The sequence below is a fragment of the Opisthocomus hoazin genome, chromosome 25, assembly GCF_030867145.1.
Source record: "Opisthocomus hoazin isolate bOpiHoa1 chromosome 25, bOpiHoa1.hap1, whole genome shotgun sequence".
In the NCBI taxonomy this organism is placed as follows: domain Eukaryota; kingdom Metazoa; phylum Chordata; class Aves; order Opisthocomiformes; family Opisthocomidae; genus Opisthocomus; species Opisthocomus hoazin.
In genome coordinates this window covers 4,506,937-4,629,866 of record NC_134438.1, presented here as the reverse complement: position 1 = coordinate 4,629,866, position 122,930 = coordinate 4,506,937, and the positions used below count along the sequence as shown (strand labels likewise).

Genomic DNA, 122,930 nt, shown 5'->3' with positions numbered 1-122,930 from the left:
TCCCAGCTGAGCACCGCCGGGCGCTGCCCGCGCAGGAGCTGAGCACACGCGTGTGCCAGGCACCGACACGTGCCCCAGAGCGGGCATCCCACCCTCCAGCCTTAATCTACTTTAACAGGGAGCTTGTATTTCCTAGAATGGTGTTAGTAACCTCTACGACTGTTAGTTCGGTTTCTTCCCAACGGCAGACAACGAGCAGTGCTCCGCCCCTTGAGACCAGACCTCAGGCGCGTCTCCGTCGCGTCCAGCATTTTTCATCCTGAGCAATCACCTTGTCATGGGTCAGAGTTGTTTCAGCAAAGCTGACGCCCCTCCAGCAAAAAAAAATTTGTTTAAAGATACATCAGGAAGCATTCAGAATTTTGTGAGGAGGAAGAACAGTGAGAAAGCGTAAGGGCAAAGGAGTTATGTCAGCGCAAGCAGCAGCAGGACCAGGCAGTGGTCCTTCAAACCACCTCCCTTGGCCACTGTCGCACTCACGTCCCACCTGGCCTCTTCCCAGGGGAAGCCTGAGTCACAGTACTTTTTGCCAAAAAACCTCCTGCACCCCATGTGCTTGCCTGCAGTCGCGTGTGCGGCAGAGCTGCGCTGCTCCTGCACCTCCAGGGCTGGTCCCAAACTCCACACCGACACTGGCTGCTCCGCAGCGGCACCGTGCCCGGCCAGCTCGGGCTGCACGTGAGCCGACGCTGCCGGAGGGAGCCGCAGAGCACCGGTCCCCAACAGCCACTGCTCCCCCAGCCCTCTCACCTGGAAAAGCCATCGATCGTTGCAAACCCGAGAGCAGTTTCTAACCCACACACTGCACAGCTCCGACAGGGACTCTACAGTCACCGGCCCACCTGTGTCTGGGACCCTGCAATCGCAGAGAAACCCTCTGATTTCTCCGTTCAGGATGAGGAACGGTACCAGCAGTACTAGGCTGCTCTCATTTTTCACGGTCGTGTTTAAACCCACCATCCAAGCTCACCAAAGCAAGCACCACTCGGGCACACACCAGTCAATCCTCACCGGAACAGAACGCACGCAAACCCCAGCTCACCAGACCTGGACGTGCTCCCTCACCACGGACACCCTAAAACAGCCCTAGACACTTCCAGACGTTTGGTACTCACCTCCCAAGAACAGCTGACTGGTTTTGAGCCTTGCTGCCAACACATAGGGCAAGAAAAAAAGACGGTCCTACCTGTTCCCAGGGCTGGGACTGGTCACCCTGAGGACACTCAACTCGAGCCTTCTCGTGGAGCTATCGGGACACGCCACTGCAGCCATCTACTGCTAGCCTGGCTTCCTCAAGCGACCGCGCTCTTTAGGTTCACTTGCTGGCGCTTTTCAGCGAAAGCGGAGACAAACACCTCAGAACAAAATTCCTATTAGACTTAGGAGAAAAATGATGTCTAGGCAGCAGACAGAGCCGCATCATTCCCACTGAGGAGAAGGCCACGGCACAACGTTTCATTATATATTCTTATGCACCAGAGAATCCACAGGGAAGAAAGACACCATGACACAGCTGCACGGAAACTTCCGACCAGAGCTTGAGCTGCATGAGGCGCGCACACACACACAGACAAACCGGCTTCCAGTCCTGCTGGTCACAGAGCTGCCCACACAAGCCCGCTGAGGCCTCACGGACGGGTCAGCCCAGGCTGCAGGGAGCGGCGGGGACTCCCCCCGTTCTCTGGCACAGCCCATGGGGTTGGGGTGGGAGAGGGGAGCAAGGTCGGCTTGAGAACTCGCGGTTACTTTACCATTTCCCACACACACGCTACACAACTTGTGCCATCTTTGTCTATCAAAAAGTGAATTTATTATCCCCTCCTGGTAAAAAAGTGAAAAGCTATGCTCTGTTAGACCAGTAAGATACAGAATTACTCCAGCTCTTTGGAGGTTTTTAGATACAACTTAGAAGTGTATTATTCCACAAAGGAACAGCAAGCACCTTTCTTAAGAAAGGAAACTCTTTAATGGGTCAGCCTTTCTCTTTTGAGCAGAAGAAGATGTATCCATTACAGGACTCCCTTTCTGCCCAGATGACTCCCGTGAAACTCCCTAACACCCTCTGGGCGGCACATACGGAAAGTTTCCTACGGAGAAATATGTCTTTAAATGGAGACTTCAGGAAACAAGTGCAAGTTCCTTTTATATCTGTTTTAGAAGAAGGATACCAATGTACATTTTAATAGTTTTATTTTCATTTTCCCCAAGGGGGAACCAAAGGCAGAGAGGTGTTGTGAGATACATCACACTGTTCTTATGGGTAAATCAATTTGCAAATGTTATTTCACCACTCTAGAAAAATACACACAGGAGTGTGAAGGAAGCAAACTAGTTCAGAGTGGTTGTCACGGAGCAAATATGTTAAATACAATCAGGTTTTTTTCCCTCCTAAAAATTGTGGCTCCTTCTGTTCCATAAAACCAAAGTCTTTAGTAGCCACATGCCACAGGAACCGAAATTTAAGTGGTAGCTTCCTCTGAGCATGTGCACACAAAAGCATTAGGAAAGAACTGCTCCCATGGGACCCGACAGCAGATGTGAGCGACAAAGCCCCATCCACAACAGGAAAGAAGATGTGCATTCAGTTTTATTGTCTCAGCTTCCCATCCAAACTCCCATAAACAGGTTCCATACCACTCAGGCATCTCTGATAAAAGAGTCTATGGTTCTATAAAAAGAAGTCACGCTGTAAGATCAAGATATTTACCCTGTATGTGTTCTGCGAGCGCGAAGAGGAACAACCTTCCAATTTCTCAAGATACATCCAAGCAATCTGTACGTGACCCAACTCCTTTCTCTGTCCAGCTGTGCTGTGGGAACCTCAGTTAAGTGCCTCTTCAATGGTAGAGACAGTCTGCTTTTAAAAATATTAAGGACACATTTTTTATTTTAAATCTTTAAGAACTTCCTGGAAAGTTACTGTGGAAAATGAAAGTGCTCCCATGGTGAGACCAATGTGCCAAACTCTACAGACTTCTGTCCTTGCTGCTTTCTTAGTATTCCTTCCCTTAGCAGATTCATGTTAAGATGAGGCTCAATACATCGCAACGAAGCCGTCATCCACCTGTAACAAGCAGGCAGACACTGGAAAATGTTTTATGTTTAATCATAAAACGTGGAATAAGCCAAAAAAATATTGTTCAGATCTGACCGGGATGGTCTCTCGAGTGGATTTATATACCAATGGCCTGCAACACTCGCTTTTCATTCTCATTGAGATGGTCTGAAAACATTGCATAGCAGGGCTGCTGCGCAAACTGGCAGAGGAAGTCAGTGAGATAGGCCTGGAAGGAAGACAGAAAGACCCCATTAGCATCACGGCACTTTGGGAATCCTGTTTCTTTCATGTATCAAAAGATAAACCTGAACATGCACCAAGTAAGACAAAGAGATTGCAGGGCAGAGAAAAGCGATGCAGGAGGAGGGGAAGGGCTGGTGAACAGCTGCCAGGCGGTGGCAAAAAGCAGGAGCAAAATGTCACACAGGGGCTGTGACCAGATGGGAGCATCTCCCAGTAGAGTATGAAATTCTGTCATGTTCAGTCTCCAATCTACTTCTGACTTCAGAAAATAGCTGTGAAGCTCATGGGTAGAAAAGTCTCCTGTCCCTCTGTTCAACAAGTTTTGTTCATTCACATTTCCAAGTTACAGATATTGATCCAATAAGGAAAAATAGCTCCCGGCATTCTTGGGGTACTCGGGACTTCCCAAAGTAATTTCAATGAACTGAGTACCTTTAGGACAACAATCAGTAACTGGTGTTTACAGTTTTGTTAAAAGTACAATACAGAAAAATTAAGTTTACAGAGAACGATAGGAATCTGATTTTAAAAACTCCTTCTAGAGCATCACCTGGAGATCTATTTGGTAAAGAGGGTCCTTTAACGCGTCTGGATCATCCTCCTCATCATCTTCATAGTAATCCTCATCTGTCAGAGGCAAATCAGCAGGTTTTAACATCAAACAGAGCAAAATATCTCAGGAAGTGTTCTGCTAGACTGCTGCTGAAATCCAAGGATCCAATAAGGAACAGTTCCAGCACTGCTAGGTAAAAAAATTTGTATCCAGAATATTTGCTCCTTAAGTTCAGACAATTAGAAGACACGACACTTCAGAACAAGCAGGGTCACAGTGGGAGTCTCAAGGAACGCGCTGGCGAGACGAGCACACATGGGATAATGAAGAAACCAGCTCGTCTTGTATGTGCACTACGATCTCACGCCCTACCCTTGTGTCGGGGCCACACGCTTCCAGCGCCGGGGTGATGTAAGCAGCCTCCCCGCTGTATCTGCCTGTAAGGTTCTCTCTTCGATGACTACACGCAAACTGGAGCGCAGAGGAAAGGCGGTATTACACCCGCTCCACCTTTCTGCAGCTATCCTTTCTCAAGGTCACTCCACAACCAAGCTCACCCACTGCTACGACACTGTCATTCCAAGGTCATGTCTACATCTTTAAGCATTAATTTTCTCTTTAGAAGAAATACTTGTGCAAATCCCCCAGCAACGTGAAACCTATGCAGCATTTGAACTCTGGGTGAAAAATGCAGTTATTTCATCATTGGGTTATTCAAAGACATGTCCTTCTCTTACAGAAAGAAGTCCTTACTCCAAACCCATGCCAGATTTCCTTCCCCTTGCCTGCAGTCTTTGGTGAGCTACTGTCAAGGAAACAAAACTGACTGGGATGTCATTTACCCTATTTTCACTTTGAGTAAGCACTTTAAAGCTGTTACTTACCATACTTGTTTGTGGAAAGAATATCTGATAAGAACTGTCCTGCTAAGCCTTCATCTTCATCCTCATCCTCTTCCTGATCCTCCCACATATCATTCGAATCATCTGCTCAGAAAACAAAAATTTCTAGAAATAAACAAAATCGAAGAGGTCCAGCCGGCCGGTCTGGACAGCGGGACTGCAGAGGTCCTAGGCAAACACCCCTGCTCGTGTAGGTGGATGAAGGGACACTCCCGCAACCTCTCCTGTCCCTTCAGAACGACTAAGCCAAGAACGGGAGCTAAACAAAGAGCAGCTGCAAGAACGGATGCCCGCAGCAGGGATTCAGAAATGCAAACCAGATACACCAAGAAAGGAAAATTTTGCTGGCATATGGTTAGACCCCATCTTCCAGATTGGCCCAAAATAATTTTCACGTTTAAGAATCCCCAACACTGATTTTATCCTTTGGATCACTACTTAAGCCTCTGTAATGACAGATATACTATTTACTGTTGTGAGTTTCTTATCGCTATAAATGCTTCTGAAGAGACGACAAAGCAGATTTAAGCCATGCAAAGAGGAAGAGCAAACCCAGTCTTTTACCTTGGCTCCAATCCGCAGTTGTCTGTCTAGATGCATTTGCTTCCATCGCATTAGAGAGCTCATTTATTATTAATTTTAAGATTTTTACTAACAATGGAATGTTTGTCCAGCGTTCAGGATCTATAAGAGAAGAAAAATATGTATTTATACTGCTTTTTATTAAAAGTTGTTGAAAACAGGCCTTTTGTTGTCACATTTTTTTTTCTAATTTTACCACACAGTTAAAATGCTCACGGACAAGGAAAAACTTCCAGGCTGGGAGGAAACAGCGCCTGACAAAAACCCCGCAGCTGTCCCTTCCATAGACCTTCACAGCTAGCTTTCCAAAGATCTTCATTGCAATATCAAATCTTGCTTATCTTGAACGAAGAGAAGGCATAGTTAAAATCTTCACAGCTGAATTAATTTGTGAGTTTACTCAGTGACATCATAGTTGCAGATGACTTCGTTAAGCACACTTCTCTAAAGTTATTGTTGCCTGTCTAGCAGTGCTTTCAAGAAAATGAGCAGCGCAGCACTCCCACGCGTGGCTCTACCCTGTCTGAGACACTGCAAGCTCCAACTTTTCCTCACCAGAGCTCCTGCAAGGCCTAATCGTTCCCTAGGGACAGCTAGACAGTGTTTTTGTCCTTAATTGCAAAAGTAAAGATCCCATCAAACAAAGAAACCGGGAGCACTAGCTTTAACTCTTCAGGTGCTCAGATGTTAGCAATCACTGTTCTGCTATCTGACCAGACAACATCCGAGTTTGCCTGGTTTGTGCTGGTTGGTGGTTTGGGGTTGTTTTAAGCAAAGAATAATAAGGTAGCAGGTGTTCTGTGACCATTGCTTACCTCTTACACTCCTAGGGCTTTCCCTTATTTATTTCCTTCACCAAGTGTTACTGCATCACCCTCAACCCCCCGAGCCTACGACAGCTGAAGGCTCGCGGAGCAGCGACTGCCTCGATGGGCCTCCAGTCTGGGTCTGCACAGCCGTTACGGCCCATCCCGCGACTGGTTCTGCACAAGCTCTAGCACAGCACCTTGTGGAACCAAGGTTTTGACTGATTGCTGAGGACAGCGGCTCCCCAGTGTCCTCCCCTTTGGGGCTCAGCCCCCAGGAACAAAGCCTGCCCAGTGCTCTCTCCCATTTCATGTATGAATCTCTACACAGTAACCCGCAATCAATGATTTGGGGTTCAGCCAATTAAAAATAAGACAAGTCTTCTGTAGCAGACTGGCTAACTTCTGCTTAAAAGTGATCTCTGACTTGTTGAAATCACTTTTGATATCTGTGAAAGTCAGTCTCCTCAAGAAAGTACCACTTTCTTTTTCAAATCTCCGCATGCTAAACTAACCGTCCTCTCAGAGAAGCTGAATTATCAGTTCCATCTTATTAGATGGAAGAGGATGACGCAAAACAGCAGTGAATAACTCCCTATCCTATAATCACCTCATCCCCTTACACTAAATCAGAGACATCAGGAGTCTTCAAACCAGTCTTTGGCAGAATTAAAGCAAATAATGGAGATGTTAATCCATACATGATGTATGGATTAGCTCTAAAAAAAAACATGCACCTTCTGTAGGAAATATCTCCCACAGCTTTGTATGCTCTGCAAGCTCTATTTTATGGCCTTTCATACATCTACTAACAGGAACAAAAAATGTTAAAAACAGCAAAATGATTACTTACTTTTGGCTGATTTTGATCGTGTCCGTATTCCCTCATCCATATTAAATATTTCTTCTCCCTTTACCCTAATGTCCTGAAGCCGCTTGTCGTCTGTGTTGATGCCATACTGAAGGAGTTTACACAATGCTACAGAGCTGGGGAGCAGGGAATAGGAAAATTACAGACGAGAACGCCTCTGAACTGCCTGGCTTTCACAGTAACTGTTAATAGGGAACACATCTCCAGAGCAGACATTCAGAGGCTCGTTTTGCTACACTTCTGCCAAGAACAAGCATTACAGAATTTTCCTATTTCTCCTGCTTTATGTCAGCATCTGAAACTGGACTCCTTTCCTGACCTGCACAGCAAGCCAAAAACTGACAAAGCTTTGGATCACACACTACCAAACAGTGCGCACACACATTAAAGGTCTTCCCAGTTCAGCAGGGCCACGAGGTTAAACACACTCCCGAACCATCGCGTGCAGATGAAGACGAAATTTAGAGGAAAGCAGTGGCAAGAAAGTAGTGATTTGGTTGATCTGCACCCATGAACATCTCTTCTACTTTTCTCCAGTCTCAAAGGTCTTTTTCACTTTTGGTCCTTCACAGCTCAGCTACACACAGACCTTCTAGCTTGCTCCCTTGGTATCTTCATGTGTTCTTTCCAGCTCTGCTGCTCATATTTCTATGCCACACTTTCAAACCTTCCCCAGTTCCAGGCAGTTTTCAAGCCACACTGAGGATGACTCTGACTACAGGTTAAGGCCACCAATTTACGCTTGGCACTCTTAAACCGCTCTCCTGGCCCCACAAGTCTCAAGCGATAGTTTCGGAGCTTTGCAGATCTCACACTTTCACTTCACACCCTCTTTCTCTCCCACACTATGGCTCCAAGTTCCCACGCTGCTGGTCGGGACGCAGATCTTACACGCCACCCCTGGGGTGCCCGAAGTTTTCCCATCCTTTCACCATGCAAGCCAAGAGCAAATATCCAGTTCTACAACCTGCCACGCACTGGGATGGGAACTGATGCACACAGAAGGTGTCAGCTATCCTCATGTTCCTTTCACTAACTCTAAACAAGTGGGTCCTCCAAGAAGGCATTGCTTTTCTTCAGTATGCAGAAAACACCCACCATTTTCTAATGTATGATAAAGCATCACCATAAAAACCCCATATCAAAGTGTTTAATATAGTGTGGAGTCCTGCCAAGACTTCTGCACGCAAACAGCTCTGATCTTGGACAACACGGAGACAGCACTGAACAACAAAGCTCAACCCTGTTCTCCCTGGCAGCGTCAGCCTTGGTTTTTCCCCGGGGCCATAAGCATTCTCAGGGGATCCTGCAAACAACCCTGCTCCGTCAAAACAGGGATAAACCACTGCTCTTAGGGATGAAACAGACCAAATGCGACCGAAAATGGCACCAGATCCCCAGATCAGACCGTCTCTTGTTCTGCATGACCATTCACAAACTTCCATTTCAAACACGCTTTTTCTTCTCATTTATTTCACAGGCCATTTGACTGCCTTGTAACAGTAACACACCAACTCATACTAAGCAGTGAGTTAACAGCTGGTGAGAGCCCTGAGAGTGGTCTGTTAGGCTTCACATTTCCAGAAAAAAAACAAAGACAGCAGCTGTGGCAAAATTTAAATTAACAGAGAGTACTTCAAGCTTTGGAATACAGTACTCAGCCTCTACCTGAACACAAATGTGCTCCTACATCAAAAGGGACAGAAAACTGTTTCAGCTGATTACTGACTTTTAAGAGATCATTAAATCAACAAGAAATCACCAGATTCTCTTAGGAAACCCTCTACAATGCCCTGAAACTCTACAGTAGTCTATGCAGGCGATTTCATGTCTGGAAGCCATTTTCATCCCGTTCACAGCAGTTCAATCTCAGAAGCTTGCAGACACCCCCTTCCCCTGGGGTCCCCCTGTGCCAGCACAAGCACACCAGGCAGCGAGAGAGGCACTCAGAGTAAGATTGCTCCAATTACCACAGCTCTCCTGAGCTGAACTGACAGTGCAGGAAAAAATTAGTTCTGTCCAACGCCGGCACATGCTAATCCAAGCCTGAACCAGCTCCCCTCTCCCTCACACCCAGTGCATTTAATTGCAGTGGGATGATCAGTCAGCTAACGTTGATGCACAGATGCTGCTTATGAAAACATCGTACCTGACTTTGCCTTCATATTGCCCATAGAACAAGTGCTGCCGGCTCATCCACTCGGCCATTACAAACTCCAAGGCAGGCTTGCCAGTTGGTCCGGGGAGACTACACAGGAACTCCAGGAGTGGTTCCAGTTGTGAGTGAACCAAGTGAGCAAACACCATAATCAAGGACTACAGGAGGAGAAAGTAAATGTTAGCTGTACATAATTTAATAGCTGAAAAAGTTTTATCAAATATTCAAGTAACTGAGTTTTCTGCAAGAGCAGAGACCGTGCTTACCAACCCCAAGAGGAAGAGAACATCTAACCCTCTGCAAGACACTCTGTGCTACAAAAGCAGGCAATAAACTGCTACAGTCAACAGCAGTTATTTCTACCTCACCAAAAAACACCGCAGGAATAAGTTCACTCACACCCATGCCCCAAACTAAAAAACCTTCCTATAGCAAGGATTAAAAAGCTGTTTACAAAATATCAGAGGTTGCAGCTGACTTTTGACTAGCAAAAACATCATATGGCAACACTCAGACACTGCAACTGCCCCAGTTCACTGAACGGACCAGAAGCTGTACACGTGGTTCTATACACAGTGCTCTACATCTACACGTACCCAGCAGAAACGTGTCTCATTATCAAGCTAAGGAACAGAAGCTGTTTGCCCAGAGCCAGAACCCATGTTCTCTTCCCCTCTTCACCCCAGGGATTACCCACCATCACCTCCACCACAGGACCACCCTTCTCCCACATCATCACATCAGAATCCAGCAGCACTTTTCCCATTCTGAGTGTACTCTGAACACAAGTTTTAGGGAAAGAATTGCAAGTCGCAGTTTTACAGTCTGACTCCTAAAGACCAGGGCTGAATTCACAAGCTGCGTATGTCTACATCAGTCTCCAAGCTCTGCAGGCTTCCTCGGGGAAAAGCTGCCCACCTCCAGAGGCCCATCTTTCAGGCTAACACAGGGAAGAGATTCAGCATTGTGAAAGGCTCATTCCTCTTCCCCTGGCTACAAGGGTTTCATGTGAGTGCTTCAGATTTAAGCTTCTGGACCTTTTAAATCCAAAAATAGGCAAAGCGAGAGCCATTCTGAACAGTTAAGAATCAACAGTGTTTCTGAGGCAGGGGGGAAAGAAAAATCAAGGCTTTAAGATGAAATCTGTGCTGACATCTGAACGGCCTTCTTGGCTCACCATGTGCTGGCTTGAAAAACACACATACCAAAATGAGAGAAATGCACAAGATAAAAGGGTCAGAGCAGAGTGAGCCTCAGCCAAGTGCCACAGTGAGGGCAAAGGTGGGATCTTGCCAGCAGGCAGAACTGTGCCAGCACAACGCCTTCCCCCAGCTGCTGCTGAGGAACCAGGGCAGCCATCACCGGGCATTTTACATTAAGGGCACACAGACAAGAAAGACAGGTGAGAGAATGAAGACCACTGGGATAAAAATCATTCTATAAAACTGTGCCAGCAGAAGTAGGTCAAGGCTAGAAGCGATCGTGACACTCTCTGTCTGGCTTCCCATCCGATGGACGCCAACTACACCTCCCATCCACCAAAAGTTCACCTTGTCTCAACTCCCAGGCATTTCTCCTTCAAGTACAGCACACACCTACTCAAAAACACACGCTGCCTTTGCCACAGCACCCCTACTTAGGCAGCTCCTGGCCCCACTGAAGGTTCACTGCTTGCAAGCACGAGGTCATGAGGGACTATTTAAGGTGCATTAAAGCTTACCCACAAGAACATGGCTTACCCTGTAAGCCAAACAACTCTGTATGAGCAGAGTAGGCATTTTCCTGACTCGTAGACCCTCCAATTGCACTAGCCATAAATAATCAGGCATGCAATTTAAAAAAATGACATTTTTTTCCTGACACTTCTACTTACTCTGCTGGGTGCCCAGCCTGCTCACCTGCATTACACTGAGCGTCTCTGCTTGCTGCATTTTGCTCAGGATAGCTCTCAGGATCTGGTCCAGATTCTCTCCCAGCTCACTTCCCGCTTTCGAAATTAAAGTGGAGACCAGCCTGCCCACAAAGGCAGCGGTGAATTCTGAGGTCCTTGGATCTAGAAGCTGGCTCACCACCTGCATCACATACCAAAGTCCATTGTGGCCTTGCTCATCATGCCATTGTGCAATTTGCTCCAGCGCCACCGAGACGTATGCACGCAGACACTCGCCGCCATTCTAAACGAGAAAATTACTGTGTTAGAACTTCCTGTTCTAGGTAAGGGAGCAGGGAGGCATGGGAGGACATCTCCTTTCATCACCCCAAAAAGACCCTTAAACAAGAAGAAAACAGTGGGCATACTGATGGCATCTGTAAAAGATCCAAGCTTTCTAACGTGCAGTAAAACAAGTGCCTATTTAAAAATAATTTCTACAGACTTCAGTTCATTATCAATCACAAAATTCTTCACTGCCCAGGCAGCTCTCAAGCAGATCATTTAGTAAATATGAAGACAACCTAGTAAATATGGCATCTAGACATCAAGTAAATCCGAAGACAACCTGAAGCAGCTGCAGTTTTGTGCCCAAAGAAATTCCAAGAGATTCAACAAGCAAGAGATGAAGACAGCAAAGCACAGCGTGAACAAAACCCAACCCAGTGGCCAAGCTGCAATCTTTTTGAATTCCTAAAACAAAGATCCAGCAGAGCAACTAGCATGCTGGTCTCCAGCCTCTTCATGCCGGTCTTCAACCTATTGTTATTGGTGTGTTGTTTAGGGAAAGATGTTTCTGTGGTCTGCATCTACATGGCAAAGGGTAGCTCGGAGTGCAAAACTCCTTACGTAAGAAATGAAACCAGCTTTATTATTTATATGCCAGCTAGTAGCAGAAAAAAAAAGACAACCTGCACTTTTCACCTCTGACACTTTTTCTGTCTTGCTTAAATACTCTAAGGACATCATCGGGTAACAGCAGAGCCTGCCAGCTAGCACACCTCAGGCACTACTGCTGTTTGAGATGAATCTTTCCTCTCGCTCCATCCCACGCCTGGCTCAGCCAAAAAGCAGCTTGCCCTCCCCTTCCCACCTAAACGAATACAGGAGAAAACTGCTAGAAGGAGGAGGTCTAGGAGGTCTTCTGCGCAGGAGCTCTTTCGCTTCCCCACACCTGAGCATGCTTCTGCAGACAGCCTCTGCCATTTCTAGGTGTGATGAAAGTTATTATGGGGGAAGAAAAGTAATAATGTTTTCCAGGTTTTTTTATTGGGTTTTTGGCGGTTTGGGATTTTTTTTTTTTTTTAAATGTACTCCAGAGGCCTAAAACAGAAAAAAGGATCAAGGCTGCTGCTCTACTCACTCCAGTCCTCCAAATCAAGGAATGGCAAATAAAAGGCATTGCAGGCTCTCAGACAGTGATATTTTCATGATAAACTGGAGGTGGCAGAGACTCCTGAGCAGCTGCCGATATCACTATTGGCAAGCAAAGCCTTAAATGCTATGTGACCTGTCCTACTTGGTCACCTCTTGGACTTGCTTATAGCCCTGCAATCCTTACCACTCCTCACAGTGTTACCTGCATAGTAGCGTTGTCATCTGTGTTCAGGCTGCACTGAGCCACCGCAGGGAACGCTTGGCAGATCAGGAGCTGGGACAGAGGAGGTTTTGTATTCCTCACAACTGTGGTCAATATATCAATAGAAGTCTGAAAGGAAAATACACACAAAAGCATGGTTACTACAGCAGCCATAGTACGCTAAGTCAGCATTACCCACAACTGGCACAGGCATCAAATGTGTAAACTGGAGGGATGGGAGCCAGTACTGCACTCACACCCTGATTTTACAGTCTAGAACATTTTATAAATCAGAGGACCTTGGATTCACGCACCCACAGAATCACTGTATTTGACACGGACGCATGGTGTGCGCTGTGAAAGTTCCCAAGGCAGTTCAAACATTTAAAGCACTGTAACCACTTAAACATGGCAAACAGTTTCAAGGCACCCTGATGCATGCTGCTCAGCACAGCCAGAGAACTGGTCTAGCTGACTTGTTCCATTTTGTTTATATTGCTTTTAAATTCAATTACCTATGAGCAATTGTTACAGTCATACCAATCAACAGGCAGATTATAAGCATACTGATAAAGATGTTTATGAGTTTAATTCAGTACAACCATTCTACATCGTCAATACTTAATCTTTTTTAAGGTGACTTTTTATAGAAAGGACAAACCTGTATAATTTATCTCCAGCAATTTATACATATGTGACGTATAAATCAGAAAAAGCCTTAGAAAAAAGCACAAGGAATAGTTGTGTACCCTGCTGGAGAACATTCCACCAAAAAGAGGAGACTGGTGAAAGATGGCTACGTCAAAGCAAAACGACCAGGGATACACTGCAGAGACTGGAAGAAGGCCAGTGGAGCAGTTTAACGTTAACTTCTGGAAGCATCTCCCCCCCACCTGCAATTTGCCTTCTCTCCACAAAGAAACCTCTACCAATGACCAAAGTCATTGTTCCAAAGCAGTTTAAAAGCAACCTTTCTACTCTTTGCAGACCAGCCATCCTACACATTAAAGAGCAGGGAATCTTCTCCAGCTCAGACCATGCACCGCTACAGCACTTACTGCACAAAGCCCTGCTGGGATCTTGTCAGCAGGGGCCTGCATGATGCTGACAAGAGTTGGTATTAGCCTCATCTGCATTGGACCCTGGCAGGCTTCTATCTGAGCTAGCTCCTTAAAGATATCTTGGGCAAGAGAAGCAACAACTGGATCTGGAGAGAGAAAGCACCATTTACTAAAACACACTAACAAACACATCTCATTTTATGCTACCACTATTTTAAAAAGGCAAAGCAGCAAGTTTCCCTTCTAGCTTTACCATATGAATCAATGTTGATTCAATTATCATTTATTAAGTTTTCAGCACCAGGATTCAGTAGCAAAAAAACCCCTGTACTTTGAGAATGTAACTTGAATGCATACCGTTACTGTACTTCAAAAATATTGCAATCGTGAAGGGGCAGATTTTGTTCTCCACACTTGCTGTAAATGCGGGGTCTACCGTACAGACAATGCACAGCGTCTCCATCACGAGGTTTAGGACCTCCGAACTGAACTGAGTTGCCAAGTGGATCAGTCCATCAAGAATGCTAGGAAGGAAAGGCTGCAACACATGGGTGCTCTCGGAGATCTTCAGCTGGTCACAGTAGCTAAACAAGAAATTAGTGATACAAAAATAGAATCATAGAATCGTTAAGGTTGGAAAAGACCTCTAAGCTCATCAAGTCCAACCGTCACCCCAGCACCACCATGCCTGCTCAACCATGTCCTGAAGTGACACATCCACACGTTTCTTGAACCCCTCCAGGGATAGGGACTCCCCCACTGCCCTGGGCAGCCTGGTCCAATGTCTGACCAGTCTTTCAGTAAAGATATTTTTCCTAATATCCAACACAAACCTCTCCTGATGCAACCTGAGGCCATTGCCTCTCGTCCTATCGCTGGTTACTTGGGAGAAGAGACCAACACTCACCTCACTACAACCTCCTTTCACATAGTTGTAGAGAGTGAGAAGGTCTCCCCTCAGCCTTCTCTTCTCCAGACTAAACAACTCCAGTTCCCTCAGCTGCTCCCCATAACACTTGTACAATACATACACAATAAAAGTAATTTATACATTTAACTCTAGATTATATATAAGGGGTTATTTCTCCCTACCCCTTCTTCTTCCTCAAGTTCACTCCTCTAGAACTTTTCCCCTTCAGTCTACTATTCCTCAATCTCTCAACAGCTCAGCTACCTTTCCTCCTCACTCTAGCCCTGATGGCTCACAGAAGCAGAGTTGAGTCAAGTGATGCTGAAAGCTTCTACCGCCCCTTAGAACCCTTTTCTCTTAAGAACTGCCCATCAATGGAGAAAAGCCTTGAGGAAGTAAGTAGTCAGACAGACACTCACTATATACAAAGTGTTTAATTACCATGTTCCACAAATGAGCTAGGGAATGATAACACAATTTCAGCAGTAACAAAGTTATAAGACTCTGCCTTTACTTACTCATTAACATTTCAGTGCAAATAGAAAACGAGGTGTTTTTTGGGGGAGAGAGTGGGGAAGAGTAGGGTTTTTGCCATTTTTTTTGTGGTTGGTCATTTTTTTGTATTTACACTAATGTTCATTTTCCACTTTCCAATCAATGGAGCAGACCTTCCTTTTTCCTTCTTGCAAGTTATTTACAAAAATGAGATTAAAGAATCCACACACCCAAACATTCCTCATTGCTGTGATTTGCTCCACAAGCCTCTATTATGTCATCCCACCACCTTTGTGACTGAACCGGAGTAATCCAGGTTTCATCTTTACGCTTTTCATTGCTATCTGGTTCTGCTTCTCTTTGGGGCTGTATCCATTATAACATTTTATTGCAATCAACCTTGAATCTCAATTTCATATTCCTCATTAGAGTTATTTTGAACCTGCTTGCTTACACTTTTTAAGTCGACATCTATTTCACTCAAAGCAAACACTTTCACAGCCTACACAGAGAAGGTATTAACATACCCATTGTGTAAGTGTAATTCACATCCCTGTCCCTGGGGATTTGGAACACCTTGGGGTTTACTCACCCCCAGATGGCTCTGACTGCAGAGATTCGGACAGAGGGAGGCTGGGTTTCGTGTAGCCCACTGACAGTAGCTTGCAGGAACTGCTGGATTAGTTCTGGAGACATCGCCACTGTAAAACGGCTGGCAGCCCACAGAGCACGACCCAGGAGAAAAGGAGACACTGGAACAAAACAGAACCCCAGCGGTTTCAGAGTAAGTTTTAGGAGTTTAAAATCACAGCTGCTTCCACCCATTATCCAAAATCTTATCATCCCAGTAGGAAAAAAGTAAGATGTAACACAGAAGACAAGTATGCAAGCATTACAAATAATTTTGGTTCAAAGACAGAATCCAGTTTACCATCTTAGTTATTTCAAAGAATAATTTCTCATTTGTTAAAAAAAAACTCCAAACCTTCTTCCCTCAACTAGTTATACCTGAATTTGTTCACCAATACAGCAATACACGCTTTACTGATGACCAGAACAAACGTAAAGGAAGAGAGTGAAGGCTTTTTCAGTAATTCCTGTTCCTCTAGCTCAATATTCTGTCCCCAACAGCAGCAAATAGCAGCAGCTTCAGGAACAGAATTAGAGAAACAGAGCAAATACACAGAGGTCTTTTACAGATTACTTTTCTAGTTTCCAGCCATCACCTTGCATCAGCGAGCATAATGTTCAACAGCACCACAGACACAGTGAATACTCATTATCTGCTCACCTGGTTACACTTCTCAAGGTATGATGTATCTTTACCACACTCGACCCTTCCGCCTTTTCAGGCTAAAAGTATCCTTAACTGTTTAGGCTACCCTCAAAGAGATGATGCTCTCTATTCCTCAGCATCTTTACTGCCATTATCTATACTCCTGCAACCATTAATTTTAAGACGAGGACATAAAGAAACTCCATGCAAGACATATAGCAAAAGAAAAGCTTTGTTTTCTAAGCAAGTGTTATCAGACAGAAGATTTCTTTGTCTTGTTACCATTACTGAGCGTTAAACGGCTATCCTCTGAGAACTATCTATATACTGACTCCAGGAGCTCTTTCCAGAGCACAGTAACTCATTTACAACCCAATACCACATATGTAAATGTGTGTAAATATGTGTAAATAGCTGAGGTTGGTTTTTTACATGCACTGCACACTATGCACTTTGCACACTATTTCTTCATTCAAAATTAACTCAAAAAAGAGAAAGAACTTCTTTGTAATAGGCTAAATGTTTCTTTGACGAAAGCATCAAGCAGTTTGTTTTCTCTACACTGACACAACTTAATGTGGACTCATCAATAATACTCCTATTGGCTTCTCAAATTTTAATTATTTGCAAGGACTCTTGAGGTCCGATTTTCAACAGCTCCTTTAACTTTCTTGCACACTGATGGAAGATAACACAGGAAGCAGAAGCCTGCAGAGCTCCTAATAATAGGATCCCACTCAGCTAGGAGTATTACCTGAATTCATGTGCTACGACTAGCATCAGCCTCAGCGTAAAGAAAATGGGATAGTACGGTGCTGCAGGAATTCTGAAGCCTGTTAAACACTGCTGGTGTCTTTCCCAGAAACAGACACAAGACAACAGAACAGCTATGTTCCACCAAGGGCCCAAGCAAACACCCTTCCACCTCCAAGCCCTACTGAGCACCCAGCCAGCAGTGATTTTCAGCTGAAAGTGTGGTGTCCCACACTAAAAGGACGTCTATTAGAACTGGTAGCATCTGAGTAGTCACAAGATAAGATTTATGCCCTTTCACATGTGTAAAGTGCACAACTGCATTTCACACCACCACATGCATACAGCAACCTGATTCATCAGACTTTTGTCTGAAAGAGATTTCCGAGGTCTGGCACTCAGCAGTTACTCCGAGTAATGGCAAGGGCCAACGCACCTGAAAGGTTGAGGTCTGCAAGCACAACATTTGTCAGGAAGCCATGCATATCAAAATGTATTCTACCATTCTTCACACTGTCTGTAATAATAGACTTCACAGAGCCCAGGGCCAGCATACAAGCTTCATGTATTTTCCACCTGCAAAAGAATTCAGATGCCTTTAGGCTTTCCACCACCACCGCCTCAATAAATAAATAAAAATTCTGAGGTGAAACCATTTTTTTGGTCTGAGCTACCATCACTATTTTCTTGATCCCAAAGCAGAGAATTTAAAAAGGTCCTGAAAGAAATGAACATTTGCAAAACTCTGCCAGCTGGGGGCTTGGAAACTCACCCAGCATAGGCAGCATTCTCAATCACTTTCTGAAATCAGTTGAATAATTGTTACTTCTTATACCAATTTTGTTCCCATAATAAAAAAAGAGAAATGAGACTTTTCCATGAAGGCTTACATCTCCAGCTATGCCTTGCTTGATTCTTTTATCTGCAGAAGCACTGTGATACCCAGTTCATTAAAGGTTTAAAAAGGTCTATTTTTGCATTACGTTTTGTTAATTATGATGACACAGGGTTATGGGCAAATAGCACTTTTCCTTGGTTTTCTTTGTGAAGCAAATAACATACTTTAAAACTTATCACAGTTAAGGCAGACAGGGACTCAGTGTCCAATTTCTCTGACATTCAGTTGCTGCTCACTATAGAGAGTGGCTACACTGATGCTAATATTAAAAACAAACACAATAAACACGGAACTAATGCACTGTGAAACCAAGAGAGAGTAGTTATGGAAAAGTAAGCAGGTACTTTTGCAGTTGAGCTCCTATCCCCAAGTAACATTACAAATTGCAACTTTAAGTTCTAAAATTAAACACATACTTCAGCATACAGCACCGATATCTCTTCTTTACATCAAGCAAAAAAAAAACCAAACACCCACAAAAAAACACATGCCTGAAATTTTGAGCTCAATTAACTGAACACCAAGTATTGCCAATTCCTCTTCAGATTGTATATAACTAATTATCATTTCCAATTATATGTTTTAAGGAATAGACCGGGTCTGGAGGTAGGGAGCCTGGGGACAGGTAGCTTGTGCTAGGGATCGCTGAAAGTATTCCACAAGAGGATGTTGTCATCTGGCTCAGGAACAGCTGTACTTCCTTTTTCTTCTTCTAATCTGAGTGCTCAATTTTCATCCTTGTTCCTCAGCAGTAATGTTATGAAAAAAATGTGATTAAATTGTGCTGCACCCAAGGCTGCAAACGAGCTTGCCATTCGTATCGGTGTCGTTCCCTGCTCCGCCATCTCCTTACCAGTGCTCGGCACCGTTGTTTTTAGCCTGCTCAGCTTCTTGCAAATGCCTGGTAGCTGCTGCAGCCAAAGCAGTTGCACTCTCATTCTGGAAGTCAGCAGCCACAGCCTGCGCAGAAGGAAACAATAACACTTACTTCTACAGACTTTTAAAAGTTGGCCTTTTCTCCAAATGCCCTTCACGATGCTAGGTTTATTATTTGTTCTCAATATTTTGGTTGCATCAAAACGTGAAACGCATTTCATACCAGCAACAGATCCTGTGCAGCAATCCTCACTGTATAGGAAAATGTATCATCATCTTCATCCTCCACAAACTGCTGTGGATTTGCGGTCCAAACTTTTATCTGAAACAGAAGAGAGACAAGCATGGGGTGGATGACTAATTCAGAACACCAAGGGTAAAAGGGGGCTTTTCTGCTCCCAGTAACCAGTTTTGCAAAACTACTTTCAGAATTTATCTCTGCCATAGGAATTCATAGTCTTCAACTGATTTTTCTTATATTCTATTGGGGAAACTTTGAAGACACCCTCTCTGTTCTGAGCTCACCTTACTCTTCTGCTCCTCACTTGAGACCAGAATTTGACAGAACTCATGACTGACCTGGAATCAATGCTACACAATTTTATTTATAGAATAGGAATGTGAGAGCAGATGAATCTTTAACAGAGTGACTGTTTTCACGCATGCCTACCTAAACAAAAAGACGATGGCTGTCAGGCTTGGGAGGCCAGGAGCCACGTACAAATTCAGTACAAATTACTCCATACCACTAGCACGATTTTTTCACTATCACATTAACCTGGCTATCTCTTTCAGAATGATAATCCTCCTTTTCACAGCATAATAGTTCAAGAAGGAATGAAGAAAGAAAACTTGAGAGAGCTGGGGTTGTTCAGCCTGGAGAGAAGACTCCAGGGAGACCTTACTGCAGCCTTTCAATATACAAAGGGGGCTTCTAAGAAAGACCGAAACTTTTTACCAGGTCCTGTCATGACAGGACAAGAAGAAACAGATTTCAACTGAAAGAGGCTAGATTTAGATTAGATATATGCAATAAATTCTTCACTGTGAGGGTGCTGAAACACTGGAATATGTTGCCCAGAGAAGTTGTGGATGCCCCATCACTGAAAGTGTTCAAGGCCAGGTTGGATGAGTCTTTGAGCAATCTGATGTAGTGAAAGATGCCCCTGCCCATGGCAGGGGGATTGGACTAGATGATCTTTGAAGGTCCCTTCCAACCCAAACCATTCTATGATTCTGTGATTTGCTGTCCACTTTACACCATTTAGGAACAATAACTCCTGGCAGAGCAAAGTGACAGAACAGTCTATTGCATCATAGCAACTTCCACACACTGGAACTCTTCCTAGGACATCAGCCGTTTCAAATCTCTCATCTCATTTGCTTCCTACACAAGACAAACACGCTCACCTGCTCCTCTGTGATCTGCATATAAAGGAGGATGTAATAGATCAGCTCTGGCAAAGCCTTCTTCACTGTGCTCTTAAATTTGTTGTTTTCCAACAAGGCATGAACAAATTCAAATATGCTGAACACTAGATTTTCAAAGCCCAATACTTCACCTGAACAAGGAAGTAAGGGGAAAAAAGAACATGACCGAATACGCCAACGTACAGAAAGGCAGAAGTGAAAACAAAAACCATGACCGAATATGCTAACATACAGAAATGGGTGTCAAATATAATTACAAATCATTAGCTTGTATGACGAGATAATGTTTATTCTTACTCCTGGACTAGCAAGGGAGGCAGCAGCCCCAGGAGGATGTCTGACTTCATCGCCTTCTGCTCTCTTCCTAACTCACCACACATCCCTCATTAAAACTGATCAAGCTGTACCTAAAACTTGTTTGGTTCTCTTTTGTCTCATTAATTTTACATCACAATTGTTGCAGAACTCACTCCTCGAGTCATTAGAAAACTTAAATCATTCAGCTTCATTGATCACAATCACACGTAACTTGCAAAGAAGTGACGGACACTGTCCTAACACTATAAATGTACCTGTAAGCACGATCTCGTACAGTGCTTCAGTCACTGTTTTGACACCAATAATATTAGGTAAGTCCATTCCTCTTCTAAGGCAAGGTAAAAGTGCAGTTTAACAAGTTCTTACCATCAGAATCCACAGGGTCCTCCACCTCCTCTGTGTAATTTACTTCAGTTCTCACATAAGTGGAGAGAGTTAAGTAAATACACATGTTTCTAAAGAACTGCATCTATTTAGGAATTAATCTGTTCCCATCTCAAAACTCCTGATAACTAGGGAAGTTTTCTTTCCTAAAAAAAAAAATCTTTGACTTTACTCAGTACTGTGTTTCAGAGAGAAGACCAGCCCTAGGAGCTCCTGCCTTTGTACACTGCCCAACTTCAAAGACCACTTCCACATCACTTCTGTAGATCATTCAGATCGTTTCAATAACTTAAACCAAATCCACCAAGGTAACCCAAAACGTCGTTTATGTTAAAACTTCGCAAGAACAGAACCACTCAGACTCACTCTTTCCAGGGGACAGTGAGCCAAGTCACACTCCACCGCTGCCAAAGGGTGAGGAGCCACCCCATGATCCCACGTGCTACCTTGTGTGCTACCCTCTGCTCCCTGCCAGGCCTCTCCACCAGCCTCCAGCCCCGGGAAGTGGCAGCAAACTAACCTGGAGGTGGAGAGGAAGGAGGATGGCGAACTGAAGGTCCAACAAATGCCAGAGCAAACACAAGGGAAGGAAGGACAGGACTCTCCCCTTTTGCAAACAAAAACTTCAGCTGCCAGTGGGAGTCAGGACAGTAGAGGGAGAAATACACCATCAAAAAAATTAACAAACAGCTCCTTGCCTTTTAACTGGCATCTAAATCAAAACACCACAAACCAACAACAAAACAAAACACCACAGCTGACCTTGAAACCAGACAGCCTCCTCTTGCTCCAGAACTAAGGCTACTTCTGTGGTCTCCCTGAACATTTTCACTCTACAAGAGCCTGTAACACAATACGCAGCAGGATTCTGAAACACCAGACTACGCAGGCAGCTTTGAGATAAAAAGGTCTAGATCTTTAGGAGAACAGTCATTCTTATTAAATTCCAGAGGGAAAGGTCAGCCAACCCTTATGCTATTGTCACAGTGTCCATTTCTGGTGTTTATACAAAATATTCAGAAAAAGCTACAAGAAGGTTCACTATTCTACTAGTACTGTCTCATTAAAAACTGCTAACAAAGCAGTTTTTGGATTAACAATACGGAAAGATCTGACTTGTTAGTTTGCAGTGACAACTACCAACAAAACACCTCTAAGATGGCCAACTGTGCAGTGAAGCAATGAGTAAGTTGTAAAATTCAAAAGGCAAATTAACTTCAACTTCAGCAGCAAGTGTAACCAGCCATTAATAGTACTGTAGCAAGGCATATTCTAGATTCTCCTTCACCTGAAGTCTTCACATTGCAACCAGACATCTTTTTAAGAAGACAGTTTTCTCTGAAGAGTACCAGAAACAATGCAGAGTTTGGCCACAATTCCACAGCCAGTATAACACAGGCACTCACATCACTCACCATATACGACTAAGCTAAAAGAAACTTACTGGAGCCTCCCGACGTACCAGAAATACCGGGTACATTGACACCACAGATACCTACACCCATCTGTGGCACCTGACTGTGCCGTGTACCATGCTCTTCAGCTGTGTTCCAGTCGTTACTGGGCATGAGGGAGTTCACCTTGCTCTGTTCTAGTTCCAACCATTCACTACAAAGGATATAAGGCGGCGCTTTCTGTAAGGGTGTTCCAGACAATGGGCAGGATCTGCTGCATTGACGAAACCATGTGCTTCGGGTAGTTTTTCACAAGTGCTGTCACAGCCTGCAACAGAAAAGAATACCAATCAGAAGCAGAGCCAGGGAAAACCATCAACCACCACACAAATCACGGGCTGCCGTTTCATTAACAACTGAGATAATCCAATGCCTTCCTGCCACCAAGGTCTCCTCCTCTCACCCCCAACCAGGCAGCCCCCTCTCCTGCATGACCTCTGACAAACAGGCCCCTCCTCGTATCTGCTCTTTGGCAGGGACACCAAGGGGCAAGACGAGATCTACAACTCTGGAAACGAAGACAACGCAATCATTTGGTGGTAAGGTAAGAGACTCCAACCAGAAGTACATCACTGCACAGCACTGTCTGGATGTGATTACCACCTGGAAGCTATCTTGTCCCAGAAAATGCACTCTAATACCAAGTAAAACCAGACCACAGCCTATTTCCCACACTTCTACTCATGCAACTAACACATCCGTCTGCACATCCAGGGAATAGCTGCAGATGGAAACACTCACCCAGCCAATTCTCTCATTCACTTCAGCTGCAGACACAGGCAGCTGTGCCAGCCCAGCACAGGGGCTGTTTTGGGAGCAGCTCAGCAGCTCTACAGCAGATCATGCCTGGGGCTTCATGAAGCCCATCACCCTGATTTAGGGGAGCCCTTTCACTGATGCTTGCCAAAAAGCTTCTGGGATCCTCCAATGCTCACTCCACCCAACAGACACCGGCTCCTCCTGCAGGAACACAGCTCCAGCTATTTTATGTTGGTTGCAGAAGAGCCCCTCTATCTGCCTGACTGGCAGACTCTACAAGACATACAGGCATAAGTTTGCTTCTACTTACCCAATACTAAACTCAACAGTTTGTCCAGTTTGTTTGTAGCACTGCGTACACTAATAGAAATAAAAAATGATAATTCACCTTCCAGGAAAAAAACCAGCGCTCTACTACCTGTATTGTGGCCACTGTGTCTGTCAAGAGTGGGCCAGAGATAATCCAGACACCTAAGTTTGAAAATGCATCTGGGAGGCAACAGAAACGTTACAGAAAGGACCTGTTGACAAAAAACAGCCTCTAGGGGGAAAAAAAAAAAGTTATGCAGGTGCTGGCAGAGAATCTGAACCTGATCCGCAGGACTGCTGCAAACTCATCAACACCCCAACTATGGCCACAGTAGCATGTAGAGAGACTTGTTCCATGCGCCCCTGCTTGTGAACCCCATGCAAGTTTTTCTAAGCTGTATGTCAAGACAACCTTGCAAGAAGCACTGCTGGAGCAGTAAGAGTTTTTCAATTCAACAGCTCTGCAGTGCTAACAATAGCAGGCTGCATTTGCGAGTTCACCACCTTCCTGCTGTGCAACTCATTAAAAAAGAGCACTCTCTCCTGTCAGATGTTGTATTCCAACCCCTGGCCTCTCTTTCTGCCAATCCCCACTGCTTGTTTGAGCTAAAAGAACTGCTTCACAGATCTCCTCCTCTGCCAGCCCCCACGTACTGCTCCACCACCTATTAAATCCTCCAAGAAAATCCTTGTCCATCTCTCTTCAGAGCAAAGCCAAGCTGCCCCCCAAGCAGGACATTTAACGGCCAAGCCAGCCAACAACCGACTGCGTCCACACCTGTAGCCCGAGTCCCCGCACAGCCACATCACATTCAGCTCTGGGGGAGCAGCACGACAGCTCCTGAAACCGTTCCCACTGCTCCGCAAGCAAACATCCAACCGCATCTCCACTAATTGCTCAGCATCTCCTCCAAGTCACTCTTCCTGCTTCACTTCCTACTTGCGTTGCCAGACAGAGAAGGAATCCCCAAATTTGTGGGTAAAAAGCTTAAAATGTCTGCTAGCCAGCAGCAGGAGAGCAGGCTAAAGCAAAACGTTCAGTAAGAGTGCAGCAGGTGCAGGTTACGTACTCTGCTCTTAGACTTAGGAAATTTACCCCCCAGACATGGCTACCACCTTGCCTTCCATCCAAGGACAAAGAGAGTATGATGAATTATTTTTTGTAACTAATTATTTATTCCAACAGCAGGAAAAATAGAAACCTAACTCCTCTGACCCACCTAATACACAGGTGTTGAAAGAACAGATTTTAAGCATAAGCAAAGCAGCACTACAGCAAGGCTGTAAGATACTTTAGGCTGTTGGTTAATTGGTGCTCTTGATATAATTACTGCATACCATGTACATCATATTTGTATTCCCTTGCTATGAAATTTGCCTTAACTTTGTTACCTGTCATGTTTAATCACTCTGCTTCTCTCAAAAACAACCAATAGTGGCATGTTCAGCAACATTCGAACTGGGATTCAACAATCATTTAGTCGCACTTCATTCATCCTCAGATATCAATTTAACTCATGCTAAACTATCAAACTGCAGAAGAATGAATTACACCACTGTTCTTTCATTCTAGTCCTCCTGGCAGAAAATATTTCTGTTGTGGCCCAACTGTCCACCCCGTCCAAGGGTCAAAGGCACTGACTTTCCTGCTGGTACCCGGTTCTAACCCTGTGAAAGACTGGGGACAAACTAACAGCCAGTGGTTTGCCACGATGTGATCCAACCTACTTACTGTCTTACCCAGGATAACTGTCCTAGGGGATCAGGCAGATGTGGACACTTCAGTATTATTCGTTACAGCTTTTGACACTGTCCTGCATAACGTTCTTGTATGGAAAGCAAGACATTTTATGTCAGGGTTGCCTCTGATTGCCACTGAGAACTCCATGAACTTTGGAGCACAAAGCTCTCAAGAGAAGAAAAAAAAAATAATCTTCCTGTCATTTGCTGCATAGCACTTCGTTAATGAAAAAAAGATAGGATTGAGTTCACATCTGGTTGAAAATGTACTATAAAGAAGTGTCTCAATTCCCTCCTCCATTGCATCAGCATTTCAAGGGGTTCCTGTAATGATCTCATCCATAGAGCTGGCTTAACTAATCCCTTGAGGTCTCTCACTTCTGCATTACAATGAATATAAAATCCATTTCTCTGGAAGGGAAGGCAATTTTTGGGTCTTTCACTGAATCCCTCTTCCCTTAGAAAACTGGTATAATCAGCTTAGAAACTCTAAGTGACAAAATCATGAATTGCCCTGAGTGAACAGTCTGAATACTCATCTCTTCACAAAAAGTCTCCCACACACCACTTGTCAGCAGCAGATCTCCTGAAGTTGCTGTTCAAATCCATACTGGTTTTCTGCTGCCAGCAATGCCACCCAACATACCACACTGTGTTCAGACCGAAATCCTCTCTTGTACTGCACCTACCCAGCAGTGGCCAAAAGCAGATACCCCCACACAATTAAGGAACAGAGCAAGAATATTTCCTCAAATACTTTCCCAGCCTGTCACACCTGTCAAGAGACTACGGCTGATGTCAGTGCAGGCCTACAAGTACAAACAGCTCCAATTCCAGTAAGCACTGTTACATAAAAATCAAAAAAGGCCGCAGAATACATGAATGTAACAAAAACAGAAGAACTGGTCTATGGTTAGAGTGAAACTATCAGTTACAGCTGCTTTCTGTGTAGGCTGAAAACTACTTCTACTCACTAAACACCCGAACGTATGTGTCTGGAATCAGAGATTCAGACATTCTTGAGCTGCAGCCTGTTCAGATCGAGATTACACCCCGCAGAGCATCCCAGAGCATCCCCATTGCATCAGCGTTCCTGTATACTACTGTCTCAGGAATCCCAGTGCACAGCCAATGGAGAGGAAAAAAACTGCAAGAGACACTCAGCAAAACCCGCCAACATCCTACCCAAACTCCCTCCCGTCTGGCGCTGCACAGCAAGAAATAAGCTCCTGCTGTTTCCAGCGTACGACATGCAACCCTTTACTGAGAAGTGACAGGATGCCATAACCAGGGTTAAACCACCTTTACCAGGACTAAGAAAACGAGTTCCACGACACAGAACCTAGCAGTTGCTAGTTTGTATAACACGATAGCACCCTCCCATCATTTATTTTCATGGTTCCAGCACAAAGGTGGTCATTATGAAAAACTTTTGATGCTTATCTTCCAATAACTCAAACTTCTTGTTTCCTTCAGAGAAGATGGCTGAATGGGCCTCAGCCGTCCACCTTCAGCAACCTGCACACTGTGACCCAAGCCTTGCTTACCCAGCACGCGTGCAAGTAAATGAAAGATCTGGATTTGATTCCACAGCTTGTATTTTTGAGCTCCTCTTTTCTCTCCCATATCGCAGGCAGCGCACCCGAAAACTCCAGCACTTTCCCAGCTCTTGAAGGGACCTCCATACCTACACTGGCACTCCTGTGCCCACGCACTGAGCTACATGCACATAGAGCTCTGCAATCCAGTCTTCTTTCTCCAGAAAGCTAGAAGAATACAAACACTTTCCATCTCTCTTTTTGCAGAGCTAATTTAGTATTAAATAGGAGGCAAGTTCTAGAAAAGCACCTACACATATGAAGCTTTTAAAACTTCATCGCAGCAGAATTCTGCAGCAGCTTTAGAAAAGACAGATACTGTCTTTTCTAACATACACACTGTGTTTTTTCATACACACTGTGTATGGTGTCCAAACGAGATGCATCCAAGATGTCTTGTATCAGTGAATGACAAGGACAGATCGTCCTATGGATCATTTTATGGACAGATCCCTACAGATCTCATCATAGGTATCTTCAGTGCAAGCAGAACAATTTGTTTCAATGTTGCCTGGTCCTGGGAGCCAAAACACTTCACTACTCCTAACATCAGCAGTACTAGGAGAGGTGACACACACTCAGGATTCTCTGTTTTCCGGCACATCTGACAGCGTATTGGAATTCAATTCTTTAATCAGTCTTAAGCGACTTACCTTTAAGACCTCCATCTTAAACCCGCTGTCTGATGTAGGTCCGTCAGGCATTTGCAGGGCCTGAACAAAGGCCTCTGTGAACTGCTGCACCACAGGAAAAATCAGGACTTTGGCAGCACCCTGGTTACAAACAATGCAAGCACAGGTGAATACCAGATACAGAACCCCCACGTCTGACAAGTAAAGCACCAGAAGCAATGGAAATTGGACTTTTCTGCTACAAAACGGAAGAGGGACTCATGGCAACTGCCAAATGTTGTAAAGTCACATGAAGTACTTGTCTCAGGCATCACTTTGGCTCCCTCCTGATGCTGGGAACTAAGCTGAGCTGAATCCCACCCTTCAAAACCGCACAGCAGACTGCTACAAAACACACGCCTACATCTCAGCTAAGCGCTTCAGACTCTATTAAATAGAGATCCAGACAATCCAGTCCAGAGAGTCTCAGGAGGAGCGCACATCCTCCTAAAGAGCACTTTCATCTGATTAGATGAATCACACCCTGCGCCCTACCGCCCGGACCCCCCGGGCTATAAAAGAAACCTGGGGTGACTACCTCACACACCAGCAATTACACTGAACCCTGTGGACAGCACTTATCTCCCTCTGGAGCCTCCCTCCCCCAAACCAAACAAGCTCTTTGTGAGCTGAGGATCAACAGCTGGCCTGAAGATTACCATGATGAGTCTTCCTAGGAAAATGCAGTAAATATTTTTCCAGATGTCAAAGTACTCCATAAGCAGTGCTTGGCAGAGCAAGTCATACTGGACAAATATTGAGAATATTCCTCGTAACTCCATAGCTAAGACAGCAAAGTTGTATGTTTAAAACAACTCTGAAATACCACCTTGGCATTTTATAGAAAAAATAAAAACAGGCAAGCCTTTAAAGTCAAATTTCAACAGAAGAAGTTTTGTTTACAATGTAAAGTCCACGTTCAGCCCTCCTCCAGAATAAGACAGTGGGGAGCTACTATCTTCTGGATACCGGTGTACCAGCTGCATGGTATGACTGCGCAAATAACCTTGTCAGTGCAGCAGAAATACGGTGTCATTATCCGAACTTCCCAGAAGTCTGCACTGAATTGCTCCCTGTGCAAACAGGGAGGAAACAGCAGATACTGCCACTCAGCAATAACCAGCCACTAGACTGAGAGTCACCCTTTCCTACTCTCACCCCTCAAAAAGTTAGAAAGAACAATTTACTGTCTGGGGAGTGCTGGGAAACCCACTTGTCAAAGGCGATATAACATGCAGATACGCTCAGAGCCAGACGGGAGATTCATGTGTATAAAGATGTTTAATTGCATAGGGTTTTTTTTCTTAAGCGCTATTCTTCTAAAATGTTGTTTGGTTTGGTTGTCACCAGCCGTTTATGAACAAAAGGCACGCTAAAGCAACTGATGAAGTTCCAGGACTTGTAACCAGTGCCTCGCCTAAGGGCCAGCAGACACAGTTCACCTGGAAGCTATGAGAGGGATTTCCAAACAGAAGATGATGCACTATCTCCTCCCCAACGCTGACTCCCCTCTCTCTGAGCTGTTACAAACACGTCTGTTCATGTCACAAGCTAAACTTCATTATGGAAACCAAGTCACAGTATCACGGCATGCATGTAAAGGAGGGAGTTAGCCACCTTACATGTACTAAATCACACCCTCTTCCCCAGTTATTACAGCTGGCAGCATACAGCATTCTCCAACATTCCATTTTCACATCAACAACTATTTAGAATCTCACTCAGTTTGAAATCAATGATTGTTGCAGGATAAGTTAAACTCTTGCCTTTTCCAGTTCCTCCATGTTACAGATCATATGGGCACACGTGGTAAATATCTCCACTGCACGCGACCTTGTGCGAATGCCATACACCTAGAAAAAAGTTTAAATAATAGATCAGGAACACAAGATACTTTGATTTCCCTTAATTTTCTTTTAATTGTATTTGTTTTTTGCCTTAACTTGATCCTCTTATTTTATCATCAGCTTCAAGATTTCTGTGAAAACATTAGGTGCCATCAACTATCACATCATCAAGAAAATTCTTTAAGTCTAACTCATACTGCACTACAGCTTAACCACTACATACGGAATTTCTTTGCCCCAAGAAACGTTCCCACTAATGCCATTCAGTACCAACTTAATAGTGAAGATCATACCTCTGCCATTGTGAAAATTTTGTACATCTCTGGAAGAATAACAGGAGCAACAAGTGGCATCTGTGTGTCTGTCACTTCCCGCGTAAACTCTAGAAAGTGGAAAAAGAAAGTAAGTTCTTACAAGAAAACAAATTTGTAAGCAGCAGCAACAACAGAATCTTTGGGAAACACTAACAACATCTTGGAAACACACTGATTTGTACTTGACTAGACCAGTGTCATCTGCCTTACCCATGGCAATCCTTGAAGGCAAATAGAAAACTATCACACTAAAAACCGCAGGTATCTGGAAAACAGGGTGTTGCAATCAAAGTGCCTTCTCAGCTATAACCTGCAGCACACAACCTTCTTCCTCAGCTTTCATGACGCCTGCCGAGCATGCAATTCAAGAGTAACTGACAGGCATCACGTCCAGCAGGAGAGAAGCAGCAAATTCCCATTTCTTCAATTTGGAGTGAAAGTGATAGGATGCTAGGGCAAGGAAAAGCCTAAACCACTTCCTACATCAGCCTTGCCAAAGCTCTCGCGTACACATACCTGTGAGCACTCTCATGGCTCCGTGCACTGCATTCACATCTCCACTAACCAGCATCTCCATCAAGAGATTGAAAAGCTCAGGCCAGGCTTCAGGCCAGTCCCAGTGGGCTATTGCTGAAACTGCGTAAGCAACACTCGAGCGCACTTTGCTGATCGATTCTCTCAGCCCGTTGGGTAGGAGCTCCCTAATAGCAACTTTTGCCTGTAGAGAAGAACATTATTTAGCAAAACAGATCCCCAGTCATAAAACAATACAATAAGGAAGAAAATCATACCTATGACTGTATCCTGATACTGATTCAACATTGGTTTTACAAAATGAACAGTCACGAGACAACAAAACCTTGCACACTACATCCTGTAATTTTTTTATGGAAAACTGCACGGTGTGCTGTAACATAGGACTCTCCTCACACAGAGCACTCGGCCAAGCATACAACAAATAGCTCACAGCTGCAATTAGATAGGATGTAGATATCTACATGGAAGACATCCAGAGTTAGCGGAGACAAATCCCAACTCCAGCGTCAGGGACTACGTTTGCTTACTTTGGAAGATTTTAGTAAACCAGAACTAGTCACTCAACCCTGAAGGTGCAGGAAAAAAAGTCAGCCCTTCTGGGGCATAATTCACAAGATCTATTTCAAGCAGCTATCTCTGGATGGGGTGAATCATACTCTAGATGTGAAAGACGGTGCAGTCAACAGTCAAAGTGGCAGAGGGCTGAATCTCTGGCCATTTTAGCTGTTGCATACTCCTACTGAACAGATTTTTAATGAAACCCAGCAGACCTTTAAACTGAAATTTGTCACAGCAAAATAGCTGATAAGTCCCAAGCTGAAAACCACAAGATTTAGCAAATCTCTGAAAAAGGACTGCCAGAATCAGTACTGTTAAAACTTACAAAGCAGCTTTCTTCTAGTCTTGCTCTTAGAGCAGGAGCAACGTCATGGCTGAACTTTTCCTACAGAAATTAGACCGAGCGTCTCAAGCATAGTGTTGTTTGAAAATCTCTTTTCAGTTCTTAACAGTGAAAACGTCAGAACACCTTAACTGAAGCCATTAAGCTTTTTAAACCATCTACAAAATTATTATTCTTCATGGATAAAGTGTCTCAAAGCAGACTTCATTAAACCAAGTCTTACCCTTTCCGTGGTCTCTGGAGGTCTAAACTTCTCGGACTGAGAACACCAGTGAGTTTCCACATACTGTTTCAAAATGACAGACGCTAGCTGTATTAGAAGAGAGGTCAAGAATCAGTAACAAAACTTGCAACCATGGCGTCCCCCCTGACCCGTTTGCTCAGTCACCCATCCCATCACACTGCTTTTAGAGGAGCAACAGGGCTTGCCAAAAACGCAAAATCTTTGTGAAACGGACAAAAAATAATTTACTGCAGTAAAAAAAAATGAACTGATGGTCATTGGTTGAGCAATGACGGCCTGTACAGCACTGACACAAAGCAGCACCTTCATTTCCCCACCTCTGAAAAGGCACAAGGTATGGGCCACATGGTAACTAAAGAAATCCAGAACCTAAACTTCCTTTTCAAGGAGGAAAACAGCTATAGAAAAAGCTGCTGCAAAGACACACTTCTGCTTGCTGATGCCTACCATCCACCTAACAAATTGTGCCCATTCCCAGGACAGTACTGCCTCACCACCAGCTTTATTAAGTCCGAAAACCACTACTTTCAGAAAAGGTTAAGTTTATAACACCTGTATAGTGACGGCTCTAGAGATATGTAAAAGAAAATGGAGAAGAAGTAGTGGAAAGCTACCTCCATTTTTTCCCCTGGAAAGGTGAGAGAATGTTTCAAAAACCAAGGACACTACCATCAAAATTCTTTCTATAGTTCCAGGTAAACTCACCTGACGGATGGCCAGAGCTCCCTGGGGATCTACCGTCAGTTCTGCTAAATGAACACCAAATTCTGCAAGGGGAAAAAAAAGAAAAGAAAAAAAAAAAATGTTGGTATTGGTAAATGTAACTTTTATTCCCACACAGCAAAACTCATCATGATTTTTGGAGCAAGACATCATACCAATTGAATGACTCATATGTGGGAAGGAGAAGACAATTCCAAAGTGTAGCTACTCAAATGAATCATGAGCATTAATCCTCCCTTGTGCTCTCCACACAAACTTCATTTATTTCCTCAGCACCTTATTTCTTTTTCTCGTGGGCATAAAATTTTGCAATGCAGGTTAATAACAAGCAAATGATTTACAACTTTTTAAAAAGTCTTATCTACAACGTAACATCATTGGTCATGTCCCTACGTGAGGGCTGCATGGAGAAGATCCAGGATGGGGTAAGACAGAAGGCTGTCAGCCAGCAGTCCCTTTTTGGACAATCAGGGTTCATCCAGAGAGTGATTTGGAAACATCACTTCAGCTGTCCCAAAACACACCCTAAAGACAGCTCAGAATGCGCCAAGCACCTTCCTGAGCAAACCCTGCCCAAGCAGACTGACACCAGGAACCGCCTGTACAATCACTTGGGCTGCGGGACCCTCTCCGGTAAGAAATTTGTCCAGAGTCTCTTCTAGTTGCCAGGCAAGTTCTGTAACAAAGGCAAATTAAAACGCTTGTACCAATTCTGTTGATGACTGAGTGCACAGTAAAAACCAAGAAGAGCAGCTGTTCTGGTATGATAAATCCATATGCCTCAATAAATTTGCTTAAAATTACAACTTCAAGTTGCAGGTAGCTGATAACTGTACTAAATACTTCATTTCGTTTTGCCAGTCTGCTTAAGAAATGCATTTGTGAGGTTTTAGTTCAAGAAATTGCGGAGCAGAAGGTATGCCCCGAGGTCCCACTACCACAACCTGACTCCCACGGACAGGATAAACGCGCTTACAGCATCCCTGACAAAAACTAATGAAAATTCTTCTGAAAAAGAGTTCTGCAGCTTTCCTTGGCAGCATATTTGAGTGCTTCACAAATGTGGTGATCTGAGTTTCTCTGAAAATCCACCTCACTTGTATGAGGCTCTTCTGGGCTGGGAGATAATTGCCTCTCACTTTCCCGTGCTTACACTGAACTTGTCCAGTTGCTTCAATCTTTTGTCACAGATCATGCATTTAAAAACAAGAGGAAAAACCCCCTCTCATCCCAGCTGCAAAAGCAGGAGCCACATTCTGAGATGTACTTAACACAATACCCCTCTGAACTCTAGCAGTAATTATTCTTCTAGCTCTTTGCAACATTCCAGACTTGAGCACAGCACTGCATTTCAGCCACATTTTTGAAGTGTGTAAATGAACGAAGAAGCCAGAATAAATGCAATGGCTTCACATAGTTGCAACTCACTACTATGACTCTATTTTGCAATCTTTAAATCTGGTTGCATGCATGCCTTTGATTTTTTCCTTTACGTGTGGTACTCTGCACTTGATCTACAGAGTTTTGTTTCAATCATTCCAGGCCATGCCTCCAGCTTTCCCACATCTTATTAATTGTGCTCTCCAAGCAGCTTGCAGTGCCCTCATTAGTAAACCACAGGTGTACTCACTACTGCAGCAACCGAGAGCTCTGTCTGAAAAGCCCCTTGGGCTTCACAATCAGCCACTGATAACAGCACTACGCACAGGTTTTCAGCCAACTGTGCATCTTACAATATTGCAAAACTGTATGTTCTTAACTGATAAATGATCATTGTAGCAAATCCACATCAGGAACCCCACTGAACTCAGATCATACCCAGCGCTTGCTCATTTAAGCAATAAGCCAGCTCTCCTGTCAAACAAAAATTGGATGGATTTATTGAAAACAGATCATATGACACTGTATTAGCTGTGTAGCATCTATTTATCCTATTATGTTATAGACACTGGCAAGCTGCTTAATGAGCTGGTCCAAGATTCTTGCCAGGGACTGAAATCACGCTGACCGCTGCGTAGCAGACTGCCTTCCCTTTTCTCAAAGAACTGGTTTGTTATTGGTTTTTTCCCAATTGGGGAAACTTTCTATTTTTATCATGGGCAACTGCAGTTCAAATGCATCTCTTTGCAAGTGCTTCCTCTGCTCATATTTTGTAGATTTGAGATATCAGAAGCACCAAGTCTTCTTCCCAAAATAAAGTCTGTAAAACCGAAAGATTAGAAACTTTTACTGAAGGGCCTGGCATAGGGAACACTTAGCAAACACACTTCCTTCCAGCTCTGCTTCTCCTCTCCATTAACGTCGATCTTAGGGAAACCCAGCTCTCCTCCTCCACAACCGAGCTCCATCTACTGCATAACCAGTTTACATAACCTACTATCTCTTCACCCCCAACTTTTTGGAGAAATTAAGCCAGACTAAATGGAAAAATAGTATTAAGCAAGCAGGGAGGAATAAATAAAGTTAAATTAAGTTTGCAGAGACCAGATCTCACAACCTCAGCAGCATCAGAATTCAAGTTCCCTTTACCCAACATCTGCCCACCCCTTGTGCATCGCAGTCTTCAGCTACACAGGCGCAGACAACATCTTCCACAGGACTGGTTTTCAATAACGTCATCACAAAGGAACTCGGGTTGAAAGCACCTTCAGGAGGTCGTCCTGTCCAACAGCCTGTCAAAGCGGGGTCAGCCACGAGGTCGGATCAGTGCAGAGCGCTGAGGGCATCTGCACGCAGACTGGGAAGAAATACCAAGCAAGTACCTAACGCTGAGCTGTTAATTTTTACAAATGTGCTTCTTTAAAGAACTTCAGCATCCCTCGTGCTGCTCAATGTTTGTTCCAAAAGCACTCTTTTTTCCAGCACACCTCTGAAAACTACAACGGTATTTTCCCTATTTCTTAAAGGACATAAAGACCAAGGCTAGTTTTCCCCAGCATCCGTATTAGTTTTAGACATCTCACTTGAAATCCCTTCTTGGCATCTTCTCACTACACTCAACATGTCTGCAGCATTTCAGAGTGCAAATAACAGCATTTGCTGCCGTGAATAACCTTTCTTCCTGAAAGTCAGACGTCACATGGCCCAATGTGGCCATGTCTTATTTCGATTTCCCTGTTAAAAATTCAGTTCAATGTTAAAATGCTAACTTCTGTCAAAAATCCAGTGCAATTTATCCATTCACAGGATTTTCACCCATCTCTGCCCATCATCCACTCAACTGTAATTCAAGTTACAGCCAAGAGACCACCCCTACAACCACATATTGTGGTCATGTTTGTCACTGCTCCAGAATCCCTCCTTCCACACAACACCATGAAATCACATATTCAAGGAGGTACCCAGCGCAACACAGAAATTACTCTCCACACCATACGCATCCAAACAGTTACGTCGGGAAGGAGCTGACCGTAAGCAGTAACACGCTGAACTGGTGAAGCACAAGTGATGCTGTAAGTTTTGTGCTATTGTTGTACCTACGGCTGTTCTCCTGATACAAATGGACAGCAAACCATATCGTGCAAATATCAGAGAATCAATGGAGCTTTAAAGCATCAAACTAAATATGCCGAGCCACCTACTCTGGAAGAGAAGACATGAAAAGAACATTTGTAAGACCCTTTAAGCCAATATTCAAATCTGAGATCATGTTCAAACCAGAGCACGGGCTGTCTCCTGCACAGGACTAGTCTCAAACAAGATGGACAAGTAGGTCAGCATGCCCAGATTGACACGAGCCAACCTGCCAAGGCCAGCACCATCCTCACAGCCACCTGCATAGCTCAGCTTCTGGCAGCAAACGACCTTGCAAAGGACTGAGCTGAAGATGCCTTTTCACACACAAGAAGTCACAACACAAGCCACACTGAAGACAGCCTTCTAAATGTCTTTTCTACCCGCAAAAAAAGGGCAAACAGAAACCCATAGCACAGACAGGCAAAAGAAAGGCAACTCTCCAGCCTGGAGCCATTCATCTATCACCACCACACTTCCAGAGCATAAAAGTCGATAGCTCAGAGACTTCATACACCATAAAATCTCAAACTTGCCATCTAACCAAGCAAGCGGGTAGCAGTCTTTTTCAACTGTATCAGAAGCTGGCATTAAAACTCCTTATCAGCATATTTTAGAGGAACGCGTTGCAGACACTGCTCCTCTTCACAGGGTCGAAGCAGGATCCCTGCTGGTGGACATGCACCTCCTTCAGAGACACTGCCCCTGCTCCGACATTCCGGGAGGTGCCTCGGCCTCCATACACGTTCTCTGATATAGCAAGACCTAGGGAAACAGGTCATTTTTACAGAATTATCCTCAAGTCAGATGACGTCAGCCGTAGCGCACACACATATACCATCAGAGGTGGTGTCTGATGTTACCTGGACAGAGCAGATAAAGGGCGAATGGAAACACTACCCGCTCTTCACTGGGAACAAGTCGATGGTGGAGTGGAGCCAGGTCAGACACAGGCACAGGCAGTACTGCTGCACAACCCGGAGCTCTCATTTCCCCTGCCTTCCCCCTGAACAGCCTCAGACATTGCTTTTATTTATGTTCCATTAAAACCCAGAGACAACAAAGGTCACCAGGTGAACTTTCCTCTTTCCAGAGACCGACAACAATGCACCTCCCATCCCCAAGCTGTCAGGTGGTGCCTACTCCCACATTTTCTCAGCAGACCGAAGATGCAGAAGCAGGGAAAAGACTGAGTGGCCGGGGACACGTTTGGAAGTTGTTGCCACCAAGTCCTTAGCTCCAGAGCTGATGTCCCATATTCCTCCAGAACAGACATATCACGTCCGACAGGAGACTGCTCTCGGATAGCTCAGCCTGCTCCAGAGGCTCAGCTCCATCTGCATTTCTACCCATCCCCTTGTACAAACACCGGCCAGATCCACTACCAACCCGCTTCAGGGAGCTCCGCTGCACCCTCACAAAAAACGGAACTATCCCAACCTGGTCAGACCCTGCGTGGAGCAGAGTGGGCGCTAGCTCACGGCAGCAAGCAACACACGGGGAGAGCTAGCTGCTGTCCTGGCTTAACCATCTTACACAACCCAGCCTGCAAGCGGCTTAAGGAAAGAGGCGAGGGCAGAGCAATGCTTCCTGCAGCACACCCCCTCGGAAGTCTCGGCGTCAGGGACCTCCTGCAGCAGGTGCTGCATCCGACCAGCGTGTTTAACAGCTCTTGATGAGTTTTTTGCTCCAGGAATGCCAAACCATTTTTAAACCATTCCTACCTCAAACACCAAACAGTGACGAGCTCCATGGTTTGCACACCGGGAGAAGCAACCTACTTCTTTCTGCTTGTTCCAGAGTCACTTTCATCTGATCTCAGCTTTATGAGAAGTTACAAATAATCACTCCCACTCACCTTCTCTGTTGCTTATGATTTTAGAGGCTCCATCTCTACTAACTCTTTCCCAGGCAGAAAAGTCAATGTATTCACTCCTGCTGAGAACAGAAGCTTTTCCACCCCTCTGTGAATGCCATTTTTACTGCCCTGCTTTCTCCCTCCTGAGAGCAGCAAGCCAGTAATGCATGCGGCACTCCGACTGCAGAAGCATGAGGAATTTATGTCGCGCTTTGTTCTCTGTTCCCTCCTTAACGGTCCATTTGGCTTGCGGAGCACGGCAGAGCAGTGAATGGGTATTTTCAGGGAGCTCTCCGCACTGACAATGGGATCTCTTCTCCCAGCAGCAACAGTTAGGACAGCCTGTTGTTTTTTAGGTATCGTCCGGACTGCCTTCCCCCTCCTCAAGCATTATTTTGCTGACCAACACTGACCCACACCTCACCTTCTGCACGCTCAACTCGCTCTTGTGAAATCATTCTGTAATTATTGCCACCGATTCTCACTCCGGCCAGGCTGAGCAACACAGCTCTATCAGCAATTTTGCCACACCACTATTCGCTCTTTTCCACATCATCTACGAATGTGCTGAGTAGTCCAGCTTCACGTGGGACTCTTGATTATTTCCTGCAGTGTGAAACATAACCAGCCGCTTCTACCTCTTGTCTTCAAGCTTTTAACCAGTTATTAATTCAAGAGCTGCCTGCAGCAGTTTAGTTTCTTCAAAAAGTTTCAGTAAGGGAATTTTCTAAAAGCTTTTTGGCAGTCCCAGGATGCCTTCAAACAGTTCTTCTATTAAACATAGCTCGACTCTGCCACAACAATCTCATGTACCCTGCTCTCATCCTAGCTCTTGACACAATTTTAACTACTACAGACAGTGCAAAAGCCACACCAACTCACTTGTAACAACCCCAACATTCACCCCTCCACTCCTCACCTTACAGCTCTTACTAAAAGCTGTCCCATGCTTACCAACTTACATTTACCCGGTCCCTGAGTGACCTGAAGTGGTAAGCTTTACAGCACAATTCGTAGCACAGTGATTTGATGTCCAAGTCCCTTTAGAACTCTTGGAGATCCACCCTGCAGCACTTGCTGTTCAAACCAAACTGATTAGTGAAACTGCTTCTACTTAAGCTTCAGCTCCAACGTGGACTCTCCCACGTCTCCTGCAGATGCCCTTCAACATGGCAAATTAAGTCACCACCAGCACAAGCAATTCAGCTTTTCTGCAGCCCTATACTCCTTGCAGGTACCTTGCACACTTTGGTCACCTGTTGGCTATGACCACCTCCGAAATGCTTTCTGCTTCGGCAACATTTAAAGCATCACAAGTTTTTATGTATTTAAAAAGTTTTTCCTCTTTTTTTTTGCCCTACCTTCATTTACTTTTCAGTAAAATTGCCAACACTTGTGCTTCTTTCTACTGCCCTCACTTTGACTTTCAGCATCTTCTTTACACTGCTTAATGACACATTTCTTGTTTCTTTAAAGTACTTCTGACACACATGATCTACATTCCTTTACCTCAATAATACAGTGTTGGCAAACACTGTATTCCTTTAGCCCCTCCTCTTGGTTTTTGCAAGTTTCTCCATACCAAAGCCAGCACAGAAAGGAGAATACAGCTTACTCCTCCCATGCTGCTTGCCTAGGACGAGGAGGAATCACAGACGTGCAGGATAATTTAGCTGGAAGAGACCTCAGGAGGTCTCCAGTCAAGCCCCCATGACCAAAGCAGCACCAGCAGCATCAAACCAAGCTGCTCAGAGCATTTTGTAGGCAGGTCTTGGAGATACTCAAGGATGGAAATGGTACAGCTTCTACAGACAATCCGCTCCAAAGCTTGCCTCTCCTCACAGTGAAAAGATTTCTCCTTATATCCAGTCTGAATCTCTCGTTTCAGTTTGTGCCTGTTTTCCTTCATCCTCTCCCACCCCCCAGTGTCTTGACAACCTCCTCATAGTTACCAGAAGCTGCTGTCAGGTCCACCCCCAAAACCCTCATTTCCATCCTGGAAAACCCCTCTCCCCCAGCGTCTCCTCACATGGCAAGTGCTGCAGTTCCCAACCAGCTTCACAGCCCTCTGCTGAACTCACTCTTGTTTGTTGCTGCCTTTCTTGTACTGGGGGGGTGGGAGCAAAACCGGGAAAGTGTTTTAGATGTGGTCTTACAATCACTGACTAGAGAGGGCTGATGGCTGCCTCCAATCCTGTTCACACAGCCCAGGACGCAGGTGGCCTTCAGGACACGCAGCTGTCCTGTCCAGCTCACCGGCCACCAGGATTTCCAGGCTCTTTGCCACAAAGCCTGTGGTGGGTTCTCCCGTCCCAGGCGCAGAACTTGGTACCTGTCCTTGCTGGATTTGAGGTGGTTCCTCTTGGTCCATTCCTGCAGGGCTCTCTGGGCAGCAGCCCTGCCCTCAAGGACATCAACAGCCTGCCCTCCAGCTTGGAGTCACCTGCAAACTGCACAGGAGGGTATTCTGTAGCCTCCTCCAGCTCACGGGTCAGGTCCTGTGACAGACCTGTGCTGTTCTGGGATTGCAACCGCAGAGAAATATTGGGTGACTTTAGGATATTTGTAAAAAAGTGAAAAAACAGAAGTGTAGATGACTCCATTCTTCTTGCCCTTAATGTTATCCACCAAATGTAGTTCTGTTGCATTCCTGCACTCTCACAGGGACCTTATGGACATCAGCCACCTAAAGCCATCAGAAAACATTCTTTTCTGGAAATCTGCTACCCAAACCATTACACAACCTTGATTTCATTTCTTGTGGTAAGATTCAGACTGTTTGGGGGAAAAAACTGTTGCCACTGAAGAGCATACTGACTGCAGCAGCTATGGGTCAATGAACCTCACGGCACTTCCAGACTCGTACTACTGCAACGCCGCCAAACTGCTCATTAACAACTCCAGTAGGTGCGGTGGCAACACACAGACTTCCAGGTAACCCATCACATAAGACCTAACCTGAGAGTGTTCAGAATCCATGTTAAGGGACTGTGCAACAAGTAACGTTTTATCAAACAATTTGCCTTCCTTTCATCACCCCAGTCTCCTTCCCAGAGTAACACAATCACAACATTATTCTTGACCCCTTACCCCTTTATTTTCCTTACTGTAAACTTCCTTCGATAACATTTCTGAGCTAAAGTTCAGGAGTAGAAAGATTTTAAAACACTTCAGGAAACCCCTTCAGAACACAGAATCAGACAGAGTCAACGCAATATTTCCAGGAGGGTCCAGGACCAACCAGCCCATCAAGCTGCCTGGCCACAGGCACAGCTTGGGGCCATGGGCTGCAGCACTGCACTCCTCAGTGCCCAGCTCCTGCCATCTGCAAATCTTCCCGTGGTTTCTACAGATTCTGGTTCTTTGGGATGGGTCATAAAATATCAGCTGAAGCGAAATAAAACGTTACGATCAATAGGTTTTTAAGTGTAGCATCAAGTGCACGAACTAGCTTAGTGCCACCGTAAGAAGGCTGGGTGAGTAATGGAATAGAGATGCTGCTTGAATATGGGGTGCTTGCTCTTTTAAGCTCTGTCTTTTCCAAGCCATAGGCCGGCTGCCGTCCAGCTCCAGCATCTCGTCCAGCTCCAGCATCTCACATGTCCTCAGCTCTCCACAACAAACAACGGAGCCCCGGCGCGGGAGTTCCACAGCAGCTGAGGGCACAGCTACGACCTGACCACCCCCAGCCCAAACCATGCCGTGTACAGACCACGACCCGCCGGACACGGGCACGCACCGGGCACACGCGTCCAGAGGGCATAGGGAAGCCTCTCCACGACCACCGCGTCAGCAGCCTCGGGGACTCCGGCTCAGGTGGAACAAGCTGCCCGAAGCACCGGGCCTGCTGCCCGGCCACCCCCGTCCCGCCCCGCGGCCTACCGGTACCGAGCGCGGAGGGCTCCCGGTCACTCCGGCCCCCCCCAGCGCCCCGCTGCCGAGAACGCTGCCGTGAGGAAACCCGGCGGCGGCTCCTCCCGGTGACCTCCGCTGCGGGCCCGCGCCGGGGGACCGCCAGCCGAGCTCCTGAGGCGGGGCAGGGGCCGCCCCCCCGCAGCCGGTAGCGAAGCAGCCGCTGGACCTGGAAGTTTTGGCCGAGGCCAACGCTCGGCCACGAGGCGCCGGTACCGGGAAGGCGGCGGCGGCCTTCCCCCCCCCGGGACACCGCCATTTCCCGCGCGCCCCCTCAGCGGCCCGGCGCTCACTCACCCTCCGTCACCTCCAGCACCTTCACCTGCTCCTCGGCGGCGGCGCGCACCGCCTGCACCGGGCACAGGATCCCTGTCAGCGTCTCCACAAGCGCCTCCTTCAGCCCCTGCGCCACCGGCCCCGGCCCGGAGCCGCCGCCGCCCCCGCCGCCGCCTCCTCCTCCTCCCGCCGCCGCCGCGCCCGCCATCGCCCCCCCCCGGCCCCCCCCCCGGGCTCCGCCGCCGCGCGCGGGCTACGGGCCGCCGCGCGCGCCAAACGCCCGGCACGCACGCGCGCGCGAGCGAGCGAGGCCGAGCGGAGGAGGTGGCGGCGGCTACGCGCGGCGCTCACAGCGCCCCCCGGCGGCGCGGCGGGATCGCTGGCTGAGGGGGAAGGGGGGCGAGAAATGGCGGCGCCCGGGGCAGTGACGGGGGCCGGAGCGGGAGCACTCGGGAGTGCCTCGGCACCGGGCGGGTCCCGGCGGAGCCCGGGAGGCCCCTCTGTGCTGCCGGGCCGAGGCGTTCCTGTCACGGCGGGAGCCGGGGTCAGTCAGAGCCTGGGGGAAGCCGCCAGTCCCTCGGGCCGCCTCCTCCCGCCCGCCTCAGGGCGAGCTTCCTCAGGGCCAGGGAAGCGCCCGAGGGGCGGATGGAGCCCCCGGGCCAGACCGGCTTCGGTTTGCTTCCAGGTGGCCTGAAAGTAACCCTTGGGCATGAGGTTCCACAGGATCACACAAGGGTTTGGGTTGGAAGGGATCTATGGATCATCTCGGTCCAACCCCCCTGCCACGGGCAGGGACCCCTTCCACCAGCCCAGGGTGCTCCCAGCCCCGTCCAGCCTGGCCTTGGGCACTGCCAGGGAGGGGGCAGCCATGGCTGTGCTGGGTGACCTGGGCCAGGGCCTCACCACCCTCAGCAAGAATTTCTTCCTTATATCTAATCTAAATCTCCCCTCTTTCAGCCTGAAGCCATCACCCCTTGTCCTGTCACCCCTTGCCCTTGTCCCAGCCCCTCTCCAGCTCTCTCGCAGCCCCTCCAAGGCACTGGCAGCTGCTCTCAGGTCTCCCGGCAGCCTTCCCTTCCCCAGGCTGCCCAGCCCCAGCTCTCCCAGCAGAGGGGTTCCAGCCCTCGGATCATTGCTGGGGCCTCCTCTGGCCCCGCTCCCACAGCTCCAGCTCTGCCCTGTGCTGAGGGCTCCAGAGCTGGACGCAGGGCTCCCGGGGGGTCTCAGCAGAGCAGGGCAGAGGGGCAGAATCCCCCCCCTCGCCCTGTGCCCTCGCTGCTGGGGACGCAGCCCAGGGCACAGCTGGCTTTCACACTGCTGGGTCCTGTTCAGTTGTTCATGCACATACCTTCCACCCCCCCCAGTCCTTCTCCTCAGGGCTGCTCTGAACCCATTCTCCCCCCAGCCTGGATTTGTGCTTGGGATTACCCCGACACAGGTGCAGGACCTTGACTTTGGCCTTGTTGAGCCTCATGAGGTCCACCCAGGCCCACCTCTCAGGCCTGTCCAAGTCCCTCTAGCTGGCATCCCTTCCCTCCAGCGTGCCGACCGCACCGTGCAGTTTCCTTGCAAAGGTGCTGAGATGGGGGCACACAGAGAGGTTTGAGTCCTTCCTGCCCTGCCACTCCATGCAATTTCTGTGCGGAAGCCAGGAGGGGACAGGTGGTGGCCCTGCTTCAGGGCAGCACTTTTGCAGGGCACCATGATGGTCCTCTGGCTCTGAGCATCTTGAGCACAAGGGACAGGGCCGAACCTCAGGCAGCTTTGCTCCCATCCTCAGGCGGGCAGCTTTGTCGGCAATGGCTGAAGAGGCAGCTCAGGCTGCAGGCACGTTGCTCCAGGGTAGAGCTGGAAGGAAAATAAAGCCTCAAGTCCTTGATTCAGGTTGGAGTAGTGCTGTATGCGATGCTCAGGGGAGGCAAAAGCAAGTGGGCTACTGTCACTGCGTGAGTCGGGAGCAAGGCAGCTGTGGAAGGTCTTGAGCTGTGAGCAAAATGAAAGCCACACATACGGAGGGGAGCAAAGTACTGCTCTGTTTCCACCTCTGTTTTCCATCTCTGTTTATTTAGGAAGTATAAGCAATTTTACAAATCTTTACAGGTACCAAAAAGCAGTATTAAAAAATACCAAATGGGCTTCTTCCATGAGGGACAGAGACAGCATTGCATTTCGGCACGGCGCTGGCAGGTCCGAGTAAGCTTTGGAGCGTGGTGCTCCAGGGGATTTCTCCGATCACGACAGGGACAGCAGCCGTGTTAGCGAGTCCCCGTGCTGCCACGGGCTGTGTTACGCACTTCTTACTCCTTCCCCACAGGTCTCTCATGACTCAGACTCCCTCCAGCATGGGGGACCTTTTCTTCCCAGAGGAAGCCTGTCACTGTTCTGGTTGCCACGAGGAACCATTTTCCTTGCCCACCACACTTTCTGCTTGAAGCCTACTTGAGGGTTAGCGGGTGATTACCTGGTAATAGATGTGTTGCCATCGAGTATTTGGCTTTTAGCCTTGTCCTGGTGCTATTTAATAATAAAGCATGCCTCGTCCTTTGCATACGAGTCCTTGTTCCCCTCCTAGAGACAGCCTTTCCCCATCCACCCATCGCTCTGTTTGTGTACTCTGTTATATTCCAAGCCGGATTTGCCGACCTCTTCCGACCTGGAGTCCGTTCCTCTGGGATAACGTGTCCGGTCACATTCTCTGCCACCAGTACATTTTCAAACGTTCTTGTCAATAGCGATGCAAGCAAATGCTCATATAAATCACGCGTGCAACTATTTCAGCCTGAGTTCAAGATTTTCTCTCTGAGTAGAAAGCGCAACTCAAGGTATTGTGGAAACACCAGCCCGGGTCCAGCTCCCTGCAGCCGCAGCGGGGAGCGAGTGTCTCGCTGCACACGAGCACTGCCCGCGTCCTGCCTCGCTCCGGCCCTTCCCCTCCGCCCGCACAGGGCTGGGTGGCCGAACCGCTGAGCGGGCAGGAGTTGTTCGCACGAACCCCCGTCCCCTGCGAGAGCCAGAGCTCCGTGCTCTGGCACAGCCCTGTGACGCTCTCCCTGCGTGGTCTCGCTGCCCGGGCAGCGGCGGCTCTTCAGAGGGCGACTTCACAGCCGAACGGGGCACGGCCGGTGGAGGTGGCAGAGCTGCTCTCCAGACGCGCTGCTGTGCTCACACTAGGTGCTCTCCAGGCAGCTGCAGGTAGGTGAAACCGATCCATCATGACACTTTGTAATAAAAATATCCCCCACACCATGAAGTTAAGATTTTTTTCCTGCACAAGTTAGGGAAACTGGGCTGATGGACCCCGTCTTACCCCCTACACTGGGCAGGACCAGGCAGTGCCCAGCACTCCCCGCGCCAAGCCACGCTCTCCCAGGCAGTGGCAGGGAGGTCGGGGACAGCAGAGGTCATCCCCAACCAGCGGCACAGGCACAACTGATTTCGGTTGGTGTTTTTGTGGGGAGAGAGAAGAGCAGACTTCAGCCACATCACTCGCACCCTGAGGCAGAGGCTGGGCCCTGGGGGCCCTGGTGATTGCTAGTGCCACCGAGAGTTCTCTGCAAGGTGAGTAAGGATTGATTTTTTTCTTTTCTTCTCAGTCCAAAACACTGCTTCTGCTGGAGGAACACGCAGGTATTTGTGCAGGGTCACCCGCTCAGCTTCGCACTGTCCCAGTATTCTGCCTTAGTGGAAGCCGTCAGTGAATTCCTGCTGCACCAAGATCAGGGAGACAGGCTGAGGCCCATCTCACCAGACTTTCTGCTGCCACGCTGTGCTGGCTGGCTAACCTCAGAACCAGCATGTCAGTGTACCTATTTGTGATCATTTTCGTACCTTCTTAGCAACCAGAACTGTTTCCTCTGCCCTCCAAACATTTTGCAGGACACGAGGATGCAGTTTAGGGGCAGGAGGGGTATCCCAGAGCAATGCTTGTCTAGTCAAGTGACCGCGCAACTGCTCTGAATGCTTCAACTCACCCTTCTGTAGTTGTAGAAGTGACATTTATTTGAGTCTTCCAGGCTCTTTCAGGTTTGAGTTCCCAACTGCTTTGTGCACTGCACGGTCTCTTCACACGTTTTCCGCACAGATGCGTCCTGCAAAGCCGGCAAACCTCGAGCTCGCCTCTCAAATGCCGTGCGTTTTGCCTCAAAGCCCAACGCATTGACATTGATCTTTTCTTCTGACAAGCTTTAGGGAAGGAAGTTCAGTCGCCACAAGGAATTATATTCTTGACATGAAAAGGTATTTTCTGATGAGCTCCGTGGTTCCTCCTGTGCTGTTTCAACTCACAGGCAAGGCACACAAGCCCTCACGCTCCCCTGCAGACCTGCGGCAAGGAAGACCCCACAGAAAGACGTGCAGCTGGCAGGGGACTGCTGCAACCACCAAAAGTCCTCCAAGAGAAATCGGGGCCAGCACGAGGAACAGGCGCAGCACCAGCCCCCATTACAAGGCGTTTTGGGGGGGCATTACATGGCACAGGCCTGACCCATCCCCCACTTGGGCAGCAACAAGAACAGGAAACCTCAAAAGCCCAACAGACACCAAAGCAGCCCAAAACCCCAACAAATATTGGTTCATCCTTAACAAACCCTGGGCGATGGAGATGCTCTTTGAGCGAATTGTGTGTTCTGTAAACAGGGAGCTACTGCTTTTACTACTTTTTATAAAATATTTATACATTTTTAGATGCCGAGCTCACAGATTTCAGGAAGCAAGCACACACGCATAAAATCCGGCCCAGTATTGTGATTAAACAGCCAAGGACCTTTAAAAAAATGTAAGTAGTAAGATTAACAAACATTTAAAAACTTGAAAAACCAAGGTATGTAAGGTACCGTCACGAAGCTGCGCAGCTTTTCATTCAGGGTGTGCCAGATTTGTTATCAACACCCTTTCAGCAAGCCTTCCTCGCAGCACTTGGAATTTTGGACCCAGCAGTGTATCACATCATCACATGTGCTTTCATTTTTTTTTTTTTTTTTAGAAAAATATTTCTTCCTTCTATCAAAGATCTTTTTACTGGAACCCACAGATACCATTTTTGTCTGTCTCGAATAGCAGCCCAGTGTTGAACCTGCAGTACTATTAATCTAGCATGACTGCTTTATCTCCTCTTCCAGACACAGCTTTTATTTTTATTGATGTTGCTCTTGGTGCGGGGCTGTTGCCTTCAGACTGACACGTTCACGGCCTAGAGGAGAACTCTCAAGATGTGGCTTGTTCACTTCTGAAGAAAGGATAAAGCTATTTTTCAAGGCTGCACCTCAGCCCTGCTCTTGGAAAAGCACGTTCATTTCTAGACTCACAGCAGAGTCATCTCAGCGCTTTCATGCTGCTGCTGCCCACGTGTGCGCTCTGGAGACCTTCCCTTCCCCAATCCGTGTGGCACGTGCAGTCGTGGCCTCCAGACACACCTCCGCCTGCAGACACAGCAGCTCAAACCCTCGCTACCGTGCGTGCTCGTCGCCGCTCTGCTGTCTGCCCTGACAGGGGTCTGGCCCACAGCCGAAGTCCCTCGCTGCACCTCCCCTCTCCCTGAAGCGTGCCAGTGCTTCCCCAGTGCTCCACGCATCCGTCAGCTGGAACGCAGAACAGCCTCTGGGTCAAGCTGCAAAATTAACTGCGTTGTTACTGCATTGTTTACTTGAATACACACGTATTCAGCCAGCGTCAGACACCCCCCGGCCCCGTCCTTGCGGCGGGCAAACAATGACTGCTGAAGTCCCACAACGCACAGAGATGACAGTCCAGTCCTGGTTTTCCCCTCTCAGGGCCATTTAACACGTAAACACGCGACTCCATGGCTGTGCAGGGAACATTCCCCCTCCCTGAATCAATTCCGCTTGTACACCCAAATTTCAGCCACATATGAAATATTAGAGACTGATGTCCCCAAGAAATTACACCCTTCTCTGTACCTGGAACTCCTTTTAACCCCCAAGCAGCACACCTTTCTTGTCTTCTCACCCCGGAGCAGAGGTCTCAGCACAGACCACCACCCGGAAGGTGCTGGGGAAGGGAAGGACTGCATGGTTTTACTGTTCGAGACAGAAGTTCATACCAAATCCTTGGCACACTCTTCTCTCCCGATGCACTTTGCTCCACAGAGTTTTGTCTCTGCTGGTGGCCGGCTGGGCTGGCCGCTGATCACACCCACAGAGCAACTCCAGCAGCAGCTTCTGCCTGTGGAAAATAAATCTGTGTATGCATTACCCGGGTGTGAGCAGAGAAAACGGATGGCGCAGCAGGTGATGTAAGAAAAGTGTGACGAAAACCAGCACCACCTCCACCACCTTCACTTAGCAAGCACTGACACAGCTGCCCAACATCTGTTTTGCCACTCTCTGGAGGGATCCGAGGCTGGAGATCCACACGGACACCCGGCCACTGCTGTGCATCAGACTGCACAGCGACCAACCTGGCCACCAGCGTTCCCAGCCTTCCTCCAAAGCTGCCAACCTTCTGCCTTCAGTTCCACAGCTCTCGGTGACTCAGCGTTCAAGGCATCCGCAGCGTCTGTTGGAGTCACGAAGCCTTTTAATCCTGTATTTGGTTCCAAAAAGGAGAGCCAGGGCCAACGGGCTGCCCTGCAGACAGCTCTGCTCTCAGTGCTGGAAAGCCCAGTTCAAACACTTCAGGAACTCTGCAGCTAGGTCCTGGAAGCAACCACCAACGTGCTCAGCACTGTGGGCTTCGGTTTAAGACCAGAAATACGTGGAAGCAAACCCCTGCCTCTCCTTCGGATCGGGTATCTTACTGGTGCTGCACGTGACCACAGCCGGGGCAGCCGGGCACGTTTCAGCCTGGTCCGATGCTCCTCCTGTGGCACCAGAAAGTGCACATCACGCAGAGCAAAGGCGGCACAACGGACACGATCCCAGCGTCTGATGGATGGTACAGGAAGGCTTTAAATAAAATCACATTTTTCAGCCTTGAATCCACAGGTAGGGCAGCTCGCTGAACGCAGAGGCCGTGCGCTACTCCTATTAAATCATGAGTTCGGATCTGAGCAACCCAGGGAGGCTGATGGATGTGGTTGCTTCATTCTAAAAAACAAGATTTTTGGAAAAATGAAGCAGGGTGGGGTGGGAAGGACTTTTTCCTGCTTGTTTTGGTTTATCCTGTGGAAATCTAGGATGGACAAGAAGAGGAGTGAAAGGGACGGCTGATCTGAGCAGACGCTGCTGCTAAGCGTGTTCTGCCCTCACCATCCTCCCTGGTGGGGAACGTGCACAGGGCGCTCGCAGCAGAGCCCACCCCGAAGCGAACAACAAGTCTCTTATTTAGTTCGACAAGGCCAAGCCCCGACCTAACCCAGTCTGCAGGAGCCCCACGGGGATGAAGTCCAACAGCCACGGCCCCACGGCGCGGCCGGCACCGCCAGCCCCGCAGCAACCCCCAGCCCCGCACTCCCGAGGTCACAACTCCAGCAGGAAATAAAACACAAATCCTCAGGCAGACGCCCGGTACTGTGGGCACAGGTTACCCAGGGACGGGATTTTCTGTTTCTGTAAAGTTTTCAAGCAAAGATGCGGTAATTTCCCAAACATCATGCTCTAATTCTACTTCACTCATTAGCCCTGCTGAGAAATTTTGTTGTCAGGACCACAAATGTCTCCTCTGGCCTCCACAGTGCACAAAATGACAACTTCCCCTTGGTCCTCCACTGAGTCATCACGTTAAACGTCACTGCATCGCATTTCTTCTAGCACTTCTTGACAAACAGCCATTTCTTCAATGGAAAATAATAAAAGGGACACTGCGAAAGAAACTTTTGTCATATTTTCAGCTGCATCAGAACACTCTGCAAGCTCTTTCTATTTCAAGTTTGTTTGCCTGCCCCCTTTAAAAGGAAGTTATTACAGAGCAGGTTTTTTCCCACAGCTTGGAATATTCTCTTAGCATTGCACAAAGGCTTCTTCCAACCCAAAAAACCAAAAAACACCCCCAGCCACCCCCCCACCCCCCCAAAAAAAACCCGCAAAAGATCCTTTTGGTAATTACAGTAAATAAAAAAGACAAAAGCATACACACGCTTAACCAACGCACACATGGTCAGGTTGTCTCCCCTTCCCTGCTTTTACACAAACCACCTACGCCAGGCTGAAGATTCTCGAACAGTTAAAGCATTCTCAGTGTTAAACCCCCCGACCCCCCTGGGCAACCCAACTCCCGCGCCGTTCTGATTCCCCGCAGAGATCCACCGCGGCCTTCCCAGCCACGCAGGGCTCGCAGGCCTGAAGCCAGCAGTGCAAGATTTACCAGCACATGGCTCTCGATGAAGGGAGGGAGCACCAACACTGCCGCACTTCTGGTGACAACGGGATGTCGCAGGGAGAGCGCTCGCTCCGATACAAGGATCTCCTGGACTCCCACCACCCAGGGCTCCACGAGTTCCACCCCATCAGGCCACAGCACCGCAGCACGGTCACCAGGCCGCTTCCAGAGCGGTACCAACCATGTTCTGCACAAGCCACATGGGGTGCAGCCCGTCCTGCAGCACCCTGTGGGCTTAAACACAGAACCTCTCCTCCTCGGAGCAACAGCGCCCGAGGCAGCACCGCTGTGCCAGCACCCGCACTGCACCAGTCCAGCAATTTCCTTCCTCCTCCGGTTTTTAGCCTTAACACGAGCAGAAGCAGCTGACAGGAATCCGCTCACAGCCACGCCGAGAGCTGCGGGCCAGCGGCGCGGGCTCGGCTGCAGCAGCCGCACACCCCGCGGCGAAGGGCTCCGTCCCACGGCCGCCGGACCAGGCTGGCAGAGGAGCTGCCCCACACCCTGATCCTGCCGCCGCCAAGTCACAACGCGGAGTTTCAATCCTTCATTCACCCAACCTGCAAACCTTTCAGATCTGGGAAAGCTTTGCGAAAGACTTGAAAAAGGTTGACTTTTTGGTGTGAATAACATTTTGATCTGCCTTCTCCTTTCAAACCTGAATATAATATACGAGTAAGGTAAGAAACTACCAGGGCTTTGGGGGTTGGTTTGTTTGTTAAGCTGGACTTCTCTTGAATAAGAGCACCCATCAATGCAACCACTATCGATCCAGAGGGAAAGGAAGCTGCATTTCAAGCTCTCTAAAAACACCAAACATTTAATTTTATAACATAACCAGGGGTTTATTCCACAATATAAACTGCAACATTTGATACAAGCTACCCAAAAAAGGAGAAAGCCAAAATACAGCTGTGGCAAGTACTTTACAGAGCTTTTTTTTTTTTTTTTCCTGTCTTCTACATCAGTGGGCCGTCAGTGACACTAGGATCTAACATTCGCTTTCTGTACATCAACCAATGCTAGAAGCAACACGCTGCTCAGAATTGTCATTCCAGTCACTGAAACCAGACATAGAAGTTATTGCTCAGATAAATAAACCTAGTCTACAAAAAACAAAGTGGAAAAAAACTAAAGTCTCCAAAGAGTTAACAGAGTAAACAGGGATTTCCTCAAAAGAGGATTCATTGGAAAATTCATGGTGCAGGTTTTTTTGCACCTAAACCAAGCTGAATTAAATACGCCGGTAAATCCCAGAGAGGTAATTCAATGCTGTACAATAAAAGGTGCATGTTTCAAATGCCTTCCAAATTGGTGGAAACCCCTGCTAAACAGTCAGCATCTCAAACCTCAACAACCACAAACAGATCAAGGGAAAATACAAAAGTGTCAAAAATTGTTTCGAGTTCTGGAAAATGATCCCTTAAGGATAGAAGTAGCACCATTTGCAATCTGGTTCTTAAACCAGCCCCTGTGACTTTATTGGAAAACTCTGGTAACCTTTACTCAAGTCCTGAAGGGTTTACGGGGAGTTTTACTTCCGATACTGAGAGTCCTTCCCAGAGCAGCTGACGCAGATGTAGTCCTCCTTCTCGGCCATCTCTGGAGAGATCCCCACGCACACCTGGTGGAACCACTGGTTGCAGCTGCCGTCGCACTGGACCCAGTCCACCTGCAGAGGAACAGGCACAGCGGCGGTCAGAGCAGGACCAAGCAAACGCAGCGTTCCTCAGTCACGCTGGGGTGCTCCATCTGTTTCAACGAGCGCGCGGTGTCCCGTCCTGCAGCCGGCTGGTGCCCGACACTCAGCTCGCGCTCGCTGCGCGTCCGACTCCGCAGGCCGGCCCCTCTGCAGCTGAGGGGAGGGCACACTTCCCTCTCCCTCCCGCTGCTTTCCCACCTCGGGCTAGACTGCGGATGGCAACTTCACCACGGCCCTCCCAGGCATCTGGGGAAGGCCCCCTTCGCCGTTCTCCAGTACGGACGGACCCGCGCAGAGCTCCAAGGCACTGCCGCCCGTCCACAGAAAGGCTGCGACCCACCAAGTCCATCTGCGCCCTCATTTCAAGAGCACAGCTGACTACGCTGCCTGCACAGCCCCACCTCCTCCTCCCGATCCCCTGCCTTCCCCAGGCCCAGCTGCAGGCTGCTCGTAGAGAAGGTGGGGAGGGTCGTTCCTAACCGTGCCCCAGCAGCGGCAGACGCTGTCTCTGGGTTACCACGGGCCTCACGCGCTCTCTGTACCCGGCGCTTCCGCAGCCAGCCAGTTTCTGGGCAGCGGAATGCCCCAGCTCCCAGCATCCAGGGCACCCCAGCGGGGCTGCCTCCACTGACCTCCTCTCCCTCAGGCTGGAGACAATTCACAGCAGGGCAGATGGCGTCTTCATCCTCAGAGTCCTCCTGCTCAGAGAACGACACATCCGAGGGAAGTAAGTGGCTTTCACTGGAGCGCTGCATCTCCAAGAGACGCTCCCGCTCTCTCTCCAGTTTGTTAGTGCAGAGATCCTTTGAGTGACTCAGTTTCAGTTTCTTCTTTTTGGGTGTTCTCATTTTTCTTAGTCTTGCTCTCTTCTCATCATAGAAACTCTCTCTCTCAAAACGTCGCTTCAGTTTTCTCTCCATGTAACTAATTCCATCCTTCTTTCCTCGGCAACACTCATTCTGTTGGAAAGATATTTTCGGAAAATGGTAAGTATGCAACTAACGCTCGTTAACCTGTTATTCCACACCCTGCTTTGAGGAAGAGGCTGGAGGAAAAGCGTCGTGTTTCATGGAGTGCTGCCTTTTCAGCAGAAGCAGGCTGTGTAAGGACAGGTCACACTCCAGTGACAGAATTCATAGAAAAAAAGACTCATTTCCTGCCTCCAAGCCCAGTGCTTCAGAGGTGGCTCTCTCGGAAAGGCTCTTCAACACAGGACAAGAGCCAAATTAGGACGGATGTCTTCAGAATACAGAGAGTGACCACACAAAACAGATGCAATTGCAAAAATACACCAGGCTACAAATTACGTTCAATAGTTTGTAACAAATTTGTTGTCAACTTCTTGACCCCTTTCAAACAAGGGAAATGCGTATTCTCATGCAAGTACAGACACACACACGCCTCTTGGTAAAGCTCACGGGTGCAGGCAGAGCCGCCGCGGCAGAGCGACGCCACGCGCGCTGCTGCTGTCAGACACTCGCCTTTTCGTTCGTCGGTCCGACGGAGGACTTCTGCTCTGTCTGCAAAACAGGGCTTGGCTTTGTGAATAGGATCTGGTACAGCTCCTGTATTTCAGGCAGAGAAACCTGCAGCAGCTGGGCTTCCATCATCAGCTCGTCCAGCTCGGTGCTAACGACTATTATGAAAGACAGGGAGAGAGGAGAAAAGGAGTCCTTCAGTGTCAGCACTGACAGCAACTGCACAGCTAACGAAAATTCTTCCCTGGTATCACGTTAAAAAAAAAGGACAAATTGTGAAAACTTTTTTTAAATCTGCAACTGCTTGAGTTAACCCTTATCTGTTCCCTCTTCAGTGCTCGTTTTTAACAGCAGGACTGAAAAGAACGATAAAGGCTTGCACAGCGGTTCCTGCACTGCAGCTCAGCACCCTTCCACGCTTGCATTTCTTGCTGGTTCGACGACAAGCAATTGTCATCACTCCTGGCGATGTCTCCTGCTTCCGAAGCTGCAGGAAGAGCATCGATGATGCCCTCACTAGGTAACAAGTGGGCAAGAGGAACAAACTGCACAAAGTCCGCAAGTGAGGCCAAGAGAGGAGAGGGAGCCAAGCTGCGAGGGTGAGCCTTGCAACTGAGCCCTGTCCTGCAGCCCCCACCCGCTGCTGCTGTCGAGCTTCCAAACCTGCCCTGGGCTTCTGAAACAGCGCAGTCAGGGGAGGCCAAAACCGGCGTGTAAATAACAGCTCTTTAATACAGCATTCAGTACTTAAACATGGCCTGAAAAATAAACCTGGTAGTACAAAGGACTGCCCTGTTTGATTTTAACTGTAACGTTAACCTGAAGTAAGTGTCTTGTGCAGCACCAGTATGGACTACGCTGCACTGACTTGAAAACACAAAGATAAGAGTAGACCTGTGCGCCCGGAGCGCTACCCATCAGCAGGAAAGAGATGGCAACAAACTTCCTTTACAGCCGTAAAATGATGCAGCTCAGAGCACGTCTGTGTTAGCCCAGTAAACACAGGGCCTGAGCTAGGAAGCATGCAGAACCTGCGCCGAGGGACCCGGAGCACAGCAGCAGCCACAGCAGCCAAGAAAACTCCAGTCTCTGGGACAACTGTGCTGCAGCAAGCTTACGTCGACTCGTGTCCTATGGACTAAGGACCCCGTGGTCTCCAGCGCTACTTGCCCACGTGGTTCCCATCCACCTCCCACCATGGCAATGGTCGCTCGCCTCCGCTTCCCCCTCCCGCAGCCCGTCTGGCTGCCACAGCCACCGCGGGCCATGCATGTGGGAAGGGGCCAGCTCTCGACTGATACCTCTTGTCATGCCGTGCCACATCTTGTCACTACAAGTGGGCAATTTCTATTGTTAAGACATTTATCCCTCTGCCAAACTGCTGTGGGTTTGCATGGCAAGGTTTTGGTAGCTGGGGGCATAGGGGTGGCTTCTGTAAGAAGCTGCGAGAAGCTTCCCCCATGTCTGATAGAGCCAGTGCCAGCCGGCTCAAAGACGGTCCTGCCGCTGGCCAAGGCCAAGCCAGTCAGCGAGGGGATGGTGGTAGCACCTCTGGAATAACATATTTAAGAAGGCGGAAAAACGAACTGCAGTGAAAAGGGCAGTCGAGAGAGAGGAGTGAGACGATGTGAGAGAAACAACTCTGCAGACACCACGGTCAGTGAAGAAGGAGGGGGAGGAGGTGCTCGAGATGTCGGAGCAGAGACTCTTCCCTTGCAGCTCGTGATGAAGACCATGGTGAGGCAGGCTGTCCCCTGCATCCCATGGAGGTCCACGGTGGAGCAGATCTCCACCTGCAGCCCATGGAAGGGACCCCAAGGCTGGAGCAGGGGGATCCCTGAAGGAAGCTGTGACCCCGTGGAGAGGGGCAGGCTCCTGCCAGAACCTGCAGACCCGGGGAGAGAGGAGCCCACACCGGAGCAGGTTTGCTGGCAGGGCTGGTGACCCCATGGGGACCCATGCTGGAGCAGCCTGTTCCTGAAGGACTGCACCCTGGGGGAGGGACCCATGCTGGGGCAGTTCGTGAAGAGCTGCAGCCCGTGGGAAGGACTCGCGTTGGACAGTTTGTGGAAAACTGTCTCCCATGCTCGTGCCGGAGCAGGGGCAGAGTGTGAGGAGTTGTCCCCTGAGGGACAAGGAGCGGCAGAGACAACGTGTGATGAGCTGACCATAACCCCCATTCCCCATCCCCCTGCGCCGCTCAGGGCCATTTCAGAGAAACAGGAGCGAAGCTGAGCCCAGGAAGAAGGGAGGGTGGGGGGAAGGTGTTTTAAGATTTAGTTTTGTTTCTCATTATCCTACTCTGATTTGATTGGTGACAAATTAAACTTCCTTTTCTCCCCAAATTCAATCTGTTTTGTCCATGATGGTAACTGGTGAGTGATCTCTCCCTGTCCTTGTCTCGACCCACGAGCCTTTCCGTCACATTTCCTCTCCCCTGTCCAGCTGAGGAGTGGCAGTGACAGAGCGATTTTGGTGGGCACCTGGCATTTATCCAGGCCACACCAAAACACAAAGCTGGAAATGAAGCTCTAAAGTTGCGGAGAGGATGGAGAAGCGACCAGACGCACTGCGCAGTCACGTGCCTCCCTGCCTCAGCCACCTCCTGTTGACCAGGACACCCTCTCTTCTCCACCAAACACAGTGGAAAAAAAAGGAAGGAAAAAAAAAAATTGAAAGTGAAGATTACAAACCATGAAGTGGCATGCACTGCTGTCCCGTAGAAAATGAAGAATGTAAATATATGGTTCTGCTATCCCAGTCATGAGGCATGGAGAATGACATCGCTCCAATTGTCTGGGAAACCTAGGAAACAAAACGCACAGGTATTTTCACTCAGCATGCAGTTCTGAAGTGTCAAACAACTGCAACAGAACAAATGCTTGTTTGTCTTATGATTTCTTAGATCTTGTATTCCTGGAAATTGTTCAATGTAATACACCCAAATCCTTCACCCTACACCTGGAAATAGCCACAAGCAACTTTATTGCCAAGAATTCTTAGCTGTGAATCATCGTTTTCACAGAGATCAGAAACCGGCCCCAGCGCATGCTCCTCCAGAGAAACACAAACTTGGGGACAGAGACAACCCAGGCAGAGTCTCTGCAGGGACAGTCCCTGACCTCTGCGGGGACAGTCCCTGACCTCTGTGGGGACAGTCCCCGACTCGTGCAAGCGAGGGCTTCAGCGCTGGCACTGACTCAGGGTAAATATCAGTTTCCTCCCTGTGTTCACAATGGAGAAGTGATTTCTCATTGCCGTGATCCGATGAGACACCAAACTGTTCCGAAGCACTTCTCTCCACCCCGCACGCGCAGGCGATGTGCCCAACGCAAAACGTGCGCTTCCTCACGCAGACACCACTTAGACAACCCGGCAAGTGTCAGTTTTGGACTCACGAGTGTCAGACAAGCATCCCACCAGATGTCTTCCAAAATATTGTCTGTCTCACTACTTCAGGTGTCTGAGCCCCTTTCAAAATCTGGCGCTCATTACTTCTCACGGCTGTTTTTCAAGTGAATTTCTCAAACTCATCTAACTGCTCCACGTTCTCCACTTCGACCAGCACCAAAGAAGCCCAACTCCTGCGGTTACTGCTACGAGCTCCTCTGGGGGAACGCGAGTGTTGGATTCCACCAAATAAGTGGGAAAACAGAATTGTTACAGCACAGGCCAGCAATGCTGAGACACGGCATTCACCAAAACCCACCCCAAATCCATGGAGACCAAAGTTCTAGCTCAGCGCCTGCGCCGAGACGGCTGTGGAGGCACCTCCGACCTGCCCTCAGCACCCCCGACCCCAGGAAGGCTCCCCAGCCCAGGCACAGCGAGGGACCCCAGCTGATGCACGTGGGCAGACGCTCTTCCACCGAGCCTCCCAGGGACTCCCGATGCGGGAAATGTGGTCACAAGGGCCTGAACTGGCTCTGCTAGAAGTACCATGACGCAGGAGGTTACTGACCTGAGCTCCAGACCACACACACAAGGTTAGACTGCTTTCAGGTCAGAGGAACCTCCCGGTACCATGCCGAGCTAAAAAAACTGTGCTAGTAAAACTAAGCTTACTGTTTCCATTTCTGGCCCAAGCATCAACTCATATGCCCAAAATCTTGCCTAGTTTTTTTCAGCTATCTTAGCTGGTCTAGTAAAAAGATACTTTCAAACCCAAATTATCAGAAAAATCCTCTTAGATGCCTGAACATAGTTTTAATTTCTAAAACTAGGTTTGCCTATCTGAAAAAAGTGGTCAACACAAGCAGCTTGGTGTAGCTGAGATACTGGAGCCGCACCCACAACACCTCTTCGAGCACGCGTGGCACATTGCACGTTTTAACCTAAGTGAGCAGGAAAACACAAACACACCGACTAACTGTAACAGGGCTGGGCTAGCAAAACTAAGGTGTTTCAATCTGAAAGTAAAGGCAACAGAGTGATTTCATTTTGGGGTGTTTTATGTTCTTTATGCTACACAGACTTTTCTTTCAGATTTTTTCTGCATGTATTATCTCGGGAAAACCATTTCCCACTTTCCCTGGACTTTTTGCTGAAAGATCTTTCCTGAAGGAGGTCTGAAACTCCCTCATCACCACACCTGAACAGCTGCTGTAGCCTAACTCCGTAATATTAGCAGAACATTCAGTCTGGCAGTTCCAGAGTAAGTGATGAGGAGAAGGAGCAGGAACGGATGAAGATACCCTGTTGAAAGCAACCTCTTCCGAGAGCCAAGCTGGTAACACACTGGGCAGTTTGGGCCTCCGTTACTAACTCTGAACACTTGAAACTGTATTGAAATACTTGTAAGAACAGAATCTAAAGACCAACTGAATACTAAGCACTCCAGAAACAATAGCTTCAGCAACTCTGTCGTCAATAGTGTCACATTAGAGAGCAGGAGCTGGGAGGAGAATGGAAAACAGGCCCTTCAGGAGTAATTGTTCCAAGGACGCCAGCAGAAGAACATGAAGCTGTTGCTGGAGGACACACACGTCCTGGCTAACTGTCAAGACAGAACCCGAACTCCTTATATCTGCAAAACAACACATCAGCAATCTGCCTTGCCAGTATTTGCATGCAGACACAACAAACCCAAAACCCGGAGAGGTGTTACAGACTGCTCCTGCTGACCCCCCACCGCCCACCGCTGGGAAACCAACCGCAGCTCAGCCTCACCTTGTTTGTCTCCGGTAACTGGCCTGCTGTGGCTTGCCATCTGCTGTACAATAATCCTGAGCTGACTTTGTCTTGTATAAGTTTTAGATTCCCTGAATATAACATTTGTTGTGCTCTGTGCTGCCAGTTCACAGTTCTCTCGATCATATACCGTAGGGCATCCCCCTCAGGAAGCCTCACACGGATACGCTGCAAGGAGGCCAACAATGGTAAGATCTTTTCTAAAGGTGGCTTTTCTGATCGATGACAGTGTGGACAGAGCCACACACGAGGTCCCTGGAAAACACTGGGCACGGAAACACAGCCGGTATGGAAGAACCCTCTGCAGAGTTCACACTGGATCATGGGAGCAGCTGGCTCCTTCTGGCACAGGCAGACTTTCAGTTCTGTGTCCTCTTCACTGGACAGCACCTTCGCTTCGTTTGCTGCTCGCAGAGAACGCAACGCTTCCATCTCCTTTAACCGGGCTTCCCCAAGCGTAGCCATCTAAAAGGGAGTTCAAAGACAGGGATGTAATTCTGAAAGGAACATAACTCCTTAGAAACAGGCTGACCTCTGCACAATCACACTCTTCAGATAAGCCAGCGAGTATTTCAGATCATTAAGAAGCTCCTCACCCCTGCACGCCTTGAAGGCTTTGAATGTCTGAAGCGCAGCAGATACGAGGATGTGCAGGGATGTGCCTCAGCTTCCTCCCGTTTTCTCACCAGGTTCAGAGTTACAAAGCATATTCCCTTGCAAAAATAACCTCTTATCTTCCATTCTCTGTGTCAAATCCTTCGTGTTTTGTACTACAAAAATACTACTGTCATTAAAGCAGCTCAAATTCTGAAACACGTGCAGACTTGGCTTGCAGGTACTTCTCTGTGAAGATGTCTCAAATCTGTTGTCTGACTCCGTGCAATCATAAAACATATCTGGGCAGTTTCCAGAAATACAAATGCAGCTCTGATGCCCACCGAGCGCACACGACACCAAGTGCACAGAGCCGTACCCTGACCTACGCACTCGCTCTGGGGTTTGTAAGCACCAAGTAAAGTCCAGGTGTACACCTGAATGTGTTGTGTGCCCTTTCTATACCTACTCATGATCTTTTTTTTTTCTAGAATCTTTAGCGTTAGCTGCTATTAAAAATAGCAATATATTTCAGTTTCATGAAGGCTATTAAGTAGCAGCTGCAACTAATAAATTCTATACGTTTTATTGTGTATACGAAAATAAATGTATACAGGAGAGTTTACAAATATATATGAAACAGTTGTGCCACACATCACGGCTTTGAAATGTGATGATTAGAGAAAAATCAGCTATGCAAAAATTAGACAACTGTGTCCATCCAGCATGGGCAGACACAGGGCTTGGGCACAGCACACGACATTACGGACGCAGGGGTGCTGAGCGCTGTGGCTACAGCGCTGGCTTGTGATGGGACCCAAACCTCCACTACAAGGAGATTCCTACAAGGAGATTCTTGTTCCTCTCGTGTCAGCAGCAAAACCTGCCACACCAAATGACCGCATTTTCCTGGGCTGCATTTTCCTGGGTGCAGCCCACGTGAGTCTCCTCCTCTTCTAATACCCCAGCCATTAACGAGAGATTGCCTCGTCAAAGAGCAGAAGGGTGTGCGATTGCAAGGACCCAGCCTCTTCTCCTTACAGCACTTGTAGGGACGCAGGCTGCGAGTCTGGATTTCCAGACAAGGGAGGCCAAAGCCGAAGCACTGAACATACAGGTTTCAAGTAGTTGCCATAGGTTAAAACTTCAAACGTCCCATACCTAGAGGGACAGTTACGTTCAAACCCAAGTGAGTCTACTGCTCCTCGTTAATCACAGGACCATGATGGAGGCTCTGAAACAAGGGTCTTTGGGATTAAGCGCTTTTCCACCAGCAACTAAGCCTGCTCCATCCAGAACTAGTGTTTAGTGACTTCATAATTCATAAGGTTTCCTTTAATTATTTACGGTGTTTGTTTTAATCCTAAATGGTGTTGGGTTATTGTGTTCTTTGAAAGGATCAGGCTTGGGAAAAGCCTACCCTATCTTTACAACGGTTTCGGTATGGTGGGGGAAAGCAGGTCTCAATTTTTTATTTTCCGATGCTTTGTTAGGCTACAGGCATTGCCTGGCAAACTGTCAGGTGACTTCATGCACAAAGACAACACACGTTTGTTCCACTAACAACAATTTTGGGAAGTCTGAAGCAAGCACAGCAAAGTGCAGTCCTTCTGCACAACAGCACAGCAAGCAGAAAACAGGGGAAGCAAACACTCCTGCACCAGAGGCAAACATCAACAGGGATTCAAAGCACTTACAAGACTCTCCAGTTCGCAAAAACCCTTAAGCCACGTACCGCAGATGCAGTATCTTTGCTCTCAGAGAGCGCTCTTTCTAAGTCACTCAGAGTCTCCAGCTTAGTGCTCCTCTTCTTTCCACCTGGCACTGGCTCCTTCAGCTTCTTCTGCTTTCTCTTCAGACTCAGCATTCCAATATCACACCGGGGACATAACACCTGAGGGGCAGAAAAGCCGTATTGTCTGCAATGTTTTCAATGCATTCGTACTGCCCTAACACAGCCACATATGACTGATTACAACAGGGATTGCTGCAGTTTCTTCCATCAAAGATTTGGGGGACTGGGATGAGGTTATCTGGAAAATGGGAAGAGCTGGAAGGTTAAAAATTCAATTTTGTAACATGGGCAGACCACGAACATGTTTCATTTAGGTTGCTGGTGTATGCAGACAGGTGGTAAACTCAACAGCTTCCAGGCGATTTAAGCTGCGAGCCCTGGAAAGCAGGAGAGGATTCCCGGGGCTGGCCTACATTCCTGTCTGTGCCACGGGAGAGAGGAAGGTGGGGGCCGAGGGGGCTCAGCACCGGCTGGAGAGCCTGGATTGCTCAGGAACTGCAGGCGTTCACACAGAGGCAGCCACAGATGCGGAGGGCCAGCTACATCCTCAGCACAGCTAAGCCTCAGGGGGATGGAGAGGGTATGAACCCGCACTCCAGCGGCTGCAGCCCTGCACGCTGAAATAAATCCCGTGCCACAAATATGTCAATATTCCCATATTTATATCGAAAATGCCAGACTCTGCCACAGCATGCTCTTGTTAAGCCACTGACTAGAATAGAGAAAGTACAGTTAAATCCTAAAGCCTTCTAGAAGTTGAAACTTATCATTAAAATTACAGGTCTATCTAATAAAAATTATGTTAATAATATAATCCAAAACCAATTCTGCAAATGTACTTGGTATTTACTGCTACTTCATGAGCGAATACTGTAACTGTGATGTGCTTTTGCTGTGGCATGAACGGTAGTCTTCTCCAGAGCTGAGGTCTCTTACCTCCAAAAGAGAGTAAGGAGAGTTCTCGCACAGGAATGTGTTAGCCGCACACTCCTTCCACGCTTGGACTTCCGACACCAAGGACTCCAGCCTCGGCAGGTACTCCAGATGCACGGGAATAGATCGACCTCTCGTGACAAGTTCCACTAGGGTGTCCAGTACAGGCACACGTCCTCCAACCTGTCAGATAAATCAAAAGTGCCTGGTGTATAGAAGACACACCACTCCCATGAATCACAGCAAGTCACTTAGATTCACTGAAGTTAGAGCTTGTAAAAATGAATTTACTGCTTAGACACTTCAGTCACTTCCACAGCTGTTATTCCAACATTTGTGCTTCTCGCGCTCTCGTCATTAAGTACACAGACAAAACTAATGAAACACTGGGGGGAGGGAATACAGTTAACAAATGACAGTTTAAAAAAAAAAAACAACTGCCAACAATGTAAGCAGACTCCCAATCTAACAATCTGTATTCAGAGCAGAAAATCAAAATAATTTTGAAACAGACCCAGAAGGCAAGTCTAACCCAGTCCCCGGCACGCCAAGGGCAAGGAACCATCGCCAGTACCCAGGGTGCAGTTTGAAAGCGAGCCCTGCTCATCCACTTCGCAGCCCGTGCCAGCCGCCCAGTCACGAGAGGCCCAGCAGTGAAGCGGCACCGAGAGGTAACTTCGGCACGAGGCAGCGACGTGGGACTCGAGAATTCTTCATCCCAAACCACCCCAACACCTCCAGCAGCAAACCTCAGAGCGCTGATACCGAGAACTTCCTGCAAGTCACAAGGACTGCGGGCATTTACTAAACTCTTCACAGAGCTGAAGCAAAGCTTCTTGGCACGTACAGACCCGTTTTTCCACATTCAGCAGGCAGAATTGCAGAATGCGAAACAAGAAATTAACAAATATCAAGGCCAATTCATTTAATCTCTCTCAAGATAGCCTTCGAACGAAAGTTAGTACTACGTGAACTTTGTTACTTCAAAATTATAAATCCCAAGACAACTAATTTTTTGAAATAAAATCTTCTAGACTCAAAAGAAGTTCTAATTAAAAGCCTGATTTAGTTCAGACAGACTTTCAAATGCTATTAAGTCAGACCAGCGTTCACTTTATGGAAAAAACATGAGGACAAATGAAAATTTAAGACAGTATTCGACAACTTCTATCAAAACCTGAAGTGAGGGCTGTCCCAGTCCCACCCTCTCCTCATCTGTGCAGTCCCACTGACCCCGGGCTCGAGTACTTGCAAGGCCGAGCCACGAACCACTTCAAAGTGTCAGCCCAGGCTATGATTACTTGGCCTTGAACCAGCACAGTGCCTGGCTGCCCCCATAACTGTGCTAAGAAGAGGGGAAGCAGGAAGCGAGAAGAGGGGAGAGTTCAGCTGCCACTGAACTGTAAAAGAAGCAAAGAACCTAAAACCACAGGAAACTGGGTCCACAAACAAAATTGTCTGAAAGGGTTAAAAAACAAAAAGATTTAAGGGGGAAGTTCTAGAAGCCAAGGTGAAAACCTGTATAGATCATCTTGTTTAGCAGACTCTGGTTTTCAATCTCTGCCATCAGCTTTTTGCTCAGTTGAAGACTTACTTCAGAGCGTGAATATGGAAATGGAAACACTCAAAGCTGGAAGAAGCCTCAAAAAAATGGAAGAGCAGAGGAAAGGAAGTAGAGGAAACCAAATGACTTCCACCTCAAAATTCCAACAGAACGACTACAAAATTACAAGCATTTTAACTGGTGAAATCAAAGGCTGGCCACACAGGAACAGAACAAGAAACAGCCTTGAGATTGGCCACGTTTAGTGGTTAACAAATGAGGGAACAGCTCTCTGTCACAGGATGTCTGCAATTTAACTGACAATACAGCTGTGGAAACAACAGATGGCTTCTACGGGGCCTCAGAAGAGGTGATTTCATGACCAGTAAGTGTTAATATCCTTGTATCATCAGGTCTTGGCAGAAAGTTACCTGCAGCACGCTCCAGAAAGGTGCATTCAAAACCAGAGAAAATGCAAGGACTGGACACTTGTCTGATCAGGAATATTCCTGGGTCAGGAAATCTTGGGGTTTTTTTAGAAGGTGCTCAAGGAAAATTATTTGTTTAGCTAAGCAAATGAAGGCTGTGAAACAACATTGCTGGTGACTCAAAGACTTTAGGGAATTTTTTTATTGAAGAGTCAGCAAGCAGAACTTCGACTGTGTCACCGGCTCCACACTACGTGTTACAGCAGCACAGTAAGATGATGATCATCCTTTACAGTGCAGCTGTTCTTTAGCTTGCTGATGTTATGAAAGCCCTCTCTGAAGTTGACACACATTAAGTTAGGACAGCAGTTGGAGCGTCCTAGCAAACCGACTTCCACTAGCACGCAAACATTTCACTTTATTCGACAAGCAAGTGATCTTCCTAATACTACAAAGATAGTGTTTTTATCTGCAGAATGGTATACAAAAACATGATTACCAGGTAATACGATCATTGTTATTAGTGACGGAGCAAAATTTACCTTAAGGTAAAGCTCCACAGTATAGTAACTTTTTAACTTTGTAGGTTTTTGTTAGTAGCTCCTTTATAGCTCTTATTGCAGCCAGTCAATTGCAGAGGTGAAGGAATACAAATCAGGCCCAGAAACAGAGGTAAAAGCAGTAGCACTCATCAGCCCACAGCTGCCATGTCGAAGGCAGTAGATGTTACAGACTAAGCGTTCTTAGTTCAGCGGGACGCTGAAGCACCAAGCGCACACAGCAGAGTGCAGAGCACGGGTTTGGTAACCAGCCGGGGGTTGCCATCGCTGCCCGAGAAGCCAGCGGCGCAGTTTACGGACCTGCAGAGCTTCCACTTCCTGCAGCCAGTCTTTGGCCCTCTGCACCGCGTCTTTCAGCGCGACGCCGTTCGGGAGGTAGGCTGGGATCTCCTCCATTTCCTTCACTGCTGTCACAAGGCTGCTCAGTGACTGCCGTGGTCTGCGTGAAGAAAACATCACAGAATGTAAGACACTGCAATACAGCTGGGTTCTTCTACTAAACTCTTACTAAAACCAAAGGTTTGCACCAAATAACGTTGTTATGTCCAGCACTAGAGATGCATACTGTACAACCAGCGCATGAGTAATGCAGGTACGCTTTTAGAAATTTGCTTGCTATAGACTCCTACTACAAATGCTAAAAATATTAAGGAATCTGTTGTCTATTTTTTCAGCATTCCCACATTTGGGCTTATGGGATTTTTAACATTCAATAACTTTTGAATGATAGGCTCCTGGATCCTCCTCGAACCTCAGAGCAGTACCAACTAAGAGATTCCACACTAGAAGGTTAAAAAAGTGGAAATGACTTTTCTGTATTTCACAACCTGATTCTGATGTTTTAGAAAAGTAAAAACTCAACTGCATCTCTCTTTTGGAGGGTAAACCCAAGCTTGTTCCACTTTTGTGCTCTATGAAGTTATCATTTTAAAATACCATGGTTACTAATGAGTAAGAAACGCTCAAATGCCTTCATAATTATGAGGATGGGGGGGGAAATTATAAAATAAAAAAAATTTTAAAACAGGAATCCTTGCATACTAGTTTGTGCCACCTTTCTAAACTTTAAGCGTACTGTGCTCTCCCCCGTTTTACTTTATAAATCAGAAAGTCAAAGCAATGAGTAAGAAAATTTTTCTCAGTAAGGATGGATTTGGCTTACTTCCTCTCCCCTGCAACAGCTCATCTGGAAAAATCTCCTCAATGTTAGAAACAGTCCACATAATAAAATTTTACCAGTTGGTGGTATGTATCTAAGCTCCATCTGGACATGCATTCTCCAGTCTGACACCGGCGGAGTGAAAAAGTTAGAAAGGAAGGAAGAGATGTCTTAAAACCCTTCTCTGGGGCGAAAGGAGGACCTGCACACTGACAGGGGAGCACCAGAAAGACTGGAAGCCAACATCAACATTTAAAAAACACTCAGTAACTCATTGCCCTTCTCCCTCTCTTTCCCTTCCGGATGGCACAAGTTTTGCCTTCGTGTTGTGAACTGAATGAAGAAATGAGAGCCCCTTCGGAAGTAAAGCCAGCGATTTCCATCTTAAACAGCTCGTGGAACTACAAAACACAACACTACGATTTAGCTTCTACCTGGCCTTTATCAGATTTCTGGCTTTGTCATCCCAGTGTTCAGATACAGTAAGGAGCTCCTGCAGCTTCGCCATTGCTTTCTCAACCACTGGGTAGGGAGCGAGTCCGACCCCCGAGTCTATAAGACGTCTCATATCATCTAGAGTGAGAGAGTTCTGGTCTGCGGAAGCCAGCTGCACATCCTCGAGCCAGCGCGCCTGCTCCAGACGTATCCGCAGTTCAGCCAGTTGGGGCAGATCAACGTCGAAGTCAAAGCTGACATCCAACAGCTCCTGAAGCTCTGCAGCGCTAGGCATTTCTTCAGAAAGGAGTTTTTGGCTTTGCTGTTGAAAAGCTTCCACACGATCAAGAAGATCCTGAAATATGCGAATGCAACAATAAATCACCAGAAAACCCACTGACATATCTCTTATTAAACATTCAAGTGTAAGCTTCAACATTAAGCGTCAAGCTTCCTGGCAAACACCGCACTGCAATGCACACGACGTGCACAGCAAATCATCATGACATTTGGAACACTTCAATATTGCGTCTTCTACACATCGCGTATACCTCCACATCTCCTCACACCTAATGTGCCCACCAGCTTGAGGATCACAGAACAAGGGAATTCCACTCTAAACTCCTTTGAACTAAGAGGTAGGTTTCAAAAAGAGGTCTCAACAGAATAGGAAAGATCTAAAGGGACATTCTCAGTGTTCCATTGTGGCTGGTTTTGGCTTTGTTCTGAAATGGTTTAGAAGGCTGTAGAACAGCAAGATTAATACGGCTTCGAAGAATGCTGGGAAGCACAAGGAGCTTCTGGGGTTTATTTCTGCTGTGCTGTTAAGGTTTCTGAGCTGGACCGCACCGTCCCAGTCAGCCACAGGCATTTTACTCTTTCATGCAGTGCAGTATCTTCTCTCTCTCCGCATGTTCAACAGCTAATTACCCCAAAAAGGTACCTCCTTCAACAGCTAATTACCCCAAAAAGGTACCTCCTGTGGCTGCACTTCACCCAGGATAATGGACAGTTAGCCAGAGTAATCTCGCTGTGACAGCTGGAATTATTCTATACCCAGCTATCCTGCCCAGTGCTTCTGGGACCGGCTGAAACACTGTTCCACAGCAGTAAATTCTTCCTTCCTTTACAGCTGACACCTTGGTATTTTGCCAACGAGGTTGTTTGCCAGGGTAGGCAGTCTCACCCATAATGGAACAAAGCCTTTCTGGAGATGTATTAAACTGCGAACCAAACTGTTGGTCATTTATATTAAAAGCCTAATTTGCATGACCACGTATAATTTAGGATTGTTGAGAAGGATATAAAAGAATACTCTGACCATATGTGTTTGATATTTCCCTGTTCAAGAATGCCAGATGGAGAAGAACTGTTTACGTGTCTGGCATTTCTGAACTTCTGCTTTTTAAACAGTTAGGTAACTTCACAGAGTTACAATGCTACAAACAAAGAACTGTAAATAGGATTACATAAAATCCAATTCACACACTGCAGACCTGATAAAGCTTCAAAAGCAGTAATCATAAAGCTGGGTTGAACTGGTCTATTCTGATACAAAGTTACACGATACTGGCTGGTCTCTCAGCCTTGTGTGGACACTTAAGAGATGGTTCAGGAGCTGGCCACTGCATCTCCTCGTTCTAAAGGTCTCACACATGCAAAGCCATTCTCCTTTAAGCCAGAATTTTTTTTTATTACCCCTCAGTGTGATATGCAGCATTGTGGCAATTCTGAAACCAGATCTGGAAGTGCTTTCAGCTTGTCTGAGGGCTGATCATCCGGTGAGCAAATAATCAGCGCTAGCTGACAGTCGTGGGAGACAAAGGGATCTGACTCACTGTCAGCAGCAGGTACTCTGCTAGAACAAGTATTTTGGTAGCCTAGGCTTGTAGCTTTGGCTAGGGTTATCTCTTGTCGTTTCCTGGAACGTGGGTTGATAGCACCAAGAGGTATCTAATTATAAGACTATGAGAACGCTGATTCTGGATTAACAAAGAAGGAAAGTGACACGAATGGGAGAACCACCATTCAGAGCACTATGGAGCTTCGAATATTCTGAGATAAACCTGGCTCCACTCTTCAGAGGAGACTAGTTAACTGACCCTAAACTTTTGATCTGTAGTTACCTCGGTCATCCTGACACTTTGACTGCATTACTTCATAAACATTAACATTTCGATATCCCTACGCAGTGTAAAATTTACCGACAACGAACACCGCTCTTCTGTGACTCACATGCACAAGTTACCCAGGCCTGTCAGTTTAAAGGTAATTATTCTTGGAGCAAATAGTGAGATTGGAGATTAACACAGCCCAAATACGTCACTGACGTGCTCATGTTCTTTCCAACTTACCTTCAGTAACGGTGTCTGACTGAGGACACAGGGTAGAGCATGCAGCTGCCTCACGAACAACCGGAGCTCATTCACAGTCAGCTGATTTTGACATTTTCCTCCTCCGGAGCGGTACCTGCAATTACACACAATTCCACTTTGTCGGATGCCAATAAAAAAAAAACAAAATAAAATCTAAACTTCTCAAAAATCTGCTTATGATTTCTTCTAAGTCAAATTTTACTCACATATAATAGAATATTCAAAAGCATCCAACCAGCCTAGGGCTTACACACATGGGAAAACTTCAGTTAGCTATAGTAGAATAAGCTATTGTTGAAAATACTCTTTCACATTAAATAGTATTCTGGAACAACTACTCAGCCTTGGAAGAGCACTGGTTATTATGGAATAAAATTAGGCTTTTTTTCCAGAACACAAAGCAATTGTGGATGAACTATTCAGTTATGTTGCAACAGCTATTGTAGTAAGCTCTCCCCATGCCCATACCAAAAGAGAACAAATCCCAATTTTGAATGGGTTTTATATTCACAGGTCGTGTAGGCACTTCTGAAAAATCCTCTTTACGCTGAAATCACCATTTTCATTTTTATCTAAAAGCTTTGTATCAAATGAGTGGCTTATAAGTATTAACAAATTGGCTAATATTAAAAAACTCTCTAAACTCAAGCCAATATTAACTAGGTCTGAGAACTCTGAACAGAAAAGGAAAGAAATCTCTTACAGTGCTGGCTCCAGTTTAATCCACAATATGTCATTGAAACAAAAGAGGAAAACAACATCCCAGCAGGATATGCCAGCATGACTGGAATGTGAACACTATAAAATAAGTTTTAATTTACCATTCTGTGTTAAAAATAGGTATTTTTAAAGGATATGCAAGATCACATTGGGAGTTCCAAAATCCATAGTAAGCTAAACAATAAAATGAATTCAAAATCTCAGGTACAACCTGGCTGTTTTATGGTCTACATTGTTTTACTATTTTCGTGGAAGTTCTACAGTATCTTCCAGGAAAAGGCGAACACACACACATATATACACATATCTAAACTGCAAAACTGACTGTCATGAGATTTTTTTGACAACCAGAAATTACACGAGTCTTAAAAAAACCCAAAGGTATTCCGAGAAGAAAAGCCCACATCCACCCATGGTTCTTAAGCACAAAGATCTTTAAGCCCAAGGTGTCTAACCTCCTGGAGACTCTTAAGAAGCAGAAAAGGTACCATGAGGCCTGGACAAGGAAGCGGGTGGGCAGTGAGAACGCCCCTTTGTACTTGCCCTGCTGTCATACTGTTCCCTTCCAGCGCCAGAGAAGAACGAGTGCTCCGCTGTCCTTTGGCCAGCCTTTAGGACTGCTTCATTGCCCACCACCGTAAGAACCAAAGGAAACAGGGAAGTACAACCCATCTGCACTTCTCCAGGTACTACAAAGAATATGGTGAGCAAGAGTCACAGGATTTACTCTAAGAGAATATTTATCATCTCTCTGGGTCTTTCCTCCCCAGAACTGTTGTGTATACTACACAGGAGGAGATCCTGGAGTACCGCTGACTATCACAATTAACAGGGATGACCTTTCCAGCTGAGTCAAGTCTACTGCATGACTCTTCCAAACTGAGGATTCAGAAAAAAATGCTCCGTCCATAAAGGAAACTTTGTTGAAAGTATAAACCAAACTTCAGGCAGAATCCACAACCCTTCACAACCAATACATGGCAGTTGGCATGATGAAGGCTGCCCAACATCCTACAGATGTACGAACTTCACATAGATGAAACTCTATTTGATATAACATGTCTTAAAATCTTAAGCAGATTATTCTATTCTATCTTCCTCCATAGGTTATGAGCACTCCCCCTTCGATCTTTAAAGAAAAAAAAAAAAAATCCATCAAACATGGGTTTTTAAAACTCTAATTATGAAGACATACAACTGGACTTTTTCCAGAAATATGCCAAAAGAGATCAAAGGAGAAATGGTCAGAGAAGGGCTAAGAACACTTTTAGAGCAAATGAGAAAGGCAACCCAAGCACTGCCTTGGCCCTGTGTAGGGTAACACTGGGAGGATTGCTCATGGCAGTCTGTGATGCTGAAGGAGCTGGCAAGTACAGCTGTGAGAAAGGCTGACACGCTACCGCGGTGACAGAAGAGCAGACCTAGTCAAGGAGATGAAGGTAAAAATTGCTCCCCGTTCTTTCCAGGCCAGGCAAAGTCAGGTGCATGCTAAGAGCAGGAGAGACTCTTGGAAGAGCTCATCTGGCACCGAACAGCTGGAAAGGGCCTGGTTGCTGCTCCAAGTTCATTACCAGGAGGCCTGAGCAAATGCCAAGGAAGGGAGAATGCATAGACAGGGAATGCCAGAACGAGAAGACATGGCTCAACACTAAATGAAGAAAGATATTAGGAGTGGATAAATCCTTTGGTAACAATGGAATGAATCCCTGGGATGGAAATTACCTATCTGTCAGAAATCATGTCTGTTGGAGTGCTGAATTTTTCATTTTCTGTTGTAATATTTTCACATTGCTGTGACAGAGGCTTGTGCTTGCAAGACAGTGAGGTTAGAATTCTTATCAAGTTCCTGCTACAAAGACTTACACAAGGATGACCAGGGAGCGAAATCACAGCTACGAAAATAATGTCTGAATAATAGTTGAGTATTTTGCTGCCAAAGTCCTTTGAATTCAGTCTTTAAAGTAATGCAAGAACACAGGGAGTGACAAGCTGCAAAGTAGCTGCTGAGGCAGGCAACATGCAGAAACCACACATGTGCAGTCGCACCAGCACAAAGAGCACCAGCTCTAACACCACGTTGTTCAAAACAGCACAGACAGGTGAAAGTTGTCCAGATGAGAAGACAGAAACAGTTTTTCCTGAAGTACTTCATGCTCTTAGGATTGTTGGACTTGAGCAATATTGTCCTCCACACATACAAAGCCAAGGTTTTCTTAGAAACCTATCATCCCACGAGACTAGAGACAGCCACTATAAGTCTGGGTGGAGAGTCTGCAACAGAAGGTGGCAATTTGTGATCCTCAAGAGAAAGGCTAGTACATCGATGCAGTCACAGACTGATGCAAAGAGGAGACCTGGCCTTGTCCTTCTGGATCTTCCGACTCCTTTCAACTGGTTTCAGACACGGACAGTGCTGGCAGGACCATGCAGTCAGACATTCAGTTCACACAGAATGTATTAACCAAACGCTGCCGTATCTTCAAACTCCTCAAGCAAATAACCTGTCTAAAAGATTTGACATAAATGCTGCCAAAGAAAGAGCAAGTATTTTTCAGAGATCTCGTACAGTATTCCCAGCAGCAGCAGCTCGGGAAGTGAAGACACTTTATTTTTCCACAAGGCATAAAGAACAATGAATATAATGACCTGTGCACCACTGACAGATTTTCAGTCCCCATGGCATAAAGACAAGTAGACTCTATCTTGTTGGGTGCTGCTTTGTCTGGAAATACCACACTGATTTTTCCTTTTAGGGAATGTTAGAGTGAATTTACTGCCCAGCTGTCAAACAAAGAGGAAGAAGAGATTGAAAGCTCGGGATGTTCAACTTCTTACACGCAGGAAAGGTGAATCTCCCTGTAAAAGATGGCTCTCTTGAGAAGACAAAGACGGCTTTCAGTTCTAAGTCTTACAGAACACCGGCATCTATCACCGGTCACTGGCATCTATCTTCAGTGACTCAATTTTGTTGTAAACGTGTACAGTAACATTTACCTGGTTTGCCTTTTGCCATTAAGAAGCTGCTGTGCAACCGAGGCACATTTGTCTGCATCCTGCGTAACCAGTCTGAGGTGTCGCAGTAGATCATTGTCTGGAAACTTTTTAATTTCTGACTCTTCTATCAAAGCCTTAAAACAGATGAGACCTTTTGGGAAAGATACCAAGTTAACAAAAGTCTCCCTTTGTGATGGATTTTAAATGGTAAGGCTGAATAACGCAACACATTAAATATATTTCTATTTCAACTTCAGTTATATTTTGTGTGCAAGTGATTTACAATCTTCTCACACAGAGACAGGTTAGCATACTTTCTGGGACTCTAACAGCTAAAACACTTACTTTAAAAGAAATTACATATGAGTTCCCTGGATTGTCACATAAGATAAAAGTTGCTAAGTTTCAGAAACTAAAAACTGAAAAATTAGCCATTTAAAATTACGCGTTGGAGACAAATAGTCTCTTTACTTACTTCTTTTGTTGTTAATTTTCGCCTCCAGAGCTTCGTTAACATTGGAAGCCCATTCGTTGTACGACTCCGCACGCATCTTTAGCGCGCTCATCATTGGATAGAGTTCCTCCAGGGTATAGCGATACCTGCAAGTAGCACAGAATTCAAACTCTTCAGCAAAAACACAGGGGAGCAGGAGAGTGGAAAGGAGGGGCATCAGGATGTGTTGGTCTACACAACACGGAAGTGATCTACTATGCACCCAGCGTTATACAGTTAAGATCTACAACCACACCATGTTCCTCCTAAGACAATTTCAACATTGCAATTGCTTCAAAAAACAATGTCAACAACACAATTAAACCAACTGTGAAACTGTCTTAGGACAAGCTACCACCACGTAGGACAAAGATGTAATACACAACAGGAAAGGAAAGATCACAACAGGAAGGAAAGCTAACAAAAGCCAAAAACTATTACTCAGTAAGGACTGGATGTAAGGGATGATGACCTTGTTGCTATAAATAAGCAAACTAACTCATTCAGCAATTTTTGCCATTAGAGGGCAAGCAGAGCTGAATGCTGAAAAGAGTCTTTGTGTATGAGCACAAAAAAAGCAATTTATTCTGGGGGCACTTTATTTGCAAAGGAGTGAGAGAAACAGAATACCGAGACTTGCACCACTGACAAAACGGCGTAGGTACTAGACTCTCAAACCTCCATATCTACACGTACAATAAATATCTTCAGAACACAGCATTGTTCACTGTCTAAAGCTTACCCCAGCTTATATTTGTAGGCGGGACAGGAACAGAGATCCTCAACATGGTGCAAGCATACCAATAATCCAGGTTTACATGGACAATAAACAGCAGACATGAAACAGGTGGTTTTACACTTTAAGCACTGTCGTTCATCATCAGGAAACAGCTCAAAAGCAACTCTCTCCGAGTCAGTCACTCCCTGCAAAAGAGGAGGTTACTTCACTCCGAAGTCTGATGAAGAGGCGATTATTCCAAGCTGAAACATCAGAAGCTAAACTTCTCAAAGGATTAATGAAGTTTAGAAATGAGATATTACAATCAGGTAGACAGAAATTTTGGTTAAGGAAAAATCAGCTATCCTGACTACATTACTGAAAGAAAAGGTATGACTGAACAATACTTAAGGGCAGATGGTAAACCAAGATAAATGATTCTTTACCCGAGCAGTCTTGTGAAACCAACAATGCTGCTCGGGAAGGGGTACCCTGTAGCTCGAAGCCGTTGACAACACAGTACAAGTCCCAGCACGTTTTCACATCACTGTTTCAGCTGTTCCTTCGTTCATTATAATACAATTTCCTACAACTCACCAGTTTATCGACCTTCTCACGCAACCTCTTCTCCTCTTCAATCATAACAGCCATATCTTTCTGAACCGTAGATGCTACCACAACATCAAGAACATCTGCTTTGGAAGCCATTTTACAGATCATCTCATCATGAGAAAACACACAGTAACGGTTTAGCAGACGGTAATGTTCCACACATTGGCGACCTAATGGTAGCTGCATTGAAAAACATTCAATAAATGCAGAGTTCATTTTGAAAATAACATTGAGATACAAACTTGTTATGCTATTAACCAAAAACTATTCAAACGAAAGGCCAAGGCAAATCCTTTTAGCAACAATAATTGTAATTCAGAAAGTAAAACTAGAGAAATCAAGACCCTGAGTTCTTGTAAACCAGGACTGCTTATAACTCTTTTCCAGTGGACGCTGTGGATGCAGGTTGTTTAGCTGGGTTCGCGGGGGGAACACACTGCCTGAAAGAGACCATAATTAGGGGGAACTAAATCACTAAACCACAGTAGGCTCAGGCAGACCCAAGCTAAAAATACACAAAGCCTGAGGAAGTGCCAAAGGTATGAGTACACACACCCTGTTCTTATCACTCAAGGGACGCCCCGCCAGAGGCAGGCTGCAGGGCACGCTGGACCTCTTTGTCAAACGACATGGCTGTTTTATGTGGGACATGAACTGTGCTGCAGCCTGAGAAATTGCTGACTCCATGAACCATTAAAGTCCCTAACTAACCCCAGGCAGAGCAAACAATTCATTATGAGCTGGGCAGGTTACTCACAGCTTTATTTTAAGGCTGTAACTGGCCAGGCAGATAGCAACGCTCAGGTTACAATGAGGTTACACGATGGAGTCTGGTATGAAACTCATGGAAGGACAAGAGGAAAACCAAAACCAAACCAACTGACATGCCAACACAGTCGCAGTGCAGAAAGCTTTCTTCCAATTTTAGTCATCTCCCACTTTTAAGTGACGTTTTTTAAATGTAGCAACATTTTTAGATGGGCTACATTTACAAACAGCTAAGATCTTTCTGGGGGTGTGGAATCAGAAGAGGAGTAATTTGAAATATGAGTGGCTTCAAAAGGACCTTTGTGCGATCAGGAAACACTGTGACAAACCTGCTAGGAAGGAGAAATGTTTACTGGTAACTTTGGAGCAACTATCCTCCATTTATTTAGAAAGAGATAAAAAACTTACCAAATTACTATGACCTAATAATTGTAATATGTGCCTACCTCTGTTGTTTCAATGAGCTGAGTGAAGCTTACTGGGAATAAAGCTCTGGTCTGTAGACCTTCTGTTTGAACATTAAAACTTTGTTTCCTTCTCATTCAGGTATTCTTCCCTAAAAACCTACAGTACCTCTGCTATCCAAGAGGATGTGCTCACATCAGATGCAATTCTTTTTATTATTTTTTTCCCCAAGAGAACTATCAAAGTTTTTAACTGTTATTAATGTGTTTAATGTGTCATCCAACTTAATCACACAAGCTGAAGCAGAAAAGAAGGCCAAGCTGGCTTTGTTTTTCAGCTGTAGAAAGCACCTCGTAGAGAAATCCCAGTGCAATAAACAGAAAAAATTAATTCCAGCTCTTGACTATTTGAATGGAATTTGGGGAGACAAAAGGAGCAGCTTCTGGCAGCACTGATGCTTCTCATACTCTAGGCACGAATAAGACCTTGCCTACCTCCAGCTGTAAAAGCTACATCAGCCCTAACGCTTACTTTCAAACTGAACCTTCGGAACCAGAGAACGCCCACAGTTTACTACCTGAAAGAACCACCTTCAGCAAAACATTATGCTTCCAGTAACAGGTTCCTTGTGGTCTGTGGACTAGATTTGTACATCAGCAGTAAATTATAGCTGTACGTCAGCTAGGAACGGCTTTGGAGCTGCACACTTAATGAAAAACTGGTTTTGGAACATACCCAATCAACTGTGCAGAAGTTCACAGCTTCAGCAAAATTGAAACCCTGATTGAAGCCACTGTGATAAGCTCTAGGGAAGGTGATAACAAACTCTCCAGCACACTGGTTGGTTCGATAAACCTAGGAGAAAAGACAGACAAGCATTAGGTCAAAACTAAACAGAAGTGAAGTCTGTGAAGAGAATATGGATTTCCAATTCCTAGTAACTTCTATGACGACTTTGGGTAGTTTTAAAACACAAGCCCAAGAATTACAACTGGCATTTGGTAACTTGTCATGTAAAACCCTGGAAAGCAGGAGGGGTTTCATTCAGCCATACCCATACCCTAAGCCATTTTACGTCAGCTGTCTGTGCCTCACACTTTGCCAGCTCTGGTGACAGTTACACTGCTAACGCACAGGCAAGGCTCTCTGCAATGTGCAGCTGAAGGGAAAAAGAAATTTGGAACCTACTCAGAAGTTCATAGTGCTGTAAAGCTCATACTTTTAGTGCTATACAATCACAGCACGAAAGCAGGCAGGTCTTCCCGCATCTTTCAGTTTTGGAGTCTCGCAAAGCATAGCAGACACCATAAATTTTGCTACTTTTTCCAGACTTCCCTTTAAGTCCCAAGGTCAGCTAGCCAAAAGCTAATTCAGTTGTAAAGGGACATAATTCCCATGAATAATCTAGTATGGAAAATGACGGATACTGATGAAAAATGTTTTTAAATACCTAAGAACTTATCCAGGAAAAATAAGAGGATGTGTATGACAAATAAAGGTGGAATGGGTTTTGGCCCCTTGCCAGAAACTCTATGCAAAAAAAAAAAAAAAAAAAAAGCGTCTGATTAGACAGACATAGGAAGAGCTCCTGACATTGTCCCAAAGGCCAAGATTAAACTTTCCAGCTGAGATACAGAAATAGAAATACACTAAGGTGGATCTCCAGAGAAGAGTTTGCCAAACAGTTCCAAAAGCAATGATTCCACTGCCCATCTGTTCACACTGGCACATTACACTAGACAAGAAAGATACAACACACATGGAAACCACCACATCATCTCCGTAACAAAAGTGGCCTCAGTTATCAGCTTTGAAGCAGAATTCAGGGCAAATGAAAGAGGGTTGCGTTTGGGGGAGTAGCACAGGAGTCCAACAACATACAGGCACTCCGTGGGCCATCAAAGTATTCGGGTTCATTATGGTGACAAGTTGGTGCAAGAGATCTGGCTGAGATTCAAATAGCTCTGGAGCAAGCTTCTTCATTACATCCTCCAGCTGTTCAGCTGCATACCCTGGGGCTCCATACCACGTTTTAGGCTCCCCCCTGCAAGATTATTAAAAAAAGTTAAATATAAGCAATCTTGTAAGTTACATTTTCAGTCTTCTGCTGTAAAAAACACCATGTCAAAAGAAGGGTATATGGCCAGGAAGAATGCAAAGATTATGTACCTTCCTGAATCTTCACATTTTAACACAGGTCCCTCCTCCAGACCTAGGTTTTGAACTGCCTACGTTTCTAAGCACATGCTTAAAATATTCTGGGGAAAAAAAGACTGAAGAAGTCCTCAGTGAAGTTCTGCTGATTCCAGCACAACTTCAAAACACATAGAAATCATAGAATCATAGAAAGTTTTGGGTCGGAAGGGACCCCTAGAGGTCATCTAGTCCAACCCCCCCGCAGCGAGCAGGGACACCACTAACTAGATCAGGTTGCACAGAGCCCGGTCCAACCTGGTCTTGAATGTTTCCAGGGATGGGGCCTCCACTACCTCTCTGGGCAACCCGTTCCAGTGTTTCACAACCCTTACTGTATAGAATTTCTTCCTTATATCTAGCCTAAAACTACCCTGTTTTAGTTCAAAACCATTACCCCTCGTCCTGTCACTGTTGTCTCTACTAAAAAGATTGTCCCCATCTTTCCTATAGGCTCACTTTAAGTACTGAAAGGCTGCAATCAGGTCTCCCCGCAGCCTTCTCTTCTCCAGGCTGAACAAGCCCAACTCTCTCAGCCTGTCCTCATAGCAGAGGTGCTCCAGCCCTCGGATCATTTTTGTAGCCCTCCTTTGGACCCGCTCCAACAGTTCCATGTCCTTCTTGTGCTGAGGGCTCCAGAGCTGAACGCAGGACTCCAGGTGAGGTCTCACCAGAGCAGAGGGGCAGAATCACCTCTCTCGATCTGCTGACCACGCTTCTCCTGATGCAGCCCAGGACACGGTTGGCCCTCTGGGCTGCCAGCGCACATTGCCGGCTCACGTCCAGCCTTTCATCTGTCAGTACCCCCAGGTCCCTCTCAGCAGGGCTGCTCTCGATCCTTTCATCCCCCAGCCTGTATTGATACTGGGGATTACCCCGACCCAGGTGTAGGACCTTGCACTTGGCCTTGTTGAACCTCATGAGGTTCACACAGGCCCGCCTCTCCAGCTTGTCCAGGTCCCTCTGGATGGCATCCCATCCTTCTGGTGTCTCAACCGTACCACTCAGCTTGGTGTCATCTGCAAACTTTCTGAGGGTACACTCGATGTCGCTGTCCATGTCATTGATAAATATACTGAACAGCACACAAGCTGCTTGTCTTTTGTGCGTAATTGCCGTAAAAGCAATATATACTAAGTAGGAACTGAACTTCCAAATTATGCAAAAGACACCAAGAAAAAAAATCCATATCCAGAGTAGGAACAAAAAAACCTTTTAGCGACAGCTTAACCCAACGCAAGCCAGCTAAGAAAATTAAGGTTATGCAGATGTGTTCCAGTAGATATTGTTTCAGGTTTACAATGAAGCTGGCTCACCACAGCACAAAGATGAAAATGCCTTCCAATCCCTTATAAAGAACGATGTTAGAAAAGGTATTCAGAAAAGAAGATAACAGACAAGTTCCCTTCTCCCAAGGCAGAGCTACCAGAGTAAAGCTGACCCAACAGTGTACTTTTTTTTCCATAAATCATGAAGCAATTGGGATGATTGCAGAAGAGTGAAGTATGAATCCAAAGCATATCCCTCATACCTAGGAGTTTATTCCTGCACTCAAACAGCCCCTCTGCCATGATGAAGACGACAGCTAGCGGGAGGGACTGCAGAAGGGCAGTTACACTGCTATCACCAGCAGTAGCACAAGTCGAGTTGTCACTATGCAGTGTTAAATGACTATGCAGCCTTGGACCTGGTCATCATCTTGGAATAATTCTACAAATTCATGGAGACCAGCCACAGATGCAACTAAAAACTGTCCTGTGTCCTGACCCAATACTGGGTTAGTGAAGAATGCTGCTCCTCGATACGTGTCAGTGCCAAGGAATGATGACAGCAGTTATGAGCTATGCTAAACGTGGGCCAGGATACTGGTACCAGGGGCCTCTGGACTTTAGGAGAACAGGTAACAGAGACAGACACAATTCTAACAGATGTGTTAAGGTGTCCGCCTTATGAAGGCAGCAAGCTGCAGAACACAGGAAGGCAAGAGTTCTTTCTGCGCTGCTACCTGACAGCTCCACATTCCTGCCTTTAGAAATATTAGCACAAATAACAGCAATTCCTCTGACCAGGACTGGTATCTTATTTATTTATTTATTTGCAAGCACCTTTAGAAGCAACAATTTGTTTATTCTCCTTTTACCATTCCAAGAGCTAATACAAGATTTAGAGTCATGCAGGAGAACTATTGCCTTCAATACTGTGAAAAGCCTGCTGCTGCAGCCTGGTTCACTTGGGACTATCTGCTTGAAATACTGCCCCGGGAGAGCGGCTCCTTCAAGGCACATGGGAACACTGAAGATGGACATGCCATCCCTAGTCTTTCACAAGAACAAGTCCTGCCATCCAAAGTCTTTTTGGAGTTTGGAGCATTGTCTCTTCAGTGGCAGTCATTAAGACTGATTCCTCAGGTCAAGAACAGTACTAACCTTAACTACACAATGCTCTCGAGTAGGCTAAAAAACCCAGACTTAAACCTCTAAGTTGAAGGGAAATAAAGAAGCAGATCTGCAAATGAAAAGACATCAAGGACTTTCAAACTAGAGAAGAAATAAATTAAAAGCAGGTAGGGCAACTTTCACGTGTGTCTGTGAACATACGTACATGTGTGAGCACATACACGTGTATGCACTTACAGATCTGTCTGGCCTTGACTGCAACCACGAATGCAATTTGGGACAGATGAGGGAGGATATAATGCCATTCTAACAATCGTGAGGGAAGCTCTCGTGGAAGAAATGAAGTTTGTATTGCAAACTAAAAACCTCCTCTCCATCCCACAGTCTTCAGCCTGACTGAAGACCCAAAGAAAAAAAGCAAAATCAACAAGTGACATGGAAGATCAATTTATACAGTGTAATCCTGATCACTCACTCACTCCACCTCCCTCAAACATTTGTTTTAATAACGTCAAGTACTAAGAAAGCAAGTGAATTAAGTCACTGACTTTACTACAGCAGCAGCTATTTCAAGGAGCAGCAATTGAATAATCGACCAAAAAGATGACCTGCTGGGATGGGGTTTTACCATTTTGCTGGAATACTTCTGTGAAAGAGGAAAGGGGAAGAGCTGGACAGGCTTTAGGAAGAGCGACAAGAATAATTCAAATTCTAGAAAAGCTGTTGGAAGGTGAAAAGTTTAAGAAGTTCAATCTAAAATATCAGAAAGATGTCTGTCCTGATTACAGTTCACGAGTGTTTGCTTGATGAGGGGATTTATGACAGAATGATCCATCTAACAGACAAAAAACCATGCAGGATCCGAAGACTGTTAGTTGAAGCTAGATGATTAAAAAAAAAAACAAACTTGCATGGTTTTTAGTTTTACATTATGCACAATAAAATTTTTGATGGAGTATCTGCTGCGTGTCTCATGGATTTTTTAAAACTGGGAATGGATGTCTCTTTCCAAAACATGACCTCTCGTCCAACAGCGAATCAATGCAGGAGTCACACTGTGTCAGATTTAACCCTGCTGCTACAGGACTGCAGGGGTTACTCTGGCCTGAGCTCTACGAATCTGGTTTTAGTCTGGAAATTAAAAAGGTGATGGGGGAATGAAAGGGAGATTGCTTCTCAGGCTGAGTTTATTCCCCAAACTCACCAATGCAGATAGTTAATCGAATAGCTCCAGTGGTCTTCTATATGCCAACAAAATGAAGAAAAGCACATTCCTACGTATAGCCAGGGTAATTTCATTCCACATATGTCTGCAGTAATGTGAGCAAGAACAGACTGCTCCATCACTGGCATGTTGTTTAAATTCCAGCCACTATCAAGGTATTCCTAAAAATTGAACAGAACAGTCACAGGTTTATACAACATGAAGTAAAAAAACCCAAGAATGTAAAACTGCCAAAACAGCAACAAAAGAAAAGCATCTTTCCCAACTGAAAAATGTAAGAAACAGGTCAATGAATCAAACAACAAAACCTCCACTGTCTTTGCCCCTTTCACAAACCTTATCTGACCTGCTTTGTTAAAATGAGACTTTTTTTTTTTCAATTTGGAAGTTAATAAATAACTTCTAGGATAAACCTGTAGCTTTGAATGTCTGATCACAGCAAATTTTATTTATTCAAAACTCTGATGCAGTCCTCCTCTTTAAATAATGCGCCAGATACACAAAACAAACACTTTCCAACCCAGTTCTATTATTGTGCTTTGAACAAGAGAGCCTTATTTAATGAAGAACTGCAATACAAACACACACAGCAAACTAATAAAGACCTACCTCTTCTTCTGTTCTAACTTTAAATTTCCCACCCCTAACAGGGAAGCCACTGCCAAATTCCTTTGAAGCAATATCAGCTCCATATTCTACTGTCACGTCCTCTTCAATGGTACTAACAAGTCTCCAGAATTCTTTTTCAACCAGCTCGGTGGGGACCATCTAGGTATGAGAAGCAGAAAAAAGAGGAGTACATACTGAGGAGTCAGCATATAAAAAGCATGTTCATAAAAGCTATCTCAGGGAGGAACCTCCATTAGCTTGAAGCATTTCCCCATTTCAAAATTATTTCAACAAGAGAAAGAAAACCTGCAGCAGAAACGTGGTTCCACCCAGGACGTACTGCTGCTTTGTTCTCACAGGAACCGGTGACAGAGTATTCTCTTCCTTACAGACGCTTCTTCAAAAGTGAAAAAAACAACCCAAACCAAGAAGCCAGTGGAACAAGAAACCATGACACCAGCAAGAACAAGGATTCACTGATGTAAATGACAACCTCCAATTTGGGATTTCATCCCATTCAAGGCCAGAATTCCCCTCTCCCCATCAAAAGCTATGTATTTTAACATAATCTACATTATGGTGTCAGGATAAATACATGAACGTACATGTACTGGCATGTTAAAATAGTCCGACTTGAACGCATCTGCCATTTCTCCAAACGTGCGCAGCGTATAGTCTCTTGACGCTTGTTCGAAACCAAATGCTTCTTGAGGCTTATTACACTCCTGCAATTGAAAAGAGACTAATGTCTATCATGTGTTAATCATACAATCTGTGCTCACATTTTACACAAATGGGCTACTATTACAGCATCTGATGGGTAGGAAGGCAGGACACCTGACTGAAATGAAATGACTGCCCCAAGTCAGAAGAAACTACTCTGCTTAATTCACCAAATCACAACATTTATTTATTTATAAACCCGCATAAACATTCATGAAGCAATATGCCCAGTCTCTCCTTCCTCTAGTAGAGCTAAGAAAAAAAAAAAAGCACAGACCTCCACACTGAAGCACCCAGTGAGACTCCAATTTTAATTACAGAGGAAAAGCGTTCATTAAAAAACAATATGTTCTTTAAAGGCACATCTATTTTTGGCTCCAAAATATTGAGTGATAGCTTTCCAGTTTGAAGCATGCCCAGTCTTCATTTTAGCTTTGCCCTCTATCATCTTGTTTGCACAACCTTAAGTAATAACGAATTGTGTTTTCAGTCCCTAGGATCATGTTTAAAAAAACCCCACAAAATAAAAAATAACCTTCAGCCTAACTTTTACGGTTTGTTGGATTACCTGAGCCAAACACTGGGGACATCTCCAGTCCCCTTTGGGAACATCATGAAGGGGTGGAATTAAACAAAAAGTATGGTAACTGTCATCACAGCCGTCGCACAGCAGGAGCCGGTCCTCATCGTTACCGCTGCCACATAAGAGACACACATACAGATCCACCTGTAACAAAAAATTGCTGGAGTGGGAATCTGAGCACTTCAGGTAACTCGTGGTGAAAGAGCAGTTCGGTAGCTCCGTCATCTGTGACATTTGCCAAAGCTTATTTTTACTTTACCTCTGAAATGGAAATGAGACAAACCCAAAATATTTATGTAAAAGTTTTAATATCCCCCCCTCCGTAATTTAAGGGACGACCACAAGAGCTGCAAGCCCTTCCATGTATTTTTTTCCCAGATGACAGACGACTTGATTCAGTGGCCAGGACAGCTTCACCCAGCAGTACCGTGGATTCGGCAGCTACAACACAACGCCCGTCGACGGCTCTCAGACCCTTGTTCTTGCTGCTCTCACGTGCAGCACGCACACGTCTCATCCTCCTCTGAGACCAACTGTTTGGAGCCTCAGAAGAGAGAGGGGCTCCTCTTGATAGGAGTGTTTGTCTTTCTCCCCAGAGATACTGGCCAAGACCTTCATTTTCATTTAAGGCTCAGCATCCCAGCAGAGCTCCGCGCTTTTGGGCAGGGGGGCAGCTGCTGAAGACATCTGATGGAGGTTTCACCCAGCAGCTACCGAGCCCCAAGGAAAAGGTGCAGGCACCCCAAACGTGGAAGGGCAGTCAGCTGTCTGTCCTACACCACACCTTCACTAGCTACAGACTGGAAGGCTCTTCTCAAACACAGAGGAGAGCTGTGAGGACAAGCAGACCCTGTGGTCTTATATTGTTAAAAAAAGCAGCAGCATCTCCTGCTCCTCCATGTAAGCTATTTTGTTTGGGGGGTGGGGGTGTTCAGCTTCTAATATTGGCACATGTCATTCTCCAGTATCTAGCTACAGGTGTGGGTTAAACAATATTTTCAGTTGTAGGAAGGACCCAAGTAGCAGCATGGACAGTATCATCTTCTCAAGAGTCAAACTACCATAGCTTTCAGTTCGGGGTGTTTTTGGAGGGGGGGCATGGTGCTGTGTGGAGGGTTGGATGGAGCAGCAACAGGGCTGGCTTTTTAAGAAGCATCTGAACAACAAAGCCTCAAAGTTAGTGCTGAAATTGTGGAATATGTGGCAGGTCTGCTGGAAAGCCGGGTGCCAAAGCTCACATCAAGGTCCCTTGAGGTTAAAGAGCAATGGGGACTGAGATCAGTTCACAGAAGAACCTCTACTATTTGGACTCATCTTTCAAAAATGCTTATTTTGAGACTGTACTTGGAGACAGAAAACAAGTTACTTTAGTTACACATAGCGAAACTTAACCATGCTGCTATCTTCAGCTTTGTAACAGCATGAAATCTTATGAACATGTACATTCCAGCAGGCACAGATACAGCTTTGTTTCAACCGCAGGGTTACATGAAGAATACAAGAGCGTCTTTAGTGTAATAGCAATGACATGAGATTTCACTGCATACCCAACAGAAACCCAGAAACACCTGCAATCCACATGAAGCAGCAGGAAGGCAGGGTGTACTCACAGCGTTCGTGGGTTTTTTAGACCGGACTTTGGATTTGTCTTTCTCTGGCTCCCCGGCATGTTCTCTCTTCTCGGGAAGTTTCACTGTGCTATGCATTTCCTTTTCTGATGGAACAGAAAAAAAATAGGGTGTTACAAAATGTTTTAATGCTTAGCATTACTTGTTGTTATTTATTTGTTATTACTTTTTAGACTGCATCACTCCAAGCTATTTGTTGAATTACTTGTTATCCCATACGCACACTTGTTTCAGTGAGTGTAGGGCAAGCTTTGAACACCTGCAATGCCCACAGAAGCCAGCAGTATTACAAAAACCAAGCACACTGTCATGAGCTAGCAATGACTATCACAGGCCACATTTTTTGAGTGGGTATTTTAAATCCCATTTAACTGAATTTAAACAAAATTAGGAGTATCTTCACAAGTTAAGATTTTGTTTCCATGTGTCGTTAACAAATGCGGTTGAACTACTCCATCAATTTTACAGCAGCACGTCGCATGGAGACATGAAACAACACTACAGCTTCCTACGATGATCTTCACATTTCAGTTGCTTGCAGCAGTAGCTTTCATGAAAACACATCGTCAACGATAAGCATGTAGCAGAAGTGGCCTGATGAAGAAGTAGTTCCTCTGCCTTCTTACATTCCTACTTAATTTGGGCATGTGTCTACTCAAGTCTTCATTCCTGATATTATAAATAAAGTCAAAAAAACACACCCCTAAATCCATACAACGGAGTGTGGAGAACCCCAGGGCTCTGGTGTTGAAGACAAGGGGTCAGTGAAGTTCTTAGCTAAGAACAACTGATCTAGAGACCTTTACACCTGGACATGAGACATTCAGAAGCACTTCTTGCAGTCTGGGAGCTAACAAAGATATTAAAGAGAAGAATGTCTACATCTCTATCATAACCTTAAGCATTAAAAAATTGTCTAGAACTTCTTCCTTCTACTCTTCAGGGGGAAAACAGAAAAAACCTTAATGCCTAGAGACAATCCTTAAAGAAAAAAAAAAAAATCAAAAAGACCGCAATCTACACAAACTGTTGAAAAAAAAAATTCTGAATGAACAAAGGAGACTGACAAACTGCCCAGTTCATTTCAATTTTAAGTAGTTGTAAATGGTTCGTATAGTTGCTTTGCCAAATTATTTGTCAAGAAGCTTATTCTTGTGTTTTATGGCATTAAACATTTCTTCTCAGTCTTTTGTCAACAACCTTATTCTTGTGTTTTATGGCACGAAACATTTCTTCTCAGTCTGAAATCATTATTTCTTAAGGATAGATAACAGACTCAGGATTACCAATAGAAGCAATGTAAAAATCACATTATGGGAATGTTATCATTAAGTTTACAACATATTATTTTTTGCCTTCATGAATTTCATCTCCCGATTTCAAATTCTTTCCTAAAGAAAATCTGAAATCTGATACATTCTTGAAAGAGCTTCCTCTACGTAAAGCCAGTGGATTGATGCTAGATGCTTAACAAAAAATAGAAATATGGCTCAAATCTCATTTCTGATTGCTCCATAAGAGACATTGAAGTTTAAAGAAGTAGAAAATTTTTTTGAACTGAAAATATCCTCTCCTCCAAGAAAACTCAACCCTTTACAAAACAAACAAAAATATTTCAAAGCCATGAAAGAACTCTTACAATAAATTCTAACTTAAAAATGAAATTAGCAGAAGTATTTTTTGTATAACTCTTTGAATTGTTCCAACTGCTGAATTTAACTCTGGTCTTAAAACGACTTTGTACAAAGCAACAGAAATTGCATTCATATTTTGTTTCAGTCCCCACTCGCCACTCACCATTTTCAGACTTTGGAGGTGCACATCCCATTCTACGTCTCAGATTATGAGTTCTGGCTTTGGGAGGGTCAGATTCAGTTTTAATATTCTTTGCCTTAAAAAAGAAGAAGAAAAAAAAAATCAGTAATGTCCTTAGACAGAACACTTTGGTTTTACACTCGTATTTGGGACAATGTTGACTGCCATCTGAACTCCCGGCTGCCTGCCCGAGACACAGCGCACGCCCTGCACGCAGTGCAGTAAAGACGCAGAAGATGGGGCATCTGTTAACTTCTACGAGTTGTGTCCGTACTCTGGGCTTACGCCTATATTTAGCTTCACAAGAACAGCTTTTTTTTTTTTGGTCTGAGCCTTTTATCGTACCGATTTATCTCACTTTCAGCTCCGCAGCATTGTTCTGGTCTTTTACACTCATCTTTTCTACATCAAGCATCTAAATCCTTTGTCTTTCGAAACCAGCTGACTGTCATTGCCCTTTTCTGTTCTAATTATGAACATTACCTCCTAAGTGTTTACTCACCAGGCAGGAAAGGGCAAGGTTAACACTGTATGTTTCTTAGTCGCAAACTAACACTTAGGCCACAGGCTGTATTTTTTGCTAGTAAGAGTAATTTACAGTACTTTACTGTAGTTCACTTATTTTAAAAGTTTAAAGTAGATGGTTAGCCTTTGAAAAGCAGGAAATTTCAAACTGGTAAAAGTGAGAATGAACTTAGGTTTTAGAGTTTAAGACACTCACTAATCCTTGTCTGTCTCATTACAGCAAAAAGTCGAGACGCACTACCCAAACATTACTACTTTGCAACCAGGCCAGTGCAAAAATCAACTGCATGTAGCTCCAACGAAGAACAAAACGTATTTAATCAGCTTACCTGACTTTGCACTGAAACAAACGGAAACACTGACATTAACAAATCCTAATTTTTAGAAATTATTGTCTTAAAACACTACAGCTCTTTGCTAAGCGAGTCAGCCCATGTTGCTTAATTCAGCCTTAGCTCTGTATGTTTCAGTATTATCCTTAATAAAGTATTTTCTTTCCACAAAAACGAGTTGCATGACATCAGTAATGCTCAGGGAAAGAGCGGGGAGAGCAGCCTTGCATTTTGGCTAAGTATGAGCGGTTAGTTCCCACACAAACATGCACTTTTTGTTAGTCAGCGTCCCCTGAAAACACTGCCAGAGAGACAGCTAAAATTTTAGCATGTATTTACCCTGCTGTTACTCTTTCAAGGGTATGTGAGAAGTAGCATCTTTCAACCACAGGCAGATACTTCAAATGGAAAGTTTCACATCAAACTACTGAGGTTTTCTCAGAATTATAAATCTCCTTGTAACCAGGTACTTGAGCAGAAAAGCTTTAGAAAACCTTAATTGTAACTTACTAAGAATAATTATAGGCAGAATTTGCAACAACTAAGCTGTACTACTTGGTAGTAATAAAGACCAGGACCAGAGTAACGCGGGTTAATAGAGAGTCTGAAACAAACTTAAATAGAAATCTGGATTATAAACAGAGTCAATCATGACCTTCCTAACTGATGATGTCACCACTAATCAGACAGTCTCCTGGGAATAAGCCTCCCCTACTCTTCATCTGCTCAAGCAAAAGAAACCGTCAACTCTGAGGGCAGCAACATCAGTCTGGAAATACTGAAGTCACAGTATCACAGTCTTCCAGCAGCGGAGACACATCATGATCTCTCAAAATATGTTTTCACAGGAGAACTCTGCACAGATATAATCAACAAATCCTCTGCTTATCCAAATAAATATTATTTCTTAAGCACATGTAAGACTAATCCTGTTTGATGGTACAAAACCATATTGGCTTAATGTTATGCAATATTTTCCTTACATTGCATGGCGAAAGTATCACAAACTGATAGAACTCGGACTGAAAAATGAAATACAACAATGCTAAAGTTATAACAAAAACCTTCTCTGCTCTAGCATCTGGCTTCAACTCATGAAAGATTCAAAGAAATCTCCCAACCCATTTAAAGAATAACCACTGTTCACTAGCTGTCCTCTGAGGAAACAGAGATCAAAGCTGCAAAAGACAACCTGCATTTCTAGACTGTCACCTGTATTTTAATCTATGAGCCCCATATTATTTATCATCATGCTAAAAACATTATTACAGCATATGTACTCATAACTTATGTATAAATGGAACAGCTTGAGTCCAAGAGCCTCTCAGAACTTCAAACCTCAGTAACAGGCTTTTTAAAGTATCACACAATCCTTACCATGCTATCTATAATTTATGCATTTATAAATATTTAGGTATGTTTAACAATGGCAAAGAAAAATTTAAACATCTGTTTAGTATGCATATACATTTAGCAATCTGATCGAAATAACATTTGTCTTGTAACTTACCCAAAACCTGTGGTGCCATGTGGCTAGACAAACTATCACTGCACTAGGATTGCAAGCTCGGTCACCGCGCAGCGTTTGCCCCCGTAGAGACAGGTTATCTCACCTCTGCTCTTAGGCGTTTTGCTCGACGAGCAGGTGGACAAGTTTCAGACGGCTGAACAGACTGTCTCTGTGCAATATCGTGGGGCTTATATTCCTTGTCCTTTGTGTCACTGGTGAGGTCCGGTTTCTGTAAGCACTAAAGAGACAATTTGATTACTTAATTTCTGCCTCCAGTTCTAATACAAACAATGGCAAAGAATATAGATGGGGTTTTAATAATTACTGTGCTGAGTTAATAGAAATGGTTAGTATTTATGACAATTGTAACATTACCTATTCAATCAAGTCACAAAATCACTTTTTTCTGCCCTTTTACTGAATGCAATAACCATAACAAAGGATCTTACATATAGCTAAGTCATCCTTTAAATGTGATGAGCATCGAACGTTTCTCTATGGGAATACTGATACCAGTTCTCCTAGTAGATGCTGCTTTTGGAGACTGTATCAACAGCATACTGGAAACTGCTGCAGTGTCCTCAGGTTCCATTACTGTAATGCTAACATAAAGCAATATAAAAGTAAATTACAGCCTATCATACATCCCTGTCTTAACTGAAAAATGTATGTTTTGGGGAGGACAACTCTGCTGCATGAATTAAAGGCAGAAGGGAAGATGATGCAGAAACAGGTTTAGTTCTTTCAAGTTGCTGAATGAACACATTTAATTGCTGAAAACTGTGCATACATTTGGCAAGAAAAATAATAATTAATGACAATTCCAAGTTTGTCAAGCCACACAACATTCAGTAACAGCAGACAAAATACAACAGTTTTTAATAAGTAAACAACGAATCCTAAAGAAAAAAAAGAGTCTTATGTTGTCAGAAAGTATTTCACACTAATTGCTGGATCCACATTTCCCCAGTTCTGTTAATCTGTTCCCACCACAAGCACTTTCTCAGCAAGAGAGAAACAAGACAGGAACTGTCCTGTCTCTGCAGACAGCACAGAAATCAGACTTTCAGAAACAAGTGACAGTCAGAAGGGGAGATGGGAAATGAGGAAGAAGTGGTATTTTGGAAGACAAGTCCATACTGAAAGAAGTACATACTGAAGAAAAAAAAAAGTATCAGTCAAGGGTAGCAGGACAGCATTACCCGTCACCTGCAGACAGTCCCCAACACTGCTCAAACCCACAGAATTTCTGTTTTGTTTAGGACTGCCTTCAATCTTAGGCTTTATAAGCTCTAGACTTACTCTCTAAAATGCAAACGTCTGACTTAATTTCAATATTCAGCAAACAAAACCACCCAACTTTGCAGCTTATGCACACGAGCAGTAAGTCCTGGCTGACCCTTGAAGGCAGGCATGCTTCTTCAGAAGAGCACGCTCCCTTAAAACTCACATTGAAAGAAAGTCGTGTAAATTATTTAACTTTAACTTCAGTGGGAGAAAGTCACAAATGACAGTTTCTCAGGACAGAAAATGGACAACCAGTAAAGGCGAGCAGGAAAAACATGAGAATGAGAGAACAGAAAAGCAAATGAGATTAATGCTACACAGAACACTGCCAAATTTAATGAATTCCGTAAAATCGTGTTCCTTGCACTGTGTCCTCATACGAAACCAAAACCTTCGCTAAAAAAAAAAAAATTAGTTTCCACTCCTTCTGGTGAGAGAGGACATATGATGCTTGAAAGCAAGCATCCAGAAGGCAACCAGCTTCTCCTAAACAAAAGGGTAATGAAACCTTGAAAATCAACAAATAGCGTAACTTGTCTCATTTCATTGGAGTGTCCCAGCAAAAATAAAAAATAGCTCTGTTCACCGAAAAAAGCCCAGAAGACATTTCCTAAATATTGAGGTTTCAACAACTACTTAAGCAGAAACATTTCCCAGTGCCTCAGTAACCTGAGGACAAAGCAGTAGTATGAAATGGCTGTTAACATTTTCAACTGTACCTCGAAGAAGAACTAGAAGTGTAAGTCCTGTCTTAACGATGGGAATTCCTCTGAACCTACTTTACTCCTAGACTGACCTGATCAACTGCAAGCACACGTCTTTAACCACGGCCACCAGCTGCCACTTCCTCTCCCAACCAGCAGAGCCTTTTTGGCAAGGTTAAGCCTCTCTCAATAATGTACCATAAGCTCATCCTACATACTGTGATCTAGCCTGTGATCGTGATCTCATCATACTCCCAGAAGATGGCTGCATGTAGAATCCCTGAACTCCAAATGGTGGCACGGAGTTAAGTTAAAAGCCCATCAGCTGAAACTGTTCAGGAGCAGCTCCTCTGCCAGGCAGGCAAAGGACACAGCAGGAATCTCACAAGGCCTCCACGATGTCAAAAGATGGAAAAAAGAACAGGGATACAATCCGTCTGCTCCAGGTTTAGATGTTTACGAAGTAGTAGTTTATACAGAAGCCAATCACCCAGGCTCCCTGTGCTTGTAGCATACAACTGGTCAACCCCTGCCATGTATCCACTTGAGGACAAGAACCACCAGAGGTGCTTATTTTTCTCCAGTAACAATAAAGGGTCCTAGAGAACCCTCTCACACAGAAACATCTTTATTAGAGGCATACACATATAAAGCTTTGGAGGTATGAATCCCACTGAGGACATTAAAGCCTTAGCTTGGAAAAGAGACCAGACCCAGAATTACTGAACTGGTTGTATTCGCTGAAAAACAGAACACACCACAAGACCATCTCTAGCCCCACAAACTCTAGCTGCATTTTAAACCATGCAACCATCCAGGCAACGCATCACCGCAGATGCACTGACAGAAGATTCGGGACACCTCAACTCACATAGGGGGACATTTACCTCCCTGGGCATAGAGCGTGCTTCTGCAGTGTCACACTGATGGGCACTAGGGTAGGAAGCTAAGCGAGGCACAGAAGGTAAGAACCAGTACACCAACAGCTTCACTACAACTACTCTGGAGACAAACACCCAAGACCCATCTACTCCAATGTTTCAAGATAAGAACAAAATAAACACCCCCCTGCGGAGAGCTGCTTTGAGTATTAGAAACTGGATGATTTAAGAATTTTTTACTGTTTGGCTGAACAAGAGCTTTAATAAAAACATGCTGTCTGTCCACCTCTAAACAGCTCCGGACAGATTCACTATTTTAGTAAGAATGTAGAAGTATCTCCAACTGGGATGTTTGTCAAAATAACTCCTGAAGCCCATTTAACATATATTTAAGCCACACACAAAAAATTAATGCTATACACAGATCTGGATGAGATTTAAGTTATGGCACAGTCATCAGTGGAAACTACATATTCCATATTTTCGGCTTTTGCAAAAAACAAAGTCAATGAATACTGCAAGTACTCTCCATTAAAACAAATTTTAAAGAATCAGTGAATGCAAGCTCTAATCTTTTATGGATGATCATCCTGGCTGCACAAAGAGTTCCTCTCAAAAGGCTTGTTGAAATACTGCAAGAAGGAACTGCACATCTCAAACTGACAGCTGTCAAATCAAATAGCTACACCTTCTCCAAAAACAAAAATCACAGATGCTTAGATTCCCAGTAAAGCACTGAATAGACATACAACAAAACGGACACCTACACAAGAAGCATCTGGGAAAGCACCACTTACTGAGAACACATGGCAGAAAGCCAAAAAGAATCTCATCTGAGATTCTTCCTCAAAAAACGTATTGCAAAACAAACTCAGTTGGAAGACAACATTGTCAGGAAGAAAAAAAAAAAAACCAAAAAAATCAAATCGTGGAGTGAAAAGTGAGCTAAAGCCAACATAGTTCTGTGGAATCTCTCCGTTCATTGACAACGCATGTCTCTGCCACATGTGGGAGGGGAATATTTTAACAGTTTGAGAGGCAGGGGGAGGGAAGGAGTTAAAAAAATAAAGTTAACCATACCTACATAGCTCTTCCAGAACTGCATCCACTAAACACATCCGTTTGGAACAAAGGTCAGATGCCCCTTGCAAGAGAGAGCTTGGAAAGTTGCATTTAAAAAGAAGCGTGACCTCATTTGAGAAGGCTTTTCTCTTCTAAAAGGGTCCACTACTGAGAAAACCATGAATGTAAACACATCAGCTGCCTGACAGACACTCGCATGAGAAATCTACAGTTCCAAGAAGTATGGTACCATGTGAACTGTCTGACAACTTTTAATTGGATCTTTCCTGTGTAATTGCACCTCAAAAATATGAAAGCAAAGTCAGATGTCACAAAACACACCAGCTTCAAAAAACCGTGCGAATCCACAGTTTTCAGAACTAATAAAAATGCAAGGTTTCCAATGAAATGTCTTCCAAAAATGGTGTTGCTTTCCATTGCTTAACATGGATGTGTTTGAGGCAAGGCAAAGTATTTTTGATAGAGCAGTTTCCCTAGCATGAAGAATTTTATCTTCAACTATGTTTTGTTCTTGTTCTCCATTTGTAAAACACTGAAACCTACACAAGTTACATTATTTTCCTTGAAAGGTCTACAGAATATAGCTGTTCTTCACTGAAAAGAGATCGTCACCAGCTAAGTAAAAAGCCTCCAGTTCCAACCTTTCTTGACTTCTGTCAAATCCATCCCTCATTTTGGCAGCTTTATGTAAAAGGCTAGTGTTGATCTCTGTAGATTAAGCCATGCTTGTAACAGGATTTGGGCTTTTACTGCTTAAAAAAGGTCAACACTCCTCTCTTTAAAAGATCATCATGGTAAGAATGTTTCAGATAAATAAATATGGATGTTGGCAACTGCAACCTATTTTGGTTTTCCAAATAAATGACTACTGCTTTAGAAGAAAACCCCTATTCTTCACTAGAGATTACATTGCTTCCACTCTCAACCAACCCTAAACTTTCTTTTAATGGTCAAATCTAAGCAGGAAGGATGGTGGTTTAAGCTTGAAAGGTGCCAAAAGCCATATTGTTAACTACAGTGCAATATCCGTGAAGCATTCTTGAACATGGACACCCTTAGTGAAAGCAAGATGAGTTACTGCCAAAGTGCCATGGTTTGACACAGTTCCTCAGCCACTCCATGCACAAGTGACATAGACCCGTAGCACTCTTGTTCTATCAGAGAGATGGACCTGTAATGATCTGTGAACAGAGCAGTATTTTGCATTTGACAAAACAGCATTAAAGAAATCGTTATAGGAAGTCTGAATGTCTGTTATCATGATGCTTCTGTAAACTGTAGAGAGAAAATACAGAAAGGTAATATTCAAAGCAGTCAGTAAGAGGTTACCTTGAAGAGTAATTCTAAAAACTTTACTTTTAATCAAAAGTTTGCCTATGGCTTTCTGAATTGCTTGCATCAACATGACAGACTGCATCTTGTCACCTGCATGCCACAAAGCATAAAATGCAGTCTTTGGAAATGTTCCATCAATAAATTAAAATGTAACAGAGTGGCAGCTAAATTAATTGGACTTCAATATAGCTTACCAATAGGCTCGCTCCAGACTGGAACAAGTTGTAAGGATAGAGAATGCGTTCGTAATGTGCACGGATGTGGGAACCCACGGCTTTGCCAGGAGCAAACCCCATCCTAGTGGCTATTTTGGTCCATTTTCTCTCCTTGCAGACTACATCAAATCCTCCTTCTTCTGCAACTAGCTAAAAATTGAAAACAAAATGGTCATATATTTTAATACTAACATTATCAGCATTTAAGGAAAGCACTGCTAGTATAAAAGAAAAGACACCACAATTGCTATTTTAAACCAGAAAAGCACAGGGGAGAAAAAACAAACAAAACCCACCACATCACTCAAGTTGTTTAAAGGCTGTAACTGGAACATGTAACCTACTCAGCAAGTGTAACTGTTGAATTAATTTACAAACAAGTCAGCACCTTTATTAAATAACCATACAGTAATTGGGCCTACTTTTGAGAATTTGGCTGCAATTTGTCATGCCTCTACTTTGTATTCCAACACAACTTTCAGTACAGTACAATCAGTTCTTCTCACTGGAACAAGTACTATGAAACAGGCTCAAAATCAACCAAATAAAAACCTAACTAACATAAAGAAACAGAGAGAACACATCCCTGGGGTCAGTGAATCCCATCCCTTGCTATCAGAATACATAAATGTCTCCAGAAGTTTAATAAACTTGGTCCTAATAGTAACTGGATTTTTTCCTCCCATACTTCTAAGAAAAACGTTTTTCTCACTGCTGTCATTGTTCAGACACTTTCTCCAGCTAAGCCCAAGTTTACTCTTGACTAGTGTGCATCCAAGTTCAGCTTTAAAGAGGAGCTGGAAATTTAATTTGATCTCTTACCTCACCTGAAAACTCCCAGAACATCGTATTTCCTATTTTGTCACGTTAGCTATGTTAGGTTAAACAAAGTAATACTTTCTCCAGCTTAGATAAACCCCAGAATCTCTTGAATAACTGTGATACCATCCCAGAAACTGAGATAACACAACATCTTTCTAGGAAGAGTTTCTCCCTTGTAACTTTCTTACTCTATTAAGCTGAAATAAATCCAAGATCTTCCTCTCCACATGCGGAATTTTCAGCGTACATCCTTGAAGCTCCCAAAACTTTGCAATCTGGTCCAGAAAATTCAGCTTTACACGAGTTTGGGCCTGAAAACAAAAACAGAAAAATGAACTGCATACTAAATGCAGGTTAAGCTTTTGTATCTCAGCATTTCTAATGTTGCAGCCTCCGTTGTCTGCCTGGCTTTTCCCTCTGCAAGTGTAATTTTGCATTTCTCCCTCTCTTCACACACAGAAAAAAAAATTCACACAGATACCACCAGCTTGCCCTCAAGCCACTTTTTGCTGACTTTTACTGCATTTAGAAAAGTACTGAGAACAGACAAGCAATGAGTTTTTACTGCTAAAACTTACCTAAACTAGCTGCATTGCTAGGACTTATTACATTAATAAATGCAAAATCATCTTACAATTTGGTTTATTTGTAATAAACAAGAAAACTAATATTTATGATTTATTACTAAATATTTTAAAACCTTTTTTCTGTTAACCCTTTTCATTCCCAATTGCATTTGTTTCATTTATGGATATAAACTGGTCAGAGCAGGGAATGCCAACTAGTCTGGCTGCAATTCCCACAGCAAGGTAAGTGGACTGTTACTATGATAAAGAGTAGCAGCTCAGACTAATTTTGACACATTTCTTTGTTACCACATTTTCTATTCCTAAGGTAAAAAATGGCTGCGCCTATACAGACTGGCTTGTTCTTGAAGTCCAGAGAGCTGTGAACCAGCTTGTGCCCACACAAATCTCTCTCAGCATCCAAAGCCAGCATTTGAGCCCTTACCCTGGCACTTCACCACATCAGCACTTTCGAAAGCAAGCAGCATGAGAAAAATCAGGCAGGCAAAGAGTCACCGGCATTCCAATCCTTACCAGCCCCGAGCTAACCAGGACTCCTCACCACTCCCTTCTAGGCTGAATTCAAGAAAGCAGTGAATGAAAGTGCTTGTGAACAGCAAATTTCCACCAAATGAATCCAGATTTTGCAATTGTTTCTTCCAAATGGCTTGTTATTTTTGAAGCACTCTAAATGTTTCATCTCTTCTCCTTTTAAAAGATGCTGCAAAAATGCAGACACGAATCTATGGCACTTGAGAATCCGAGTTTAACCACTTCTAAGCACCTCTGTGTGGAAACGGCCTGATTTATGTTCCTTTAATGAGCGTTTACTTTTTATGCTTGGTATGTTTTCAAATAGGATCTGAAACAGACTAATTTCTGTGCTAATTAAAAACTGCTGTTCAGAGGTCCTGAGTGCTGTCAGCTCAAGCCAAACACAGCTTGCGGTCAATCCACTGGAAAACACCACCTCTCCAAAAAGCAGTAAAACATTCTGGAGCAGAAACAATGTTCAGCTTTACAGTTTACCTCTAGTTCATTGAGCCTCTGGATCCTTGGTGTAAAATGAAGCTTATCGACATCACACGCAAATGGAGGCTGCCAGTCCTGGAAAAACAGAAGAGCTTCATCAAAAGACCAGGAAAATAAAGGAAACTTCTCCACATGACAGTCAGAAGTCAGGTGAGCCCAAAGCATGGAAGTGGTCCCCATGATTTCCAAACCCTCCTCGGCACTAATCCACACAGCGCGCAGCAGGATCCCAGCACGGCGGCTGCACAGCATCCCAACCCGTCAGCCATCCCACTCCACCACGCTCCCCGCCGTGGAGAGGTCTGCTTCTGCTTCCAAACTGCTTCACGCTGACCAAGCCTGGAATGCAGGAAGAATGAGATACGCCAAGTGAGCTTCACTGTCTACCCCTAAAATACTTCGTTGTGCCATTAAAACAGATAATGAAGCCACGAAATGAATGACATTCGGGGACTAAGGACCTGTCTCAAAGATAAGGATGCTGTCCTGTGCAACCGCTCGAGGTGACCCTGCTTGGCAGGGGGGCTGGACTAGGCCATCTCCAGAGGTCCCACCCTGGCACGCTGGGATAAGCCTCCAGCTGTGCACCGAGCCGCTCCATCTCCTCCCTATCCGCGCCGCGGAGCTGAAGGTGCCGCACAGGCCACTCGCCCCGTTCTCACCACCGCCATCGTCGGCCGAGGCCCGTCCCAAACGGGAGCCATATGACAGCCGAGGGCTGTCTCTGCCGGGCAGCGAGAGGAGACGTCCCTGGGAAGAGCTGCCACCACCCAAGGCAAACAACACAGCGCTCTGAATGGAGTAACAGAAACGCAGTTACAACTATCGGCGAATTCAGTATTGTCACCACGCAAGGCACAGAACAAAGCCAAGTTTCATAAACCATGCCCCAAACTGCAGCGCCTGCCCGTCGGGAAGCCTAACGTCTGACAGCAGAGACCGTACCGCTCACGATGGACAAACGCAGCAGTCAGCACTGGTAAAGGCTGGTCTCTGAAACCAACCGCAGCTGCGCTAAAAACCCGGAAAAAAAAAGTTTATTTTCTTCATTCCTTGTCTGCAAACAGTCAGGAACGGCTGGAATATGACCAATTCAAAAAGACTATTATTACTTTGACAAAATACCTGAAACAGGTAGTGCTATTTATAAACACCACTATAAAGCAATTTTTATCTTTTAGATCTCTGACATCTATCACACGCAGTCAGCTTGGCAATACACAGCTTCACTAAACCAAATTAGATTTGATTTAAACTTGACAGTAATTTATTACATATAAAGGTATCTTATTATCACTAATTACAGAATGAAGATAACGTGCATGTGAGCTACTGATAGTGGAGTAAGACAAGAGCTTCCTACCAGGAAAAAAACAACATTTCCTCAATGCCTGGGGACTACGGCAACTGCAGTAACACCAGCATCACAGGCAGAATATTTTATTTGTTCTTTCATCAGACATACTTAATACAAAGACTAGTACCACAAACAGCCATAAAGGATTTGCAAAGCAATTATCTTACATACAAACACCCAGGCTCCGTTCTACGTTGTGACAACCCCATCCTGCTGCTCGAGCAAGCCCATGGCAGACCCAGGTATTTTCCCAACCAGAGAGGAGAGATGCAAGAGTCACCGAGCGTGTGGAAAACCCGAAGAGCAAAGAGGGACACCAATCTATGCATTTTATCAAACTTACATCGACTAATCCAGACCTCTAAGTTAGTAGTAAGAGAAAACTCTTCTGATGCTATAAGGCATTTTAAGCACATCAAAACTTGGCAAGGCCAGGTTGAAATTAAAATCTGAACTGGAAATTAGATGACAACAGGGCGGTCAGGATGACAAATTATCAAGAGGATGGTCAATCCTCAACCAGTGGGACGTGCTTCTTAATAATTTTCATTCCTTTAACCACAACACTAAGACTGGTGTCCAACAGCATGATGTTCTTAAACAACAAGATAAAATTAACCCTACTTTGACTAGATCTATTTTGTTTGGCAGAACACCAATGCAATGCAAGTAGCAAGTCTGATGCAGAAAACCGTTGCTGTTCTTTTGTAATGTTCTGATACTTGACGAATCATTCGTGGCTCCCAGACTGTGAGCTGAGAAACATGACTGGGAACATTTAGGGCAAGATTTGAAGTGTCAAAGTATGACATGACAAATCTGAACTTCAAGCTGAACCAACTGGTTACATCATCAGGCACAAGTCTGGAGTTTGCCCTGTGTGTGAAGAGAGACAGACAGCAGACCGGCAACCAGACCAGGAGAGGGCACACGGTGGTAATGACACGCAACACCCACTGGACATTCTGGGGACCAAATTAAATTGCTGAAGGGAGAACTGTAAGCCCCCAAGTGCTTTGCTTAGGCTCAGAGAGTAAATCAAAAAAGAGAGGCACGTGCTGTCTGACTGCTCAGCTACATTATAAGCCAAGGCTGTCTCCAAGTGGGCTGTGCATTACCCTAAAACGGGATCCTGTAATAAGGATCTCCAGACAACAAGAATCACAAAATGGTTTGCGTCGGAAGGGACCTTTAAAGGTCATCTGTTCCAACCCCCCTGCCACAGTCAGGGACCCCTTCCACCAGCCCAGGGTGCTCCCAGCCCCGTCCAGCCTGGCCTTGGGCACTGCCAGGGAGGGGGCAGCCACGGCTGTGCTGGGTGACCTGAGCCAGGGCCTCATGACCCTCTGAGTGAAGAGTTTATTTCTTATATCCAGTCTAAATCTCCCCTCTTTTAGTTCAAAACCATCACCCCTTTTCCTATCGCTACAGGCCCTGCTAAAAACCCTGTTCCCACCTTTCTTATCAGCCGCATTTAAGTACTGGCAGCTGCTCTCAGGTCTCCCCGCAGCCTTCCCTTCCCCCGGCTGCCCAGCCCCAGCTCTCCCAGCCTTTCCTCCCAGCAGAGGGGTTCCAGCCCTCGGATCATTGCTGGGGCCTCCTCTGGCCCCGCTCCCACAGCTCCAGCTCTGTCCTGTGCTGAGGGCTCCAGAGCTGGACGCAGGGCTCCCGGGGGGGTCTCACTGAAACAGGAAAAAAAGAACACGAGCAAGAATTCGGCTCACATAGGCAACGACGCCACTACCGAGCCTGACACGGTGCTTCAGGGCTATCGCTCGCAGACCGTCAGTGAAGCCAAAGAAGGGAGAGGGGAGTGCAGGAGACTGTTCTGGCTGGGCCACGTGTACCCTGGCACAGGGTCTGCTGCTCTGGGGAGAAGCCCAGAGGAAAGCCCTCGTGCCGCTGGGGCACAACAGGAGGAACAGCATTCCCACCTGCTCCTACCGGCCCCAGCTCACGCTCAGTCTTAAAGAAATAAAGATACAAGGGTACCCAGGACAGACACAGACTTAGGTAGGACCCACTGCTAGAAAACAGCCTGTCTTCAGACAGGACAGAAACAAGCTTGTCCCCCCGACTTATGAAAGCAAATAAAGAAGTTTACATGCACTATCTCGCAGAAATACCTCATTCACAACACGGCGTACCAAAACATACCGCTGAAGAATTAGCTGATTAGCTGCATATGTCTCCTATTTATTATTGACTGGCATATGTTTTGGGAAATTCTTTCCTTTTTGTCCAAAGACACTTGCTCTAGCAAAAAACTCATTCTCTAGATCACTGGAAAAAGTAACACGACTTCAGACAACACAAACTTCCCCAACAGGTCCTTTTTCTACAGCTTGCAGTTTTTAGGGTTAAGGACACCAAACCGAACAATACAGACACCGGAACACTCCGAGGGTACATCAGCTGTTTCACAAAGAGAAGCTTTGGAAACTCGTTCTATTCAATACAGGACTTTCAGCAGACAGCTTTTCAGTCTATCAGGCAGATGGGTCCATCAACTAGAAACAAAAACTTCAGAGCCCTAAACTTTTAGCAAGCAAGGAGTCATCCCAAGAACTTCTGCTGAGATACGATAAATTGGCTTAATGCAAGGTAACACTGACTCTGCTCCGGCTTTTGACATTTTTAAGCAGGTAGAGCTGAGGGAAATGCATGCTATATATTACATAATGGGTCACATCAGATAATTATAAAAAGATTTCTGACTTTCAGAACATACCACTGTACATCCCACGACCACACACTGTTTCATACGACCTTAGTCACAGACACGCAGCCACTCACCATCCGGAGAAACGCCAGCAGGTGTAGTGACCATGCCATCCTGACTACCACTGACCCGTTTTAAAGTCACAGTTTATTTTGGAGCATCTGAACTACTCAAAGTTGATATAACCAATGAGAATAATATTTATCATTTTATATTCCAGGCCATGGCAAGTTCCTCAATTCCTAAACAAGATGCTTTCCACCCTTCTTCAGTAAGTGTATCATTCATGCAGCCAAAAGCTTGCATACATTCTGAAGCACAACTTACCAAGACAAATGCGACGTATATCAAAAGGAGCATTAAAAGCCACGCGCGTTTTGGAAGAAATGCCTTTCTGCACCTCGGAAAGGCAGCAGCACCGCAAGAGGGAGCTGCCTCTTGGCCAGGTTCGTTGCCAAAGCTGCTGCTCCGCACCGGAGCGTGGCTGTGGGAGAGACTCAAACCCGCTCCACGGCCTCGCTGCCCTTAGGTTTATGTCTGGGAAATGTGAGGCAGCAGTTGCCACCCTGCATTAACTTGCACGGTCCTCAGAAGCTCAGAACTGGTCTGGATTTCTCCCTTTTTTTTTCCCCCCCAAAAAAAAGTGTTTAACATTATCAATTTAAGTTTCTTTCAACAGCCACACTAAACACTAAGATTAAGGATATGCAAAAAGCAAGAAAACCTGAATTTCCTAAAACCCCCAGTTTTTACACCACCCGGACTCATCTGAAATGGCTTTGTTGCTTTCTGTTGTCCATACGTGATTGCTAGGAGCCTGCAAGAGACGCGCAAAACCATTCGCCTGCGCTAGCACGCGTCTGTTCACCAGACCTAGCCGAATAAACCCCACTACAAACCCACGCAAAACATCAGACTGCCATCAAAACTGCAAACTCTTCTATAACCTCCACAGACAAATGCAGCTGAGCAGAAGGCATACTCTAAGCATCACATTTCAAGTAGCAACACAAACTGCCAATGGCCAGGAGAACCATTTCTCTGTTCCTCCTTCCAGATGCGCTGTTACAGGGATGGCAGGCTTCGTACCATTTCAGCTGGTAAACACGGCACCTCACCCAAACTCACTTCTTAAAATTTAACCACCGCCACCCCCTTGAATTCAAGTGAACAAGAAGTTACCAGTGTCACTGGTAAGCTGTTCTACAAGTTAGGTTGCTTCAGCTTTTCTTTTTCCCTTGTCGCCATCTCGTTTTTAACCAAGTATCTTGTTTGCTTGCTGTCCAAGCAGCTATTCACGAACGCTTCCTGGAAGCGATGTTTCAAGACATTTTTCAATAAACAAATGTCTTGGTTTTTCTTCTCTTTACAGGACTAGCTTTCCAGCCCCACAAATAAAGATATTCCTCGGGCTTTTTTTCTGAAATCCCTCCTATTTTTCTGAAATCCCTCCTATTTTTCCTGTTTCGAAAGCATTTTGAAGCATTTTACTTGCAATCTCTCCAATGTCAGCCACAAAAAGACGTCACTTTCATTATTCTGCTAGACAGCGTCTCATAGTAAGATCCAAAAGAATACCTTGGCAATTCTCGGCAGAGAAGCGCATCTTCATTCAGTTAACTACAGCAATTCACCGCTTCCCGGGACGCCCACCCCGCCTGCGTGACCTACATTCTTTGTTCCCAGATCTGTGCTCTTGCCTTTGCGAAGGTGCGACGCGCTTGCTGCCTCCGCGAGGGACGGAGCCGACTCGGGGACTCAGGAGGGCCCCTTTCGGCTCAGGGTTTTACGACTACATTAAAAACACCCTCGAAAGAAACTCAAGACAGCAGAATCTGTGCAAAACTGATGTGCACCATCATTTATCAGCCCAGCAGTGTCAGTGGGTCATCAACAGAGCTTCCTTTTGAACGGGAACTAATCCCCCTCTGACCCTGTTACAAGGCAAACATTAGTTGCCAACTCCAGCCACCAGCAAACCCAGTTTGTTGGGACACGGTCCCTCCATCGTCATTTTCACTGTAGCTATTTTTTCCAACAAAAAACCACCAAATTCCTCCTTGCTAAGAAGGGACCCTGGGTGCAGTAATGTACCTTACATAGAAAACTCTTCAATAACATCAGCTTGGTGAAGTATTTTTTCTTTGATACAAAAGTGGGCTCTGTTACATACTGCAGACTAGCAAAGGAGAAAACACAACCACAGCTCCTTCCAATCCAACAACCACAGCCAAAGATGAGCTTGCAATGGGAATCACCTCTCTAGATCCCAGTGTTTCTGTGCCAGCTCCAAACTTGGAGAGGGAAAAAAGCTCAGGCAAGCTGGAGATGATTCTCAAGCATCAGAGCTGGCTGCTCCCTGGGACCCAAAAGTAGAGGACGGAAACTATACACAGTGTTTGAACACCAACACAAAAGGGGTAGCAAGGTTTGCAGACAGGAGATACCAGTCTCCTCTCCATGGAGGCAACTGCCTGCAAAGAGCAGATACAGAGGCTCTGGCAGCGCCAGCCAAGAAGCAGCAACGTACCAGCAGCGCTGCGCAGACAGCGGGAGATGCTCGGGGCGTCGGGGCACTGGCAGGGAACCCACGATCTCCGATTCACTTCGGAGGCACTGACCAAGACCTTGAAGCAGCGCATTCATCAGTACCGGGGCCACACTCCGCTGCCAGTATCAAGTCCCCAAGAGCTACTGCCACCTCCACTTGAGACACAGTATGCTGTGGATAGACCTTTGGTCTGACCCCGCGGCACGCTCCCAGAGCGTGTCCGAGTGGCACGGGCAGCTCAGATGACTGTTTCTGGAGCTCTCCCATCTCAGCCTTTGGAGACAGTCTGCCCTCTGTGGAGCTCTAACCGGCAGCTTGCAAACCTAGATCTTAACCCAGTGTAACTCGGGTTAAGAAGAGACTGAATGGAACGGCCACCCCAGAACAGAAGCAGACCAGCTATGGACAACGCTGCTGGCTCCCGTCACCCACAGCCGCCGACCCTCAGCTGCCCAGGGCTCTGCCGCTGCTGCAGCAGCAACCATCTGCTGCCCCGGGCATCAACCACGCTCCCTGCCCGGCCTGCTGATTCATTTTCACCTGCAACGCACTTTCAGTCAAGAGCATTTACTCGGACTCACTCGTAAGGGTAGCACTCCCCCAGCAGCTCCCAGTCAGAACCCAGTCATCTGGGCTGGAGAGAAAGCACATCCTAACGGATACGCAGGCATAAATTAGTCCCATTCACTGGCAGCTTTAGTTTCAGTGCGAGGGAAGGGAGTCGTGTTTAGTTCGAAAACTCTAATTTCAGCTTTTAGCTAACTGACACTGTTTATCTCAAGTCAAACAGACTGAAAACTACAAAAACTCCCCAAACCTGATGCCACTATTGCCCCATATAGAGAGCTCCAGACGACACTGCTTCATCTCAAATTTCCAATGAGCTGAACCGAGTGGGTGTTGAACAGCCCTCACTGGGAGAGCCCGAGTCAAGGAGAGGAGGATGCTCTCACCGTCCTCTAAGCACACTCCAATGTTTCAGTGTTTCTGAAGTGCAGAAATCAGACCACTGGTGACCGCAGCAGAGCTGCACATGGCAGCTACCACTAGTAGAATAATACTCATTTTTCATATTTTCCTGATAATTAAAGATCAGATGAGACCAGTAAATGACCTATTCTAAATTTACCTAATTTCACAGTACAACTCCTGTATTGAACACGGCAAATTCTTCATTTAAAATCAAAAATTCTTCATGAGCTTCAGTGACTGATCTATTTTTCTTCATATGAATTCAACAGCATGTGAACAGGAACCTCAGCACTAAAACATCTCTTCCCCAAAACCTGCCCATTCTTGAACCCAACGTTCCAGAAAGGGGCAAATCCACCCCCCCCCTTCGTTTTTTCCCTAGCAGCTGAGCACCTCACAGTTCAAAGCACATGCCCTGTTATCTAATCCAGGCGAACCTGGTTTACGCTCAACAGGAACCAGCGGCTCAAGTGCTTCTCATCAAGACCGACAAACGACGCAGCATCTATGATTTTCTCCCTACGAAGTTCACTTACGTATTGTACTTGAGTTAGCTCTGTTTTCAATAAAATCAACTGACTGAGCCCCATTTGATATTATCAAATCGGAGGGACCATCACAACCATCTTCCTGATCAGGACAAAGTGTAACAAATCTCTGCATTACGCCCGTTTTAGTGGTGGCCTGTTGTACAACTGCGGCACCAGGAGTTTGCCAGAACCCTCAGCACAGTGGCTCCAAAAGCAAACTGGGTTTAGTCCATAATTTCATAAAGTGCTTTTGGTTTGTTTTCTGTTTTCTTTTTCTCCATAAAAATGAAAATAAATCAAGCAAGCAGCTGAATGAGCAGCCTGACCAGACACTGCTTAAACCAGCATTGCTCCTGAAAACACGTCCCCGGAGCAGCAGCTTCAGTTCTCAGAAGCCCTGTGCCTTCAGGTTTCACCACTCAGGCTTTGTTAAGGTCAAATTTTTCAAAATCCATTCTTTCATGTGCAGCACCTTCTCGACACTTCCCTGTACCCTCTCTAGTTGTCAAATCTTTTTAGAATTCTCAAACAAGTGCGGTATTCTGAATGCTGTATTTTCTGCTCTCCTGCTACCACAGAGGTAAAACCATCCCATTTTGCACTAAGCAACGCCAGTGCCGCATTCACTGGTTTAGCCAAGGCATCCCTTCTACCATCACACCGGTTTCCACAAGGATCTATTTTTCTACGATCCTCCCTCCTCTAAGACTGGCCTACGCTCCTTTGTTCCTAAATGCAAGACCTGACATTGAGTCCTACTGAAGTGATTACTGTTTCATAACATCCTCTATAACAATGAGCCGTAACGATACCGTAACAATATCCACAGTAAACCTGCCATCTATATGGAATAATTTCTTTTGTTCTTCTAGACTTTTAATGAAAATTAAAAGTCAAGCTTTGGCTTGAGCTTCTGAAAGACCATTAGAAACCTATCCTTCATTACAATTTCTCATTAATAGTTGAAATAATTTGTGATTCCTTCAGTATGATATCAATTTTGCACAATAACGATTATAATTAGAATACCGAAACACATTCAATTAATTTATAGATCTCAGATCATGACAACACAATTGACTTAACCAAACACATAGTCTCATACAAAACAATAAAACTAATTTGACAATACCAGTTTTCATACAATCGTATTCCACACTATGACCTCTCGAGTTCCTGTTCAGGACTGCATCAGCCATTCTGCTACCCTGGACAGAGATGCGGTCAACAACTCTCGCACCCATGAAGAATTCAAATCCATAAGGAAGTTGATTCCTCCTGTCCTCTTGAAAGCTTCCCAGTATTCCACGATTTACAGAAAAATGCGAGCCCATAATTTAGAGAACTCCAGTGTCAATTCTTTCAATATTACTGCTATATTAATACAGATGTTCTAAACTTAAAATGCTTAGTTTTATCAGGGCAGACTAAGGTTACTTGGAGACCTTAACCATACTTCTCCATATTCACATTATTTAAAGCAGTGAAATTTACCCTGAATTTCCTCAATTTTCATGTTTGACCATGGGAAAATTATAACGTTTCTAGTATACTATACAATATTGTATATTTTGAAATTGATGGACACAGTAAGTAAGGCTTAAGTAACTGTTGTTAGCAATTTCTTCACGGCAGCAAAGCAACTACACAATGAAGCAGAAGGAAGAGCCCATTCTCAAGAAAAACTTCAAGCAGGAATGGTATCATACACTCTACATTTTACCTTTTATTCTTAAAGCTACACTTCAAATTTGTTAGACTGTTTACTTTCATTAACTACTACCAACAACCTACTTCAAATAACCATACCATTCTCAAGCAATGCTTCATTTCATTCCTGTAAACGGAATTTGCAGAGCTGTCATAAAACCTTCCAGAATCTAAGGCCACCGCTTGACGTGCCCAGTTTCGGAATAAATCCAGGGTACCATTTAAATGAAGAAATCCTAATAAAGGATGTTTTCAGTTCATAAAAGAAATTTCTAACTACATCACAGCACACGAAGGACTGCAAACAAGTTGTACACCGTCCACTTTTCTACGTCTAGCCCTCCACCTTCCGAGCAGCAGCAAAGAGTCAAAGCATCTCTAATTTACGTAGCAGGTTAACTACCAGAAACAACCACGGCTGGTAAAGCCCTGTATCTCACCTCAACACTCTGCTGCCAGTGGGACTGTCTACTTCTGCTCCAGACTGCTGACAAAAAGCCTTCGCTTTGCTGCTCCATACACAACAGCGTCAGTGAATGTGGCTATTGTGGCACCCTTTGCAAGACTGCAGTACCCCAGAATCACCCAAGTAAGAGCTAAACTAAGTCATCAGCGACAACTGGAACAAACCGAACTGGAACGCAGCGGAAGAAAGCCTCTTTTGAGTGCTCAACTGGAATCTGCTAGGCAGAAATTACACCTCCCGTTATATTTCTGGACGTTCTTTCATCCTGTGAACACGCAATGATCACCCAGAAGTCTACATACAAGAGATGCCTCAATAACCCCCTCACAAAACAGTTCCCTGTCCTTGAAGCCTGCCACACAAGAGAAGCCACCACAGAGCTGGTTTTCTCCAAGCTTACTGGGTGACCAGTTAATGTTAGCAGACAGGTACCAGAGAAAAAGATGACCCTGGTCCTTCAGAGAACAGCGAGCTCTGCTCTTCATGCTCCTGTGCTGAAACATCAAGGCTAGCTTAGGAGTAACAACTTCTTCACAAGCCAGTTGTGAACACACAGTTGGGCACCACCAGCCTCACACAACGTTGTTCCGTATTGCAGTTCAGATAAAAGCCCAAATTCATCTGCTGATAATTATCCAGCAGTGTTTAAGCTAAAATAATGCAAGCCCAGCAATCAAATTTTTAATTCCTTTTTCGGCACAGATCCTGACAGTTCATGGTGCTGCCTACCTGCTTACTGGCACGTAACCAGACTAAGAACGCAGACAAAAGATTCACTTGGATGAGTGAGGCTTTCAAACCTCGGCCGTCACTAAACAATGCATTCGGTTGGAACATACATAATTTTGTGAAAAGGTCGGTATAGTTTGTAGCTCACAGTGTTATAAACCATTCAATTACACGGAAACAAACAACAACTGAATATTCACTGCGTCTCCTGTTTTCAGGAGGAAGGGCAGGAACTACGTCAACTTCAAGGCCTTTTCTGGTAGATCTGGAAGAGCTCCCTCTATGTTCTAGGCCAGTGAACGAACAACTGCGCTTGCACAAGTCATCCAAGCAATCACCTACGGCAGACAAGCGCCATGGAAGCCAAGCTCTCGGGAAAGCCAGGCCCCACACACCCATTAGGTGCTCAGCCCGCAGCAGCTCCAACTATTTGCATCCTGCTTCTAAATATGTTCAGTGAAACACACGATCATAAATACAGGCAGATATTAGCTCTTTAGCAAGTGAAGGTGAGAGTATGCCAAAAACGCAGTCGGAGTAATTCACTCCTTATGAGAGCTATTAATTTACGAATCTCTAACAGATAATACAGCTCACAAGAAGCCTTTATTGTAGGGTTTTGGCTTTTTACACAAGCAGCCAAGAAACAGATGAGATTTTTCAAAACAAATCACAAAAGAAAAAAACCTTCATAAAAAATCTGCTCTGCTCACAGTTGCTGACATACTACTGACAACATACAACCCAAAAAGATGATTCTACTCAAAAACATTACGCAAGTTCAATGTTGACTGCATAATGGAAACCATCTTACCCCCTTAACTATGTCAGCACTTAGCTACACTGCATGAAGAAGGGCACTGGCATATTCCACCTAGATATAAATTCAAGAGCGTTCTCGTCAGCATTTGTATCACTGCACACCAGGACCCTTCTTCCAGAGAACAGAAACATCTTCCTCTCCAGTGAGATTCACATCATTCAATCTGCTACAAGCGTTTCTATCATCTCAGACGATAACGCCACAAGTTACTTCTATTTTAATTCGGCAGGAAAACGATGGTTACCAACAGGAGTACTGGCAATGATCAAAACATGAAACTGAGGAGCATGTGTTTCTGAACATTATTTCTTTGTACTCAGAGTCTCACTCACAAAACTTAAGTCTGCAGAAACGTTTTGTCAGCTTCACCTCTTGCTGGATGAGATCTAAGGCTCTCCGCTGCTGCTCAGCATTCTAGCTGCTGCCGTCATGTTAACTACCTCAAGCCAGCTGCACCACCAAAGACTTGCACCATCCTCCACTTAGAGAAAGAGCAATTCACTCAAAATAAAGGCGGTTCACACACGTTTGTTAACTAGATTTTTATTCTGAGAAGCCCTTCTCACCAGTGTGCTGCTTACCCCTTTAAGTGAACTACCAATTGTGACTACACAAAGTAGGGTTCTAAGCTCGGTTCTAAGTTCTTCACTGTGTTTCTCAGTAAACTGAGTCGGCCAACAAAACCAAATCAGAATTCTCACCCCGATTTTGAGCTTACTACCCCATCGGTCAAGGCGATGATGATGAAGACGAAGGCTTATTACTCTTCCCACTGTGTATTGCATTCTAAAATGGTGGCCATGTCTGCCTAGGCTTCAGCTCGGAAAGCCACCAGCCAAACTCCCGGCCGCGGAGTTCGGCGGTGCCCAACTTGCGGAGAACAGTTCCCTGCGTGCGGGCTGAGCCGGGCCCGGGCCAGGGCCGCCCAACGGCCGCCGCGGAGCCGGGCCCGGCCGAGCAGAGGTCCCCCAGCCCCGCACCACCACAATGCCAACATGGAGGGCAACACCCAGGCAGCTGCCTCCTGCGGGGCTCGGCCCGGGGCCGCTCGGCCCCCCGCAGCCGCTCCGCCCGCGGGGGTCCGGCCAGCTCGGGACTGCGGGGGGCGGCCGGGGAAGCGCGAAGGGGCCGGCTCAGCCGCTCCGGTCACTTCGCCGCCGGGCAACTTGAGAGCGACTTTGCGGGAGGCGGCGGGCGGCCTCTAGCCCCGCACCCCCGGCCCGGCGCCGCTCAAACTTCCGAGCGGCGGAGGGGGCGGCCCCGCCTGCCCGGGGGTCACCGGCGCGGCCGAGGGGAGCGGAGCGGCCGCCGGCGGGGGGGGAGAAGGGGCGGGCGGCCGCCGGGCCGGTGCGGGCCGGGCCGGGCCACCACACAAAGGCCGTTCCCCGGCGGCGCCATGCGGGCACTCACCGGCGGCGGCCGCACCTTGCAGATGCCGGTCTGCTCGGCGATGGGCCGGATCTTGTGAATGAAGGCGAAGGGGTCAGCGAACTCCTCCCAGCTGGGCTCGAAGACGGGGCACTCGGGCGGCGGCAGGAACTCTGCCATGGCCCGAGCCGGGAGCCGCTCTGCTCCGCTCCGAACAATCCTCCAACAGTCGCTGGAACGCCGAGTGCCGCTGGAACGCCGAGTGCCGCTGGAACGCCGAGTGCCGCTGGAACGGGCCGTGCGCCTCCGCCGGGGGGAGGGGGGGGGGCAAGGAGTTCGAGAGAAAAGAGTCCGCCCCGGCCTGGGCGGGGGGAGGGGCGGCGGCCGCCCCGCCCCGTCACGCGCCTTTGTGAGGGGGCGTCGGGGCCGGACCCCGGGACTGGGGCGGGGGGGCGGCCGCTGAGGGGAAAAGCCCGGTCGCGAGAGCCGGAGCGGCTCCGCGCCTCGCGCCGCTCTCAGGCCGTTGGCCGCGCTCGGCGCGGACAGAAGCCTCGGGCGTGCCGCTCACCGCAGCTCCCGGTAACCCGGCCCCGTTCCCCGCACTCGGTCGCTTTTGTGCGCGGCCCCGCGCCTCAGGCCCGGCCGGCCCCGCTCTCCCCAGCACCGCCGGGCGGGCGAGGCCCCTCAGCCGCGGGCAGCGGCGCTCCCCAGTACGGCAGCGCGAGGGCCGCGCCTCAGGCACCGGCCGGACCGCGGCCGTTACAGCCGCTCGCGCCTCGGCCGGCAGCACATGGGCCGGCGGCCCCGAGCTCTGTTTACATGCGCGGAGGGATCCGCCACAGCTGACGGCTGCCGCCGGCCGGCGCTTCTTTTTTTAAAGAGCCTCTCCGCTTGCCGCCATTGGCTGCGCCGCCGTCGCGTCACAAGCGGGGCGGGGGCACGCGGCCCCGCGCGGCCGCATTGTCTGGGCCCGGCCCCGAACGGCCGCCGCGAGCCCCTGGCGGCCCGGCCCGGCCCCTTTGTTCCGCGTCGGGGGGAAGTGGGGGGGGACCGTGCCCGTTGTCCTGCGGCCGCCCGGGGACACCGGGGTTCCCCCCCCGGGGCGAACACGGGGAGGGCCCCCCCCGCCGTTAACGGCGACGAGGCGGCCCCCCCGCCCCCAGGGGCGCTCGGTGCCGCAACCCCAGCCCCCGCGGGGGGAGGGGCGGCCCCGCCGCAGCAGGCGCCGCACGTAGCGCACGTGCGTGGCCGGGAGGCCCCGCCCCCCTCGCGGCCCCGAGCCCCGCCGCCATTGAGCGGCCCGGGGCCCGGCGGCGGCTGCGGGCCCGCCTGAGGCGCGGCGCCGGGGGGAGGTGGCACCCGCACCCCAGAGCAGCGCCCGCGCTTCTGAGGTGAGCGCGCGGCGCTCGCGCTGCGGATTTTAATATAAACTGCGCTGAGGGACCCGAAATACGAACCCGAACTTGGCGAACGGCTCCCTGCTCTGCGAAGGCAATGAACAAGCCAGAGGCGTCGAAGCCGGGGCCCGAGGCCTGGGGCGGTTCCAGCCCCTGCCGGCTGCAGCCCGAGGCTGCTCCGCGCCGAGCCTGTGTCCCCCCGCCCTCACACCAGGCGCTCAGGGGAAGCCCTCAGCTTCCTCAGAATAAATTAAAAATTAGGTACAGAGCACTCACTGCCAAGGTGAGCCTTCCTCTTCCCCTCACTTGAAAATGGAGGAAAAAAAAATGAAGGTGGCTTTGTGCAGAGGGAGGGCTCCTCCACCCCGGGCCATCATCACCGGAGCTTTCCCAGCCACAAACCCCTGGGCGAGGCAGGGCTGAAGCAGCGAGCGCTGCCGGACACCTCCCAGTCCAGGGGATGCTGAGGGCACAGGAACCAGTATCCCACTCTGCGCCCAGCAGCACAGCCCCCATGGGACCTGGCCAGTGGCCGTGCTGGGCTGGGGAAGGTGCCAGGTCCGAGCTGCCCCTGGACCTGCCCACATCTCGAGAAGGTGCAGCACAGCACCACGAGCTGAGCTCTTCTGAGTCTCACCTGTGCAGGGAGCCCCGAGGGGGCTTCGGGGCCACAGCCAGGCACAGGCTCTCAGCACCCGGCCACTGGGAGCATCTCGGGTCTCCAGCAGCTCTGGGAAGAGGCTGCTGCCATCTCCTTTGCTGAATGCTATCTGCAGCTGACTGCTCAGTGAACCTCCTGCCTTGTACAAAAGCAGTAGAAAGCCAAGACATCTTAAACCCTATGTGCAGAGTACACCATATCTGTTTATACTTTCATTTTATACCACAGGAACCTCCAGTATAAGTCACCTAATACCACAATCTGGAGAGAAAACTAAGCTGCTTAATCTCCTTCCAACAGCCGCTCTGCATCACATCCAAAGCTCAGGGGTCTCTGGCATGGAGAAGAACACTTCAAGCAACACGAGTGACTTTGGGTCTGAGAGTTTCCCCAGGAGGTTCAAGGATGCTTAAGCAGCAGTGGTTTCTGGAGTACAGCAAATAAAGTCTTTTTGGTAATGACTCCCTGAGGACTTGTTCCACTGGAGCTGAAGGACCATGTTTAGCAGGACCATTTCTGCTGAGGCAGTCACACACAGAGGCCTCCTCTGGGACTGATGGAAAAACACAAACACAGCTGCTTTACCTGGGAAGTTATGATGGAGGAGAAAGAGCCCTTGCTACCAAGATCTAAACATAAGCAGAGGAGGAGGAGGGAGATCAAGAGATGACCCAAGGATAAAACACAGGTGCCTTGAAGGGAGGGCACGGCAGCTCAGGTCTGGGTAAGATGGTGATGTAAGGTACGGAGTAAGCCCTGGAGGAGCTGTACACCCCAGCAGGCATCTCACTTGTCTTTCCACCTTGCTACCTGCTAACATACATGCTTCATCAACACCAACGTGTGCTTTGACACGTTGCCTGCTCTTGTATCTTCCTCCTGCTGTGACATCTGCAGAGTGTTTGTTGCATTCAGGGGATTAACGTGGCACAGCACTGTCTGGCTTTGAAATCAGGGGCTCTGGATTCTGTGATGAATTCCCCACATATTAGAGAAGCACAGACTGCAGAAAGGAAAGTACATTTCACTCGGAATGAGAATGCAGACATTACTTCTTCACAGTTCAGTTGATTGTAATTAATTAAAACCTTTTATTAGATAAGCTTTCTTCAAGCCTGTTGTATTTGTTCCCAGCGAGCAGAATTTCCCCATTTGCTGCAGTTCAGTATCACACCCAAGAGACAGAGCAGCTGCTGTCCCAGCAGTGACCTAGCAGAGACATCGAGCAATGAGGCATCAGCTTGGCCCAAGGTGAGGAGCATCAAGGCTTCTGACTGAGGCTGAGTACTCTTCACTAGGCCAGGGATTTTTCCTCAGCAGTTCCTCCACCCTCACTCAGCTGTGCCTAGCTGTGAGCTCTGAATACAGCATCCATCCAGAGTCCTCCACATCTGAGTGTGCCTTCACACTGCTTCAGCATGGCTTTCTTCACAGACCACCGGCAGTCCCATCAACCTGTACGGATATTCAGCTCAGCCTGTTTTGTGCTTTCTTGGACAGGACCCATGCTGTGAGCTTCCCTCCTAGTGCAAGCCTCCCCTTCACACTTCCGCACTAGCCATCACTTGTCTGGAGCACCTGCTTCATCAAGCCTATACCGACTTGCTTGCATTTATATATCCAACTCAGATACTGCAAACATTTACGTGTCTGACAGACTGCAAAGAAGGATTAACCTTCCCCCTTTTACCTGCATGCCTGTGCTACCCTAGACCACCTTCCCTTTGGAATCCATGCAGTTTAATTCTGTATCACAGCAAGAGCTTTTACCGCAGCCAGTTCCTCTGGCACCCACTGAGCACTGGTTTCATCAGCCTGGGACAAGAGGAGCACCATGATGAGCTTTAGGAAAGACCATACTCTGACCAGACAGAAGATATTTACACTTTGGACACTGAAAAAGCTAACCAAACTGCTCCCCAAGGCTCCGCAATTGGCAATACTTAAGGGAAGATGCTAATATCACACAAGCTTCACTCCAGAATTACCTAGAAGCAAGCTGGAGGAGATCCTGCCCACAAGAGTCCAGGTTTTAGACTATCATGTCCAGAGACAATCAGCACCACACATAGAGTTTACAGTCAGGTTTTCTGCAAGTCATAAGTGAAACTCCACTGAACTCAAAGCACTCATCAGCAGAGAGTCTGGCCTAATTAAAATACTGTGTTTAGGTGATCACAGTACAGGGCAGGGAGGGAAATATGCTACCTCTCAGCTCTTTAAGAAAATAGGTTCCTGGGAACAAACAGATTTAGTAAGCAGAATCTATGACAGATCAAACCAAACCAGTTTTCCTGGGCAAACCAGCAGCCTGTACAAACCTGCGAAGCAGTTTGAGTTTCATCATCAAGACTAGAAAAGGGTTTTACATTTTCCAGAAAGCCAGCTGCTCCCAGAGATGCTGATGCACGTCAGTCCTTGAGAAAAAAAGGACTACTGGTGTAGAGCTGCTGCCATCTCAGGATCCTGGTTAGAAACATGGAGTGTTCTGGATATAACAGGCTATGGACTTTATAAGCATAGCTTTCAGCTCACAGACATTGTACTGACTCGCTTCCTTTGATGCGAGGTACCCAGACTGTTTGTCTTGCATCGTGTCCTGGCTGAGTCTCAGCAGAAGCATTCCTAGATGGAGAATTAGGTACTGTGCTGGCAACAAGAGAAACATTGGCTTCAATACATAGATGCCCTGGTACTTTTTTTGCCTTTCTTCTAGAAGCTGCACTCCATGCCACTGCCCTGCTCCGTGTCTCTGATGCCTTCTGCGCTCCAGGGCAGCCTAACAAGCATCACCAGCTCTTAACTCCTCAGACTGCAGGCTGAAGATGTCAGCTTCAGGAAACCGTGCTGAGGGGCCATGCTGAAGGGGCAGGCAGGAAATCTGAGCCTCACTTGTGGGCTCGAACAGAGCTGGCCAAGGACGGAAGTCCCACAGCTGCACACAGCTCCCAGTGGGGAGCATGTCAATGGACAGGTAAAAACAGCTGGTAAGCATGTGGAGGACTGAAATATCTCTGCTCCAATATGGGAAGTCCTCCGCAGTTGTGCAACTGCCTTCAGCATTGCTTTTATTAATAAAATTCTTCAAGTCCCTTACCTTGTCATTAGCTACTATTACAGACTGAGTAAAGCCCTACTCCAAATCCTTGGCCAGACTGCCACAAGAACAAGGACAAGCAAACCACAGCCATAGGGAGCACTGGAAAGGCAGAGCTGAGGTGCTGCTCCACACACATCACTTCGCTCTCAGGCAGCTGCTGACTCATGCTCCAATTAGGGTTGTACCTTCTTGCTCTTCAGCATGCTAATAGCAAATGGCAACAGTGTGGGACACAATCCGCTTCCAGGCAGGACATGCAGAGGGTGGGATTCTTCCGGTTAAGTGTGGAGGCTGACAAGGGACCAGTCATCAATGGAGCACTCGGACAGTCAGTCAGGATGAGGCTTCAAGGTTCATTATCTTAAAGCAGGTGTCGAAAATAGTTCAGAGTAACCTCACCCTAAAATCACTTTACTTCTCTGCATTGACTGTACAGGGAGCCTTGAGTGACGGGTTCAGCTCCAGACCTCGATGCTTGGGAAAGCGAACCCCACTATGAAGCCTTGGCAACACAACAGAGCAACTTGGGAAATACAACTGGCTGTAATGCATAAAACCACAAAGCATATATCTTTTTCTTAGAAAAAGCTATTTCAGAAACGAAGATGCAGCTTTTCCACCCCTAACCCATTGGCTGCAGTGAAACAGAAAGTACCAGCACAACTGTTCCCCCCAAAGCATCTGAACTCAGCTGTGGTTTCTGCACAGGGCGAGTAGCAGCAGCACTGAACAAAACCTCAGAGAAGACTGTACTTTCTGCCAGTCTTGCAAAGCCTGCTGTCAGCGTGGTGATGCACTGCACCGCCACAGATAAACCCACTGCCCTCCTCTCCACAACTCGGTGACACTACACAGGCCAGGAGGGAAGCTGGCTTTGCAAAAAGTGTTTAATTAACAAGTCTTGTTCCTAGTCAAGCTTCCTGCCTCTGCTGCAGCTGAAATCCCCCTTGATTACCCAGACATACGCTGCAGGATTCATTTGCTTTTAGACATGTAAAGAGTAACATTAAAGAGGCAATAAGGAGACTTCTTTAGCTCGTGCAATAGCACAGGATTCAGGAGATCCCTGTACTTGGGTAACCTGCAGCTGCAGTCAGGATGGATTTACATGCCCAGTTCAAACACACAGACACTACCCAAACCCTCACCAGCCCACTCCACTGTCCCAAGCTACTATCCAGGCTTCAAACAGCAACTATGCACAAACTCAGATATCTAAGTCCCCATGGGTCACAAAATACACTAAAAATTTAAAGTCCAAGGCTGAACAGACAAGGAATCAGAACATAAGAAAATTTAAGCCACTGATGAATAGCCATGGAAAACTGCCTCTAGAAGGGATTTAAACATGCAGAAATAGTTGCAGATTGCTCAGGTACACTGGAGAATGCATAAGAGCTACATGAATAAAGACAGAGAAAATATTTCAGACAATACTGATGACAAAGGTGGTAAGAAACCACATGAATTATACAAGGCAGACTGATACAGAATCTGGTAGATGGCACAGGTTTAAAACCAGCTGGGGGCCAGAAGGCATTCAAAGGGGAAAGGACATGATTAAACAGCCTGGCAGTGAAAGGAACTTAGGAGATCTACACTCAAACTACCAAAATAAAGAAAAATCAGGCCCTCAGCATGCACCAAGTTCCAAGGTGTTTTTGCAAAGGAAGCCTGGCTTATTGTGTTCGTATCTGGAACCACACATATCTGATGATGTAAAAATTGCAGAATCTCTAAAAGAATTAAGAGCACCTTTTGCAAGGAATTACAAGACTGAACAAAAAAGCTTTCTAGTGACCACAAGTACAACAGTAAGGACTGCTCTTGATCTGCCAGCACCTACAATTCACAAAAAAACAGGTGTATCAGCACATCAGTGCTTTAGAGAAGTGTCTGCAATAAACACATGAGTATTTAATACATCTAATAAAAAGTAAACGAAGTCTAAATCAATATGCAGTCAAGCTGCCCCTCTCAGCCTCATCAGGCAAATTCAACACATGCAGACACACTTACCAGACATTAAAATACTTGTAAGCAGTGAAGATAGTGAAGATAATGAAGCCAGTGCACATATGCTGTAATAGACAAAGCTGGAACTTAAATATGCTGTTGGTATCTGCAACAGCAGTGAACAAGTAAAGCAACAGACACAATTTGAAAACAGAGAGAGAAGATAAACACTAAACACAGCAAAAGTAAAACAAGGAACAGAGGAGGACTTTGCATAGAACTGCCAATAACTGTTGCCTGAATTATGAGGGAAGTCACAGAAAAAGAATCCCCTCCATTTCTGGGTTCTGTATGTGCTCACTGCGAGACATTAACACCATTTTCAAGAGCATTTGTGGACAATGGCAGAAACTGTTCTATCACATACTCCAAGACGTGACTGGGACACTTCCATACACACATGCACATACTTTTGCCTTCCATATAAACACTCCATATAAGTTGGCAAGAACAAAGGCAGAAACCATTTTGTCCCAGTCAGAGAACAGCCAAGCCTGTGGTTCGACAGCAGCTGTAGCTGACCCATGGTGCTCCCCTGATCCCCACTCCAGCACCCCACCGATCAATCCTACACCGAGCCATCTTAGTTCATGACAGCAAAGGAAAACTATGCCCTTCCCACAGGAAGGGTTAAGGTTTTTTGCCAATTTAACACAAAACTTTGTGCCAGAGGCACAGTAAGAGTGAAGACACAATTGCACGGGTGAGAAAGAGGACTGGGACAACAACAGCCAGCAGTTGAGCTGGTTTAACAGCAGCTACAGACATAAAACTGAATGTAGCTCTGCACGGGACAGCTGTGACAACCTGTGCAGAATTGTACAAGATCAACTCCAGAACTGCTGGAAGACAATGCTAGGCTCAAAATGGCACATTCACATCTCTCTGAAAGAACACATACCAGCAGCATTCACCCAAGGCAGGCTCTACAAACTGGATTTTGAAATAACTGAAAAGCCACAGAGGTCCCTACTCTCAGTATAACTGACTGAAAAGTAGCTTTTGCAAGTGGTAATGATGTAAGGCTATGAAATGCATTTGACAGTTGTAGCCATAGAGCTCTAAAACAAAAAAGTAACATGAAAATGCTTAAGGTCTTGGCAGCCTTCCCGAAGAGCACTGCATGTAATTCACCCCTAATTGGAAGCACTGAAACAAGCCACTCAGCAGCCACCTCTGAAAAAGGAATCTGAACATTGACAGCCAGTAACCTCAGAGAGGTCACTGTCTTACAGAAATTTACAGAAGTGACAGATTTAAAGTGCAGGCTAAGAACAGATTCTCAGAAAGACTGAGCTATTTTGGACAGAGGATTTTGTCCCAATTCAAGTCTCTAGAAGTTAAATGCATAGTTCTGGACTTGACACCTTAGGCCTTCAACAGGCAGTTAAGAAATTCACTTAATTCTAACTTTATCATCTAGAAAGAACATAAAAAGCCCCCTGCTCCTGTTATCTTTCCTCTAATCCCCTTGGTATTACAGAAGAATCCTGGTGCACCTAGCTCAGATCATAGGTAACTCACTTTCAGGCAGAATGTTTGGAAGAATGAATCTTAACCCCAAACAGAAGACACAGAGTTTGGGAGAGTTACAAACTGCATAAGCATCTCCTTCACTGCTCTGTGTTCAGTGAACTGCCCGAGCAGCAAAGCTGCCTGGTGTTGAAGTAGTATGCAGACAGAGCCCAGCAACAGCATCTCACCATTTTCATCCTAAAATATTTAGGCATGAAAGAACTGCAGTTCTTTATGAAGAGTTGTAAACAGGCCCTCACCACAGTGTAACAGCAGTTAAACATCACCCATCACCTCCAAAAGGTAACAAAGCTGAAGTGGGAGAAATGCCTAACCAGAATTAATGCAACACATTTGGGAGCTCTGATTGTATCCATATGGACAGAAACTCAAGCCTGTAAAGTTGCCCTGAAATTTTTTTAAACTTCTCCACGACCATCTGATCTCCAGTCCTGATCTTATAAAGTAAATTTAAATATTCCTGCCTACAATCAGAACTCCCTTCCCATTTTGAAACCCGCAAAGAAAGGCTTAAACCCCTGTTCTTCCCTCAGCCTCAAAAAACACTCAATTTTGCAGCTGTTGTAACACAATCACGATGGCACACATTGGGCCAACACAGAGACCGCTCACACAAACACTGACTGGTATCCCATAGGAAGCCTGGGGCAGACCTTAGCGCAGAACTGAGCTCATCTAGTGGACTGCAGTACTGTGCATTTAAGGGACTAAGCAGCACTTCCTTTCTTAAAAACAGAAATTCACTTAAGACTTCCTACGACTTCCTGCACTTCTAAAGATCTGTGTTAAATATTAGAAAAAATATTTCCTAAATGTTTCTGGAATGTTTTCCAGACCCTCACACATAGTATTTACAGCTATTGTTTCCTAGTAAGCATTTGAAGAATTCAACTTTTTGTGCCCAGACCAGAGAAAGCAAAACAATTCGGCAGAGAAACTGCAAAAAATGCTCCTGAAGAGTGACAGGAAGTTTTACAAATCACTGAGGAAACAGGACAGTATCACAAGATCGAAGACTACCTTTAAACAAGCTAACCTGTTTTATGTCACATGAAGCTGGCCATGGAAAGTAGGGTCTTCAGAAAGCCAATGGACAGGCACATGGCATCTGAAAGTTGGAGAGACTGGGTTTTAATGGACACAGTTCACTGAAAAGCTCCACAAAAGGCACCACTCTTCATGTGACTCTTATCCTTTTTATTCTTTTTTTAGTCTCCTGGTATTTTTCAGTCAGCACCTACAATACCTTCAGAGCAATTTGTCCCACTTCATCATGCTCTCATTCCTGCTCTCCATTAACAGCCAGTGGAGACTACAAACCTTTAATCCCCTCGCCCAACTTTTAGAAGAAATCTCTAGATAAGTCTTTGCATAGTCCAGAAGTTACATAGTTAGTCCCCCCTCTAGTTCAGACCAAGATAGGACAGGATTAGTCATCAACACCTTGCCAATACACACAGCAAATCCCTACAGCACTTCCAGTAGAGTTCTCCAATATGATGGAAAAATGCTCTTCAGCTCTTTGCTGCCCAATTTGTTTAAGACCAGGCCCTGCTTTCACAGTAGTCAAATAAGAAACATTTTCTTTTGAAGTAATTCCTTATAAACATGAGATAAGAACCGGTAAGATCAGGAGTCAGCCTAACCCAGTACATTCTTCCTGACAGGAGCCTCAATTACACTGCCTCTGTACCTTCCCAACCTCTGGTAATGCACAGTTCCTCTACAAGATAGGGTATCTCTACACTTGGTACCCTAGCCGATTTTAGATTCAAAGGTACAAATGCATTGACAAAAATCTGCAAAATAATTTAAATCGTAGGTTCTTACAATACTTCAGCAAGTGAAAAAGTCATCCCATTACACTGAAATAGCTCTGCATTATAAAGAGTGACAACTGCAGTTTTGCTTCTGTGAAGCAAAAAGGAAAACACGACCTTGTGCAAAGGCAAACCAAGTTTTATTTGGCAGAAATACAGGCATTTAAAAACAGCAGAGAATGGCATGGGGTAGCACACTAGCAGCACTGTATTTCAGATGTCAAGATCTCCACTGTTGCAAGGTTCATGCAGGTTTGACTGAACAGCACAGAGGCAAGGACAGAATGACTTAGAGAATTTGCCAGAGCGGAAGCAGCATGTCAACGGAAGGCCTAACCAGACCCAAGGCTTGGGACAAGGCAATCAAAAACTGCAGGCACATTTGCAGCATAGTGACAAAGTAATGAATTGACACTGCTGTTCCCTTCGCTTTTTTACTAGTTCCCCAAAATTTTCACAAGAGGTGAGCTCTAAGCCACCCATGAGACATCATGCTCTAACTCCTCCCTATTATTACACTGTGGAGGAAGGCAGAAGGTAAAGCCAGAGAATCTTTAATACCAAGTCATATTGTCCATTTTTTCAGATAATGTTTTACATTTTTCCTAAAACACTGCTGAGCAGTGTAATTTGCAATCTTACCTCTACTTTTTCCACTAGAATAATGGAGTCACACACTATCATTTCTTTAGTCACTTTCCATTCAAATCTCACTTACCAATTCTAAGCCCAAAGAGCCACGCTCTCCTGAAGGCCACTTTTTTCAGCAACAGGCTGCTGGGGTGAATATTATCTGACAGGGTTCAAAGTATGAGGTACAAAAGCCTTTTCCGAATTTTGAGAAAAATTTCCTCTGTAGGAAGAAGGTGGCAGGATATGCAGCCATCTGCTTATGTTACCTATACTGGCCATAAAGCTAAAACAGACAGATTTTTATCATACAATTACACTGTGGCATGCTTACTATAGAAATTAGAAATGTACATAATTATATATATAATATAGACATTAACACATTAAAAGGTATTCATATTGCTTATTCAGAGGACAGAGTGGGTGGAAATCAGATTCTGCCACACTGCATTCCCCTGGAATGGCACCAGAACCACCTTAGAACAGATCCTACAGATAACACCAGCAATTTACAACAAAGTTCACAGCAATCCACCATGAGCTCCAGCTCACTTCCTCCTCCTCCTCCACTTAATGAGTCACAGAAGTTGTTCCGTATCAGGTGATAGCTATTAATTGCCAATCTCAATACTGGAGAAAGCTGTGTCACCACAGAGGTAAAGATATATTTAGTTACCACTTGATAATGCCTGCATGGGCCAGTGCAAAAATAGGCCCATAACTTCTCAAAGCAGAAGTATGGGGATTTCTTACCAAAGAAAACATGCATTTGAAGTTTAGAATTAAAGAAATGCTTTCAACAGAAGAGTGCAATGAAAGTATTTCAAGTAACACCTAATCTTAACCTCTGCAAGTTTCAGGTACTCACTCTTACACTCATTTTAATTCAGTATAGGCTCTCCTCTACATTTGGGGAAACAGACGAACCACCCATTTGTTAATTCAACCATACAGCTAGTAATTATAACATGTTTAAGGATTTCTGCAACTATCTGAAGCAAGAGCTGTTTTAGCAGGATTTTCCTGCTGTAATTATCTTGGCTTCTTATCTGAGAAAAACACTATCTTATCTCAGCGCACTATGCAGATGCCTACACTGAGAGCTAACTGCCCACTAGCTAATGCAACAGTGTTTCTTAATATTAATATAAAGAAAATTTGAGTATGATGTAGGCTGAGAATGTATAATGTATTTTCAGCATCAGTCCAACAGCTCAAAAGTGACATAGCATCTCTTGGAAAACCTTCCACCAGCGGATGCTTGCCATACTTCAGCTTACCATCTTTTCAAAGTAGCATTACATGTTATTTTTAAAAATTAAAAGCATAATGCATCTCAAATCTAACGTGTGCACTGAGACTCCCTAGTCAGTCCAGGTTTTTCAAAGAGCTCAGCATTCAATATGCACAAGGCTTTTACAAGGATGCAAGAGTGCTGTGTCCCGCGCAGACTCATCACTGTACACGTGCGGATAAAACATTTTGACACTGCAAACCAATTCCCATCACATAAGCAGCAATGTTCTAAAGGGTAACCTACACATACAGTAAACACCAGGCAGTATCAGCAGGAAATGGAGCATGCCAGCCTCAAATAATGAGATGAGGAATCCCAGATAGAAAAGCCAAATCATTGCTAAAAGATCACACTGAAGCCAGTTCAGAAATCTACTCCTGCACAACCCCCAGACACACATAACTTCAAGGAAATGACTGAGCTGGCACTTGTGGCCACACAGCATTCTTCATGATGTGCCAGTAGTTCAAGATTTCACACCAAAGATCTAGACACCTGCAAGTCATGAAACAATCCTTCACACATCCCTCTTGCGGGCATTGCCATTACATTAAAAATCTGAATGCATGCACTGAAAAGAAGTCAACCTGACTTGCAATGAATGTGACTGTCTCTTGGGTTATACCTAGCACATTTGCTTAATTATCCAGTAAGTAGGAAAATAAATTAGTCCACAGGACTTGAAATTCTCTACACCCTGTGTCTACTGTGCAACATAAAAACACAAGCAAAAGGAAATGAGAAACTCACTGAAACTTCAGACGTGCTCAGCCATGCTGAATGGCAGGAGGTATGATTTACACAGCATCTGTGTATTCTGCACCAGACCATGGCTGACAAGACAGTCCGAGGCACTCACCTA

At 45.9% G+C, this 122,930-nt stretch overlaps 2 protein-coding genes across 2 annotated transcripts; both read right to left on the bottom strand.

Annotated features, from left to right (window-relative positions):
• Positions 1–2,569: 2,569 nt before the first annotated feature.
• On the bottom strand, positions 2,570–41,948 carry IPO9 (importin 9). The gene is made up of 24 exons (XM_075442872.1): positions 41,762–41,948; positions 32,164–32,225; positions 31,438–31,524; positions 30,293–30,494; positions 29,756–29,844; positions 29,382–29,468; positions 27,598–27,717; positions 22,706–22,806; positions 21,067–21,125; positions 20,362–20,513; positions 19,175–19,273; positions 18,929–19,035; positions 17,614–17,753; positions 15,741–15,900; positions 14,101–14,327; positions 13,741–13,889; positions 12,683–12,811; positions 11,072–11,347; positions 9,165–9,331; positions 6,998–7,131; positions 5,321–5,440; positions 4,739–4,840; positions 3,852–3,928; positions 2,570–3,284 (listed from the first exon to the last, which is right to left on the bottom strand). Exons 1-24 carry the CDS (start codon positions 41,946–41,948, stop codon positions 3,174–3,176), a joined length of 3,144 nt encoding a protein of 1,047 aa, XP_075298987.1. The 3' UTR covers positions 2,570–3,173.
• An 8,891-nt stretch (positions 41,949–50,839) lies between these two features.
• KDM5B (lysine demethylase 5B) lies at positions 50,840–109,889 on the bottom strand. Its single transcript, XM_075443014.1, has 27 exons — positions 109,651–109,889; positions 96,378–96,455; positions 94,971–95,093; positions 93,940–94,110; positions 88,559–88,693; positions 86,071–86,164; positions 84,256–84,359; positions 82,631–82,789; positions 81,945–82,064; positions 81,340–81,498; positions 80,710–80,891; positions 76,798–76,960; positions 75,652–75,771; positions 73,729–73,923; positions 73,156–73,337; positions 72,396–72,520; positions 71,921–72,071; positions 68,186–68,300; positions 65,831–66,186; positions 64,538–64,676; positions 61,710–61,889; positions 60,714–60,872; positions 58,364–58,849; positions 55,888–55,999; positions 53,198–53,352; positions 52,349–52,675; positions 50,840–51,686 (listed from the first exon to the last, which is right to left on the bottom strand). Exons 1-27 carry the CDS (start codon positions 109,786–109,788, stop codon positions 51,549–51,551), a joined length of 4,566 nt encoding a protein of 1,521 aa, XP_075299129.1. The 5' UTR covers positions 109,789–109,889; the 3' UTR covers positions 50,840–51,548.
• Positions 109,890–122,930: the final 13,041 nt, after the last annotated feature.

Excerpts from the sequence above, each read along its gene's own strand:
- KDM5B (XM_075443014.1), bottom strand. The coding sequence starts at position 109,788 with ATGGCAGAGTTCCTGCCGCCGCCCGAGTGCCCCGTCTTCGAGCCCAGC. Across the intron at positions 88,694-93,939 it reads AGTCTGGAGCGAGCCTATTG|TGCTTACAGAAACCGGACCT; the intron begins GTAAGCTATATT and ends TTGTCTCTTTAG. Across the intron at positions 66,187-68,185 it reads GTCAGACACCGTTACTGAAG|GATCTTCTTGATCGTGTGGA; the intron begins GTAAGTTGGAAA and ends CGCATATTTCAG.
- IPO9 (XM_075442872.1), bottom strand. The coding sequence starts at position 41,948 with ATGGCGGGCGCGGCGGCGGCGGGAGGAGGAGGAGGCGGCGGCGGGGGC. Across the intron at positions 31,525-32,163 it reads GAGCTCTGGCCATCCGTCAG|CTAGCGTCTGTCATTTTGAA; the intron begins GTGAGTTTACCT and ends CTTCTAATACAG. Across the intron at positions 7,132-9,164 it reads CAATATGAAGGCAAAGTCAG|CTCTGTAGCATTGTGTAAAC; the intron begins GTACGATGTTTT and ends CCTGCTCCCCAG.